This window comes from Phoenix dactylifera, chromosome 1 (assembly GCF_051530095.1).
Source record: "Phoenix dactylifera cultivar Ajwa chromosome 1, Ajwa_hap1_PhDact_Kaust_v1.1, whole genome shotgun sequence".
Lineage (NCBI taxonomy): Eukaryota > Viridiplantae > Streptophyta > Magnoliopsida > Arecales > Arecaceae > Phoenix > Phoenix dactylifera.
In genome coordinates, this window is record NC_143190.1 from 43,034,065 (window position 1) to 43,177,171 (window position 143,107).

General features: G+C 41.3%; 8 protein-coding genes, 1 long non-coding RNA gene and 2 pseudogenes across 27 annotated transcripts in view; all 11 read left to right on the forward strand.

Moving 5' to 3' along the window:
- Positions 1-3,590: 3,590 nt before the first annotated feature.
- Positions 3,591-20,897, forward strand: LOC148715298 (S-linalool synthase-like). Its single transcript, XM_089924807.1, has 14 exons — positions 3,591-4,183; positions 5,759-5,948; positions 6,057-6,277; positions 6,372-6,495; positions 10,522-10,548; positions 15,547-15,562; positions 17,803-18,181; positions 18,300-18,529; positions 18,997-19,112; positions 19,193-19,285; positions 19,492-19,707; positions 19,790-19,919; positions 20,020-20,262; positions 20,344-20,897. Exons 1-14 carry the CDS (start codon positions 3,886-3,888, stop codon positions 20,671-20,673), a joined length of 2,613 nt encoding a protein of 870 aa, XP_089780933.1. The 5' UTR covers positions 3,591-3,885; the 3' UTR covers positions 20,674-20,897.
- Positions 20,898-22,072: 1,175 nt separating this feature from the next.
- LOC149768683 (uncharacterized) lies at positions 22,073-24,864 on the forward strand. Of its 2 annotated transcripts, none has more exons than XM_089923976.1 (3): positions 22,073-22,739; positions 22,922-23,077; positions 24,442-24,864. In XM_089923976.1, the coding sequence occupies exons 1-3, from the start codon at positions 22,314-22,316 to the stop codon at positions 24,508-24,510; spliced, it is 651 nt and encodes a 216-aa protein (XP_089780102.1). In that variant the 5' UTR covers positions 22,073-22,313; the 3' UTR covers positions 24,511-24,864. The 2 variants fall into 2 exon arrangements, with proteins under 2 accessions (XP_089780102.1, XP_089780106.1); XM_089923980.1 differs by having other exon boundaries at positions 22,074-22,694.
- Positions 24,865-27,956: 3,092 nt separating this feature from the next.
- LOC120110700 (uncharacterized) lies at positions 27,957-34,009 on the forward strand (annotated as a pseudogene).
- Positions 34,010-46,285: 12,276 nt separating this feature from the next.
- Positions 46,286-51,799, forward strand: LOC148715301 (S-linalool synthase-like). 2 transcript variants are annotated; one of them, XM_088702131.2, is made up of 12 exons: positions 46,322-46,712; positions 47,189-47,378; positions 47,495-47,715; positions 47,810-47,933; positions 48,979-49,094; positions 49,259-49,488; positions 49,701-49,816; positions 49,897-49,989; positions 50,197-50,412; positions 50,495-50,624; positions 50,725-50,967; positions 51,049-51,799. In XM_088702131.2, exons 1-12 carry the CDS (start codon positions 46,412-46,414, stop codon positions 51,628-51,630), a joined length of 2,562 nt encoding a protein of 853 aa, XP_088558257.2. In that variant the 5' UTR covers positions 46,322-46,411; the 3' UTR covers positions 51,631-51,799. The 2 variants fall into 2 exon arrangements, with proteins under 2 accessions (XP_088558260.2, XP_088558257.2); XM_088702134.2 differs by lacking the exon at positions 50,725-50,967 and having other exon boundaries at positions 46,286-46,712.
- Positions 51,800-63,139: 11,340 nt separating this feature from the next.
- LOC103698598 (S-linalool synthase-like) lies at positions 63,140-68,779 on the forward strand. The gene is made up of 12 exons (XM_089923970.1): positions 63,140-63,506; positions 64,274-64,463; positions 64,572-64,792; positions 64,887-65,010; positions 65,789-65,904; positions 66,049-66,278; positions 66,685-66,800; positions 66,881-66,973; positions 67,173-67,388; positions 67,470-67,599; positions 67,700-67,942; positions 68,021-68,779. Exons 1-12 carry the CDS (start codon positions 63,206-63,208, stop codon positions 68,606-68,608), a joined length of 2,568 nt encoding a protein of 855 aa, XP_089780096.1. The 5' UTR covers positions 63,140-63,205; the 3' UTR covers positions 68,609-68,779.
- A 23,229-nt stretch (positions 68,780-92,008) lies between these two features.
- On the forward strand, positions 92,009-97,464 carry LOC103698395 (S-linalool synthase-like). The gene is made up of 13 exons (XM_088702079.2): positions 92,009-92,120; positions 92,232-92,549; positions 93,020-93,209; positions 93,318-93,538; positions 93,633-93,756; positions 94,687-94,802; positions 94,921-95,150; positions 95,363-95,478; positions 95,559-95,651; positions 95,859-96,074; positions 96,157-96,286; positions 96,387-96,629; positions 96,710-97,464. Exons 2-13 carry the CDS (start codon positions 92,249-92,251, stop codon positions 97,295-97,297), a joined length of 2,568 nt encoding a protein of 855 aa, XP_088558205.2. The 5' UTR covers positions 92,009-92,120; positions 92,232-92,248; the 3' UTR covers positions 97,298-97,464.
- A 666-nt stretch (positions 97,465-98,130) lies between these two features.
- On the forward strand, positions 98,131-106,172 carry LOC148715297 (S-linalool synthase-like; annotated as a pseudogene).
- Positions 106,173-115,453: 9,281 nt separating this feature from the next.
- LOC149768684 (uncharacterized) lies at positions 115,454-116,703 on the forward strand. The gene is made up of 2 exons (XR_016395781.1): positions 115,454-115,776; positions 116,533-116,703. It is a non-coding gene; the product is annotated as an uncharacterized LOC149768684 (long non-coding RNA).
- An 11,758-nt stretch (positions 116,704-128,461) lies between these two features.
- LOC148715303 (S-linalool synthase-like) lies at positions 128,462-133,635 on the forward strand. The gene is made up of 9 exons (XM_089924881.1): positions 128,462-128,573; positions 129,576-129,765; positions 129,874-130,094; positions 132,102-132,214; positions 132,655-132,713; positions 132,851-132,943; positions 133,155-133,370; positions 133,453-133,513; positions 133,609-133,635. Exons 1-9 carry the CDS (start codon positions 128,462-128,464, stop codon positions 133,633-133,635), a joined length of 1,092 nt encoding a protein of 363 aa, XP_089781007.1.
- On the forward strand, positions 132,014-134,591 carry LOC149768685 ((E,E)-geranyllinalool synthase-like). Its single transcript, XM_089924916.1, has 3 exons — positions 132,014-132,943; positions 133,155-133,922; positions 134,004-134,591. The coding sequence occupies exons 2-3, from the start codon at positions 133,674-133,676 to the stop codon at positions 134,589-134,591; spliced, it is 837 nt and encodes a 278-aa protein (XP_089781042.1). The 5' UTR covers positions 132,014-132,943; positions 133,155-133,673.
- A 6,756-nt stretch (positions 134,592-141,347) lies between these two features.
- LOC103721062 (uncharacterized) overlaps positions 141,348-143,107 on the forward strand; it is an 8,117-nt gene continuing 6,357 nt past the window's right edge. For 3 of the 17 annotated variants that reach the window (XR_015967672.2, XR_015967671.2, XR_015967668.2), the window contains exons 1-4: positions 141,353-141,683; positions 141,849-141,930; positions 142,069-142,100; positions 142,204-142,519. The gene's annotated coding sequence lies outside the window, so the exon portion shown is untranslated. Of the gene's footprint in view, positions 141,684-141,848; positions 142,101-142,195; positions 142,520-143,050 lie in introns of all 17 variants that reach the window. The other 14 variants (XR_015967657.2, XM_088702162.2, XM_088702155.2 and 11 more) reach the window with 13 other exon arrangements.

Genomic DNA, 143,107 nt, shown 5'->3' on the forward strand with positions numbered 1-143,107 from the left:
TTAAATATTTATGTTTTCTACTTCATGCAACTTAGCTATGCATTAGTCCTAGAACACAGTATATTTTATATTGCACATACTCCAAGTTTTGTCATCATCAAAAAGGGGGAGATTGTTGACCCTCTAATGGATTTTGATGAATACAAAACACTAGAGCATAATTTCCTTTATCTTAACAAGTTATTTGAGGATTTTAGTTGGTTAATTAAGAATATTGTTAAGAAATGTCTAGGCAAGTTCCCATGATTTTTAAGAACTTATTGAAGAATTTTTGAGATGAAAGAAAAAGTTCAGGGACAGCCGAGACGTCTCCGGGTTGTCTCCGAGACGTCTCTGGCACAAACAGGAAGAACTGGCACGTCTGGAGACGTCCCCGGTACCTGCGGAGTCGTCCCCACAAGTAAAAAGCAGACCAGCGGAGTCGTCCCCTAGATAGCGGAGACGGCTCTCTCAGAGAATTCCAGAAGACTTGTTTTTCGGAGATATAACGGCGGAGACGTCCCCGTAAAGCGCGGAGACGTCCTCGGAGCGCGGAGACGTCCCCTGAAAAAGCGGAGTCGACTCTCTCAGAGAATTCCAGAAGACTTGTTTTTCGGAGATATAACGGCGGAGACGTCCCCGTAAAGCGCGGAGACGTCCCCGGAGCGCGGAGTCGTCCCCGAAGAAGCGGAGTCGTCCCCATGCAAAAAGCGCAAACAAGCGGAGACGTCCCCGTAAAGCGCGGAGACGTCCCCGGAGCGCCTGGGACGCGACTAACAACTTTTTCAGGTTTGATTTGAATTTCAAACGTCTCTTTTTTGTGTCTAACGGCTATATTTGCTTTTTGGGCTATAAAAGGGACCTCTTAAGTGCTTCTCAACATCTTCTTACCAACCCAATACAAGATCATTCAAGAGAGAAGAGAGAAAAAGAGGTTCAAGGGAGTTAGTGCATTCAAGTGAAGAAATCAAGCGCCTTCAAGTTTTCCAACAGATTTCGTGCTCAACTACTCTCTCCCGTTTGGCATTCAAAGCTCACATTCAAGCCAACGCGATCCACATCGGAAGAACCATCATCTCCCACGCTTCCAACGGCTAAAAGGGTTCTTGCGGGTTCTATTGTTTATATTGTTATATTTGCTTGTTTAAGAAGCTTTGATTTGTTTTAAACCTTTATTCTAATATCTTGTAACTTGATTCAATCAAGGGATTGAATCAAAGGGTTAAGGTTTGTTGGTGAGCCAAAGGGAAAAACCAACGTTGTAAGGTTGTGGTTGGTGAGCCTTTGGGGAAAACCAACCGGGTTGGATTGTGAGCCCGTGAAAACAATCGGTTGGTTCGAGTCGGTGAGCCTGTGAAAACCGACCGAGTTTGTTGTGATCTCGTAAAACAACAAGTTGGGTTGTGAGCTTGTAAAACAACCGGCTGTAATCTGTAGGATTATAGTGAAATTCCCAAGAGGTCTTGGGGAGTGGATGTAGGTGCTGGGGTGCACCGAACCACTATATGTTTGTTGTGTTTGTAATGCTTCTTGTCATTGTCTAACTAACACACTTACTTACTTAGATAAATTGCTTGCTTAACTCTTATCCGCGCATCCTTTAGTTGCAAGCATATTCAATCAAGTCACGTTCTATACATCAAACTGTTGCTAAGTTTAACTTTCACTGTGCATCTGTACAACTTAGCATAATTAATCAAAAAGTTTCAAAAGCAATATAAAAGTTTTTAAAAGACCCAATTCACCCCCCCTCTTGGGTTGTATCTACTGGGCAACACTTCTAGGTCAATCGGAGAGAGTGTTGATGCCGACCCTTCCTCCGTCCTGCTCGGACCATGGCCGGCCGACGACGATGGCGTCATCCCCTTCGTAGCACCAGGACCCGATTTCTCCTTCTTCCTGGACGCCGACGGGGTCTGCCCTATCCGGTTGGTCACAAGCCAAGGGCCAAATGCACCATCCTCCCGGGGCTGGTCTCCCCCTCTCACAACTTGCCTGGGGTCGGCCGACGCATCATCCCCCTTGCTTGCCTTCTCAGAGCCCGTTTCAGACTCCGCCGGCTTCGTATCCTCCGCCACCGAAGACCCGAATTCACAAACCGCCGGCCAATGACCGACCCGCCCGCACTTAGAGCATGGGGCTGGCAGGTTTTCATAGACGAAACCCTGCCAGAACTTCGAGGCTCCTTCCGCCGATCTCCCCAACACCCAAGTCCCCGGCACGAGGGGCGCGGAGACACTCAGTTCGACCTTCACCCTCGCGAACCCGTACCTCCGTCGTTCCTCCGTGAAGCCATCCAACCCCAGAGGATTGCCAGCCCTCGCCGCCACCTTAAAGATTGTTTCCTTCTTCCAGTAGTCAAGCGGTAGGCCGGGGAGACGGAGCCACACAACCACCCGCCCTACACCGCCGGCCCCCATGGAGAAATTCGGACGCCACCGCTCCATCGCGAGGAGCTGTCCCGCAACTGTCCATGGCCCCGACCGCATTGCCGCCTCCCGATCCTCTGTGTTGGCAAATCTTATAGCGACGACGCCGTCCGCCAGAGGGAAGGATTCGACGTCATAGTTCAACTTCCCGACTCGCCGGATTTCCTTCACCACCCAATCCGCCGGAACAGTCCTCCCCAGACTCCTCACAAGGACTGTAGAGCTTCTCCACTCCGACCGAACATCTTCCAGTTCCTCCTCCGCTATATCGACCACCTCCGTATATCTCTTCTGCAACTCTTCCAGGTCGCGAGCGGAAGTTCGATGGCTGATCCACACCGGCTGCCTCGGCGCTCCTCTCGCCACCTCCGCCCACGAAGGCCGCCTAGCCGCGTTCCTGGGGAGGGTTCTGTTCTGCTCCCCAGCCTCCGCCGCCTCCGCCGGCGCCGGCGGTCCTCCCCCAGCTTCGGCCATTTCACCCAACCAGCACTGTTTGTCTAAATGCCCCAAAGATCCCCCACCGAAGCACGGATCTCAAAGCATCAACCCGCTCACCCCCGCTCACTTTTCTTGGCCCAAAGACCAATCTCTTTGACGTGCTGAGCTTTTTGGTTCACGCAACGTGTCGGTTACCGGTTGTCCCGCTTCTTTTATTCTTGAAACCGTCGGTGGTTGCGAATCACGAGTGTTTCTGTGTGAAAGCAAATAACATCTGGTACATGATAGATTTATTTGACAAGAACAAATAAATAAATCTGGGAGATCTGTTTGTCATTTATAGTTTCCAATAAAGAAAAATTTTATTTAGTAAATTTAAAATTAATCTCCCTTCTCAAAAATTTAAATAAATAAATAAATATAGTCCCATAGTCTCTCTTGCTCTAAAAAATAATAATATGAAAACCAGCTAAGCAAATTATAGAAGTTTCCTACATTTAACATTGCAAATGACTTTTACTTCCTTAAAGTTGCTGGAAAAAAAAAAGGAAATTTGTCATTTCCCACCTATCGCAGAAGCTGCCTACAGCCAGGGTTATAGAATATTTTGGGATGCACATCGGTGCCGGATTTTCCAAGTTTTGCGAATGGCTCTCCTCAAGCTTGCAGTGGTAGTCTGCTGAGCTTTCTCATGAACTGGAGAGTAGACACGAGAACGGGGGCATGCGTGCGTCCCCTCAAGTAGTACTGGTCTTCGTTCTCATGGTCTAGTCATTTTCTTTTTCTTCATTTTGTGAAAACATCTCTTACCCACTGTAAATATTAACCCATCTTTTCGGCAAGGAAGGCTGCGGAAGAAATTATACCCTGCACAACGTGGCGGTGCATGACGCCAAGCACGTGTCTCGCTCGTTTCGGATTGCCACACGTACAATCTCCCTCCCATCACACTATAAATACACCCTCCAGGAATTCAGCCAAGACATCCAGATGCATCTACTCTTAATTTACTTCTTCCCAGTTTGTGCTTCTGTAAGATATGGAGTCATTGGAGTGCCTCGTCGAAAGGGTTAAGGAGGAAGTTTTCTCCCCCTCCGCAGATGTACGAGCCTTCTTGCCATCGTCTGCCTACGAGACTGCATGGGTAGCCATGATACCCGATCCTGAACGCCGTAGTTGTCCTATGTTCCCAAATTGTTTGATTTGGGTGCTCCACAACCAGAACCATGGAGGGTCATGGGGAGAGCTTGATCTCACCATAGACCACCTCACTGCTACTCTGGCCAGTGTTATTGTGCTAAAGACCTGGAGCGTTGGCTCCATGAATATAGAAGAAGGTATAACTAATTAGTCGTCTTCGTTGTTTTCATTCTTCAATGGTTCTTAGTGACATCCATCAACAGAAAAAGCACAAAAGTTGTCACCCCTCCTCCACGTAGGAGCTTTGGTTATCAAAAATAAATAAATAAATAAATGAACTTCTGAATTTGGATCTAATGTTATTGTTTTTTATTTACTCTATATAATTCCGTTAGTTCAGTTTCCCATTTTTGTTATTCTAATAAAATGGAAAATACTGTCACATCATTTCACTTTTCCATTGACTAGGATTTTAGCACTTGATTCAAGTTTCAAATTATGATTAATCCTCGATCCCTAGAATTTGTATATACTTATATCCTAATACGTGCATAGTTACAAATAACTGTATATATATATATATAGGAGATTTATAACCTACTCTCTGCTATGGTAGGTTATCAATCTACTTATTTTTTATTGGACAAAAAATACTTTTACTTTTTATAACTCTTAAAGGTATTTTATGTCTTTTTACAATCCCACATTAACTCACTCTCTCAACCCTCCGATTAATACTCTCTCCCTCTCTCTCTCATATATATATATATATATATATATATATATATAAACATACATACAAACATACATACATACATACATACATACATACATATATATATATATATGTGTACATATATATATATAGATGTATGTATACATATATATAGATGTATGTATATATATAGATAGATATATGTATGTATGTAGATAGATATATGTATGTGTATACATATACATACCTATATATATATACACACACACCAGGAGAGAGAGAAAGGGAGAGAGTATTAATTGGGAGGTTGAGAGGGTGAGTTAATGTAGGATTGTAAAAAAGACATAAAATACCCTTAAGAGTTATAAAAAGTAAGGATATTTTTTGTCCAATAAAAAATGGGTAGATTGATAACCTACCACAACAGAGAGTAGATTATCAATCCCCATATATATATGTGTGTGTGTGTGAGAGAGAGAGAGAGTATTAATTAGGGGGTTGAGAGGGTGAGTTAATGTAGAATTATAAAAAGACATAAAATACTTTTAAAAGTTATAAAAAGTAAGGATATCTTCTATCTACGAAAAAATGGGTAGATTGATAACCTACCATAATAGAGAGTAGGTTATCAATCCCCATATATATATATATATATATATATATATATATATATATATATATATATATATAAGTTTGTGTAGGGATAATATAACTGTATGCAAGAACATTATAACTACGTACATGGACTAGTAAAATGGGGTGCAATATACGTGTAAATCTCATACAAGTATGTGGAGGACTAAAAATTAAATTCTAATAGTCAAATGATTGTGTATTAAAGTCCAATCAAAGAAAGTACGGGGTGTTAAAGTTTCTTCATAAATTAAGATTCTAAATTAGAACATTTATTCTACTACTAAGTTGCTCGTGGATTTTAGAACTATTCTTTGATGCGATCATAGAAATGTATTTCATTTATTTCTAAGCTGCGCGCATCTTGAACTAGAGCCTTGACATTTGTCTTCCAACTTTTCCATTTTTTTTTAAAAAAAAATAGGATTGAAGTTTCTTCATGCAAACATGGAGAAGGTGCTTATGAAACACCATGGTGGCATCCCCCGATGGTTTGCCATTGTATTCCCGGGCATGCTTGAGCTGGCGAAGGCCAAAGGCTTGAAGGTCTTTCCTCAGGGCTACACAAGAGTCGTGGAAGATATCTTCAATGAAAGGGAGAAAACTTTCAAAACGTAAATCTTTCCGGCAACATTTTCTTTTCTTATTTACAAAGTTTCCTTCAAATTTACCTGCTCAAACGGGTATTCTTCATTCCTGATACCTGCCTAGTTCATCTGCAGGGAAGAAACATCCTGTGGGGGTCACCATCTTCCACTTCCACTGTACCTCGAGGCCTTGCCAGCAATCTACCGAGGGAAGCATGAAGATATTCTTAAGCATAAGAGAGAAGATGGGTCCTTGTTCCATTCCCCGTCTGCAACTGCTTGTGCTTTCATGATCACTGGAGATCAAGACTGCAAGGAGTATTTGGAAGCCATGGTCCGAAGATGCGGATATGGAGGTGAGTTTTAAAGCAGCAATAGATTTGAAAGATGGTATTTGCTTTGTCTCTACACGGAAGAGGGTGACTCTTTACAATTTGGCATGGGACACAGTTCCTCCCGCATACCCTGTGGACCAAGATCTCATAAAGCTGTGTCTGATGGACCATTTGATGCAACTAGGATGTGGTGAACATTTCACCAAGGAAATAGGAGATGCGATGGATCACATTTATTTGTAAGATTACAAGTTTAGCCTCTCTTTTTGCTTAATTGAAGATTTTTTAATTTTTAGGTCACCTTTTATCAACTTCGCTTTTTTTTTTTTTTTTTTGAATTTCATCAACTTATCACAACCAAGGCTTGTTCATAGTTTTTATACTATTTTCCTCAAATGCTATAGCATTTGAGGACCCTGATGCACAAAATTTTTATATTATGTTTTGAGGACCCTGATGCACAAAATTTTTCCTTGGTGATTGACACTAACGATCACCAAGTATTCCTATTAAAATATAATAGGATATGCACAATGTGGGAGATTGTTATAGTCTGAGGAGGGGCGTCAGGACGCTCATTTGCCCGACTCGATGCATATCAATAGTGTTGAATGATTGAATACTGGTCCCTTCAGTTGTAACATTACAAGGAGGGTTTCAAACTTATATTTCAGCAATTCTACGGTGCAGTAAAAGGGTCTTTTTGTAAACTTTCGAATAAAAGGGTCTGTTTATGTTAGAAGGGTTCGGGTGTATACAGTGAAACCTCGACGACTTCCAGATGGATTTGGATCTCCCTCTTAGCCTTTCCTTAGTCTTAGGCACCAAGGGAGCTCTCCCAACCGTAAAAATTATGAGAATCAATATAATGGTGACAAAAGATTACTTGCCAGTCTTATAGGGGCCACTCATGTCTTAGTCATAAGTTCCTCTATTTTAATATATTCGAGTGGCTCCGGAGGGAGGAATTTTGTTGTGATAGTGTTCATTTGATAGAAACCTCCCAACTATCGGGCGATGGGGTGGGTGAGGTCATTTGGTCCCATCAAAACCTTATTCTTCCAACTTCCTTACCTCACTATCATATAGTATGTTCTGCCTCCAATCATGCATCCTCCTTATAAACTATGTTTAGTTTTAGTCAAACATAAACCGGAGTAACCTTTTTCAAGTAAATTTTGTTCACGAGGATGATTAGTTGAGAATTCACCATCTATGTTCAGTTGTTAAAGGCAAGTATCATTATTCATTAACAATATAAAATCTCTTTGGTACAATGATCGATTTAAGGTTTTCTTAGTTTTGGATGATATAAATTTTGAAGTTTTGGGTTTTCTTTTTTAACACAAAATCCAAGACAGGAGTGGTATTTTGTAACCTCATTTTTATTTTCAATTATTGGAAAACTATTTCTCATTTGTTGAAAATTGTAAAACCAGAAAATTTTGATTTTTAAAAGTTTCGAAAAGTAAAACTACTTGTGATAACCATCATTGCTTCTTGTTACAATCGCAAGCAGACGAATTGCTATTTGCCGGCTATTATAGCACCATTCTTCTCGCCACTGTAGGCCATTACCATCCGCTGCGGCCATCTCTTTTATGTCTCTACCGACCACCACCAAACTGTTATCACAACCATCACCAAATACAATCATGGCTCATCCAAAAAAATTTTGGGTGAGAGACAGATGTTCGATTTTGAATAGTATAAGCCCTTGATCCATCCTTTTTGATCTAGGCTCTGCTCTCGGTGGGGTGAGGCTGGGTGGGAATGGTATAGGTGGTGGCAGGTTTGATATTTTTTAGGCAGGGGTGAACTTTAAGTACTCTTCTAAGCTTTATTGCAAATGCAGTCATTTCGGGTAGCTGGAAACATGGGTTGGATAGATCCTTGAAGGTTTAACTGTGTACCTAGCCTTGCTTCTTTTGAAGTAGAATTGAAGATTCCTCGGACCTACATGACTTGTTTGTCTCATTCATAGTTTCATCCTTTGTTAGGGAATGTGCAACAGGTTCCACTACAGAAAAAATAGGCTTTTCCGATATTTTTTAGAGCCTCTACCGGCACTTATAAGCATCGGTAATTTTGGCACCGATGCTTTCAAAAGCGTCGCAAAAGCGTCGTGTAGGTAGGGATAAAATTTTTATGTGCCGAAGCTTTGGAAAAGCATCGGCAAAAAACAGAAGCTATGCCGACGCTTATAAGCGTTGGCCCATTTTGCATTCCACAGTATCGGCGGAAACCGAAGATAGGCCGATGCTTATAAGCGTCGGCATAATTATTGTTTTTGAAAAAAAAATTATTTAGAAATCCTAACGCTAGAGGCCTTCAGGACGGCTTCCAGAGGCGGTCCCTGATCGTTTGAAGGCGAGGAAGAAGAGGAAGAGGCAGGGGAGGAGGCCTCTATTCTGAATCACTGTCCATGCTCTCCATTTCCTTCAACTTATTGGTGAAATTATAAGAAGAAACATCAAATTAATCACAAGACAAAAAGATACTACACACTTGAACTACGGATTGTGGGAGAGGTTTGGGGTTTGGGCCATTCCGGTGAAAATCGATGAACACTAGGTAAAGAAGGGGCTTCCCGCTCTTGTCCAAGATCCACAATCAGCAATCTAGAAACCAAAATGTAAAATCCAAAGGAAAGAAACAAATTTGAATTAACAAAAAAAAGAGAAAGGGAGAAGAGAAAGATCTAATCGAAATGAGATAAAGAAATTAGGGCGTTCGAACCCGGGAAGCTTGCTCCTAGCTCTTCTGTAACATAATCTCCACTGCCTCTCCTAACCACCCTTCCGCTGTCTTCATCCACCGCCAAGCCTCTATTGCAGCTTTGATACCACCCTATGAAACATCACCCGCCTGTGCTAGACCCTCAGTCTACTTGACTTAGCAATGGGCCCCCTCTTTGTCGCGTCCCAAAGCCTCTTTCCTTTCACGATGTAAAGGACGGATGCATTGAGAAGGCGGTCGAGCTAGCGGCGATGCTAGAGGGGCAAGGGTGGCCATCCCTCTAGGTGGCGTCAGCAGCGAACTAGGCACCGGAGTAGGTTGTGGGAATAGGAGTCGGACTGTTGGTCGGGGGTCAGGTTCTGCAAATCAAGATCCTAGTGCATGCGATGATGGGGGCATTCGAGAGGAAGGTTGAGGGAGAGGAAAAGATGGAGAGGGAGATACAACAGAGGGCAAGGGAGGCCGCGATTGTGTTTGAGTTCGGTGGGACCGCGAAGAAGCTTGTCGATCACCACCATGGCGTTGACCTTCTCCAGCTTTTCTCTTCGCTCTAGGGATCGGGAGGGGGTGGCAGCCTTATCCATCGCAGCCGACCGGACCGTCGATGAGAACCCGACCCAGGCCGACCCGAAGTCGTAGAGCTTCGGGTCAAGCTGGCCGTCGAGGAGGATGTTCGGTGCTGTGATGTCGCCATGGACGATCAGGAGCTTGCCGGACCCCTCATGGAGGTACTCCACGGCGCCGGTGACCTCGTACACGATCCGCATCCTCCACGCCCACGCAAGGGCGCCACCGCTGTGGAGCTTCTCATGGAAGCTTCCCCTTCCTCTGCGAATCAAAAAGGGCAAACCCCAATCTGGACTCAGAGGTGGTGAGAGTTGGGTTGAGGGGAGGATCTTAAAAGTGTTGGAGATTTTGTTCAGGAGGGGAAGGGTGGGGATTTTGTTGGGAAGTGGGGTGATATCCAATGACGGTTTTAAGTGTTGTTTGGCCCAAGGGGATGGCTTGGTCTTCGACGATGCTTAAAAGTGTCGTCTTAAGTTACCATTTAATATGTTTAGGAAAAAATTAGTGTTAAGCAGAGTGGTTAGTATATTGGTTTCCAACGACGCTTTTAAGCGTCGTGTACTCTATTACTCTTTGGCCTCCAACGATGCTTAGAAGCTTCGTCTTATAAATTTGGTTTTCGCTAATTAGCATTATCTTAGTTTCATCTCCACCGATGCTACTCAAAAGCCTCGGCAAATTTTGGCGCACTCATAAAATTGCCGATGCTTCTTTGGTGCATCGGCCCATAAAAGTCGGGATAGCCTATTTTTGTTGTAGTATTCCTTCACGTGCATCATCATAAGAAGCATCGGCCCATAAGAGTCGGGATAGCCTATTTTTGTTGTTGTGTTCGTTCGCGTGCATCATCATCGACTAGTCTAAGGGGTTGAGATCGATCCACCTTAAATTTGACCCTTATGACTTTTTTTGGCATCTTGAGCAACCTTGTAAGCTCCTTGTCCTGGGTTGTTTTGTAGGAATTGGGGTACGGAGGAGCAGCAACTGTTACGGGGGAAATAAGCCGCCATGCCCCACGTGACCGGCACGCGCGCCCAGGAAGACTACGGCTGCCCTTTGATCCAGCAATCCGACCCCGAGTCGGACATCCTCGGCTCCGCAGCCCGACCCCGAGTCGGCTGCCCTTTGATCCAGCAATCCGACCCCGAGTCGGACGTCCTCGGTTCCGCAGCCCGACCCCGAGTCGGCTGCCCCTTGATCCAGCGCTCCGACCCCGAGTCGGAGATCTCTTGATAACGACAGGCTATTCCCCAGAGGCACGCCGCGGCCTCCTGCTCCACTACTCCCTGCAACGGCTGTATCCGATGCTGCTCCACGATCTCCTGCATCAGCCGTACAAAGCGGAGCCCCACTATGCCCTGACGTGGCCGTACCCGGTGCTGCTCCACGACGCCCTGTAACGGCCATGTCAGTGGCCACACCATCGTGCCCCACGATAACGAACCCCCCTGAGAGACCCCCCAGCCAGGTATATATGCGGCTGGGGGGAGAAAGGGGGGGAGGTGAGCAATATCTCCCAGAGCACTCTCTTACTTGCGATTATCACCTCTCCTCCTCCTCCAATCCCCTCTGACTTGACCGTCGGAGGGCCATCACCACCCTGGTGGTGGTGCAAGGCTTGTTTGCAGGTTTCTTGGCGGAAGGTGGAGCGCAACCAACACCAACCAAGACAACTCAGACGGAACCCCGTTCACACCGCAGTGCCAATCGTTCTCGGTTTGGACCACCAGCAACAGTTGGCGCTAGAGGAAGGGCCGAATCTTAGAACGATCGTAATGGCACGGCGAGGTGGTCGTGGAGCTTCCAATGCTTCCGGTCGCGGAGCCTCTCGCGCCTCCGGCCGAGAGGCTGCTGCGTCCCCAACGCACTCTCAGCAGCATTCCACCGCCCCTTCTCCCATTCAGACGGTCGAAGCTGCTCAGTTCGACCAGCTAGCCCAGCAGGTTCGCACCCTCGCGGAGGCAGTGCAGAATCTGCAGGGTGTGATCTCTCGGGTGCCGCAACGGGCTCAGGAGCCGCTGCCCCCCGAGCACTCGCCTCTTCCTCACAACCCGCGCTCCTTCCTCTCCCATGGAGAGGAGCGCCGGCGCGAGGAGGATTCTCGAGTGCGGTCCATTCTGCCAGGACCTTCTCATCGGAGCTGTGCGGGGTACAAGAGGCGGACCCGGGCGCGTTCTCAGACACCCCAGTCCTCGAGGGGCCCGCACTCCAGTCGGTCCCCCTCGCGCCGCTCCTTGTCCCCCACCCACCGGTCGCGCTCCCTGGACCGGCGGGTGGACGATCTCCACAGACAACTCCAGGTCCTGAAGGGCCACTCCAAAGATCCCTTCGCTGACTTGGAGATCTCCTCCCAGCCGGCGCTTGCCTCGAGGATCCTGCGGACCCCGAACCCGCCGGGGTTCAAAATGCCGGCGATCGAACCCTACGACGGGGCGGCGGACCCGCGGGACCACGTGGAGAGTTTTAGGACTCTTATGCTCCTCCATGGAGCATCGGATCCGCTCCTCTGCAAGGCCTTCCCGGCGACCCTCCGTGGCCCGGCAAGGGCATGGTTCGCCGGCCTGGAGGCTAACTCCATCCAGTCCTTCGACCAGTTCACCCGCTTCTTCATCAGCCATTTCGCCGTCAGTAGCAGGCGGCGACTGGTCTCCGACTCCCTCTTTGATGTCCGGCAAAACGAGGGAGAAAGCCTGCGGGATTATCTCACCCGCTTCAACAAGGCTACACTGGAGGTCCGGAACCTGAGCCAGGAAGTGGCTCTCTCAGCCCTGAAGCGTGGCTTCCGGAAGGGCAGACTCACCTTCTCCCTGGACAAACGCCTGCCGCGGAGCTTCCCGGAGCTGTTATCTCGGGCAAACCAGTATGCAGACGCCGAGGAGGCAGCCTCCCACCGGAACAAGGAGGCCGCCGAGGCCCCTCTAAAGCCCGGAAAGAAAAGGCGAAAAGAGGCACCCCAGAGGAGGAGCCCGACGCCTCAACGCCGGCGCAGAAGCCCGTCACCAGCAAGGAACCACGGCGCCACACGCCCTCGTTCTCCGCACCGACGCTTCAACCGGTACACCCCACTCCTGGCCCCCCGGGCCCAGATCCTCATGGAGGTCAAGGGACGGGAGGACCTCCCGGTCCCGAGGCAGATGAAGAAGATCCCTGGGAGGAGGCCTTCTCGGGCGTACTGTGAGTACCACCGAGACCACGGCCACGATACCGAAGACTGCTTCCAGCTTCGGGACGAGATCGAGGCTCTCATTCGCCGAGGGCGTCCCGGTCGATATGTAAACGACCGACGTCCCCCGGCAGACCCGCGTCCGGCCGACCCGGCCCCTCAGGAGCCTCGGGAGCAGAATCGACCCGTTGCGGGAGTGATCCACACCATCACTGGGGGCTGCTCTCGGCCCGTGAGGAACGCAGGGGGCTCGGCGGAAGCATCAGGAGTGGCCGTCGCGAAGAGGCAGCGGGTCGGAAATGTAATCGCTTTTTGTGATGAAGATGTAAAGGGGGTTCAGACTCCCCACGATGACGCCATGGTGATCTCTCTCACTATGGTGAACTATGATGTAAGGCGTGTTCTTGTAGATAGTGGAAGCTCAGCTGATATTTTGTATTACGAGGCCTTCCAAAAGATGAGCTTGTCCCGACAATTGTTGCACAAAACATCCACCCCCCTCATAGGATTCACTGGAGACGCTATCTCGGCCGAAGGTGTCATTGAGCTGCCTGTGACTGCGGGCGTTGCACCCGCAGAAGCCACGGTGCGACTCGGGTTCTTGGTCGTCCGTGTCCCCTCGGCCTACAACGCTATCCTCGGACGACCCGGACTGAACGCCCTTCGCGCGGTGGTTTCTACCTACCATTTGCTCATGCGGTTCCCCACGGCGGCCGGGATTGGAGAGGTCCGAGGCGACCAACCAACCGCACGGCAGTGTCTCCTAGCAACTCTCAAAGGGAAGAAGCCCATGGAGGCCCTAAGCGTCGAGTCCCTTGACGCCAGAGACGAAGTGGCCTTGCGGCACGGGGAGCCGGCCGAGGGCGTAATCGAAGTTCCCCTCAAAGAAGGCCGCCCGGACCGCACGGTCTGGGTCGGTGCCAACCTCGACTTGGAAGCTCGGCTCTGGTTAGTGGAATTCCTCCGAGCCAATGCTGATGTGTTTGCCTGGTCGGCGGCCGATGTACCTGGGATCGACCCGGAGGTCATTTCTCACGCCCTCAACGTCGACCCGACCCACCGACCAGTAAAGCAAAAGAAGAGACACTGTGCCCCGGATCGGATCCGGGTGGTCGACCAGGAGGTAGACAAACTCTTGGAGGCAGGTTTCATAAGGGAAGTGAGCTACCCCGAGTGGCTGGCAAACGTCGTACTTGTCCGGAAGGCGAGCGGAAAGTGGAGGATGTGCGTCGACTACACCGACCTGAACAAGGCGTGCCCCAAGGATAGCTTTCCGCTTCCGCGAATAGACCAACTGGTCGACGCGACTTCCGGATATCAGCTGCTGTCTTTCATGGACGCCTTCTCCGGCTACAACCAAATAATGATGGCTCCACAGGACGAGGAGAAAACGGCCTTCATAACAGACAGGGGGCTGTACTGTTACAAGGTAATGCCCTTCGGTCTGAAGAACGCTGGCGCTACTTACCAGCGCCTCGTCAATAAAATCTTCAAGGAGCAGATCGGCCGAAACATGGAGGTGTACGTGGACGATATGCTGGTAAAGAGCCGCCATGCGGATCAGCACATTGCGGATCTGGAGGAGACCTTCGCCACCTTGCGGAAGTTTCGTATGAAGCTAAACCCAGCGAAGTGCGCCTTTGGTGCTTCGGCCGGGAGGTTCCTCGGCTTCATTGTCAACCAGCGGGGGATCGAGGCCAACCCGGACAAAATCAAGGCCATCCAAGATATGTCCCCTCCGACCAAAGTGAAGGAGGTTCAGGAGCTCGCTGGGAGGGTCGCCGCGCTCGGACGATTTGTGGCAAAATCGGCCGAACGCTGCCAACCGTTCTTCAAGGTGTTGAAGCGCCCGAAAGACTTCCTCTGGACGGCTGAATGTCAAGTGGCGTTCGACCAGCTCAAGGAGTACATGGCGTCTCCTCCCCTGCTGTCCAAGCCGCAAGAGGGGGAGATGCTCTACCTTTACCTGGCGGTCTCCCCAACCGCAGTCAGCGCAGTACTGGTTCGGAAAGAGGCAAAACTTCAGAAGCCCGTGTACTACACCAGCCGAGTCCTCCGGGATGCCGAGACGCGGTACACGAAGGCTGAAAAGATCACCTTCGCGCTGCTGACTGCGACCAGGAGGCTTCGCCCCTATTTCCAGGCTCATTCTGTCACCCTTTTGACCGATCAACCACTGCGGCAGATCCTCAGCAATCCTGAGAATGCGGGACGGCTGGTGAAGTGGGCAGTAGAACTTGGACAATCCGGGTGTCATGTACCCCTAGGTCCACATATCTCCGCTCGCGCCCAGGCCGTATCCTCCTCGAAGAACCCGCGTATCGCGGCCGCTCAACTAACACTCCTCGCAAGCAGCAGCTGGCGATCCGATTTCCCAGGTAACGCATTAATTAGCGTTTAATGCCCTTCTCGTGTTCCCCCAGGCAACGCTTAGAGAAAAGGAGAAACATGATCGCGGCTGGCCACGGAGAAACCCCGTCGGGCAGCGAGCGACAAGCGCACGACCAGCGAGCGGAATTTTCCGAGGCTTGGCCCTCGGATGCCTGGCTAGCCCGATGATCATCCCGGGAGCAGACTAGCCGGAAGCCCCAACCGGTCGCCTCGGCTTGCGCCAGCCTTGGCCGACCAACGAGTGGAATGTCCCGAGGCTCGGCCCTCGGATGCCTGGCTAGCCCGATGATCATCCCGGGAGCAGACTAGCCGGAAGCCCCAACCGGTCGCCTCGGCTTGCGCCAGCCTTGGCCGACCAACGAGTGGAATGTCCCGAGGCTCGGCCCTCGGATGCCTGGCTAGCCCGATGATCATCCCGGGAGCAGACTAGCCGGAAGCCCCAACCGGTTGCCTCGGCTCGCGCCAGCCTTGGCCGACCAACGAGTGGAAGGTCCCGAGGCTCGGCCCTCGGATGCCAGGCTAACCCGATGACCATCTCGGGAGCAGACTAGCCTGAAGCCCCGACCGGTCGCCTCGGCTTGTGCCAGCCTTGGCCGACCAACGAGCGGAATGTCCCGAGGCTCGGCCCTCGGATGCCTGGCTAGCCCGATGATCATCCCGGGAGCAGACTAGCCGGAAGCCCCAACCGGTCGCCTCGGCTTGCGCCAGCCTTGGCCGACCAACGAGTGGAATGTCCCGAGGCTCGGCCCTCGGATGCCAGGCTAACCCGACGATCATCCCGGGAGCAGACTAGCCTGAAGCCCCGACCGGTCGCCTCGGCTTGTGCCAGCCTTGGCCGACCAACGAGCGGAATGTCCCGAGGCTCGGCCCTCGGATGCCAGGCTAACCCGACGATCATCCCGGGAGCAGACTAGCCTGAAGCCCCGACCGGTCGCCTCGGCTCGCGCCAGCCTTGGCCGACCAACGAGTGGAATTTTCTGAGGCTTGACAACCCTCGGATGCCAGGCTAACCCGACGATCATCCCGGGAGCAGACTAGCCTGAAGCCCCGACCGGTCGCCTCGGCTTGCGCCAGCCTTGGCCGACCAACGAGCGGAATTTCCTGAGGCTTGACGGCCCTCGGATGCCAGGCTAACCCGACGATCATTCCGGGAGCAGACTAGCCTGAAGCCCCGACCGGTCGCCTCGGCTTGCGCCAGCCTTGGCCGACCAACGAGAAGAATTTCCTGAGGCTTGACGGCCCTCGGATGCCAGGCTAACCCGACGATCATCCCGGGAGCAGACTAGCCTGAAGCCCCGACCAGTCGCCTCGGCTCGCGCCAGCCTTGGCCGACCAACGAGTGGAAGGTCCCGAGGCTCGGCCCTCGGATGCCAGGCTAACCCGATGACCATCCCGGGAGCAGACTAGCCTGAAGCTCCGACCAGTTGCCTCGGCATGCGCCAGCCTTGGTCGACCAACGAGTGGAATTTCCTGAGGCCTAACCCTCGGATGCCCGGCTTAGCGCCGGAAGAATTTCCTGAGGCCTAACCCTCGGATGCCTGGCTTAGCGCCGGAAGAGTTTCCTGAGGCCTAACCCTCGGATGCCTGGCTTAGCGCCGGAAGAATTTCCTGAGGCCTAACCCTCGGATGCCTGGCTTAGCGCTGGAAGAATTTCCTGAGGCCTAACCCTCGGATGCCTGGCTTAGCGCCGGAAGAATTTCCTGAGGTCCAACCCTCGGATGCCTGGCTTAGCGCCGGAAGAGTTTCCTGAGGCCTAACCCTCGGATGTCTGGCCTAGCGCCGGAAGAATTTCGGGAGCCAGGAGTCAGCAAGACGCTACCGAGAGTTAAAAGAAAAAGAAGGACGAAGGCGAGATGAAGAAACAAGTGAACAGTCCGACGGCAGCAACAGCTGCGCAAAGGGGAAACTTGAAAATATCTGTAAAGAAGAAGACGGACGGGGAAAGGCCCCCGATTAAATAGGCGGAAAGGCAAGTGACGCCTCGATGACGCCAGAGGACGCCTGGCTGCCGAAGGGTCGCTCGCGCCCCAAAGGCGAATCGACACCATTAAGGAAGGATGTCCGCCGAAATCCTCAGACTGCCAGGTCGGCAATAACCGCCATACGCCATAAAAAGGGCGGGGAGCTCGAAGCGCGCGCGCCTCTCCGAGGAACGGCGGCAATCTCGAAACATCACTCCCTTCACCTGTTCCCCTTCTGGTTCCAGGCTCGGAAGTGGGGGGCTACTAATACGGGGGAAATAAGCCGCCATGCCCCACGTGACCGGCACGCGCGCCCAGGAAGACTACGGCTGCCCTTTGATCCAGCAATCCGACCCCGAGTCGGACATCCTCGGCTCCGCAGCCCGACCCCGAGTCGGCTGCCCTTTGATCCAGCAATCCGACCCCGAGTCGGACGTCCTCGGTTCCGCAGCCCGACCCCGAGTCGGCTGCCCCTTGATCCAGCGCTCCGACCCCGAGTCGGAGATCTCTTGATAACGACAGGCTATTCCCCAGAGGCACGCCGCGGCCTCCTGCTCCACTACTCCCTGCAACGGCTGTATCCGATGCTGCTCCACGATCTCCTGCATCAGCCGTACAAAGCGGAGCCCCACTATGCCCTGACGTGGCCGTACCCGGTGCTGCTCCACGACGCCCTGTAACGGCCATGTCAGTGGCCACACCATCGTGCCCCACGATAACGAACCCCCCTGAGAGACCCCCCAGCCAGGTATATATGCGGCTGGGGGGAGAAAGGGGGGGAGGTGAGCAATATCTCCCAGAGCACTCTCTTACTTGCGATTATCACCTCTCCTCCTCCTCCAATCCCCTCTGACTTGACCGTCGGAGGGCCATCACCACCCTGGTGGTGGTGCAAGGCTTGTTTGCAGGTTTCTTGGCGGAAGGTGGAGCGCAACCAACACCAACCAAGACAACTCAGACGGAACCCCGTTCACACCGCAGTGCCAATCGTTCTCGGTTTGGACCACCAGCAACAGCAACCATCTAGCATGCACGATCTCCAAATATTCAAGGATTTTTTAGCCTTTCAACTCCTAAGAAAGCACGGCCATCGAATATCCCCAGGTAAGGATTCTACATATGTATCTATATAATATATATGCATACACAAACATCTAGATAAATATACACATCATTGCTCTTCCATGGAGAGAAAAGTGATTGATTGCTTTTGATGTCATAGAGAGGTGTTGCCGGTTTTTGCGTGACCCGCAAATGCTCCTGCACATAGAAGAGAACTACCAAGACTTCTTAGGAGCTATGTATGCTGTCTACAGAGCCACACATTTGATGTTTCTAGAGGAACCAGAACTCGAAAATGCCAAAACTTTCTCCAAGAAAATATTGCAAAAGGGATTGCCGGGCGAAGATATGAAAGACCAACCTTTGGCTCTTTCTGATCTCCAGAAGGAGGTAACTGAACAACTATTTCTTTTTTTTACGTTATCTGAATAGTTATATGGTACCTACCAAGTTATGAATAGCTTGCACTACTAGTCCTCTTTCTGCCACACCGAAGTGTCTCTAACCAATGAGGCACTGACTTGGCATTACATGGCTCAAGTGACCATCTTCTTGTGAATTATGCATGCCAAGTCTATCATGCCACATCAACGTCAAGAAAATTTTTATATTAGTGGTCGCAAAAGCATGACATTACTCTTTCAACAAATTTACAAGATCTATCTGGAGTTGCTAAAGGCAAGAAGTGCTAAATATCCCTAGATGTTAAAATATATGCTTGGCTGACAATCTAGTTCATGTAAATCGCTGAAGTAAATATTTGCCATCTTGACATCATGTGATTCATGTCGTATGTTTGCAGTTTCAACAACTAGTACTTCCATTTGGTAATTTTTAATGTTTATATGCCAAATCAGATTGAGCACGAGTTGAAGCATCTGTGGTTAGCACGGATGGATCATATGGAGCACCAAACATACATAGAAAGAACTAAAGGCTACAATATTTGGATTGGAAAGTCATCCTCTTGCAGGTACGGCACAAACCGACTAAGTACTAGGGACATATAAACACTATGGTTGGTGACATCAAATGTTTTATTTAAACCTGCAGGCTAACATGCCCGGACGACATTATCAAGCTTGCCATAAAAAATTTCATGACTCGCCAATCAGTCTACAAGACTGAACTCGAAGAGCTAAAGAGGTAGTTCTCAAGATAAAAGCAAATTATATGGCCTTCCTCCTTTCTAAGCGAAGTAATGAATGCACTTTCTTTTCCTGTCCTCTTTCTTTTTAGAAGAAAAGTAATGTGTGCTACTTGACAGAATGCTATGGTATTTTTTTTCCTCTTTCACTTTGTTTACTTATTTAATTGATTTTTTACTATATAATATCAATACATCACACTAGGTGGTCCAAAGATACAGGCCTTGCCAACATGGGCTTTGGACGAGAAAACACATCATATTGTTACTTCGTTGCTGCTACTCCCATTTCCCTTCCCTTAGACTCGGAGGTGCGGAAAATTATGGCTAAAAGTGCAATCTTAGTTACAGTTGCAGATGATTTTTTTGATGAGCACGGTTCATTGGATGAATTACAATGCCTCACCGAAGCAGTCCAAAGGTACTAATTAGTTGTTGCATGAAGGTTGAAAAATTTGCACATTGTTATTTTTTAATATTCCTAATTAATTGAATGGTTACAGGTGGGAAGGAGAAGGCTTATCTGGGCATAGTAAAGTTATTTTTGCGACTCTTGATGACCTCGTATGTGATATTGCATTGAAGATTTTCAATCAACAAGGTCATGATATGAAAACACTTCTTCAAGATTTCGTAAGTTTCTCATGTCCATCATTTAAAAATCGATGTGCATGCTTTCATGTTAGTATCTTTAGTTTGAGCAAGTTCAAATCTATTGTCATATATGAAAAAGTGGCGAGAAGCATTTGATGTGTGGTTGACGGAATCTGAGTGGAGTAGAATCAAACAAGCACCATCAATTGATGAATACCTTCGAGTAGGGACGCTCTCCATAGCTATACAAGCAATGTTTCTCCCCGCATGCTATCTTGCAAGTCCAAAACACCCACAGAGCTCTTCGGGAACCCGTTATAGCAAAATTACCAAATTGTTAATGCTCTCAACTCGCTTACTGAATGATATTCAAAGCTATGAGGTTATACTACTCCATCACCATAATTTCCATGTCTATTTATCTTATTATTTTTGTTTTTAAACTGATTCAAAATTATTTCAGAAAGAGATGAAAGATGGGAAACTGAACATGGTGCCATTGTACTTGAAAGCGAATCCAGAGGCAAATATTGAAGATTCTATTGCATACATACGGAACAAACTAGAAAGGTTCGAGAAGCAGCTGCTTGAAATTACTATGGTTGATAGCAATGCTGAAGTACTGAAAGAATGGAAACAAATCCATCTATGTGCTTTAAAGGGGTTTCAGATGCTTTTTAATACTTTTAATGCATTCGAATCACCTACCGCGCTACTTCAGGACATTACTATAGCCTTCTATAAGCCATTAGCTATGGACACAGGGAATGCTTCTACCAACGTTTGTGCTTAATGCTAATGAGTCAATTAAGGAGAATACAGGATGGTTAGTGTATGATCCTTCCAAAATCAAGCAGTTACTATATTATGTGAGGCCCAAATGTTTGCTTGGATTACGGTGTCTATCTTCTTGCATGTTTTTAGTTGTGCCTCCCAATTCTCCAAGTCCTTTATTGAAGATGTAGGTGGCAGCGTTCAGATGTGCGTGTGCTATATCTTCTATATTGTTACATTTTTACCGAAAGAGTGCTATGTGTAGTCTTTTATGCACAACATATTGATAATAATATAGAAAATGTAAGTGCAATAAGAATTTATGGTTGTTTTGTCCGTACCCTTAGTCATGTTTATACATACACAAACTATACTTGTATATCTAGGATTTTTGGCCTACCTTGAGTATCCAAAATCTTTAAGAGGCCCCAGCTACATCATCCCTTGTCATATATGGGCCATTGACTAAGTCCATTTTGGTACATTTGTAACATCTCAAGACCTCACCCAAAAAAGCTATCCAAAAGTTATTTAGATTTTGGATCTTGTATAAATACCTAAGTTCTTCTGGCACATAACTCAAAATGCACAGCCACATGGCTCCTCGTATATTTCATTTAGATTACTTTTATATCTTGTGTAATTATATCCTTAACCTCCTTAAAGTATGTCTAAGCGTGTTATTGAAATTGATGAATGATTGAGGCCTCAATCCAAGAACTATTGATCTAACAAAAACATCTCAAACATTATTCCTATCCTAAACTTCTTATTCAACCCGATCTAATGCAATTAATGTGTCTCAATGCAACCTAACTCGACGAGCCCAACTCTACTCGAGCTTAGCCCAACTCTACCCGACATGAGACTAGGCTGAATTGGATTAGGGTGGAGAAGTATAAAGATAGAGTTAAGTTAGCATTTGCCCTTAGATCAAATCAACTTGCCCGAGTTACAACCCTCACGAACAGGTGGATAGAAAGGAAAAGGAGTTCTTGAAATAAATATGACCAATGGACACAGAAAATGCCAAAAGAATGGAAGGAACTCCTTTCGTCATGCTTGAAGGGACTTGGGATGTTATATAACAATTCTAATGCATTCGATTCACCTGTGGCATTGCTAGAGAACATTAGCATGGTGATTTATGCATCTTTTGGTGATTTGTTCAGAGAACATCTATGCCACGATTTATGTCACATCCTTGTAAATCATGGAAGGAGAGCAGAGGACAGATTTGAATAACGTCCGCGAGAAAGAATTGTTGGTGAAAGATCGAGGTCGGTTTCAAGGATCACTACAGGAAATGTGGGAAAAGTCGATCCTTTTTTGGCGACGCTATTCACTAGCGTCGGAAAAAAAAACCCCAAGCCCCACATATCCTCACGCTTCAAAGAAGCGTGGGTAGCTTCCTCCCCAAATACAGCTCTCCCGATCATCATTTAATCCCCGCCTTCTCTGAGGCGGTTACTCGTCCCACCTTCTTCCTTATAAATTTTATTTCCTCCCCTCCCCAGGCCCCAACCTTCCTCCTGGGCCGACCAAATCTCGCTCTCTCTCCTTCTGTTGAATCTCCAAACCTTCTTGGGAGGATCGGGTTTTTCCCTTTCTTCTTCCTCTTCCTCCTCCTCCTCCTCCTCCTCGTCGTCGTCTCCCTTCATGGAATTTGGAGCACCCTCTGCTTCCAAACCCCGCGCTTCTTCGCCTCTGGAGCCCAAGATCGAGCCATTCGGGGAAATCTTGGACTTATCCCCCCAGCCTCCGCCACCGGTTGCGGAAAAGCTTTTATCCTCCTCGTCGTCATCGTCCGGGGTTGCTGCGCCTCGGCCCCTGGAGGCTCTCCAGAGCGCGCCGATCCCGCCCTTCCTCTCCAAGACCTATGAGCTTGTGGACGATCCCTCCCTGGATCCGCTCATCTCGTGGGGTTCCACTGGGAGGAGCTTCGTGGTGTGGGATCCCGTCGAGTTTGCGAGGGCCGTTCTGCCCCGGAACTTCAAGCACAACAACTTCTCCAGTTTTGTCCGCCAGCTCAATACTTATGTGGGTATTGCGCAAAAACTTTGCCGGAGACGGCTCTTGTTGTTTGTATGTAATTTTTTCTTTCTTTATTTTATTTATTTTTTATCTTGTTCTTTCAGTCTATATTCTTATATTCGTCCTTTGTTGTTAACGAGCATTGGATTTTAATCAAATGATTGCCCCGATAGATTGATTACTGCTGACGCTTCTTTCTTAAAAAACTACTGCAATATTTATTGGTTACTCAGATTGATCTCTGTCAAGCTCGTGGAAGAATTGAACAACATGATTCTGCTGAAAATATCTTCCATGCTGTGCTTGAAAGTGCGGGCAATCTGTTTGATGGAGAGAACAATTATGAAGCCCTTGTTGAAGAACTTGGCAATAATGTGGAGTTCAGCAAGGTAAGCATTCTGTCCGCTAAATTACTGTGAACAGAAGGAGAATAAACCAATTGGATGATTTGTTTTTTTATTATTATTCTTGATGGATTCAGCAAGAAAATGTTAGCTATTTTCTGGTTTAACTATGCATGGATGATATCACGTCATAATTTCAAGTAACCGATAATGATGAAAATCATGGGGCAAGTGAGCTTTCCATGGAAATATAATGTGTTAGTTAGAAAATGGCCAACATGGTTATTCAGTTAATTAGAAGATGCAAGCAGGTTTTCCTTTAGATGAGCTTGTTTTAGCAAATTGTTTACTGCACTTCTCAGTTATATAAAACCATTTTAGGAAGAGTCAGCATTGCTTGAGGAAAAGTGTTACTACATGCTTCTTTAGACCATAACTATCAAATTTCAGCTTGTTACTGATGATGTCTGTGCATGTATGTAGGTGCATATGTGCACACATGGCGCTCATTGAACATGGTCTCTCATTTACAAGCATGTTGGTTCAGGAAATCACGTGTCCTAGCATCTCTTTTCTTCCTCATGTTTGTGTTTGTGTTTAGGCTATGTTTGAACTGATTGCATATTAATCATACAATTAGGATATGAAAATATTTTACAGGTTGCAACAGTGCATCAATTAAAAATCGAGAACATTAAATAATCCTTTGCATGCCTTGCTGTTTTAGGTGCCTTGAAACTTAGCATGGAGTAAAAAATAGCAGCTCTGAAACTTTCATATATAATTTGCTTACAAGGACAAAATAAAATCTCATGGATATAGTATTCAGACTATGCTCATATATCTGCCAAAGATATGTGTGCATTTGTGGTTCTGGGTTCAACCTACTTAAGCTGCAAAAGGGAGATTTGTTTTCATAGGCTGGTCTTGTCTGTTGGAATCTATGTTGTTCAAACTCTTGTTCTTCTATGCTTAGGTACTGCTTCAGTAGTATGATGACCAGAACAGAGAACTTAAAACTAAAATAGGAAAGAACAATTAGGGTTTATTATTTTCGAGCTCTGTTCACCTGAGTTGTGCATTAGTGAGTTGAATTTAATTAGCTGTTTCAACAGTGTCAAACAGGTGGAGCATTGACAGCTGTAGTTTTCAGATGACTTTTGAGCCAACGCATTCTCATTTTATACAACTTGAATGTAACACAAACATGCAAATTTGTAGGACACATCATAGTTGGTTCCAAATTTGAAAGTTTATAGAACTACCTATTATGAGAATGTTGCTTCCTACATTCCGACCTACTTTCACATCATTATCCTGTTTCCAAAAACGTGAAGCGGGAAAAGATCTTTGCATCATTTGTTTTCGTTAGCCTCTTGGACTCAAACCAAAGAAATATAATTTTGCAGGAGTACATGGAGATGTTGCGCCGTAACATCCGTCAGAGGCTAGAAACAGAGTCCAGACCAGAGTCTTGACTTGCATTCCACCTGCTCGGTGTATCACTGCTTTGCATGGACTTGGTGTATGAAGCCTGGCAAGCAAGAACTCGCAGTTCCGTGTTGCCAGCTTCCTATTGATGGCTACAGTTTTTTTTTTTTTTTTTTTTGGCTAAGAATGATGGCTACAGATTCCCATTGATGGCTACAGTTTTTCATGCAACATCCTTTATGTTCTGTCATGGGTTTCATTTTTTTTCTGACAATTGTATGGAGATCGTTGCTGGTGATGTGCATGATATAAAGTTTTGTACCATTTCAAAACTGTAACAAATAATTATTCTCGTTTGAGATGGTTCCATAAAAGTTTGAGGGTTATTAAATGTTTACTTATTTTTTTCTGTGTACCTTTCCCTCTTTCTTGAAGTGATGGAATAGATGCCAATATAATGTGGACCAAGTGGTCACCTTTGACCTTCTTTATGCTGGCTGCTTGGTGTTATGTACCTGACTAGTTTTCTTGTCTTACGATGTATTTTGGGTTTTGGCAGCTGGCCATTACCGGCCAGAAGGTTTGTTTACCTAGTTCACATTTCTTTTTATGAATTTTTTTTTAAAAAAATCTCTATTGCCAACGCTTAAAAGCGTTGGCAATAACACTATCCCGGCACAGGCGCATTAGAAGATTTTAAGCCTTTGCCGACGATTTAAAGCGTCGGTAAAGGTAAGGTAATGCCGACGCATAAAAGCGTCGGTAATCCCGGCACTAACACTATCCCGGCACATGCACACCGACGCATAAAAGCGTCGGTAATCCTTTGCCGACGCTTAAAATCGTCGGATATAAAGCCTTTGCCGACGCTTTAAAGCGTCGGTAAAGGTAAGGTAATGCCGACGCAGGCGAAAAGCATCGGAACGAAAATGGTCCACGCCCACCTGCCCGACAGTTTCGTGACGCTTTTGGACGCGTTGGATTAAAAAATACTGACGCTTATAAGCGTCGGTAAAAGCTCTGGAAAGCGCCGGGAAATACTATTTTTTTTGTAGTGGATTGAACTATGACATAGCTTTTGATCCAATGGCAATGCTTTCTGCAATCAATTGCCTCACAAAAAGAAGCCTTCTGAAATCAAACGAACACTAAACTATGTGAGCCTCAAAAGTTGCATCGATTAGGGTGCCCCTATTACTACATGGTCCTCTCCAGGCGTTCCTTTATTCCAGTACCTTTGTTTAAGATGTAGTTTCCATGATTCAGGCATGGGCGTGGAAACAGCTGTGACATACCTAATTCGGTATTGTTGTATCTGTTGTTGTTTCCTATCAGAAAAAAGAAATAATTTATTGTACAAAGAAGAGAGAATAAAAGTTGTATGAACGAGGTTCTATGTTGTAGAACACTGGTGCCCGACTATGGCAGTCACTAAAGATTTTAGTCATCCGTAGGAGTCAGATAATTCATATAGAAAGATTATGGCCGTTGAAATAGAGCATCTGCGAGTTATATTCCCTGATAAAACATGTATCCAAAAATATATTTTTTGATGCATTGTTTTCTCTTCGTTGGGTCCGATATGATCGTCGATGTAATGAATCTTTCATGCAACATATGATTGAATGGCTCGAGAAAGTAAGCAGTATTCAACCACAGAAAAAAGAATGATTGGAGGGCAAGCAGAGCCGGAGCCCAACCAATATAAAGTTGCTTTTGGTTTTCAACACAAGATGGAAGTGGAAGTAAGCATGTAAGCAGGGTAGTCTAAAAACAATGTAGCAATATGGGGAGCCACCGGTCGTCACTGAATTAAAAGATGTTGCATGGAATGAAGTTTACAGGTTAAGCAATGCTATGCCAAAAAAAATGTTGCATGGCTGACCTTTATTGATTTCTTGGGATTCCAAGTTCGGTTCTCCGATTGGCTGGTTTTGATTTCTTGGCTCTTGCTAGAGTTTTTGTTCTTTGTTGCCAGATACCTTTTTCTTGTGGAATTGGTGCTTTGATAAAAGTGCCCCGCAATTATGTGCACTTAGTATTCACTATTGGTTTAGTTCGAGGTTTTGCTTTCTTTCTTTTTTTGAAATTTATCAATCAATAAACCTTTTCTTGTTCGATCCATTTGGATCTTTTTTCTTATCCATTTGCCTTTCAATGTTTTTTTTGATGGTACAATCCAACTTTCAATGAACACAGAGCTTGGCTCAATTTTGCATCCTTACTATCGATTGCCCAGGGAAAGCTTTCGAAGATAAGGATCTTAAAATCAGCCAAACCGACAATAGTCAGATGAACATCATCATGAAGACTGATAGTGAAAGATGTCATATCGGTTAGACTCGTTTCAGAGCCTGATCATATGAGGCGGGTGTCTCCAAATCCTGTAAACGCGTTTTGGGTGAAAAACAAAACTAGGAAGGAGTCTGAGCAGTGCGTGTGCGCACGTGCAGGCCTCGAAACCGGACAATATATGGCAGAGAAGCCCCATGTTTCCCCCTCATGTGGTCCCCACGTGGGTACTGGGTGCCTCACGTGCCCCGCATAGGCGGGGGTGTGACATTTGGTATCAGAGCCGAGGACGACTCTAGTCCGAGGATGGGTGAATGAAAAATCACATATCGGCTAGACTCGTTTCAGAGCCTGGATATATAAGGCGGATTTCTCCAAATCCTGTATACGTATTTTGGATAGAAAACAAAATCGGAGAGGGGTCTGAGCGGCGCATGTGCGGGCCCCAGAACTGGACAGTATCTAGCAGGAGAGCTCCGTGTTCCTCCCTCATGTGGCCCCCACATGGGCACTGGGTGCCTCACATGCCCCGCAGGCGAGAGCATGACATTATGGTATCAGAGCCTACCTCTGGCTCATGTTGTTTTTGGCATATTCAAAAGAAAAAAAATTAGTTAATTAATTTATACTAATATTTTGATAGGAGAAATGAACAATAGAGAGGGGCAAGTCTTCGCAAATATTACAGCTAGGAGGATAGGTCCAAGAGTGAGAGGAGTTGCCAGGCAGCCAGCTGAGCAAACTTCTAACCCAGCTGCCACCCAGGCCAATTTTGCCGGAGTAAGTCAGGTGATGGCTCAACTTCTTCAGATGTAACGGCTAATACAATAGCAGATGCAACAGCTGATGCAGACCACTACCCAATCTACACAACCTATAGACTCCTACTATGAGCGGCTTTGGAGGTTGAATCCTCCTATGTTTGATGGTGGAGCCGATCCGTTGGCTGCTGGGATATGGATTCGAGGGATGGAAGAGATGTATGATGCTCTGCAGTTTTCCGAAGATGTCACGGTTAGGCTGGTTGTTCCCATGCTAAGAGAAAATGCACAGTTTTAGTGGACAACCATGAAAGCTGCAATTGAAGATGATGATCACCTGACTTGGGATGAATTCAAGAAATGTTCTATGAGCAGTACTTTCCTAAGTCGGTTAGAAGGACTAAGAAAAATGAATTCTTGCTTTGAGACTGATAGATAATATGACTGTACTTGAATATGCCAACAAGTTCAATGAATTGGGTTGGATCTGTCCCCAGTTTATGGAGGCTGAAAAGAGCAAGGCTAACGGATTTGAGCAAGGCTTGAACGGGGGCGTGACATTTGGTATCAGAGCCGAGGATGGCTCTAGTTCGGAGGTGGGTGAATGAAAGATCCCATATTGGCTAAACTCGTTTCATAGTCTGGGCATGTGAAGCGGGTGTTTCCAAAAATTGCAAACGCGTTTTGGGTGGAAAACAAAACTGGAGAGGGGTCTGAGCGGCGCGTATGCGGGCGTGCGGGCTCCGGAACCGGACAATATATGGCAGGAGAGTCTCATGTCCCCCCCCCCCATGTGGCCCCACGTGGGCACTAGGTGCCTCATGTGCGCCGCGCAAGCGGGAGCGCGACCGATAGCTGAGAGATTGTCTGGATTGGCTGCTTCCTTTTATCAATAAGAAAGTGAAAAAACAGAACGATTGATGAAAATAGTTCTAATAGGCATTCGAAGGTGCTGTGGGTGCACATGCATTTGGAGCATGCAATCATATAGTCCTGCCAAGAAAAGCAACAGGGCATGCAACCAAAGCATGCCTGCACGAGCCACATGCTTGCTTGCATAACAGGGAAGCATGTTGCCGACTCAAGGGTGAGCTGGATTTATAGAGAGCTGTATGTGCCTGGACGAGCCTATCTGAGTTGATTTTGCGAAGCTGATCTTTGCTTATGTCCTGTTGTTTAACAAATACATGCGTAAGTGATTATTGGGAAATCTTTATATGCATGCTTTTAAGGTTGACAAGGTTGTGTGTCTAGGATGTTGGCCACTAAAAGCAGTGCGAGTAGATGCATTGCAACAGGTTTCATGGTATTTGTATTGATGAGGTGTTGAACTATACTAGGCAGGATAATGTGAGTTCTGATTTAGATTATACATCTATGTGCTACAATTTCAGCTTGAGGCCCTATAAGAGGAGCATCTTTTGTATGTGTGGGAGAGTATAGGAAAATTAAAAGGAGAGATTCCATTTTTGAAGTTTAAAGAATTACTTGTCATATTTAGGGATCCAAAAGTGTTGGCATTCTATACTTTCTCAAAACTGGTGTTGCATTTCAGGAAGAATCATGTTCTTTTGTGTTTTTGCACATTATATCCAAAAATTAAACTAATATTTTGTAAGTCATTTGACGATATGTATAGAAAATCACAATGTAGCTAGTTGTTTTGTCATTATGATGCCCATTGAACTAAATTTTGGAGCAATTACTCCAACTTAGTCTGGCTATTCTAGGTCCAGAATAAATATATCAAATTTTATTTTCCACAAATTAGGAGCTTTGAATTGTGAAATTACTTATTTATTTTCTTTATTCTTTTTTTTTGAGATATGTAGTGATGGTTGCTCTATAATTTTGTATTCGAACATGTTTGGTATGTTATGTCGTGGATATGCGTGAGCAGCATATGTTTAAGCCAGCCTTGAGCTGCTTATTTGTCATATCTCACCAAACTTTGAGTGTTAAGCTCAGTTCTTTATACCATCCCAACCAAACTCTTTTCCTTTCTTATCATTAATATCCTTCACTCTCCATGACATAATTGCTTCCATTTATATGTGATTCCACTTCATTTCTTGAGAAAAAGTTCGACTTCATTTTTTTTTACTTATGCTAATAGAAGGGAAACTGCAACTTCTATATTTTCTCATCCTCTTCCTGTGTTTTCTCCAACCAAAGAAGATCACTTTTTCTAGAAGAACAGGCTTAGTTAATTAACTACTAGATTATCAACCATATAAGGTCATGAAATTCCTGATTACGGAAAAGCCAAAAACTATAAGTTTATCTTATCATATAGACATGTTCAGACATTCTTATGCCTGTTCATTGGTTTGTTGCACTGACATATATAATATGACATGAGTAGTTATAATTTTTCTTCTTTTTTTTAATCTTAAGCTACTTGTTTATTTTTTTAAAAATAAATTTCCCACTGTGTACTAGTTATGAATTTAGTTGATGTATTATTTAAAGGCTTGGCAACCGTTTTTACGTGAAATGCGGTTCTCTTAGGGAAAAGTCTTTTTTTTTGTTATCATTTTTTGGAGACTAGTATTACAATCCTCTTGGATTGTTAAATTCATGGCCTTATTCAAGCTCCATTGTATCACAAGGGTGGACCCTCTATAAGATCCTATGTAAATTTGATCATGGGCTGGGCTTGGGCATAGAAAATGTCAAATTTTACGTAGTCCTGGCCTGAAGCCCGATTAAATGAGTAGAGTGTAGGCTCAAGGCCCAGCCCATGATCAGCTCCGATCCTAACATATGCACCCTAGCACAATTGGACTGTGTATGAGGAAGCCTTGAAAACAAACCCTGTTCTAGCCAAAATGATGATAAGTGGAGTGTTTTATTCTCTAGGAGATTGGATTGCACAGGTGGATGCTCTTTTAGATTATTGATTAATCATAAAATATATTGCTGTTTCATGTCCATCTAACTTGTGTTCTTGTTCATATCTTGATGGAGTGCTATGAAGGAAAACCACCTTTTGAATTTGACTGTGTTCATATGTTCAGATCTGGTCTTGTTGGTTTTTCTCTCCATCGGTCCCTTTCTCATTACTATTACCAATCCTGTGAGGTAGCTAGCTTCTAGCATTTTTTGATATATCTGATAGCAATTGCTGCTTGTTGTCATGACTAATTTGGTGTATGAGAAATTGAGATGAGCTATGGTCTTCCAGGTTCTTTTTCCTTCAGGACTGCTGGGTGTTTCCTGCTAAAGCGTTGTTTGGCCAAACTGCTTGGGCTGCAATGTGGAACAGCATTTACCATGCAGTCCTGGGATTCTTGCGTTTTGAATCACCAGCTAACGTATTCAGTCAATCGAAGGCTACATTTTGGCCAATGCTAACTGTATGCAATGTTCTCCCTTGATAATTTATGCAACTTCATTCTTGTTATGTTCCAATCTTTTTATGAACCAAATGCTGCTTTGCCTATCCAATGATTGAATAACAAACCTAACAGGCATGCATATTGTGAGATACGGGGTCTTAATATGGGAGGAACCGGACAGAGGATCGCGATGGCGATCCTCTCCGGCTCCTCCGGGATCAATCGGGGCAAGGTGCCGCAGGCATCCCGCGGCACCCCCCCTCCGGTCAAACCGCGGCCAATCACAGCTACGGATCACGCTCGACCGCCGCGATTTTCGCGACGGAGGGCCGTTACGAGGGGATAATAAAAACCCCTCTTCTCCTTCCCAGTTCACCACCGAGCCCCTCTCCTCCCTCTCCTCTTCCTCTCCTCCCTCAGTTCTTGCCTCCCGAGTGACCGGCGAGCTCTCCCGGCCGAGTACCGTCCGAATCCCCTTGCGGCCTTCCCCTGTTTCTGGATCTACCTCCCCTTCGGAAGGTGCCGTCGCCGCCGCCGCTTGACACCGGATCGAGCCTTCCTTGGCCGAGACCCACCACCTCCGTCGACCGCCGGTGAGCTTTCCTCCTCCTTGCCTTCGTTCTATTGCCAAAAGCATTGATTTTTTTCTCCTCTGTTTCAGCCCCAGCAACCGAGACCATCTCGGTTGCTTCTCCTCCCTGTCGGCCACTGCAACGGCCGCCAGCCGCCATGGTGGCCGGCTGGCCATCAACCGAGGGGTGGCCTCTGGCCAGCCAGGCCGGCCACCCCGCCGGCTCCCTCTCTCTCTTCCGTCTCTCCTACTTCCCCTGTCCGTGGGGGGTTTGGGGAAGGAGGCCCATCGCGGGCCAAACTGGGCCCGTTGGGCCCTATCCATTGCAGGCCCAACTTGGGTCCAGTCTAGTCTGGTTGTGCCTAGTTGGGCAATACCTTTGTGGGCCCAACTTGGGCCCAGTTCAGATCCGAACCCGGAACCTGAACCCGAACTCGAACCCGGAACCCGAAACCCGAATCCATTTGGCCAATAAATAGAATTTTTCAGTTCAGCCCTTGGCAGTATATTATTTTACAAAAGGGTATTTTGTAATTTGTATTTGATCCCTATAGGAAAGATTTATTACATAAAGGCCCTCAACTATATTTGTTTAGTCCCTTTACTCAAGTTTTATTATAGAACAATACTATGTAATTAGATATTGGTTCTTGCAATAGACTTTATTGCATAAATGAACAAATTAGAGGCCAACTTTGGGAGGGCCCTATTACGCTGAGTCTATGCGGGCCCATTAGGCCGTGTCCGATATGGGCCCTATCGGGCCATGCCCATTATGGGCCAACTTTGGTCCCTGTTGAGCCGTGTTCAGTAGTATTACTTTTCGTTTTGCTTAGCTCTGAAATTTACAAAGAAATTAATTAAATGTTAACAGGTAAACCTGATCCGCCTACCTGAAGTAGGAATTAAGCGAGAAGAGGTAAGTAACTTAATAGTTTAAGTATGATTTCTAAATTATTTGATAAATAGATTAAATTTTGATATATGTTTTGTATTCTGTAAAATGGGTCAAGCATATTAAATTCTATTTGAAAATTTTGTGGTATGCTCTGAAATCTGCAAAATATGACTGGATAATTTATAAAATCTATTTTTCTATATATATGCATTCTCAGCATGGCTATGATCTGTTCTGTTCTGACCCCGCCAATGAGAATTATACGTTGGACCTATCGACTTGTAATCTGTGAGGAACCGGTTTCGACACCGCGCCACCGGTGATTAGAATAGTGGTTTTTGGACACCGTTGCCACCGGTGACTAACAATAGTGGTTTCTGACACTTTGTGCAACTCATGCCACTGGGTTACGTGGCCGTAGCCTATCATGTTGAGATTCTGGTATCAGATTTTTGAAAAAATGATAATAAGTTTTGAAAACAGTAAAACGATGTTATTTATGATTTATTCCAGACATTATCCTGTATTTTGATCTGATATGCTCTGACCCCTCTTTAGGGTATTTTGTTGCTTACTGGGCTAGTGTAGCTCATTATTTTATTTTTTCTGTTTTTCAGATCCAGAGGCTTGATCGCATGGGATTGGGGAGTGCGTTAGATTTTCGACGATTCCTTTAGTTTTTGGTCCTTTAGTTAAATTAGCTTAGACATTTGAATTATGTTGGCATATGCTATTTTGGAATTTTGTAAGTCTGCTTTTGAATAACTTTAATTATTTATGTTAATTTTAAGCATCTGTGATTAACCCTTAAATAAGTTTTGAACATCTGTATTTGCTCCGATATGTTCCGATGCTTTGCACATGACCTGTGCGGCTTGCCGTGCGGGCGTGCGGCGTCTGCCGCCTCGGGCTCGAGGCGTGACATATCAAGTGTGAGAACCGTCTGAGTTGATCATAATGCCTCTTGATTCAAAGATCGGTATTATGAAAGGCAAACTTGAAATAATTATAGTTTGACCTGACTGCCTTGCCTCAACTTAAACTCTCACCCATACGGCGGATTTGTGAGTGATTGGTAGACCACTCAACATTGCTTTAAATTTAGTCGCTATTTAAGGGCTAGTCTGGTGTGGACATTATGGAGAGTGCAGTATGTTACTGAAACTATGATGTGCATCATGAATTAATGAAATTCATCAAGTTAACCCATTTTGTCATCAAAGTTGTAGTTTTGATCTCACTTTGTTCAGTTACATAATTTGTATGATGCATCAGCATTTTTGGGTTGACAATTGGGGTGTTTTGGCTCGACAGGCAGGGTGGAAGATTTGGCCTTTTGCTCGCTTGATTACTTTTGGTGTTATACCAGTAGAACAAAGACTTCTTTGGGTGGACTGTGTGGAGCTGGTGTGAGTGATCATATTATCCACGAAAGCAACTCGCTAGCCTGCTCAGCATAATGATTATAATTTTCTATTTTTTTGTTTTTGGTATTAATCCCTTAAGCTGACGGTAAGGTCTTTATTTTAAGACTAGGCGTGGGATATTTTTCATTACAGTAATTTATGTCCTTTTCTTGTTTTTAGTTATTCAAATGAGATATCTGAAGCCAGAAATTTAGAGGCAATATCAGAAATTCAGAGCTGCCATGGCAACCAACTTCAAAATCTTCGTTGCAATTAATTTTCTATCTTTTGCCAATTATTCTATTCATAATAGGGTTCACCATTTAGAAACATAGCTCTTTGTTTTAATACACTGACGATTTTCAACAGATTGCATGCCATTAACATGCATAATAGGGTTCTACCTTCCTATTATCATTAAATGAAGCTTATATACAAGTGATTCTATACATGCACAGCGGTGATGTATTGCCCTGCTGTCCAAAGAAAAGGAGGCATGATATGTAATTAGAATGAACTAAGGCGTCATTGCTTCTTCTTTTGCTTGATGCTATTCTTTGTTATATTATACTCCATGCTAACATCCAGTGCGTGGGCACAGCTCTAAGAAATTTGTGCTTAAATAATTTTGATCAAATATCTTAGGAAATAGACTGATCTAGAGGCAGATTTATGAAAAATTGTTGGGACTCCTGCACCTAGACATGGTGTGAGGGGATGCGACATGTGTGTGTACAGTGGGATCTAGCTGGTCCGAGATTGAAATGAATAAACAAATATTATGTGGGGCGAGCACCATAGTACAAGGTGGGATTTTTTTTGCCATATTTTCTTTTACACCCATTTTAGAAGGGAACCCAAAGTCAAATAAACATAGAACTTCTCAAACTAACGGAATATGTCAATTTTGTAACTTAAAAAAATAAAAAAGAGAAAAATTTCATGCGCCAATAGAGACTATGTGGGAAGAAAGACCGTCGCATCATCTTTCTTCCTCGTTAAGTGATGAGTGTGTATCAAGAAGCTAATGAGTGTCTATTCCTTCTATGATGCCTGCCCCATATGATATTTGTTCGGAATAATACCCCCATTTAAACATTTTCACTCAAACTCTTCTGCTTCCGCTTCGACTTGATGGTCTATCAACCTTCGTGGCACGTCTTCTATCATAGTTGGAGTGCCTCTGGCATTTTCAAAGTCCGTCGGGGCAGTGAGAATTGTAAATGTAACTAAGTGGGATGTTTTGTTGGGCAAATTTGTAAAAGAGAAGGAGAGATATGATAGATATCTTTCTTCTTTTCTGAATTTAATAGATAATGATATAATAGATTAAAAACTAATGAAAATTTTGTATATTAATAGTATATTATAATATTAGTATAAAAAAATATTTTAAAAATAATTAGTCTCATATATCTTTTACTCTATTTCAATTATCTATTCTATTGCATTTTCAGAGCAGTTGGAAAAGGAGAAAAAATTGTATCCCACATAAAAGGTGAAATTATAAGAATGGATTTAAAGAAGATGAAAGTTAGTAGTATAACAACTACCTTGCTAGCTATAAATACTATAAAACATTTATAATCTAGCATGTAACCCATGCGACACGAGGTATCTTTTTCTAAATAAATTTATACCTCTTCTACTATTCTAATATTATAATAATAATAATATTTTAATATTATAATAAGTTAAAATTAAAGTTAAATTTAATATAATATTATAGAATATTATATTATTATAATAATAGAGTTTCTATCAGGTTGAGTCTAATTTTATATTCTCTCTTGTATACATTTTGCCAGTTTAGGCTCAAAATTGTGTGCAGTGTACTTTTTATTATTATAATTATAAATTAGCAAGGTAGCTAATTTTAGTTATAGCTTGGAATGCTACAAAGCTGCAATGCCGCAACTCCTGCTAGGGCGTCCAAGAGCAGGTTATATTATAGTGTTATTTTAATATATATTGTAGAGCGTTGTGCAATTTAGTTTTTAGTATATTTATACGTAACATATATCTGAGGCTGCACCCGATGCGATATAGTTGAAGCTGCATGCTGTACATCGTACGGTATTTTAATATAAACATTGAGGGTTTCCCTGCTAGTATGGAACAAATGTTAAGCCTTTTAGGTAACACGAAGTGCCAGTTAATTTCCGCACTGGTGGGAACCCTTCCTTCTTTTATTCTTAAAACTCTCAGTCGATGCATGTCTAGGGATGGCAAATAGATCGGGTCGGATCGGATGCGGATCAGGTCAAAAATTTATTAACCCCAATCCAATCTATTTATTAAGCAAAGAAAGGACTAAAATTTCTAGTAATTCTAATATTCAAATTTATCTCTATGCAGGACTAAAAATGAAATTCTATTAGTCAAATGCTTGTGGATTAAAGTCCAATCAAAGAAAGGACAGGGTGTTAAGTTCCTCCATAAATTAAGGTTCCAAATTAGAACATCTGAGTTGCTCCAGGGGGACTTTAGAACATTTCTTTGATCTGATGACAGTAATGTATTTCATTTATTTCTAAGCTATGTGCATTTTGAACTAGAGCCTTGATATTTGACTTCCAACTTTTTCAGAAACTGCAAACAAAATAAAAAACAAGATTGAACTTTCTTCATACAAAACATGGAGAAGCTGGTTATGAAACATCATGGTGGCATCCCCCGGTGGTTTCCCATTGCAACATCATAGAAGATGTCTTCGATGAAAGGGAGAAAATTTTCAAAATGTAGATCCTTCTTTCAACATTTTTCTTTCTTATTTATACAGCTTCTTCATATTTACTAGCTCAAACAGGTATTCTTCATTCCTAATACCTGCCTGCTTCATTTGCAGGGCAGAAACATCCTTTTAAGTATGAAAAAGCAAAGTAACTAACAAATACGAAAGTTCCAATATAAGGGACGCAGCACATAGTGATACAAGGCAAAACTTGCGTCCGAAAATGTATATCTATTAAAATAACAAAGAAATGCTACTTCAGCTCAACTGACCTGGTAGCAAATTCAGTGCCTAAAACTAATACTTCAGCTTGAATGGCATATAAGTATTGGCCTTGAGTACAGCTTGGAGGTCAAGCTTGGATGTATCAAACTTGATAAATCAAATGGCATACAGCAGGAGAATTCTCGAATTCTCCTGTTGTATTCCTTAGGAAAATACTACAGATATTTCAAGTATGGCAGTCAATGTTCATATTCGAAGTCCAATTCCAGTGAGCAGATATATTTATTAAAGCATAAAATTGGTGTTTGCATATTCGTTACTATGATCAATGTCATGATTAAAAACAAAAAGTTTACACGTCCGTGCATGTGAGCACGGATCTCAAGAAGTGGTTCAAAATGAGGGGAAAACAATAGTTAGAAATTCCATGTTCTTTAATTAGATTAGAACTAATAAGTTCCAACTGGTTGTTAAGATTCTCTAAGGATTTCGGATGGACCTTTAGAGTATTCAAGAATCCAAATTTCACTTAAAGCAAATTTTAGAAAGTTCAATGTTACATTAGAGTAAGATTGAATCCTTTTAGAATCTCCATTGATAGTATCATCATAGGAGATCATTTGTTATCCTTCTATTTAATAAAAGGAAGAACAAGAGACAAGCGTTCCTCTCAAACAGAAAAGGTTCATAAAGCCCCATATTGTTTGATTACATAATAGACAAAATGTATACACAGCGGCAGCAGTGATGCAATGCAACCAGAGGACTATTCCTCAGCTGGTAGATCCATTCGACATGGAAGATTATGGATGAACACACCACGTCCATCTAAATACATAGCTTCCTTGCGTAGCATTCCAGCAATCTGATTGTAAAAGATTAGTTTGGGACACCTCAAGTTCACTAGGAAGTCCAGGGGAAATTTGCAGTTTTTATTATAATTTTCTTGCTGATCTGATGATAATTATGAGCTTTTTTATAATCATATTGGTTAATTGGATTTTTAACTTGTCATCTGGCATTTCAATCAGGTAATCTTTTGGCTGGCTTTTTGATGAGCTATAACAGATTGCAGCAAGCAATTAGAATCCTTTAATTTGTGTCAGATTAGGAGTCCTATTTCTATTGGCATCTGAAGATGTCGTAATTTAATATTGTAATAAATCGGAAAAGTTATAGTTTCATCGGGATTGGGGTCTTGATTTGGTTCCAACTTCTTAACATGCACTTCTAATGGGAGCAGCACTGAATGGAAATATCAATAAAATTTTACAACACTTTCTCCCCTTCCCTCAAAGGTTTAACTCATGAAGTAATAGCATCTTCAAATCTCGGTGCAAATTCAAACGTTCTTTCAGTAAATGGTGATATGCCCATCTAGTTATCATTTCATATTCTAATTAAAATTCTTATCAAACTTACAGATTTTCTTGAATCCGTTCCGCACCCATTCTAAAGCAATCTACATCCTAGATTCTTAATGATCACAACAAGAGCCATCTCCTGAAGTAGAAAGACCCTTGAACCAAAACTATAGAATCTCTCTGAAATCTAACATCAGTCCTATCTGCATTCACATTACATGGAGCCACTCTCCAATTTTGGAATGATGTTTTACTGTATTCAGTTTGGTTTCAGTTTTCTGGCACTTTTTTTGGGTGGATAGGAATTTTGTTTATCTAAATATTCTATTTCTCACCAATAGTGCGAGGGGTATCCACATCCGCGTAAGTTGTACGTGCACATCTAAAAGAATTAGAACACGTGATCTTCATGTCACGATCAAATACACATGCATGGACACGTAAGAGGGAATCTAGGGGTTGCTAAGCTAGTCCTCTTTCAGCTGCACACAGAAGTTTCTCTCACCAATGAGGCACTGACATGGCATTACATGGCTCAACGTCCATGCCCCTCATGAATTATGCATGCCAAGACCGTCACGCCACATCAACATCAAGAAACTTTTTATATTAGTGGTCAATGAAGTATGGCGTTACTCTTTAAACAAATTTATATGGTCTATCCAGAGGTGAGAAAAAACAAAGGCAAGAAGTGCGTCTCACTCCTGCCAATACGATGGTCTGTTATAATATTTTGTGGTGAAATAACGCAACTATCAAATTGCTGACATACAGCAGGATGTTGTGTTGATTTCCAATCCCTTCTGCCATCTTGCAATCCGCAGCACAACCAGCTGCAACGTAAAACTATCTTCCGGTGTTCCAATCTCTTGGATCGTTACTCTTTCACAAATCGAGGCCTGGCAGCTAGTATATGGAGCAAACGATGATGTTTTTTTTTTTTTTTTTTGGATGAACCGGATATATTACACCGTGTATAGATGCATCTGATGTCATAGGCCCCTGGAGTAGTTGGCAATTGATGCGATATGTCTCAGCCCTTTCACCTCAATTCCCTGTGCGTTGTTTGTCCACGGAAAGGTGCAGCCATCCATCCAAGTAGGTACGGATTTTTATAATCAACCCGGACAAATCGGCCAGGCCAAGGACCTTGAGGCCCCGATAGTGAAATAATTTACTCCATGGTAGGTGAGGGCAGGAAATGATGGCCATAAACAAAATTTTAGAGATAACATAACGGTCTGTTAAAATAATTCTATATTAGTTATTATTATTTTTTTATTAATATAATTTTGTTAAAAAAAATTATATCACATAATAACTTATATCAACGAGTATTATTTTTTTATTAATATGATCCTATATTAGTCTATATTACTTTTTTGTATGAAGTTTGTATACGAGTATATATAACTTCTGAGATGTATTAAATACTTTGTAACACAAAAAAAAAAAATTATTTTATTTTTTTATTTTCTTCTACAAATATTTCAGCAGTAGGTAGGATTCATATTTCAAAATCTAAAAGAAAAGTATAATATTATCTCTAATTTTAAGATAATGCTAAACATGCTGAATAGGAGTAAGAGAAACAGAAAAAGAAGCCAATAATTAGAAACGATATCTGGAGCAAACCCCATGGACCTTCTTTTGCTTCCACTTGACGGTCGATTAACCTTGGTGGCTTAGGTCAGCTATCGTGATCGGAGTGCTGTTGGTGTTTTTAGAGTATTTTAATATAAGCACTGAGGGGCTCCCTCTGGCATGGGAAACATGCTGAACTTTTTGGGTGACACAACGTGCCGGTTGCCGGTCGTCCCCCTTCTTTTATTGTTGAAACCGTCGGTGGATGCGGATAACGAGGTTTTCTGTGAAAGCAAATAATATTTGGAACATGATAGATTTTGGTACATCACTTAAGGTTGCACGGGGTCCGCTCCCTCCCATGGGTCATAGTACTAGCTGCATGAGAGTTCACAACCACGATAGATTTATTTGACAAGAACAAATAAATAAATCAGTGAGGTCCGATTGTCAGTTTCCAATGAAGAAAAATTCTCTCTCTCTCTCTTTTTCTTTTTTTTTTAAAGACGAAAAATTCTCTCTAGTAAATTTAAAATTATTTTTTCTTCCTCAAAAATTTAAATAAATAAATAAAAATAGTCCTATAGTCCTTCTTTCTCTCAAAAATAATAATATGAAAACCAGCTAAGCAAATTATAGAAATTTTCTACATTTAACGTTGCAAATGACTTTTACTCCATTAAAGTTGCTGGAAAAAAAAAATTTGTCATTTCCACCCATTGCAGCAGCAGCCTGCAGCCATAGTTATAGAATATTTTGGGATGCACATCGGCGCCAGATTTTCCAACTTTTGCGAATAGCTCTCCTCAAGCTTGCAGTGGTAGCCTGCTGAGCTTTCTCATGAACTGGAGGGTAGATATGAGAACGGGTGCATGCGTGCGTCCCCTTAAGCAGTACTGGTCTTCGTTCTCATGAAGGTGCTCATGGTCTTCGTTCAAGCAGTACTGGTTCGTTCTCATGGTCTAGTCATTGCCTTTTTCATCATCTTGTGAAAACATCTCTTGCCCACTGTACGCTAACAGCAACTGCAATGCTTTTGGTAGAACGGGACCACACTTGAGAAGAACGCCGGGAGTTGTGGCAGGTTCTAATAAACAGCGCTCCTTTCCCTTTCAAACCTTGCTATTTATTTCTAATTATGGTCCAGCAACTAATAGCGAAGATGGAATATCAGAAATAGCCAAGAAGGAATACCAACCAAACCACTGACTCTCCTGACATAGCAACTTAATTTTCTCGCTAGGCAAGAGAGATTGCAGAGAGGAGTTCAAGCAGGATTAGAGCACTGGATACATACGAGGATCTGAACTCCATGGAGATTGGACCATGTTATAGTGGGCATCTGGTGTTATTTGAGCACAAATGTGATTTCATTTTTCACAGAAACAACTCAACAAATAAGCGATTGACACACTGGTCCTATATTTATTGTTCTTCACCTTTTCAGGAATTAGTCCAGATGGGCGCCCAGAAGATTGCATTTGTGGGTCTTCCCATGCGTACCATCACAAAGAACTCTTGTAAGAGAAATTGATGCAGGCATCCACTTCAAATCTTCTACCCACGATCTCAGCCGCACCTAATTTGAAGAATCCAGCTAAAGAAGGAAAGACCAACCAAGGAGTCCACTCCAAATCTTCTACTTATGATCTCAGTCTCCACCTAATTTGGAGAATCCAACCAAAAAAGGAAAGGCCAACTAAAGCGTCCACTTTAAATCACCAACCTGGGATCTCAGCCACATCCAGCCAAAGAAGGAAAAGTCAATCAACCCATTGAATATTTTCAACATTATATTAGAATTATTGCCCTAAAATTTTGCTTCAGCTAACCCATTGAATCTTTTCAACATTTTTAGAATTATTGCCCTAAAATTTTGTTTTATTTTTCTTGTTTTTTTACTTATGTGTGACTCGCCCTTATTATATAAAGGCCCCACTCCTTTGTATTGGATTTATTGAAGTTTTGAGTTAAAAAAAAAAATGTTCCGCAAATTCTCTTTTAGTGTGATCACAAGAGAGTAACGTGCTTGCTCTTCCCCTTTTATCCTTCTTCAAAAGCGACGTGCTCGCCTCGACCCGTTTTCCCTACGTCAAGTGGTATCAGAGCAAAACGCTCCCCCTCGAATGGCCGGTGCCACCAACGGATCGGGGGGCTCCAACTCCGCGGACGGTACTCCGAGAGTGTTAACCATTGAAGCCTTCGGTGCGTCTCAACGGATGATGTAACAAGATTTGAAGAAGGTCCAGGAAGCTTTGATGATGATAACTTAAGCTCTTGGACTTGCCCAAATCTATGACAACAGCTCTACTCCAGCACCTGCTAGCTCCTATCATTGGAAGACAAATTTGTCGTGAGGATTCAACTCTTAATATTGGACGTAGAGAACTAACCAGTACTGCTTGAACGGAGACCATGAGCACCTTCATCAGAATGAACACCAGTACTGCTTGAGGGGACGCACGCATGCGCCTGTTCTCATGTCTGCCCTCCAGTTCATGAGAAAGCTTAGCAGACTACCACTGCAAGCTTGAGGAGAGCCATTCGCAAAATTTGGAAAATCCGGCACCGATGTGCATCCCAAAATATTCTATAACTCTTGCTGCAGGCAGCTTCTGCAATAGCTGGGGAATGACAAATTTTCTTTTTTTTTTTTCCAGCGACTTTAATGAAGTAAAAGACATTTGCAATGTTAAATGTAGGAAACTTCTATAATTTGCTTAGCTGGTTTTCATATTATTATTTTTGAGAGCAAGAGGGACTATAGAACTATATTTATTTATTTATTTAAATTTTTGAGAAGGGAGATTAATTTTTAATTTACTAAAGAAAATTTTTCTTTATTGGAAATTATAAATGACAAACGGATCTCACTGATTTATTTATTTGTTCTTGTCAAATAAATCTATCATGTACCAGATGTTATTTGCTTTCCCACAGAAACACTCGTGATCCGCATCCACCGACGGTTTCAAGAATAAAAGAAGCGGGACAACCGGTAACCGACACGTTGCGTCAACCAAAAAGCTCAGCATGTTTCCCATGCCCCTTAGTGCTTATATTAAAATACTCCAACCAGCAGCACTCCAATCACGAGAGCAGACCTAAGCCACCAAGGTTAATAGGCCGTCAAGGGAAAGCAGAAGAAGGTCGATTGGGCTTGCTCCAAATATCTTTATTCTTTCTGATTATTGGCTTTCTTCTGTTTCTCTTACCCCTATTCAGCATGTTTCAAGTTATCTTAAGATTGAAGATAATAGTATACCTTCCTTTTAGGTATTGAAATATAGATTCTATCGGTTGTTGTAATATTTATTAAAAAAAAAGATAAGTGAAAAAAAGTAATTTTATTTAGATATTTCAGTGTATTTAATACATCTCAAGAGTTATATATACTTGTATATAGACTTTATACAAAAAAATATAAGCTAATATAGGATTATATTAATAAAAAAATAATACTTGCTGATATAAATTGTTATGTGATTTCTAAAATTATTCTAATAATATCATGCTAATATAAAAAATAATAGTGACAATATATAATTATGCTAATAAACTGTTACATTATGCCTAAAATTTTACTTATCCCTATCATTTTCGGCGCTCACCTCCTGCAGAGTAAATTATTTACTATTGGTGCCTCAGGTTCCTTGGCTTGGCCGACTTGTTCGGGCTGATGATAGACATCCATGCCTACCAGGATGTATCGTTGCACTTTACCATGGACCCAAAGGGAATTGAGGTGCAAGAGCTGACCCATCTCACATCAATTGCTAACCACTCCAAGTGCCTACATAATGAGAATTAGATATAATGCCATCCGCCAGTATCATGATTTGCACGCATGAAAACATCCAACCTTCAAAGATTTGATAGAATCCAGAATGGGACCGGAAAATGGACAGAATGGTGAAAACCTATTTTAATATAAAATGTTTCTTGATGTTGATGCGGTATGACCGACTTGGCAGGCATAATTCGCGAGGGCAATGATCGTTTGAGCCATGGAGGCAGCCCAATATACTTTGGGGACTAGGGCAAATTCAATGAGTGAGATTTTTTTTTAATAATAAAAAATTTTAATAAGTATAAAATATTTAAAAAAATGATATGGAAATAGATAGCTGTCAAGTACACTATTTCAACAAAGATGCATGGATCTAATAGACAAGAAGCTACTTCAGTTTAATATAATTTTTGAATGAAAGCATGAAAAAATAATTACTTTAAAAGAAGGCCCATGAAACTGATTAAATAACTGATTCAGTTTACCATGTCAAGCAAGAGCAGAATAGGAAAAGGTTATCCCATGGCACTTCATGGTCAAGGTAAAGGAAAGAATTTGTCCAGAAAGAGACCGCCCTATAAGAGAAAGTAAGTGCTTATGGGAAATTCACTCCATCTAATTAATAAAAGTCCCATCCCACCATCTCCCCTTCAAGTGAGGACCCAAGCAGCAACTGCAACATCACAGCACAGCAGCCATTCAATCCCCCCTCCCTCCTTTTCTCTCTCTACCACCCAAAAGGGGAGAAGAAACATAGAGGAGAAAATTAAAAGAATCTCCAACCTCCAAGAAGTCCATCTCCAATCCCCCTATCTTTCTTCCTGATGGCCCAGCTGGATCGGGAGTAATGTGAGGAAAGGAAAACCAAGACCAAAACCAAAAAAGAGGAGGGATGAAAGCTAAGAGTGGCTTCAGACATGCGTATCAAGCTAACCAAATCCCTTCTCTCTCTTTCCCTCCACCCAAAACAAAACTACTGTCCCCAACTTCCCAAATTACCCCTCTGCAGGCCAGGAAACTCTCCACTTCCCTTCCATCAAGGGGGAAAGACTCGTAGCCAGCTCCTGTTCCCATTTTATATGGGGCCTTTGCTTCCTTTTGGTCACGATAGACACAGAAAGCAGGATAAGGAACCTCCCTCCTCCCCCCCTCTCTCTCTCTCAATCTCTCTCTCTTCTCTCCTCTCTTTATTTCACCGTAAGTTGGTGCCTTTTTGCCTTCTTCCATTCTTATGTGGTTATCTTCCCTTTGCCTCCCGGAGGCCTTCCTTTGGGCCGAGGCCCGGCTCGGGCCGGCCCTGTTAAGCAGCACAGTTGTTTAATTCCAAGATAAAGAAGAAGATCGACAGACTTGATGGAGAACATAAGGGCGTCAGGATTGTCTACTTTACTTCAATTCATGTATCCCAGTTTAGCTAAGGCCTGTTCCGTACCTTAAACTCAATCCTATCCAAACAAAACCAATGATAAGAATCATGTATCGAAACGAAGGCCTAGGCCGCACTTCGCCGCATCTAGCCAGCCTTCTAAAAAAATTGATTGAAGAACCTATTTTTCTTGGAAGAACCTATTTTTCTGTTTCCTTATTTGATTAAAAATTCACAAATTTGAAAATTTCCATCAAAAAGTTTCATCTTTTCCTTCGGTTTTGCTTGCAATCAAGCATAAATACAACTATTTGCTTTAGTAAAACAAAAGAAAGGCAAGCTAATTTTGACTATAAATAAAGATGATGATTACATACTGATGGGAGGTAAAATGGATCATCCTACTCCAGCATGGAACCACCCAAACCCCGCCGAGCGAACCGACCTCGACCCAAGAAGGTGACCTCGGCCAAAAACCGAGGCGACCTCTGCCAGAGACCGAGCTGACCTTGGCCGAATACCGAGGTCAACTCGCCAAGCACATGTCACGGCCTCTAAGCTTGTTTGACCTCGGCCCGAGGCCGAGCCGACCTCAGCCCTGTCAACCTCAATCCTGCTGCCTCCAAATCCTCATCGAAGATCCCACGGATTCTTAGGACAAGACTGGAGAAATATCTCCTAAATCCTCATCAAAGACCTCGCGGATCCTCAGGACAAGACTGAAATGATGTTTTCCGGATCCTCCGCCGGCGGGATTAGTCTCCGTGATTCGCGCCGCCTCCAGCTAATGGTCAGCTGATCACAGCTCAGCCCAAAGGCTGCACGTAACATCCAAAACCCTCACCCTATAAGAAAGGAGGTAGAGAAGTTGTCCATAATTTACTGAGTACTCGGTATAACTCACGAAAAGGTCCTCGGTAAGCAAGAAAAAGACAAGAGAGGTTATAAGAAAGCTATTCTAAACCCCTCCAAAAACTAAACTTAGTCATCGAAGGGCCTTCGTCGGAATCTCCGACGAAGGCTTCGTGCAGGTACACCGAAGCGCAGGAGGTGGCACCCTCTTTCTCCCCCCAGCAGGCCTCTTCTCGGCTTCCTCCAACGTGTTCACCCTCAAGCCAAATATCAACCACAACACATACATTATTATGCAAAACTAAACAAAGCAACAGATAAAGGAAACATAGGATAGGCAGGACCTAAAACCATGTGTTATTCCCCCCGAGCCGAGGCCTGATCCGTAGGGAGATAGGACTAGCCCAACCAAATGTGCTCATGCTCTTCGTTCAAGCAGTACCGGTCCTCGTTCTCATGGTCTAGTCATTGTCTTTTTCGTCATCTCGTGAGCAACGTTTCGGATGTTGTTGGGTGGTGGTCCCCATCTCCCACATGCCATAAAAAACTGCCAAGCGTTGTTGTTGGTCGCTCATACCTGAACAACAAGTTTCATTAAAAAAAAAAAAAGAGCCAGGGTTCGCCGGTTGCGTGAGTCACAGGTGCCGCCTCCCATCACACTATAAAAACATTCTACAAGAGTTCAGCCAAGTTAAGACATCCAAATTTATCTACTCTTAGTTTTCTTCTTCCTCCTCCTCCTCCCAGTTGTGCTTGAGTAAGACATGGAGGAGTCATTGGAGTGCCTTGTCGAGAGGGTTAAGCAAGAGGTTTTCTCTCCCTCCGCTGACATATACTCCTTCCTGCCATCGTCTGCCTACGAGACTGCATGGGTAGCCATGATACCCAATCCTGAACGACGCCGTCGTCCAATGTTCCCAAACTGTTTGATTTGGATGCTTCGAAACCAAAACGATGGAGGGTCATGGGGAGAGCTCGATCTCACCATAGACTGCCTCACTGCGACTCTGGCTTGTACTATTGCGCTCAAGACCTGGAACGTTGGCTACATAAATATAGAGAAAGGTATAATTAAGTCGTTTTTCTTGTTATAGTTCTCGATCCCCAGTGGCTGTACGTAGTTATACCTCAATATGTATGTAGTTACAATAACTGCGTACACATATATGTAAGTGTGTGCAGAGTTAATATAACTGTGTGCAGAAACAATATAACCATCTACAGGAATCAATAAAAGTGCGTGAAATTTACGTGTATGCGGAAATATCATATAAAAATATTTATGCAGGACTAAAATAAAATTCTAATAGTCAAATGATTGTGTATTAAAGTCCAATAAAAAATGGACAGAGTGTTATTTAAGTTCCTTCCTAAATTTAAATTCCAAATTAGAACATTTATTGCTCCATGACGACTTTAGAACAGTTCTTTGATGTGACAATAGAAATGCATTTCATTTATTTTTAAGCTGTGTACATCTTGAGTTAGAGCTTTGACATTTGTCTTCCAACTTTTTCAATTTTTTTTTTTTCAAAAAACAGGATTGAAATTTCTTCATGCACACACGGAGAAGGTGCTTATGAAACACCATGGTGGCATCCCCCGATGGTTTGCCATTATATTCCCGGGCATGCTTGAGCTGGCGAAGGCCAAAGGCTTGGAGGTCTTTCCTCAGGGCTACACAGGAGTCGTGGAAGATATCTTCAACGAAAGGGAGAAAATTTTCAAAATGTAAATCTTTCCGGCAACATTTTCTTTTTTTATCTACAAAGCTTCCTTCAAATTTACCTGGTCAAACGGGTATTCTTCATTCCTAATACGGTAATACCTGCCTACTTTATCTGCAGGGAAGAAACATCCTGTGGGGGTCACCATCTTCCACTTTCACTGTACCTCGAGGCCTTGCCAGCAATCTACCGAGGGAAGCATGAAGATATTCTTAAGCATAAGAGAGAAGATGGGTCCTTGTTTCATTCCCCGTCTGCAACTGCTTGTGCTTTCATGATCACTGGAGATGGAGATTGCAAGGAGTATTTGGAAGCCATAGTCCAAAGATGCGGACATGGAGGTGAGTTTTAAAGCAGCAATAGATTCGAAAGATGATATTTGCTTTGTTTCTACACGGAAGAGGGTGACTCTGTACAATTTGGCATGTGACGCAGTTCCTCCCGCATACCCTGTGGACCAAGACCTCATAAAGCTGTGTATGATGGACCATTTGATGCGACTAGGATGTGGTGAACATTTCACCAAGGAAATAGGAGATGCGATGGATCACATTTATTGGTAAGATTATAATTTTAGCCTCTCTTTCTGCCTAGTTGAAGATTTTTTAATTTTTAGGTCACCTTATATCAACTTTACTTTTTTTTTTTTTTTGAATTTCATCAACTTATCACAACCAAGGCTTGTTTATAGTTTTTATACTATTTTCCTCAAATGCTATATTATATTTTGAGGACCCTCATGCACAAAATTATTTAATTCCAGGTGCATATTTGAATTACGTCTTCCCTGATTCTGGTTTAGATCCAGAGGTAGCACCGGTCCATCAATAGCAGCATCCCTTCCTCTCGCACCTGGTCTAGTTTTTCCTTGGTGATTGACACTAACGATCACCAAGTATTGCTATTAAAATATAATAGGATATCCACAACGTGGGAGATTGTTATAGTTTGAGGAGGGGCGTCATGACGCTCATTTGCCCGACTCAATGCACATGAAGGCCTGGAATACAGCGATGTGTGATTTGATCAAAATTTGCATTTTACAGATTCAGACTGAAAAACTATTATCCCAATCAGATTGAATGGATGCCTATTTCGGATTCTGTGCTCGGGTGGTATCAACACACTATTGATTCAACCTCTTCGGGCATTAACATTGTCACCTCTTTTATTTGAAAAAATGGTGTTAAATGATTGAATACTGGTCCCTTCAGTTGTAACATTACAAGGAGGGTTTCAAACTTGGATTTTAGTAATTCTATGGTGCAGTAAAAGGGTATTTTTGTAAACATTCGAATACCCTTCTGCTTTGGGATTTTATGTTAGAAGGGTTCGGTTGTATATAGTGAAACCTTGACGACTTCAGATGGAGCTTGGATCTCCCTCTTAGCCTTTCCTTAGCCTTAGGCACCAAGGGAGCTCTCCCAACCTTAATAATTATGGGAGTCAATACAATGGTAACGACCCCTGGCGTCCAATCATTAGAACAGAAAATTACTTGCTAGTCTTATAGGGCCACTCATGTCTTAGTCACAAGTTCCTCTATTTTAATATATTCGAGTGGGCTCCTTGTAATAAGCTCCTTGTCCTGGGTTGTTTTGTAGGAATTGGGTAACGGAGGAGCTGCAACCGTCTAATGTGCACGATCTGCCGCTCCAAATATTCAAAGATTTTTTAACCTTTCAACTCCTAAGAAAGCACGGCCATCGAATATCCCCAGGTAAGGATTCTACATATGTATCTATAATATATATATATATATATATATATATATATATATATATATATATATATATATGCATGCATACACAGACATCTAGATAAATATACACATCATTGCTCTTTCACGGAAAGGAAAATAATTGATTGCTTTTGATGTCATAGAGAGGTGTTGCTGGTTTATGCGTGACCCACAAATGCTCCTGCACATAGAAGAGAACTATCAAGACTTCTTGGGAGCTATGTATGCTGTCTACATAGCCACACATTTGATGTTTCCAGAGGAACCAGAATTTGAAAATGCCAAAACTTTCTCCAAGAAAATATTGCAAAAGGGATTGCCAGGCAAAGATGTGAAAGACCATCCTTCGGCTCTTTCTGATCTCCAGGAGGAGGTAACTGAACACCTATTTCTTTTTTGTAAGTTATCTGAATAGTTATATGGTACCTAGATGTTAAAATATATGGTTGGCTGACAATCTAATCCATGTAAATCGTTGAAGTAAATATTTGCCATCTTGGCATCATGTGATTCATGTCGTATGTTTGTGGTTTCAACAACTAGTACTTCAATTTGGTGATTTTTATTGTTTAAATGCCAAAACAGATTGAGCACGAGTTGAAGCATCTGTGGTTAGCACGGATGGATCATCTGGAGCATCGGACATACATAGAAAGAACTAAAGGCTACAATATTTGGATTGGAAAGTCCTCCTCTTGCAGGTATGACGCACACCGGCTAAGTACTAGGGACATATAAACACTATGGTTGGTGACATCAAATGCTTTATTTAAAATTGCAGGCTAACATGCTCGGACGACATTATCCAGCTTGCCATAAAAAATTTCATGACTCGCCAATCAGTCTACAGGACTGAACTCGAGGAGCTAAAGAGGTAGTTCTCAAGATAAAAGCAAATTATATGGCTTTCCTCCTTTTTAAGCGAAGTAATAAACACACTTTTCTTTTCCTTTCCTCTTTATTTTTAGAAGAAAAGTAATGTGTGCTATTTGACAGAATGCTATGGCATTTTTTTTCCTCTTTCACTTTGTTTATTTATTTAATTGATTCTGTACTGTATAATATCAATACATCACACTAGGTGGTCCAAAGATACGGGCCTCGCCAACATGGGCTTCGGACGAGAGAACACATCATATTGTTACTTTGTTGCTGCTACTCCCATTTTCCTTCTCTTAGACTCGGAGGTGCGGAAAATTATCGCTAAAAGTGCAATCTTAGTTACAGTTGCAGATGATTTTTTTGATGAGCACGGTTCATTGGATGAATTACAATGCCTAACTCAAGCAGTACAAAGGTACTAATTAATTACTGCATGAAGGTTGAAGAATTTGCACATTGTTACTTTTTAATATTTCTAATTAAATGAATGGTTACAGGTGGGAAGGAGAAGGCTTATCTGGGCATAGTAAAGTTATTTTTGAGACTCTTGATGACCTCGTATGTGATATTGCATTGAAGATTTTCAACCAACAAGGTCATGATATGAAAACACTTCTTCAAGATTTCGTAAGTTTCTCATGTCCATCATTTAAAAATCGATGTGCATGCTTTCATGTTAGTAACTGTAGTTTGAGCAAGTTCAAATCTATTATTATATATGAAAAAGTGGCGAGAAGCATTCGATGTGTGGTTGACGGAATCTGAGTGGAGTAGAATCAAACATGCACCATCAATTGATGAATACCTTCGAGTAGGCACGCTCTCCATAGCTATACAAGCAATGTATCTCCCCGCATGTTATCTTGCAAGTCCAAAGCACCCACAAAGCTCTTCGGGAACCCGTTATAGCAAAATTACCAAATTGTTAATGCTCTCAACTCGCTTACTGAATGATATTCAAAGCTATGAGGTTATACTACTCCATCACCATAATTTCCATGTCTATTTATCTTATTATTTTTGTTTTTAAATTGATTCAAAATTATTTCAGAAAGAGATGAAAGATGGAAAACTGAACATGGTGCCATTGTACTTGAAAGCGAATCCAGAGGCAAATATTGAAGATTCTATTGCATATATACAGAACAAACTAGAAAGGTTCGAGAAGCAGCTGCTTGAAATTACTATGGTTGATAGCAATGCTGAAGTACCGAAAGAATGGAAACAAATCCATCTATGTGCTTTAAAGGGGTTTCAGATGCTTTTTAACACTTTTAATGCATTCGACTCACCTACCGCGCTACTTCAAGACATTACTATGGCCTTCTACGAGCCATTAGCTATGGACTCTCAAAGAATGCTTCTGCCAACGTTTGTGCTTAATGCTCATGAGTCAATTAAGGAGAATACAGGACGGTTAATGGATGATAGTTCTAAGAAAGAAGTGAAGACTCAAGGTCAGCTTCAAGGAATGAACGGTAAAATAGTTTATAATTCAAGAGCAATTCCTTCCAAAATCAAGCAGTCACTATATTATGTGAGGCCCAAATGTTTGCTTGGATTACGGCGTCCATCTTCTTGCATGTTTTTAGCTGTGCCTCCCAATTCTCCAAGTCCTTTATTGAAAATGTAGGTGGCAGCTTTCAGATGTGCGTGTTGAAGAAATATTTATATCTATGTTGCTATATCTTCTATATTGTTACATTTTTACCAAAAGAGTGCAATGTGTAGTTTTTTATGCACAACATATTGATGATAATATAGAAAATGTAAGTGCAATAAGAATTTATGGTTGTTTTGTCCGTACCCTTAGTCATGTTTATACATACACAAACTATACTTGTATATCTAGGATTTTTGGCCTTCCCCAAGTATCAAAATCTTTAATTAGGCCCCAGCTGCATCATCCCCTAGTCATATATGGGTCATTGACTAAGTCCATTCTGGTACATTTGTAACATCTCATGACCTCACCCAAAAAAGCTATCCAAAATTATTTAGATTTTTGACCTTGCATAAATACCCAAGTTCTTCTGGCACATGACTCAAAATGTACAGCCACATGACTCCTCGTATATTTCATTTAGATTACTTTTATATCTTGTGTAATTATATCCTTAGCCTCCTTAAAGTATGTCTAAGCGTGTTATTGAAATTGATGAATGATTGTGGCCTCAATCCAAGAACTATTGATCTAACAAAAACATCTCAAACATTATTCCTATCTTAAATTTCTTATTCAACTTGATCTAATCCAATTAATATGTCTCAATGCAACCTAACTCAATGAGCCCAACTCTACTCAAGCTCAGCCCAGCTCTACCCGACATGAGACTAGGCTGAATTAGATTAGGGTGGAGAAGTACAAAGATAGAGTTAAGTTAGCATTTGCCCTTAGATCAAATCAACTTGCCTGAGTTACAACCCTCACGAAGAGATGGATAGAAAGGAAAAGGAGTTCTTGAAATAAATATGACCAATGGACACAGTAAAATGCCAAAAGAATGGAAGGAACTCCTTTCGTCATGCTTGAAGGGACTTGGGATGTTATATAACAATTCTAATGCATTCGCTTCACCTGTGGCATTGCGAGAGAACATTAGCATGGTGATTTATGCATCTTTTGGTGATATGTTGAGAGAACACCTATGCCACGTTTTATGTCACATCCTTGTAAATCATGGAAGGAGAGTAGAGGACAGATTTGAATAACGTCCACGAGAAAAAATTGTTGGTGAAAGATCGACGTCGGTTTCAAGGATTGAACTATGACATAGCTTTTGATCCAAGGGCAATGCCTTCTGCAATCAAATATCTCACAAAAAGAAGCCTTCTGAAATCAAACGAACACTAAACTATATGAGCCTCAAAAGTTGCATCGATTAGGGTGCCCCTATTACTACATGGCCCTTTCCAAGCGTTCCTTTATTTCAGTACCTTTGTTTAAGATGTAGGTTCTATGATTCAGGCATGGGCGTGGAAACAGCTGACATACCTAAATCTGTATTGTGGTATCTATTGTTGTTTTCTATCAGAAAAAAGAAATAATTTATTTTACATAGAAGAGAGAATAAAAGTTCTATGAGCGAGGTTCTATGTTGTAGAACACTGGTGCAGTGCAAATTTGGAGGTGTCATCCTAACAAGAAGAGACTGCCCGACTATGACAGTCACTTAAGGTTAGTCATCCGTAGGAGGAGTCAGATAATTCATATAGAAAGATTATGGCCGTTGAAATGGAGCATCTGCGAGTTATATTCCCTGATTAAACCTGTATCCAAATTTTTTTTTTTTTTGATGCATTGTTTTCTCTTGGTTGGGTCCGATACGATTGCCGATGTAATGAATCTTTCATGCAGCATATGATTGAATGGCTCGAGAAAATAAGCAGCATTCAAACACAGAAAAAGGAATGATTGGAGGGCAAGCAGAGCAGCCCATGGCTCAGATGTCCCAGGTCCCAACCGATATTAAGTTGCTTTCGGTTTTCATCTGTTAGTTGCTGGCTTGAAGAGTTTGTCACCACCCGATGGGCCACATTAGCTAGATTTTCTTGTCAAATGGAATTTTATGTGAGGAGATGAAGTCATGGATCGAACTTGAGGCATGATCAACACAAGATAGAAGTGGAAGTAAGCATGCATGTAAGCAGGGTAGTCTAAAAACAATGAAGCAATATGGGGAGCCAACCCTTCTGCACGCAGGGTAATCTGTGTAGATGGATGAATGAAAAATTTTGGAGTGCTTTGAGATATGTGCAGAGCACGATCTAATTCCCAACCCTTCTGCATGCAGGAATGAGGACATTTTTTTTTGGCTTAGCATTGCTTAACCTGTAAACTTCATTCAAGGCAGCGTATTTTAATTTAGTGATGATCCAATGGTGGATTGGTGCGAAGGAAAGTAATTTTTTTAGGTTTTAAGGTAGGTTCTCAAATCTACTTTAGGATGTTCGTAATGCATTTGACATGATCGGGTTCTAAACTTAAACTCAATTTCGAAGGTAAGCACTTGGCTGCAAAGCAGGATTCAAACTTTCATTGCTTCGTTGGACCACACCTGCGTCCTAGAAATAGATGCCAAAAACCTCCGCAATAGATTAAGCCATTTAAGCCAAAAATTTCACAGGTCTTCGGAGCCATCTAGTGGATGTGATGTTGGCTAGAACATGTGGTGCTTGTCCAATCAACCTATTTTGACAATAGAAACATATCAAATTGTTACTTTGGTTTCAGTATTTCTGTGCATTCACAGCGAAGCCTTGGAGTGTTCTGGACTTTTATTTGCTTATTTTATGGTGGAGTATTTTTTGGATATTTGGTTGGACCACAATGAATTTATTTATTTTTTTTGTTTTGAAAAACATACTGTACCGTTTTTTCTTTTTTTATGAATGCATCTCTATGTGCAAACTATGAAAAAAAAGGTAACAAGGATGCAGCAAGAGGTAGAAATGGATATGCGATAAGTAATTAGATGCAACAAATGGATATGCCAACATTTCCAAACAGAAAATGGAAAAGAACAAAGGACCAAGACAGATTTAGCTACGCTAGGAATTTCGCAAAATTCCCTGCTGTCAGCGGAGCAGAATATCCATCAAGGACAACCTAAACATGTTAATAGTGAATTGAACAGCATAGTCAAGCACAAAAAACTCATACTCATTAACCATTCCAAATTAAGGCCTATGAATCAAATATAGAAGTATTCATACTAGAATATAATCAAGTGAAAAATTACCAATATCGAAGATTAAATAAAGGACCAATGGTGCTGTCAATGCGACATTTTACCATCAAAATGGTATCAGTTTTTGTTATGCTGGTCAATACAGTAAAGTGGGTGGATTACTTGTACATTTTTCTTGGCCCTATGTTGCAAATGTTGTCACAAATCCTTGCATCATAATGTGCTTTTAGTTGCTCCAGCCAAATCTTTCAAGGTCTCACTAGGCCAATAAGAGATATTGCCTAAGTAATCAATCCATCTATAAACTTATTTCTCAAGCCACCAGTTATGTATCTTGACGTAGTGCACTTATAAATCTCTTCAAAGCCTACAGTATCATACAAGAGCAAGTAGTGCCTAAGCAGCTTAACAGTTGATTAGAAATGTTTCATCTCAGTTCATTAGACTTGTCGGTGTTTAGGCTAATGCTTTTATGGAGTTAGTTTTTTTTTTTTTTTCTGAAATATTTAGCTCTTTTACATATATATTGACTACACGCACTGTTTATCTATTTCCATATGGAATCTGCTACAATGCTAGTTCTCGTCCAAGGTCAAGCCCTCCTACAAGAAAATATCTCATCTCATATACAGAAATAGAAGTTTGCATGAGCTAATGTCAAACCAATGTCATCCACAAAATCGACTTAAGCAAACCTGAACTGTAGCAAGGCTTTTTGGTTCACGCCAGCTGTCAGAAAGAATGTGGAACCGTCACCTCTCTCAATGGTGAATTCAACAGTTCCCCTCCCTGTTTAGCCTACAAAGTGCATAATGTGTTATGCCTGATGTGAGTGTCAGTAAACATGCAATAGATTCCAGAACTTCAGCCTTTCCACCAAGGCAAAATATATACATTGATCAAAGCAATATATAGCAAAACAAACTGCAAGGAGATTGCGTACATAAGACACTTTAACCTCCCTCCCCTTCTGATGCATAAGACACTTATTTTTATGTTTTCATGTCAAGAGCTGTTTACAATCAATCAATTGATCAATGCAGCTTTCATGCTACTGCAGCAATAGCATCATTAGAATGTAATATGGATTATGAGCCCCAAAAAAAACCACTAGAATATTGACATTGACATTAGCTTTCCAAAGGAAAGACATTGCAAAAACCAAGACTTGCACAATATAATAAAATTCAAGAAGCTAGTCTAAAATAATTTCTATTTGGATAATTCAGCATATTTGTTCCAATTACAAACAAGCCTTGTTGTGGTTGCCTGAAACAATTGTATATCTGATTAATGAATTACAAAACAGAGATAAAGAGACTAGAGATCTCTCAAGATGGACGAATGGATTGATAGACAGATGGATGGATGAATGGAATCATATTTGATATATAGAAATTGTACGAATAGGCACCTCCATTCCTTTGATTGAAGTCTAAATTCCAATATAATGAATATGAAACATCGTGCTATATTTTAAATTCGCCGCTACCTTGAGGAAAATATGGCAAACCACTTTCTTAAATCAGAAAAGCTTTAGAATTATTGGGCTCCAGTTTCATCATACATCCTCGAAAAATAACAATATCCTCGAACATTAACAATACAAACGAAAATAACAATATATTTCCTTGCATCTAGCTAGCAATATGAAGTTGCACCATGATTTTTTTGTCCCTAAGTTTCATGGCCCTCAACAACATTTGGGCACAAAATTAACTTTATCGATATTAAAAGCCAGTCTATATGCCCCACATTAGAATCACAAGCAACCCTTTCTTGACATTTGGCACTATCATCCATCATCAATAACCAGTAATAGAACTTTGCAATGAAAGCAAAAGGAGCAAGAGAAAAATAAGAAGCAGAATTGCCAAAGCAGAACTTCCACCAAATTTGATTTTCATGCCAGTTCCAACACCTTATAGTATAAAAGATGCTTCAAGAGCTTAAATCCGAAACATGCCGTGTCCTACCATTTTTTAAATGAACTTTCTGCCACTTGTTTGTGTTAATGGGTCATAAATCCACATAGGATTTTTTTCGGTAGATAATCCACATAGAATTTGTGAAAACTATTTAGAGCACTTGTGAATTTCACCTATGGCTTTTAAATGCTTATGCATCTGTGTAGTCATTAAATGAATATACCAGTATCAATTAAACCCTCTCTTCTTATTATCCATTTCTCCTTCTTTTTTTTCATTTTCTTTTCAATCTCTAGTAATTTACTTTTCATTATCCTGATGAAACTTGGGTTTTACCCTCCCTAATCTCAAAAAAAGAAAAAAAAGAATATATCAGAATAACTTTCAACATACCTAACAAACAAATGATATTGTACATCAAGTAACTATACCAAGTATTACCACATAGAAGTCAAATTACAGATCCAATAAGTGAATGTCAAGTATTAATCTTGATACCAGGGCAGAAGGGGAAGAGGAGGAGGGAGGAGGTTGAGAGAGAGCTCATTGTCACCTTGGATATTTCAAGTACTGCTCAGGCAATAGAAATGACAAGCCTGGAGCCTATACCATGAAGTGCGCATATTAGACATCCATAAGTTTAAGATGTTACTATAATAGGATGCTTTTGTCATCTCACCCACATTTTCTAGTGTTCACAATATTACATGAAATAATGTTACCTGCAACAACTCCAGTTCCGCAACAGTGTCAAGAGATGAATACAGACCAAAAGATACCTTATCCGGGTCCTTTTCCTTTATAAACACAATGAGGTTCTGCAATCCCCCCTGAAAAATTTACAAAAAAAATAATGTAGTCAATAATAAATCTTCTTTTAACTAGGTTGACCCCCATCTTCTATAACATTACATGGGATCCCAAAATCAAAACAGTAGTAGTGTCAATAAGAAACCAGAAACCAGACAGACGATATTGAGCTCCAGCATCAATTTGTAACCAATTTTTATGAAAAAAACTGCATTTTTTTTCTTTTGACGACTGATGCACCTTTCCATCTAGAAGAGAAGCATACAGCATAGAACCCTTTTCCTTAAATCCTTAAATTCTTTTGATATACTAACCAAGATTGATTCTTGCTCCTCAGTCGCAATCTGAAGACCGGAACAACTCTAGTTTAGTAGCAGATTCCAGTGTCAGGAAAAGCAAACAGTGTATATCAGTACTTTAGTATATATTCACAGGGTTCTTTACTGAAATTGTGTAAAAGTTATAAGTTTTACATATTCAAATTCAAATCTTTTAACTATAATATCTGGCCAAACACCTTTATTTTTCACTCTAAATGACCACTAAATCACCACCATCCAGGGGATAGACTTACATTCAACCTGTTCATGTAACCTCTTCACTCCCTTCCTCAAATTTTTAAGCTTGCCATAGAATACTCCAGTAAAAGGGAGAACCAGGCTATACCTCTGCAAGCTCCTTTCTTCCCTATGCTTTCCAAGTCTTAACCTCTAGGACCATTTTCCTGGAGATGCTAGGTTCATGCCTCTTAATTCACTTGTTCATGTTTTATTACTTCCTTTTCAGTATCCTCAAATTATACCAATCGAAGGAGAATGACACTAACTTTAATTTATCAAAACTAATTGACAATATTAGCACAGTAAAGATATATAGATTGAAACAAAAAAAAAAGAACAATTCTGCGTGTACGACCTACTTTGGAGAACATTTCGATAGAAATGTTTCGACTGATGCTTAAATGAATTGTATTGCTGTTATGGAAATAGAGGCAAATTAATCGACCATGTCAATATGTTCATAGCTGACAGATGCATAAATTTCTAAATATATACAGGGTAGCAAACGTTGCACACATCATGAAATCACAAACCGACTATCAATAATGCTGGAATAATCAGTGTAAATTTATATATTAAATAATAATAGAAATTAAGCCACTCAAGAGTGATGTATTATACGATATCTCATAAATCTTCAATAGTAGTTTCATTTTTTTCATTCCATTCCTTTTTAACTTGATCCAAATCAATTATCTTTTCGACTTTGGGCTAAATGCCGATCATGTTTCTAGCTCGTGACGGGATAATCAATAGTATCACATTTCCAACCTATAACAGGGCAATCAATAATATCACATTTCTGGCTTATGATAGAGTAATCGATAGTATTATATTTCTCGCCTGTGAGGGGGTGACCAGTAGTTTCACATTTTCGGCTTGTGAAGGAGCAATCAATAGTATAGCATTTTCAGCATGTGATGAGACAACCAGTAGTTTCACATTTTCGGCTTGTGACGGGGCAATCAATAGTATCACATTTTCAACCTGTGACGGGACAATCAGTAGTTTCACATTTCTGGCTTATGACAGGACAATCAATAGTATCACATTTCCAGCCTATGACGAGGCAATCAATAGTAATGAGATAAGCTCAAGTCCTTGTTCATTTAATCTAGTTCACATCAATACATCAATTCCTTTTATTTTTGGCTTTTGACTAACCACTGTCATGTTTTCCACCCATGACGAGGCAATCAATATAATATGGTTAGTCCAGGTACCACATTCATTAGACCGATTATGTAAGTGTAAATTATGCTCATATACATATTCATCATACTATCAATCATAAGGATGCATGATCAAAATATAATTTAATACCAAAACCATCATAAAACTTTTTTTGCTTCTTACTTATCTAGATCATTAGCATATCATATCTCATATATATATATAGGTACAAAAATATCTATATTATGTAGATCGGTATACAAGAATTCTTACCTCTTTTTGACAACCCAGACAAACTACTGTGATCTACGAATCGGGGTGTGCAGAATTCTGCTTAATGTTCTCTTGCCCAAAAGATTATTCTCCTACAGAACCAAGTCAATATCAAAAATTATCCGAGGTATTCGACAACCCAGAACTCTCTACTGATCTTCTAAAGGTTCACCATCATGTAAAAATTTAGAACTACCCTTGAGCCCCTTTAACCAAAATTTTCTCGAATCAAGCTAGAGAGAGAAAATACTGAGAGAAAGAAACAGAAAGAGAGAGAAACTAAGTATAAGATCTCGTTGGGCTTCTTCTGCCCGGATGACTATAGTGCCATACAAAATTAGAGCCAACCATGAAAATAGATTTATATAAGAAGATATACAAGGTCAGCTAGATGACAATGTACAATTGTTTAAATCAGTTAGTACAGTATAACTAAATCCATCTAATCAAGAAACATATATCCAATTAAGACAATAGATCAGGGGTTAACAATTATGAGTCCAATGGTGTTTGACAACAGATGGGTGCAGGATGGACAAGGTCGACTAAGTAGCAGCGTCCGACGATCCAGATCGGTTTGCTCTGACCAATCAAGCCATTAACTCATGAAACAAAAATCTGACTATGGTACAAGTAATACAATAGAAATTCATGATGATAGAGTTCAAGGGTACTCGACAATGGTCAGGGTAAGGCTAGCGCGATGGGGGGTCGTAGCGACACTGGTTTAGAACCCTCTATTGGAATCGATCCGGGTCCACAATGAAAATATTTGGAACCCTCCTATTGGGTCCATAAAACCACGTAAAAAGAGAGAAATAAGAGAGAGAAACAATCCATATATAGAAGAACAAGAAAGAGAAAGGAGAGAGAAATGGGAGAGAGGAGAGAGAAAGAGAAGAGAGAAGACTCTCTTCTTTATTCTCAAAATATGGGAGAGTGCATCTCTCCCTTCCTCTTTTCGGATTAGAGGGTGGCAGAACAAGGTGGCCTGCTTCAGTAGCAGCGGCCCATGGCAGTCCTTTTGCCGCAGCCTCGCCGGCCAGCACAAGGAAGAAGGGAGAAAAAACGAGAAAGAACATGCGTTGATTCATGGTGACTCGGCCTAGATCATGACCGATCTCTCTGACCGATGGCCACATGATCCCAAGGGTCCGAGATTGCGACAAAGCTTGGCCAAACCCAGTGGCTGGCGGCGGCAGGGCTTGGAAGAAGAAGCCGAAACAGGGCATCCCTATTTCGGACAAAAATCCTGCAACTTGCCGACTCAATTCAATGTGAAAAAATGGCCAGATGATCGGAAGAGAAGAGAGGAGGGGTGGCTTGGGACTTACCACAGTCCCGCGAAGATTCAACGAGGTTTCCGACGAGGAGTCAAGGAGGAGATACGGAGAGGAAGATTTGGAATCAACGGCCATTCTCGAGTTTTCATCGATGGAGATAGGAGGAGAAGGAATGACCCTTAAATAGAGAAAGTCCCCGGGGTTTTGGGCCGGTATTAGGATTGTTCTAGGGCCCTAGGAGCCCGCCGAAGTCGGGGAGGAAAAAAACTCCTCCTACATCATGGGCAACAAGCACACGTTGGGCTAATCGGGCTTGGCTCCTTCGGGTCGGCCCACAAGCCTACAAGTAGGGTTATACAAAATAGGGCTGGGCCTAGCCATTCCGAGCCGACCCACGAGCTCCAATTTTTTTTATTTATTTTGTTGGGCCAAAATACTGGGCGGTCAAGTGGACCGGGCCCAATTAGGGGGTCTCACAACATGCTTTTCATGTGGAAATGTTGTGTATCAAGGGAAAACGCCGCCTCAGTCACATGGCTGTTTGTGGTCCCTAATGACCGGATAAGATCCGACTTGAGGGGCATAGAGGGCAAGCAAAGCCGCAGTCGGCTCATTGCTTAACTGTGGAGACGGGTGGTGATCGGCCGTCTCTCCGCCCACGTTTTCCAAGCTGGGTGGGCGCGTCGACGAGGAGAAGATGTGGGAGAAGCGGGAGTGGGCGAGCAGAAGGCGACGTGCAGCCGGGAGAAAGATAATTAAGAGGCTTTTTTTCTCTCTTTTGTCGGAATAGCAGCTGAGCACAATGAGTGGAGAAGAGTGAGTCGTCGATTTTGGGGGAAAAGTACCCTAGGATATATCAAGCGTTGACAATGACAAATTTTTTTTCCTTGAAATCGAACATAGCGAGCAGCGATTGGCCTGGTCTACAGCTGAGCTCATACACATGGTCTAGAATATTATTTCTCCAATTTATGGCTCTCATTTTCTAGGACTTCAAATTTTTTCTTACTTTTAGTCTCCAACATTATGGCTGATCGATGAATCCGCCGGAGTCTGCGGGTCCCGCCTCAAAACTAGGCATTTGGAAGAGTTTGGCTGTCCACCACCAGCGTGCATCCCTAATACTCTATTACCGTAGGCAGTTTCTACAGGAAATGACATTTTTTTTTCCAGCAATTTTAGCCCACTCAAAAACATTTACAATGTTAAATATAGAAGATTTATACAATTCGGTAGTTGTCGTTGTTGTCATTGTTGTTACTATTATAATATTCTGAGATTAAGAGATATCCTATCTCTGGATGATTGGCATTAACGGAAAACAAGCATTTATCTTATTGCTCAAGAGGATGATATGATCCAAACAAGTGCTTGATAATTTTTTTTTGAGAAAATGATGATTATTCATCACCATGAAGTTTGAACATGAGACTTCTCGCTTAGAAAGAGATACCAATGAGCTACGCTAACATATGTTGGTAGCAAGCACTTGATAGTTAGGTGGCAACCTTTAATTCTCTTTCTAGTTTTTGCTATATAAATTTCAATGCCAAAGGTGATTTTTAAGCATAAAGAGAATCTTGCAAGGAAATAATTTTTTTTTTTGGACAATTCAAAGATCCATATTTGCCAAAAACTTTTGATAGGTTAGGTTACACCAATATTGTAAACTATTTCTATTTGAGATCATAAAGTAAGTTGGTTTTGGTTAGGATCTAGTTTGAAGCAGAGCCATAGAGACACCCAAATTGGCTTTGGGTCTAAGATTTACGTTGGCTTGGATCCAATATCACTTGGTTTGGATTCGGACTAGGTTGTATCTAAATTGGATTTGAGATTTAATGCTACACTTGAATTTTTGAATAGATTGTACGTGGATCATATCAAATTCATTTAGGTTTGATCCAATTCTATAATATCCATACATGATCTGCTAGGTCGGGTCTTAACTTGGAATCGAGTCTATGTTGGGTTTGGAACGGCGCTTGAAAAATACACTTGCCCCTCACCCTCTTCTGACTCATCAAGAAGATTATTTATTTATTTAATAAATTTTTGAGAAGAGAGATTAATGTTAAGCTTTTTAAAGTGAATTTTACTTCATTAGAAAATGTAAATAACAAAAGGATCTCACTGTTTTATTTATTTGTTCTTGTTAAATAAATCTATCACGGAACAAAATGACATGAAAATTTAATAACTTGAGGTGCATGAAAACGTGACGGCAAGTGTGGTTTCAGCTTTTAGGATTTCCCTCGCGACCTGTGTTGTTGGTTTGCCTGACAATCCCTTTCGGCAAGGAAGGCTGGGGAAGAAATTATACCCTGGCGGTGCATCATGCCAATCACGTGTCTCGCTCGTTTCGGATTGCCACATGTGCAGTCTCCCATCACTCTATAAATACACCCTCAAGGTATTCAGCCAAGACATCCCAGATACATCTACTCCTAATTTTCTTCTTCTTCTTCCCAGTTTGTGCTTCTGTAAGACATGGAGGAGTCATTGGAGTGCTTTGTCGCGAGGGTTAAGGAAGAGGTTTTCTCTCCTTCCGCTGACATGTACTCCTTCTTGCCATCGTCTGCCTACGAGACTGCATGGGTAGCCATGATACCTGATCCTGAACGCCGTAGTCGTCCTATGTTCCCAAACTGTTTGCTTTGGGTGCTCCACAACCAAAACTATGGAGGATCATGGGGAGAGCTTGATCTCACCATAGACCACCTCACTGCTATTCTGGCCTCTGCTATTGCGCTTAAGACCTGGAGCGTTGGCTCCATAAATATGGATGAAGGTATAACTAAGTCGTCTTATGTTGTTTTCATTCTTCAATGGTTCATAGCGAAATCCATCAACAGACAAAGTACAAAAGTTGAAAAAGGACTGTAGTCCAATTCCCACCCCTCCTCCACGTAGGAGCTTCGCTTATAGTAAATAAATAAATAAATAAGTAAAGGAGCTTTTGAGTTTGGATTTTATGTTATTGTTTTCTATTTACTCTATATAATTCAATTAGTTCAGGCTCCCATTTTTATTATTCTAATGCAGTGGAAAATACTGTCACATCATTTCACTTTTCCTTTGACTGGGATTTAAGCACTCAATCCAAGTTTTAAATTTTCTTTCTTTAATCCTCGGTCCCGAGCACTTGTATATACTTACATCTTAATATGTTTGCGGCCACAAATAACTATATAACTATATAACTATATACACACACACATACACACGTACATGGACTAGTAAAAGTGGATGCAATACACGTATAAATCTCATACAAATATGTGCAAGGCTAAAAATTAAATTCTAATGGTCAAATGATTGTATATTAAAGTCCAATCAAAAAAAGTACCAGGTGTTAAAGTTCCTTCATAAATTATGGATCCAAATTAGAACATATAATTACTCTACTACTAAGTTGCCCCAAGAGAACTTTAGTACTGTTCTTTGATGTGATCATAGAAATGTATTTCATTTATTTATAAGATGTGCACATCTTGAACTAGAGCCTTGACATTTGTCTCCCAACTTTTCCAAAAACTTTTTTTTAAAAAAAAACAGGATTGAAATTTCTTCATGCAAACACGGAGAAAGTCCTTATGAAACACCATGGTGGCATCCCCCGATGGTTTGCCATTGTATTCTCGGGCATGCTTGAGCTGGCGAAGGCTAAAGGCTTGAAGGTCTTTCCTCAAGGCTACACAGGAGCCGTGGAAGATGTCTTCAATGAAAGGGACAAAATTTTCAAAACGTAGATCTTTCTTCCAACATTTTTCTTTCATATTTATACAGCTTCCTTCACATTTACGGGCTAACATGGGTATTCTTCATTCCTGATACCTGTCTACTTCATCTGCAGGCAAGAAGTATCCTGCGGTGGTCACCATCTTCCACTTCTACTGTACCTCGAGGCCTTGCCAGCAATCTACCGAGGGAAGCATGAAGATATTCTTGAGCATAAGAGAGAAGATGGGTCCTTGTTCCATTCTCCGTCTGCAACTGCTTGTGCCTTCATGATCACTGGAGATAGAGATTGCAAGGACTATTTGGAAGCCATGGTCCAAAGATGCGGGTATGGAGGTGAGTTCTAAAATAGCGATAGATCCGAAAGATGGTATTTACTTTGTCTCTACATGGAAGAGGATGACTGGGTACAATTTGGTATATGACACAGTTCCTCCCACGTATCCGGTGGACCAAGACCTCATAAAGCTGTGTCTGTTGGACCATTTGATGCGACTAGGATGTGGTGACCATTTCACTAAGGAAATAGCAGATGCCATGGATCACATTTATCGGTAAGCTTACAATTTTAGCCTCTCTTCCTGCTTGAATATTTTTTAATTTTTTGGTCATGTTATATCATCTTCTTTTTATTTTTTTTGAATTTCATCAACTTATCGCAATCTTCTGCAGGAGAGGGAAAATGCCAGCTTGTTTATAGTCTTCATACTGTTTTCCTCAAATGCTATATTATGTTTTGAGGTCTCTGATACACAATTTTTTTTTCTAGTTTTCATCACCAATGATCACTTAGCTGAAGCACGGTTCCGTGCAAACAAGGGCGATTAGTTGACAATTCACCAGCTATTTGAACTTTAATTTTTTAAATAGTTTATTTTTTAAAAAAAATAAAAATTGAAAATTAGAAGCTTTGCCAAAGATTATGTGTCTAGTGGTTACTTAATAACTCTACAATATTATCCATCTAGCTCACAATGCATTCTATTACCTACAATATCTTTCTAATAAAAAATAACCTTCAAATCTTATTGTTGTTAATATCATTGTTTTTGTTGTTGCTGTTATTATTACTATTATTACTATTGTAGTGCTTATATGAAGAATGATATGTAGATAAATTTTATAAAAGGACATATCAACCATCATCAAATGTTTGCTCCGATGGTATTATTTCTCATCCGAATTTTTGTTTTTGAGCGAGAGATGGAAGTTTGATTTTGGATGGTATAAGCCCTTGCTCCAACTTGCTTGATCATAGCCGACTGGCCTAAGGGGTTGGAATATAACATAGCCATGCTATTTATGAGCCCATAATTGGTACTCCTCATGTAGGAATTGGGGTACGGAGGAGCAACAACTGTCTAAAATGCACAATTTGCCGCTCCAAATATTCAGGGATTCTTTATCTTTTCAACTCCTGAGGAGGCACGGCCATCGAATATCTCCAGGTAAGGATTCTACATATATATCTATATAATATATATATATATATACACACACACACACACACACATATACAGACATCTAGATAAATATATACATCATTGCTCTTCCATGGAAAGGAAAGTGGTTGATTGCTTTTTATGTCATAGAGAGGTTTTGCTGGTTTATGCGTGATCCGCAAATACTCTTGCACATAGAAGAGAACTACCAAGACTTCTTGGGAGCCATGTATACCGTTTACAGAGCCACGCATTTGATGTTTATAGAGGAACCGGAACTTGAAAATGCCAAAACTTTTTCCAAGAAAATATTGCAAAAGGGATTGCCAAGCGAAGATTTGAAAGACAGCCTTTGGGCTCTTTCTGATCTCCAAAAAGAGGTAACTAAAACAACTCCTTTTCTTCAGAAATTGAGGTAGCTAGATAGCTTGCACTACTAGTCCTCTTTCAGCCACACCAAAGTTTCTCGCACCAATGAGTTACTTGGCGTTACATGGCTCAAGTGAGCATCCCCTCGTGAATCATGCATGCCACATCAACATCAAGAAACTTTTTTATCAGTGGCGTTACTCTTTGAACAAATTTACATGGTCTATCTAGAGTTGAAAAAGGCAAGAAGTGCTAAATATCATACGATGTCAAAGAATATGCTTGGCCAACAATCTAGTTCAATTCGTGTAAATTGCTGAAGTAAATATTTGTCATCTAGACATCATGTCGTACGTTGGTGGTTTCAACAACTAATATTTCAATTTGGTAATTTTTAATGTCTGTATGTTAAATCAGATTGAGCACGAGTTGAAGAATCTGTGGTTAGCACGAATGGATCATCTAGAGCACCGGATGTACATAGAAAGAAGTAAAGACTATAATTTATGGATTGGGAAGTCCTCCCCTTGCAGGTAGCACACATAGCAATTAAGTACTCATTATATGTGCATATTATGGTTGGTGACATCAAATGTTTTATGTAAAATTGTAGGCTGACATGCCTTGACAACATTATCCAGCTTGCCACAAAAAATTTCATGACTCGCCAATCAGTCTACAGGACTGAACTCGAGGAACTAAAGAGGTAGGCCTCAAGATTAAAGCAAATTAAATGGTTCTCCTCTTTCTTAAGCGAAGTAATAAATTCTCTATTTTCTTTCTTTTTTTTTTGAGAAGAAAAGTATTCGTTCTTATGGACAGAATGCTATCGCATTTTTTTCTCTTTTCCTTTGTTTGGTTATTTAATTGATTCTCTACTATATGATATCAATACATCATACTAGGTGGTCCAAATATATGGGCCTTGCCAACATGGGCTTTGGACGAGAGAAAACAACAAACTGCTACTTCCTTGCTTCCACTCCCATTTCTTTTCCTTTAGATTCTGAGGCGCGAAAAATTGTGGCAAAGTGTGCAATCTTAGTTACAGTTGCAGATGATTTTTTTGATGAGCATGGTTCATTGGATGAACTACAGTGCCTCACTGAAGCAGTCCAAAGGTATTGTTAGTTGCTATATGAAGGTTGAGGAATTTGTACATTGTTACTATTTAATATTGATAATTAGTTTGATGGTAATAGGTGGGAAGGCGAAGGCTTATCCGGGCATAGTAAAGTTATTTTTGATGCCCTTGATGACCTTGTATGTGATATTACATTGAAGGTTTTCAACCAACAAGGTTATGATATAAAAACACATCTTCAAGATATCGTAAGTTTCTCATGTCCTTCTTTTCAAAATAGATGTGTACACTACTTTCATATGAATAACTGCAGTTTGAGCCGGTTCGAATATGTTGTTGCATATGAAGTGGCGAGATGTGTTCAATGTGTGGTTGAAGGAGTCCGAGTGGAGTCGAAGCAGACATGCACCATCAATTGATGAATACCTTCAAGTTGGCATGATCTCTGTAGCTGTACAAGCAATGTTTCTCCCCTCATGTTATCTTGCAAGTCCAAAGCATCCACAGAACACTCGAGGAACCCGTTATAGCAAAACTACCAAATTGTTAATGCTCTCGACTCGCTTATTGAATGACATGGAAAGCTATGAGGTTATACTACTCCACCATAATTTTCATGCCTATTTGTCTCATTATTGTTGTTTACAAACTGATGCAAAATCATTTCAGAAGGAGATGAAACACGGAAAATTGAACATGGTTCCACTGTACTTGAAAGAGAATCCAGAGTCAAATATTGAAGATTCAATTGCATATATACATAACAAGCTGGATAGATTGAAGAAGCAGCTGCTCGAAATTATTATGACTAATAGCAATACCGAAATACCGAAAGAATGGAAACAAGTCCATCTATGTGCTTTGAAGGGGTTTCAGATGTTGTATAACACCTATAATTTATTTGACTCACCTACTGCGCTACTCCAGGACATTACCATGGCCATCTATGAGCCATTAGTTATGGATGCCCAGAGAATGCTTCTGCCACCGTTTGTGCTTAATGCTCATGAGTCAGTTAAGAAGAATAAGGGACAGTCTATGGATGATACTTCTGAGAAAGAACTATCAGTGAAGGCTCAAAGTCGGTTTCAAGGAGTGAACCGTAAAATAGTTTATAATTCAATAGCAATGCCTTCCAAAATCAAGCAGTCACTATACTATGTGAGGCCCAAAAGTTTTCTTACATTGCGGTGCCCATCTTCCTACATGTTTTTAGCTGTGCCTCCCATTTCTCCAAGTCCTTTGTTGAAGATGTAGGTGGTAGTATTCAGGTGTGCGTGTTCAAGAAATATTTATATCTATACTATTATATCTTCTGTGTTGTTACATCTTTACCGAAAGAGTGCATATTATAGTCTTTTGTGCACAACATGTTGATGATAATAAAGGAAATGCAAGTGCAATAAGAATTTATGGTTGTTTTGTCTGTACCCTTATTCATGTTTATACATACATGAATTTATGGTTCTTTCAGAGGGCCCAAGTTGCATCATCCTCTAGTCATATATAGGCTATTGGCCAAGTCTGTAACATTTTGTGACCTTACCCAAAAAAGCTACCCAGAAGTTATTTAGATTTTTTGACCTTGTATAAAAATTTAAGATGTTCTGGCGCATAACTCAAAATGCACATCCACATGGATCCTCATACATTTCATTTAGATTACTTTTGTATCCTATATAATTATATCCTTAGCCTCATTAAAGCATGTATAAGTATGTTATTGAAACTAATGAACAATTGAGGCCTCAATGCAAGAACTATTGATCTAACAAAGCATCTCAAATATTATTCCTATCTTAAATCTCTTAATCAACCTGATCTAATCCAATTAATGTGTCTCAATCCAACCTAACTCGACTAGCCCAACTCTAATCAAGCTTAAGCTAAGGTAGTATGTGGTTGGGTTGAGTTAGAGAAATCCCGATGCAAGACTAGGTTGAATTGGGTTAGGTTAAGAAGTAAAAAGATAGAGTTAAGATTAGCATTTGACCTTAGATCAAATCAATTTGCCCGAGTTACAACCCTCACAAAAAACTTGGATAGAAAGGATAGGAGTTCTTGAAATAAATATAACCACTGGACACAGTAAATTGCCAAAAGAACTTTTTGTCATGTTTGACGGGACTTCGGATGTTATATAACAATTCGAATATTGCATTTGACTCGCCTATGGCATTACTAGAGAACATTAGCATGATGATTTATGCACCTTTGGTGGTACGTTCAGAGAACATCTGTGCCACATTTTCTGCCACATGGTTGCAAATCATAGAAGGAGAGCAGTGGACAGATTCGGATAATGCCCATGAGAAAGCATTGTTGGTGAAAAATGGAGGTGGGTTTCAAGGACTGAACAACAACATAGCTTTTAATCCAAAAGCAACGCCTTCTACAATCAAATGCCTCACAAAAAGAAGCCTTCTGAAATCAAACAACTATGTGAGGCTCAAAAGTTTGCATAAATTAGGGTGCCTCTGTTCCTACATGGTTCTTTCCCGGCGTTCTTTTATTCCAGTACCTTTCTATTTATTCAGGCATGGGTGTTGAAGCAGCTGTGAGGTACTTAAAAATCTATTTTGTTGTATATAATACTTATTCATGTATGGGTGTTGAAGCAACTGTGAGGTACTTAAAATCTGTATTGTTGTATCTAATACCAGGAAGGTTGTTTTGCGCGAAGAAAAGGGCATATAGTTTAGTCTAGAACACTAGTGCACGACCAATATATAGTGGTGCATCCTAACAAAAAGAGACTGCCTCACAGTGACGGTGCCTAGAGGTTAGTCATCCGTACAAATAATAAGATAATTCATATTGAAAGATTTTGGCCGTTGAAATGATGAATCGGTGAGCTATATTCCCTGACTAAACCTGCAGCTGAAAAGATTATTGTTTCTATATATGTGCTGTTTTCTCTTCGTTGGGTGCGATACTGTCCACGATGTAGTGGATCTTGCAAGTACTATACGAGTGAATAATATCCGCATAAGCCCGGATGGGTGCCTCGAGAAAATAAGCAGTGTTCAGCCACAGAAAAAGGAATGATTGGAATCAGCGAGGCACAGATATTTTTAAGAAGCAACTGTACGTACGCTAGATTGTGGCCCTTGACGTAGAGAACATTCTCTTCGGGAGGTTTAATTGTATATCGAGAGGACATGGCTGGTCGTGGCCCCTAATGATTGGAAAAGATCCCACTTGAGTGGCACAGAGGGCAAGCAAACCCGCAGCCGGCCCATAGGTTGGCTCCCCGGGTGCCAACGTAATCTGCTTTGCTACCGAACATGTTGCTTTCGTTATTATTGTCATTGTTATCGTTATTGTTGTCAGATCATGTTGTTAAGGAATTGCTTTTAAATCACTAGCATAATGCTTCCATCTCCTACTCTTCAGTTTGGACATTGTAAGGTTTTGTGTAAACCCATCTAACACTAACGAATGTTTACAGCCACCGCCTGGGCCAGCAACAGCCCACGGCTCCACCGCTGCACGCCGCCTCTCTGCAGCCAGGGCTGGGCTAACTCTTAGGTGATGAGGCGATCGCCTAAGGCCCCAGTCCAAAAAAGGCCCACCGCAGAAAAGGCCTCAAAGACACAATGAAAAAGAAAAAGATCCCCCGGTGAGTTCGCCTTAGGCCGGTCCACTATAGGAAAAGCCTCAAAGACAAAACGGCCTTACGCCTCCAAATACATTGGGCCGCTCCTATGAACACACCATGTCCATCTAAATACATTGCTTCTCTGCGCAGCAATCCAACAAACTGATTTTAAACGATTAGTTTGGGGCACCTCAAGTTCACTAGGAAGTCCTGGGTAAATTTCCAGTTTTTATTATAATTTTCTTACCGATCTGATGATAATTATAAGCTTTTTTGTAATCGTATTGGTTAATTGGAATTTAACTTGTCATCTGGCATTTTAATCAGGTAATCTTTTAGCTGGCTTTTTGATCAGCCATAAGAGATTACAGCAAGCAGTTAGGATCCTTTAATTTGTGGCAGATTAGGAGTCCTATTTATATTGGCATCTGAAGATGTCATAATTTAATATAATGATAAATCGGAAAATTTCTAGTTTCATCAGGATTGGGGTCTTGATATGGTTCTAACTTCTTAACATGCACTTCTAATGGGAGCAGCACTGAATAGAAATATCAATAAAATTTTACAACACTTTCTCCCCTTCCCTCAAAGGTTTAACTCATAAAGTAACAGCATCTTCAAATCTAGGTGCAAATTCATGCGTTCTTTCAGTTAATGGTGATATGCCCATCTAGTTATCATTTCATATTCTAATTAAAATTCGTATCAAACTTACAGATTTTCTTGAATCTGTTCCGCATCCATTCTAAAACAATCTACATCCTAGATTCTTAATGATCAGAACAAGAGCCATCTTCTGCAGTAGAAAGACCCTTGAACCAAAACTGCTCTATAGAATCTCTCTCAAACCTCAACTAAGTCCACAAAATTCCAGTAAACCATATATAATCATTTAGCTAGAGAAAACAATTGGCTATTATTGAATCATGAAAACGTTGGTTATATTTGGTCTGGCATTACGATGTGAACCAATAGAAGTAAATGGATAATATGACTGGACAGCTGCGAAAACTGTTGAATTAAATCAAATATTTTAAAATTTTGAAAACCAAATTGGTCAACGGCTAAGTGGTAAGCATCCGCGCACAAGCAAGGGAGCAAACATGAAAAAATTCTCAAAGGAAGTAGGCCATGATAAGTATCATGCATCCAGCGCAAGAGTAAGCATGGAAAGGCCCCCGAAGAAGGAAGGAAATATGGACGACCAAGATGCAATAAGCCAAAGGATCAAAGGAGCACAAGAAGACACGTTATCAATCCGCGGGAGGGGAATATGTTTTTTTTGACGTGCCTGAGCCTATATAAATTGCTCTAGAGATCATTTCAAACTACAGTCAAAATTTTCTCTTCTCCCTATTCCAAGAGTCTAGACAAAAAGAACTCCAGGGATCATTAGGGAGAAAAGAAATAAAGAAAATTTTTATTCTCCTTATAATTTTTCTAAGTTTCTTTTGAGCTATCTGCAAGCGTGAACGTGCTCTTCTTTCTTACCTGGAGGCGCACTGATGGGGAAAATGTGGTTCTGTATTGGATCGTCGTATCTCTAGGAGATCTGTGCCAGAGACCCATGCGTGGGGGGCATAAATTTTCTAGGACAACGCATCAGCGTGCTTCGATCCATAGGCCATCATCTCTCTCTTTCTTCATTTTATTATTATATTGTCAAGTTAATTATTTGCTAGTTTATTCTTCTTATTTACTATTTTTGAATATTAGAAATATTTAATTTATCAATTATATTTGTGCATCTAGGCTAACAATCCAGGAAAGTTTATATATTGTTAGCACTAGATTTTAGATTGCAACATTTATTATATATTTTGCTACAAAATTGTAAATTGTTATATTTTAGCCGTACACATTTATACTAGCTTTACTTTAGTACTTAATTTTCCAAGCAAAATATTAGCTTGCCTAACCTCCAGGAGGTTTATTAATACCTCCATTTAGACTCCTCATGGAGTAATTTCCAGATTCCATTCAAACGAAAATTCAAAAATTGGTTAATTCGTAGGAGCTAGCTTAATATTGCATTTAGGATAAAATTGAACGATATCTAGTGAAATTATCTATTGAATAACGGTGTCTAAGAAAAGCTTGTCAAAAAGGCATACGTGCCTAAGAAAAGCTGGTACTTAAGTGAGCCAAGTGCTCCACCACCGATCTGGAGCTGATCTAGCTGTTACTCTTTGAATTTTTCAACTAGGCATCTAAAGTTCAAATTAGATATCAGTGCAATAATTTGGCATAAACCTTCTCATTTCTACAGGGGTCAAAACTGTGTTAAGCTACAAATTAATGGCTTCCCACACATCTGAAAATCTTAGTGCTAAACCTAAAAAGTTTGATGGTCAAAACTTTAGAAGGTGGCAGAATCAAATGCGGTTCTGGCTCACCACCCTAAGCTTGATCTCCGCCATTAGTGGGTATAACCCATCTGCTTCACGACCTGCTACTCGCAACAATCCAAACCCTGCTCCTTCCTTTTCTCAAACTACTGTTGCCTCCTCCACTAGGACTCCAGAAGAAACCAACTACCACTGTCTTCATAGAATCCTAGGAGCCCTTTCTGATAAGCTTTATGATATTTATTATATAGCTAAGAGTGCCAAGGATCTTTGGGATAGCCTAAAAAATAAATATAGACTTGATGATGCTGGGGTAAAGAGATTCAAAGCCTCTGACTTTAGCAAATTTAAATTTGTTGATTCCAAACCAATGAATAATCAAATCCATGAATATGAAATCTTGATTCTTCAACTCCAGGCAAATGGAACCCACCTAGATGGATTTTTCCAAGTTGCCTATATTATAGACAAACTTTTCTCTACCTGGTCAGACTTTGCCAAGACTTTGAGCCACATCAAAGGTGATCTGTCTCTAACCTAAGTTCTAAATTCTATTAGGATTGAAGAACAATATCGCCTTAGAGAAAAATTCCACTCCTCCAATCCTTTACCCAAAGTCAACAATGTTGAATCCAAGCCTAAATCCAAAAATTAGAATCGTTCTTTCCGTCCCAACCACAACAAGTCCTTCAAGAAGAAATCATTCAACTATAGAAACTCCTTTCAGCCCGACAACAAAAGACCCAACTTCTCTCAGAACCAGAAGAAAGAGAAAGAAGGAGAATCTGTTCGTTACTGTTTTGTCTGTGGTCGGACCAACCATATGGCCAACCAATGCTTTTACAAGATCACTACTTCTCGTCAGTCTAGAAGTAAGGGTCCTGCCACTTCTGGCGCCCAAGCCAATATGGTGACCTATGGGGTTGACTCCTCTGAGACTGCTATCAGGTCTGCTTCCTTCATACCTGAAGTTAACATGACGCAATTAGCACTTAACTGGTAGATTGATACCGGAGCTAGTATACATGTTTGTTCTGATCGCTCCTGGTTTTCATCTTATCAAATCTCATGTAGAGAAACTATGACTATAGGTAATAATGTTGTGGCGCGAGTGCTTGGAGTGGGACGAGTGGATCTGACACTTATCTCTGGGAAGATCCTTACTCTGCAAGGCATGCACCACGTTTCAGACATCCGTAGAAATCTAGTTAGTGGATTCTTGCTTGTCCAGCAAGGATACCGAATTATTTTTGAATTAAATAAAGTTGTAGTAACCCATGGTGTCTCTTTCATCGGAAAAGATTTTTTTTGTGATGGGTTGTTTAAACTCAATGTAATTATTCCATCTATGAATGAAAATTCTATTGTTCTTCATATTGACTCTCCTGTTGTCTGGCATGGTAGGCTGGGATATATAAACTATAGTTCAATTAAAAGATTAATGCACTTGAATTTAATCCCAAAATCAGAACTTAAGAATAATGATAAATGTGAGATATGTATAGAGGCCAAATTACCTAAAAGACCCTTTCACTCTGTAAGTAGAGATTCTGATCTCCTTGAACTCATACATAGTGATGTATGTGACTCAGGGAGAACCTCAAGGGATGGAAACAAATATTTTGTAACTTTTATAGATGATCTTTCTAGATACTGTCACCTTTATCTTATCAAAGCTAAAAATGAAGTCTTAAATAAATTCAAAGTCTATAAAGCAGAGGCTGAAAACTAACTAAATAAAAAGATTAAAATCTTAAGATCCGATAGAGGAGGTGAGTATACCTCATTTGAGTTGACCAAGTTCTGTAAAGAACATGGAATAATTCATGAAGTGACAGCTCCTTATTCACCCCAATCTAATGGAGTAGCTGAGAGAAATAATAGAACCTTAATGGATATAGTTAACTCTATGTTAATTAGTTCAGGTACACCAGAAAATCTTTGGGGGAAAGCACTAGTAACTGCATCTTATATCTTGAATAGATTCCATTCAAACATAATGATAAAACTCCATATGAAATCTGGAAACATAGAAAGCCTAACTTAAAATACTTAAAAGTGTGGGGGTCCTTAGTTAAAGTAAAAATTCCAGAAAATAAAAGAAAGAAAATTGGACCCAAAATAGTAGATGCAATATTTATAGGATATGCAATTGAGAGTAATGTTAATAGATTTTTAGTGTTTAACTCTCAAATAAATGAAATTAATAACAACACCATAATGGAAGCAAGAGATGCAATCTACTTTGAAAGTATATTTTCCTTTAAAACAAGGATAAATGAATAAATAAATACCAATAATAATTTGGGGACTAGTTCTAGCAGAACCAGATTTAAAGAAGAAGGAGAAGAAGAATAAACTGAACCAAGAAGAAGTAAAAGAACTAGAGTTGAAAATGTTAGATGTATGCCCTAGAAGCCAATTTTGGCTGACACATTATTAATTCTGGGACATAATTTGTATTTGACTTTATTATTATTGAATAAATAAAAGGCATCTTTTTCATTCATATTGTTTTTGTGTCTATGAATCGTCCAAGAATTAATAAGATGATGATGCATATTCTTAAGAGTTAAGAATTTGAGCCATGCATCATTGGTGATTAATTTCTGAATGCTCCTGATCGATGGATCATCACGAGGGCGGTGATCGATCAGATGAGATCAGTGCACACATTACTTTTCTTATGGATGGATGAGACTCGAGTCCACGGTGTGGGGACACTGAAGTAATAGTGCAGGTGCTTGTTAGAGAACAAGGGTACTGAGCGTGACCAATACAAGAAGTCACTTGGATGTCTATCCACTCGTCAGTAACTTGCTTGATATTGCAGTAGTGTGACTGGTCCTTTGACCTGCGGTGCTTCGGCTACTCACAGTGAGGTTATTGTAGTTTGACTGCACACATACATGGTCTCTAGCCATATGGGTCCATGCAGTGTAGATTGGCTGCAGTAGGTTCACTGTAGGAGTAGGATATGTACCTATAAGGAATCTATCGACCTTGATAGATAAGGAGAGATCCTATGTGATTTATAAGACTGAGTTCTTAAGACCTCGGCTGGGGCAGTATGCACAGTGAAGAAAGAGTTTTCCACTCTCGAACTTAAGTCGAATAAATCTTCACATACGACAGACGATGGGGTTTGACGAGTTCTCCATGACCTCCGCCCTGTAGGGATCCACGATAGTAGGACTGTATCACACGACGACTGCACCTAGAGGTTCATCATTCTATTCTGTTGGGTAGCCACTACATGCTGCTAGGTGTCACTGGTGGATGGTGGGACTCATAGGGATTGTCTCGATGATCGATAAACCCTAATGAGTTGAGTTGGAATCGTTCCAACCCATTGAAAGAAGTTTTCAATAATATTGTGATAGAGATCGCAATATATCTCACTATCAGTCAGAATAGAACCTATGGGGTCACACACCGATTCGATGGTTGGAAAGTGATTATGAATCACGAGTAATCAATTCGATTGATAAAAGGTTGAAAAAGCAAAGGAAATTGATTAATTAGACTTAAACACAAATCTTACTTCGAGTAGGATTCCTAGAGTCCTAATTGGATTAGGACTGGAAATCCTAATTGGAGTAGGACTAGGATTCCTACTTGGAGTAGGATTCCTACAATCCTAATTAGATTAGGAGTTTAGAATTAAATTTGAATTCCTACTTGGAGTAGAATTTCCAGAGTTCTAATCGGATTAGGACTTCGGATTCAAATTAAAGTCCTAATTGGATTAGGACTAAAATTAACTAAATCCTAATTGGATTAGGATTTCTTAAGTCCTAATTAATTATTAATCTAATGAATCAATATGAATCCTAATTGGGTTAGGATTGAAGGGTTCAATAGAGTCATGATTCATTGAGTCCTAATTGGATTAGATATTGCATGGATCAAACTCAAAAATGGTTCACCCTTGGGCTAAGCCTAATTGGATTAGGGCTTGACCACATTAGGGCATCCCAATCCTTACTTAATAAGGATTAGGGTTTACCATGAGGAGGGGCGTACGCCCCTCCCCTTTCCATGTGGCGCGGGATGAAGAGAGGGGGCCGGCGCCCCCTCTTAGGAAATAACTCTGGGGATGGCTATAAAAAGGGGGCAAGGGCCGGCGCCCTAGGTAAGTGAATTCCTCTCCCCTCCAAGCCGTGGCCACCCTCTCCTCTTCTCTTGTTTCAGCCGCAAGCAAGGGAGATCAAAAGAAGGACTTGGCGGCCTTCTTCCTCCATCCTTCATTCATCCAACGCAAGGAAAAGATAAAGGCTGAAAAGCCTGGTGATATTCTTCCTTGGTTGCTTCTTCTTCTTCCTCCTCTCAAGCACATTCAAGAGTTGAAAGAAAGAGAGGAGATCAGCCATCAAAACATATCTCTGCAAGGGAGCTAGCACCCTGGGGAGATTAGAGTGATTGGATCGGTTTCTGCTTCGTGTGGATACCCGTAGAGGCCGGACACTTGAACGGCTTCAAGCGAACCTTCTTCCAAAACCACGAACTTCAGTTTGCGGTGATCATCTACCCGCACAAGGTGAAGATCTGATCTTCCTAAAAAGTTTTAAAAGTTTTAATCCTTATCTATCTACGAACGGTTCTTGAAACACGTTCATGCGATGAACGTCGATCCCGCTTATGCCGATTCCACTGCCATCTGATTTTGTTTTGAATTTTCTGCGGCATGGGCGGGTTCCCAACAGTGGTATCAGAGCCTAGGCTTCGTAGATTAAGGTAAGAATTAATTATCTAAAGGCATATTAGATCTGAAATTTGAAGGATTATGCGTGCTGAAAATTTCTGCATGCAGATTTTTTCTAGGGTGCTAATTTTTGCATGCTGATTTTTATGTGATAAAAAGATGATTCTAATTGCATTGTTAATGGAATTACAAAGTTTAGAATCATGATTAGCATGATCAGCAAACTATGTCATAACATAATCAATTAATTCTCAGATCTGAAAATTATAATTGTTGCATATGGTGATGATCATAGGATTCAAATCCTTTTGGTATTAAATGTAAAGACCTGCGATGTGATCTGCAATGTCATGTAATTTTTCAGATACTTGCATGCATCTTATTTAATGTTTTGAGAGGCATGCGTGCCTCCTAAAAGAGAGATGTAATTTATTATTATTTTTATTTTATGTCTGGTTGCATTTCTGTGATGTGATGTACGTCAACGATCAAGTCGAAGATGATGCATGAGATGAACAGGGGTCTAAGCGGTTGATGGCGATTGGATCAAGAGTTGGTCGAGGATCGAATCAAGGAGGCTTGGAACCAATTCAAGAATTGAAGACCAATTGATCGATTGACGTGCATGTGCTTGTAATACGACCTAATTAGAATCCATGATCATCACCCATTTAAAGTTTAGCTTTAATTATTGCTGCGATTATAACTGCTTGCAATGTGCCATTTGCATGTGATGTGAATGAGAGTCGGGTAGATAGGTTTACATGTGATGTAGCAAACCCAATTGAGACCTAAATTAAAACCTCATCAATCAAGTCGAGAGTGAACCAACATGAGCGAGTCATATTAGATTAATTGATCTAATTGGTGTCTAGGAAAGCATGAAAGGTGGTTACTTAATTAGGACCTTACTCTCTGAGTAAGGGGAGCCTCCCACCTGCTTACTTGGCCAATTGTTCGATTACCTCTTATGAAGAGCTCAAGTTACAAACACTAAGACCTGATTAACCAATATTAAGTCTATAGGTCTTCCACCGTAGTAGAGCTGCTAAGGTCTTTCTGATGTTAATTTGTCTCGGCTGGACATAGTGGTCAAGTTGCATCGGGGGGCTGGACCTCTCTATAGACATGAGATGTTGTAGGGTAAAGGTGGGGTTGGGCACCAATAACTGTTAGGTGAGGACCCAATGACGACTTTATTCCTACGGTTATACGGTGGGTCTGACTTAACTAAGAAATGGGACCAATAACTGTTAGGTGAGGTTTTCATGGCTTAGAGACCAAGTTGCACTGCAACATGCTTGAGAAACATTGTACAAGAGTTGTACATTCATCAATCTATGTGTCACCAATAACTGTTAGGTGAGGTGGCATGTAAATCGGTGGGACCGCAGTACCCACTAGAAATCCTAGTCGTGTGGGATTTCCGTTTTCCTACCAGGGGAGTGTGAGGAATTCGAGAAAATAGTGGGAGTTATATTTGTTCTAAAAGACCTTAGAACAGATTAGGATCAAGTACAAAAGTCTAACTAGAATCTTTACTCTCTGCAGATCATAATGTCAGCCTCAAATCCTTTGACCCGTATTCTTGAGACCAACCGATTGACCGATACCAATTACAGAGACTGGCTTAGGAATCTCAAAATTATTCTGAGTTGCGAGAAAATAGGCTATGTGCTCGACAATGACATCCCCGCATTACCAGCACGTCCGACCGCTGATCAGCGTACGACGCATGAGAAGTGGACAGACGATGACACTAGGGTCAAGTGCTATATCATGGCATCCATGTCCAATGAACTACAATGCCAGCATGAAAATATGAAGACTGCTAGGGACATACTGGCACACCTGCAAGAGTTGTATGGTGAGCAGAGTCGCACAACTCGTTTTGAAGTGTCCAAGAGGCTCTTCAAAGCAAAGATGCGAGAGGGGCAGTCCGCCATGATCCCGGTCTGACTATGATCAAGGACCTAAAGGAGCTTGAGAAGCTCGGTATGAACATGCACAAGGAATTGCAAGTTGATCTGATCCTTCAATCCCTTCCTAATTCATTTGGTCAGTTTATAGTAAACTACCATATGAATAAGATTGAATGCACTAAGACTGAACTGATAAATATGTTGGTAACTGTTGAGGGAGCCTTGAAAGGTTCAAGGGGCAATGTCCTTGCTGCTGAGTTGACTTCTGGTTATAAGAGAAAGTCTACTTGGAAGAAAAAGAAGCCTGCTAAGAAGCAGAAGCCAAAGAAGGAAGTTCAAAAGAAAAGGGCCAATGACAAAGGAAAATGTTTCCACTGCAATGTCGACGGCCACTGGAAGAGGAATTGTCCTTCATACCTCGAGAGCCTGAAGAACAAGAAAGGTGACATACTTTCAGAAGGTATAGACTTGCTCATAATTGAAACTAATCTAACAGTTTCTTCTACTTCTAGTTGGGTTATAGATTCTGGTTCTAGTGCTCATCTATGCACTACCATGCAGGGTTTAAAGGAAAGTAGAAGGCTGACGGAAGGTGCGGTAATCCTTCGGGTTGGCAACGGGGCAAAAGTTGCTGCTGTGGCTGTGGGCACCTACCATCTGCGACTACCATCTAGTTTTAGTTTATTACTTAGAGACTGCTATTATGTACCTGCTGCTAGCAGAAATTTGATTTCTGTTTCATGTCTAGCACAGAAAGGTCATGTTTTTACATTTGACAAAGACTGTTGTTCTATTTATTTCAGAAATAAAATAGTCGCACGTGATTTTATGATTGACAGTCTCTATCATTTGCATATGGATGTATCTATAAATGTGTCTGAGCAAGAAGTGAGTGCCAAAGGATCCAAAAGATCCAAGGATGAGATAAACCAAAAATATTTGTGGCACCTCAGGCTTGGCCATATTGGAGAGGACAGAATGAACAAAATGGATAAAAATGGGCTTCTCGGCTCATTGACTTCCGAGTCATATCCAGTTTGCGAGTCCTGTCTTCAAGAAAAAATGGCCAGATTGTCCTTTGTAGGACATGGGGAGAGGACCACTGAAATACTTACCCTGGTACATACAGATGTATGTGGCCCATTCGATGTGCTAGCCAGGGGACGTTATTCATACTTCATTACCTTTACCGATGATTATTCACGGTATGGGTATGTGTATCTTATGAGACACAAATCTGAATCTTTCGAAAAGTTCAAAGAGTTCAAAAATGAAGTAGAAAAACAAACTGGAAAACTCCTTAAGGCTCTTCGATCAGATCGAGGAGGAGAATACCTTAGTGGAGAATTCCGGAACTATCTCAAGGACAATGGCATAGTCTCACAATGGACTTTTCCGGGTATACCTCAACTCAACGGGGTGTCAGAGAGGAGAAATCAGACTCTATTGGATATAGTCTGGTCCATGATGAGCTTCACTGATCTACCGATGTTTCTTTGGGGAGATGCCTTACTTACCACAGTATATCTACTTAATAGAGTTTCCTCTAAATCCGTTCCTACCACACCGTATGAGATATGGCATGGTAAGAAACCAAGTCTTGGTCATCTCAAGATTTGGGAATCTCCGGCCCACGTCAAAAGATTACAGGCGGACAAACTAGAGGCTAGGACCATAAGTGCTCGTTTTATAGGATATCCTAAAGAGTCATTAGGATACAGTTTTTACGTCTCAGAGAAGCACAATGTGTTTGTGAGCCGTCATGTCATCTTCTTAGAAAACCAGTTTATCCTTGATAGAGGCAGTGGAGGAAAATTGAGCTTGAAGAGAAAGTCTCTGAAAAGCAACGAGTCATGGATCCTATCGAACCCATTAATACAGAGCCAGTACACGATGTCCCTCAACCACCTTGCAGATCAAGTAGGGTCTCCCATCCTCCCGATAGATACTTAGGTATACTAGAAGAGGATACTGAGGAAATGTTCCTAGTGGGAGATAGGGATCACATACAGGATCCCAAAACCTACAACGAGGCGATATCTGATATCGATTCCGAGAAATGGTTGGAAGCTATGAAGTCAGAATTAGACTCCATGCATTCCAACCAAGTCTGGACCTTAGTAGATCCACCAGAAGGTATTGTACCTATTGGATGCAAATGGATCTACAAAAGAAAAATGAGTTCGGATGGAAAGGTAGAGACCTCTAAGGCAAGGCTGGTAGCAAAAGGGTATAGTCAACGCGAAGGCATTGACTATCAGGAGACCTTTTCACCTGTAGCCATGCTGAAATCCATCCGAACATTGCTTGCCATTGCAGCATTTCATGATTATGAAATCTGGCAGATGGATGTGAAAACTGCTTTCCTAAATGAATATATTGAAGAAGATATCTATATGGAACAGCCTCTGGGTTTCACTTCCAGTGATGGAGATCACAAGGTCTGCAAGCTGCAAAGGTCCATTTATGGACTAAAGCAAGCATCTCGGAGTTGGAACACTCATTTCGATGACGCAATCAAAACGTTTGATTTCATCAAAAACGAAGAGGAACCGTGTGTTTACAAAAAGGTTAGTGGGAGCGCTGTTGTATTTCTCGTACTGTACGTGGACGACATCCTCCTGATAGGGAATGATATTTCCATGCTAACCTCAGTCAAGGTCTGGTTGTCAAAAGAGTTCTCCATGAAAGACTTTGGGGAAGCATCCTATATTTTGGGAATAAAAGTCTATAGAGATAGATCTAAAAGGATGCTTGGCCTATCACAGAAAATGTATATAGAGGAAGTGCTGAAAAGGTTCAGCATGGAAAACTCCAAAAGGGGTCTCTTACCTCTTAGGCATGGAATTCATCTCTCCAAGAAGATGTGTCCCAACACATCTGAAGAGATTCAACGCATGAGCAAGATTCCCTATGCATCAGCAATAGGGAGCCTCATGTATGCCATGCTATGTACACGACCTGATATAGCTCTTGCTGTGAGTGTCACAAGCAGATATCAGTCAAATCCAGGTGAAGAGCACTGGACAGCTGTAAAGAATATTCTTAAGTACTTGAGAAGAACTAAAGATTTATTCTTGGTCTTTGGAGGATCATCAGAGTTGAAGGTAGAAGGATACACAGATTCAGACTTCATGACTGATGTCGATGATAGGAAGTCAACATCTGGATATGTGTTCTTGTGCAATGGTGGTACGGTGAATTGGAAGAGTTCTAAACAACCGATCATTGTTGATTCTACTATGGAAGCTGAATACATCGCCGCCTCTGAAGTTGCTAAGGAAGGCTTCTGGTTCAAGAAATTCATTGCGGAATTGGATATAATGTCATCAGATGCCATAACACTCTACTGCGATAATAATGGCGCCATAGCTCCTGCTAAGGAGCCAAGGTCTCATCAGAAGTCCAAGCATATAGAGCGGCGCTTCCATCTCATACGCGACTATGTTGAGAAGAAGTATGTCGAAGTGCAGAGAGTAGACTCCGCGGACAACGTGGCAGACCCATTCACTAAACAGCTAAGTCAGCAAAAGACTGAAGCCCACCTTGAGAAGATGGGACTCAGATATATGACTGATTGGCTTTAGTGCAAGTGGGAGATTGTTAGATGTATGCCCTAGAAGCCAATTTTGGCTGACACATTATTAATTCTGGGACATAATTTGTATTTGACTTTATTATTATTGAATAAATAAAAGGCATCTTTTTCATTCATATTGTTTATGTGTCTATGAATCGTCCAAGAATTAATAAGATGATGATGCATATTCTTAAGAGTTAAGAATTTGAGCCATGCATCATTGGTGATTAATTTCTGAATGCTCCTGATCGATGGATCATCACGAGAGCGGTGATCGATCCGATGAGATCAGTGCACACATTACTTTCCTTATGGATGGACGAGACTCGAGTCCACGGTGTGGGGACACTGAAGTAATAGTGCAGGTGCTTATTAGAGAACAAAGGTACTGAGCGTGACCAATACAAGAAGTCACTTGGATGTCTATCCACTCGTCAGTGACTTGCTTGATGTTGCAGTAGTGTGACTGGTCCTTTGACCTGCGGTGCTTCGGCTACTCACAGTGAGGTTATTGTAGTTTGACTGCACACATACATGGTCTCTAGCCATATGGGTCCATGCAGTGTAGATTGGCTGCAGTAGGTTCACTGTAGGAGTAGGGTATGTACCTATAAGGAATCTATCGACCTTGATAGATAAGGAGAGATCCTATGTGATTTATAAGACTGAGTTCTTAAGACCTCGGCTGGGGCAGTATGCACAGTGAAGAAAGAGTTTTCCACTCTCGAACTTAAGTCGAATAAATCTTCACATACGACAGACGATGGGGTTTGACGAGTTCTCCATGACCTCCGCCCTGTAGGGATCCACGATAGTAGGACTGTATCACACGACGACTGCACCTAGAGGTTCATCATTCTATTTTGTTGGGTAGCCACTACATGCTGCTAGGTGTCACTGGTGGATGGTGGGACTCATAGGGATTGTCTCGATGATCGATAAACCCTAATGAGTTGAGTTGGAATCGTTCCAACCCATTGAAAGAAGTTTTCAATAATATTGTGATAGAGATCGCAATATATCTCACTATCAGTCAGAATAGAACCTATGGGGTCACACACCGATTCGATGGTTGGAAAGTGATTATGAATCACGAGTAATCAATTCGATTGATAAAAGGTTGAAAAAGCAAAGGAAATTGATTAATTAGACTTAAACACAAATCTTACTTCGAGTAGGATTCCTAGAGTCCTAATTGGATTAGGACTGGAAATCCTAATTGGAGTAGGACTAGGATTCCTACTTGGAGTAGGATTCCTACAATCCTAATTAGATTAGGAGTTTAGAATTAAATTTGAATTCCTACTTGGAGTAGAATTTCCAGAGTTCTAATCGGATTAGGACTTCGGATTCAAATTAAAGTCCTAATTGGATTAGGACTAAAATTAACTAAATCCTAATTGGATTAGGATTTCTTAAGTCCTAATTAATTATTAATCTAATGAATCAATATGACTCCTAATTAGGTTAGGATTGAAAGGTTCAATAGAGTCATGATGCATTGAGTCCTAATTGGATTAGGACATTGAATGGATCAAACCCAAAAATGGTTCACCCTTGGGCTAAGCCTAATTGGATTAGGGCTTGACCACATTAGGGCATCCCAATCCTTACTTAATAAGGATTAGGGTTTACTATGAAGAGGGGCGTATGCCCCTCCCCTTTCCATGTGGTGTGGGATGAAGAGAGGGGGCCGGCGCCCCCTCTTAGGAAATCTAGGGCTCCTAGATTGTAGTTGCCCTAGATGGCTATAAAAAGGGGGCAAGGGCCGGCGCCCTAGGTAAGTGAATTCCTCTCCCCTCCAAGCCGTGGCCACCCTCTCCTCTTCTCTTGTTTCAGCCGCAAGCAAGGGAGATCAAAAGAAGGACTTGGCGGCCTTCTTCCTCCATCCTTCATTCATCCAACGCAAGGAAAAGATAAAGGCTGAAAAGCCTGGTGATCTTCTTCCTTGGTTGCTTCTTCTTCTTCCTCATCTCAAGCACATTCAAGAGTTGAAAGAAAGAGAGGAGATCAGCCATCAAAACATATCTCTGCAAGGGAGCTAGCACCCCGGAGAGATTAGAGCGATTAGATCGGTTTCTGCTTCGTGTGGATACCCGTAGAGGCCGGACACTTGAACGGCTTCAAGCGAACCTTCTTCCAAAACCACGAACTTCAGTTTGCGGTGATCATCTACCCGCACAAGGTGAAGATCTGATCTTCCTAAAAAGTTTTAAAAGTTTTAATCCTTATCTATCTACGAACGGTTCTTGAAACACGTTCATGCGATGAACGTCGATCCTGCTTATGCCGATTCCGCTGCCATCTGATTTTGTTTTGAATTTTCTGCGGCATGGGCGGGTTTCCAACCGAAAAGAACTTTGGAGAAGACTACTACACATTCCTAAGAAGACTCTCCTACTTCTTTAGAGGATGTCTTGAAATCTCTAGATGCCCCCTTCTGAAAAGAAGCAATCGATAATGAAATGCAATCCATAATTCAAAACCACACTTGGAAATTGGCAGACCTACCCCCAGGAAGTAAACCCATAGGGTGTAAATGGATCTTTAAGGAGAAACTTAGGCCAGATGGAACTGTAGACAAATATAAGGCTAGGTTAGTAGCCAAAGGTTTTACTCAAAAATCTGAGATTGACTTTTTTGATGTTTATGCCTCTGTAGCTAGAATCACTACTATTAGGATCCTTGTTGCCTTTTCTTCCATTCATAAGCTGGTTATACATCAAATGGATGTTAAAACTGCTTTCTTGAATGGGAACCTAGATGAAGAGAGCTACATGGACCAACCCAAAAGTTTCATTGTCCCAAGTCAAGAGAAAAAGGTATATAGGTTGATTAGATCTCTTTATTGTTTAAAACAAGCCCCCAAACAATGGGACCTTAAATTTGATGAAATAATCCTAACTAATGGATTTAAAATTAATAACACAGATGAATGTGTATATTATAAAAAGAAGAATAATAAAATTATAATCTTATGTCTATATGTAGATGATATCCTAATTTTTGGAACATACTTAGAAATTATTAATGAAGTAAAATAATTTTTATCTCTAAAATTTGACATGAAAGATTTAGGAGAAGTAGACCTAATCCCTAATACTAAAATTATGAGGAATGAAGATGGAATAACTTTGTCCCAAAGCCACTATGTGGAGAAGATTCTTAAAAGTTTCACTACTCTGATTGTCATCCCGTATCTACTTCCTATAATCCATCTCTTCATCTAAAGAAGAACTTAGGTGATCCAGTCAATCAAAGCTTGTATGCCCAGATCATTGGTTCTTTAGAATTTCTTGCAAATTATACCAGATCTGATATTGCATACTCTGTGAACCGATTGAGTAGATATACTCACAATCCTAATAATGATCATTGGACTGCTCTAGAAAAAATTCTCAGGTACCTTAAGGATATCATATCTCTAGGATTACACTATTGTGGTTATCCTGCTGTTCTGGAAGGCTATAATGATGCCAATTGGATCAGTGATACAGTTGACACCAAATCCACCACTGGTTTTGTCTTCCTTTTAGGAGGTGCAGCTGTATCATGGAAGTCTACCAAACAAACTATAGTGGCTAGAAGCACCATGGAATCTGAAATGATTGCCCTAGATACCACTAGCTTTGAGGCCGAGTGGCTTAGAGATCTACTGATAGATTTGCCTCTTGAGACTTCATCATTACCTTCTATATCTATTCATTGTGACTGCAGATCTGCTATAGATAAATGCAATCAAAAAATGCAACTGTGAAAATGAATAGGCACTTGAAAGTGCGCCATAAATCATTGAGATACAAATTAAAGAATAACTTGATTGCACTAAATTTTGTAAGATTCGAAAGGAATCTAGCTGATCAGTTTACCAAAAGATTGTCTAGAACAGTGGTTCTAGAGTTATCGAGGGGGATAGGACTAAGCCCATAAGTAAAGTCACCACAGTGGTAACCCAACCTGAAAAGGTTTAATGGGTAGAAACAAGCTAGATAGGTGACTAATGAGGAGCACTATTTGTTTTTCCCATCCCTAGGACAATAGTGCTCATAAAAAGCAAGGGTTAGGTTGAGTTTTTACTCTTAATGAATCCGAGACCTATGAGGCAAGGTACCTACTTGCTCGTACCCCATTTAGGATTCACCTGTATGCGTGTAGTCGTGAGGCCGCGACTATGGAAAGTTGGTTGTTCCCTAATAACACACATGAAGAGATACCTGCGCATGGCCGTAAAGTACAAACTCGCTTCAAACATATTCACGCTATATTATGTGTGCTATTGATTAAATCTGAGCCATGGACCAAGGTTCAAGGCATAGTCCACCTTGGCTCCACAGAGGTAATCAATTGTCACTAAGTGAAGGTTCAAATTGAAAGGTACCTACACCTATTACATAATATAAGATACTCAACATTTTATTTTAATTTTATTTTGATTTTAAATTTTTTAAATATTTAATTTATGTGGAGGATTGTTGAATTAAATCAAATATTTTAAAATTATTAAAACCAAATTGGTCAACGGCCAAGTGGCAAGCATCCGCCCACAAGCAAAGGAGCAAACATGGAAAAATTTTTAAATAAAGTAGGTCATGACAAGTGTCATGCATCTAGCGTAAGAGCAAGCATGGAAAGGCCCCTCGAAGAAGGAAGAAAACATGAACGGCCAAGATGCAATAAGCCGAAGGATCAAAGAAGCACAAGAAGATACGTCATCAATCTGCAGGAGGGGAATCTGCTTCTTTTGACGTGCCTGAGCCTATATAAAGGACTCTAGGGATTATTTCAAACTACAAACAAAATTTTCTCTTCTCCCTATTTCAAGAGTCTAGATAAAAAGGACTTTAGGGATCATTGGGGAGAAAAAAAATAAAGAAAATTTTTCTTCTCCTCATAATTTTTCTAAGTTTCTTTTGAGCTATCTGCAAGCGTGAACGTGCTCTTCTTTCTTTTCTGGAGGTGCACTGACGGGAAAAACGTAGTTCTGTATTGGGTCATCGTATCTCTAGAAGATCTGTGCCAGCAGACCCGTGCGTGTGGGGCATAAACTTTCCTGGGACAACGCATCAGCGTGCTTCGATCCATAGGCCATCATTTCTCTCTTTTTTCATTTTATTATTATATTGTCAAGTTAATTATTTGCTAGTTTATTCTTCTCATTTACTATTTTTGAATATTAGAAATATTTAATTTATCAATTATATTTGTGCATCTAGGCTAACAAAAACATAGGGTGAGTTAGTGACACCAAGCTGTTGGACCAAATTTGGCCTTCTGAATGCTTCATAGAGAACTAAAATGTGAGGTGCACACTTTCCAATTTAACAGAAAATTGAAGAGAAGTGCAGCAGTGTAGCTAACATCAGTCCTATCTGCATTCACATTACATGGAGCCACTCTCCAATTTTGGCATGATGTGTTACTGGATTCAGTTTGGTTTCAGCTTTCTGACAATTTTTTTTTAGGTCGAGAGGAATTTTGTTTATCTAAATATTCTATTTTTCACCAATCATATGAGGCGTATCCACATCCGCTTAAGTTGTACGTGCCTATTGCATAACGATTAAGTGATGCGGCACATTGAAAAGAATCAGGATAAGTGATCTTCATGTCACGATCAGATACACAAATGCATGGACACATAAGAGGGAATCTAAGGTTTGCTAAGCCACAGCTTCAAAGGGGTTAATGTGGCAAATCTCCATTCGGCTCAACTCTTTGCTCTCCTCCTTGGCTTGTAAACCTCTTTAGTACCCTCCCTTACACATCCCATTCTCCATCCCCATCCGCCCTTTCTTTTCTTTCTCTCTTATCTCTCCAGCTGTCATTTCTTTCTTTTTCTCTCCCATTCATGATGAGCCTCCTTTTCTTCATTGCTTTTTGCGTGGCATACCTGGCATACTGTTTCTTAGACATCTTGTACCGCTGGTCCTCTTTAGCCACACATGGAAGTTTCTTTCGCCAATGAGGCATTGACATCTCATTACATTAGCTCAATGACCATTCCCCGCATGAATTATGCATGCCAAATCCGTCACGCCACATCAACATCAAAAAAAACTTTTCATATTAGTGGTCGATGGAGCATAACGTTGCTCTTTCAACAAATTTACATGATTTATCAAAAATTGAAAAAAAAAAAACAAAATGGCAAGAAGGGCCTCCCCCTCCCGCCAATACAATGGTCTGTTACAATATTTAGTATGTTACAATGACCTCCACAATTTTCAAACTATGACAATAATTGTAATTTTAATTGCAAATATAAAATCACATGGCACATAATGACTGCTAAAATCATAAAGTTTTTGTAAAGGGTGATTTGTGATGAAATAACACAGCTATCAAATCGCTGACGTACAGCAGGATGTTGTGTTGATTTCTAGATCATTCTGTCATCTTGCCATCTGTAGCACAACGAAGCTGCAGTGTAAAACTATTTTCCGGTGTTCGAATCTCTTGGATCGTTACTCTTTCACAAATCGCGGCCTGGCAGCCGGTACGGAGCAAATGAGAATTTTTTCCTTTTGGCGAACCGGATATATATATTACACCATGTATAGATACATCTACAGGAATCAGGATATAAATTATTTAAAAATTCGGGAGGGTCATGTAGTTTTATAATAAACTTTTAGAGTAAATAAAGCTCATTGATTCTGAAATTACATTTCGGAATAAATATTTAATAATGAGCAAAGTAGGCTTTTACCATTCTGTCTATTTCTCGGTACAATTCTAGATTCTATCAAATCTGCGAAAATTGGAGGTTTCCGTGCGTGCAAATCATGATGCAGGCGGATGGCATATATCGTAATTCTCATGACGTAGGCACTTGGAGTGGTTAGCAATTGATGTGCGTTGTCTCAGCTCTTGCACCTCAATTCCCTTTGGGCCCATGGTGAGGTGCAGCGATACATCCTGGTAGGTATGGATGTCTATCTATCATCAGCCCGAACAAGTCGGCCAGGCCGAGGACCCTGAGGCACTAATAGTGAAATAATTTACTCTGCAGTAGGTGAGCGCCGAAAATGATAGGGATAAGTAAACTTTTAGACATCATGTAACAGTTTGTTAGCATAATTATATGTTGTCACTATTATTTTTTATATTAGCATAATATTGTTAGAATAATTTTTGAAATCACGTAACAATTTATATCCGCGAGTATTTTTTTATTAATATAATCCTATATTAGCTTATATTTTTTTGTATAAAGTCCATATACAAGTATATAATTCTTGAGATGTATTAAATATACTGAAATATCAAAATAAAATCACTTTTTTTTTACTTATTTTTTTTCTTTTATAAATATTTCGATAGAATCTATATTTCAATACCTAAAAGGAAGGTATACTATTATCTTCAATCTTAAGATAACTTGAAACATGCTGAATAGGGGTAAGAGAAACAGAAGAAAGCCAATAATCAGAAAGAATAAAGATATTTGGAGCAAGCCCAATATTTGGAGCAAGCCCAGCACGGAACCACCCAAACCCCGCCGAGCTAGCCGACCTCAGTGAGAGACCGAGCCGACCTCGACCGAAGAAGGTGAACTCGGCCAGAAATCGAGGCGACCTCCGCTAGAGACCGAGCTGACCTCGGCCGAATACCGAGGTCAACTCACCAAGCATACATCACGGCCTCCAAGTTTGTTTGACCTCGGCCCGAGGCCGAGCCGACCTCAGCCTTGTCAACCTCAGTCCCGCCTTCTCCAAATCCTCATCGAAGATCCCGCGGATCCTCAGGACAAGACTGGAGAAATATCTCCTAAATCCTCATCAAAGACCTCGCGGATCCTCGGGACAAGACTAGAATGATGTTTTCTGGATCCTCCGCCAGCGGGATCAGTCTCTGTGTTCGCACCGCCTCCAGCTAATGGCCAGCTGATCACAGCTCAGCCCAAAGGCTGCAGGTAACAACCAAAACCCTCACTCTATAAGAAAGGGGGTAGGAAAAGGCCCACGGTAAGCAAGTAAAAGACAAGAGAGGCTATAAGAAAGCTATTCGAAACCCCTCCAAAAACTAAACTAACTTAGCCATCAAAGGCCTTCGCAGGGATCTCCGGCCAAGGCTTCGTGCAGGTACACCGGAGCGCAGGGGGTGGCACTCTTTTTCTCCCCCCAGCCCTCTTCTCGGCTTCCTCCAGCGTGTTCACCCTCAAGCCAAATTTCAACCACAACACATACATTATTATGCAAAACTAAACAAAGCAAGAGATAAAGGAAACATAGGATAGGCAAAACCTAAAACCATGTGTTATTGCCCCCGAGCCGAGGCCTGATCCGTAGGGAGATAGGACTAGTCCAACCAAATGTGCTCATGCTCTTCGTTTAACCAGTACTGACTGGCCTTCGTTCTCATGGTCTAGTCATTGTCTTTTTTTTTTTTTTGCTAGGAGTCATTGTCTTTTTCGTCATCTCGTGGGCAACGTTTCAGATGTTATTAGGTGGTGGTCCCCATTTCCCACATGCCATCAAAAACTACCAAGCATTGTCGTTGGGCGCTCAAACATGAACAACATGTTTCATTAAAAGAAAAAGCTAGGGTTCGCTGGCTGCGTGAGGCCCCGAGGCATGGGAGCGGGCCAGTGGGCTGCGTGAGTCACAGGTACCGCCTCCCATCACACTATAAATACATGCTAAGAGACTTCCAGCCTAAGTTGAGACATCCAGATTTATCTACTCTTAGTTTTCTTCTTCTTTTTCCTCCTCTTACCAGTTGTGTTTGAGTAAGATATGGAGGAGTCATTGAAGTGCCTCATCGAGAGGGTTAAGGAAGAGGTTTTCTCTCCCTCGGCTGACATGTACTCCTTTCTACCATCGTCTGCCTACGAGACTGCATGGGTAGCCATGATACCCAATCCTGAACGATGCCGTCGTCCAATGTTCCCAAACTGTTTGGTTTGGATGCTCCGCACCCAAAACGATGGAGGGTTATGGGGAGAGCTCGATCTCACCATAGACTGCCTCACTGCGACTCTGGCCTGTATTATTGCGCTCAAGATTTGGAACGTTGGCTACATAAATATAGAGAAAGGTATAATTAAGCCGTTTTTCTTGTTATTACTCTTCAAAATTTCTTTAGTTCTCGATCTCCAGTGGCTGTACGTAGTTACAATAACTGCGTGCACATATATGTAAGTGTGTGCAGGGTTAATATAACTGTATGCAGAAACAATATAACCATCTACAAGAGCCAATAAAAGTGTGTGAAATTCACGTGCACGCGGAAATCTCATATAAAAATATATATGCAGGACTAAAATAAAATTCTAATAGTCAAATGATTGTGTATTAAAGGCCAATAAAAAAAGGACAGAGTGTTATTTAAGTTTCTTCCTAAATTAAGATTTCAAATTAGAACATTTATTGCTCCATGACGACTTTAGAACAGTTCTTTGATGTGACCATAGAAATGCATTTCATTTATTTCTGAGCTGTGTACATCTTGAGCTAGGGCCTTGACATTTGTCTTCCAACTTTTTCAAATTTCTTTTCAAAAAACAGGATTGAAATTTCTTCATGCAAACACGGAGAAGGTGCTTATGAAACACCATGGTGGCATCCCCCGATGGTTTGCCATTATATTCCCGGGCATGCTTGAGCTGGCGAAGGCCAAAGGCTTGGAGGTCTTTCCTCAGGGCTACACAGGAGTCGTGGAAGATATCTTCAACGAAAGGGAGAAAATTTTCAAAATGTAAATCTTTCCGGCAACATTTTCTTTTTTTATTTACAAAGCTTCCTTCAAATTTACCTGCTCAAACGGGTATTCTTCATTCCTAATACCTGCCTACTTTATCTGCAGGGAAGAAACATCCTGTGGGGGTCACCATCTTCCACTTTCACTGTACCTCGAGGCCTTGCCAGCAATCTACCGAGGGAAGCATGAAGATATTCTTAAGCATAAGAGAGAAGATGGGTCCTTGTTTCATTCCCCGTCTGCAACTGCTTGTGCTTTCATGATCACTGGAGATGGAGATTGCAAGGAGTATTTGGAAGCCATGGTCCAAAGATGCGGACATGGAGGTGAGTTTTAAAGCAGCAATAGATTCGAAAGATGATATTTGCTTTGTTTCTACACGGAAGAGGGTGACTCTGTACAATTTGGCATGTGACACAGTTCCTCCCGCATACCCTGTGGACCAAGACCTCATAAAGCTGTGTATGATGGACCATTTGATGCGACTAGGATGTGGTGAACATTTCACCAAGGAAATAGGAGATGCGATGGATCACATTTATTGGTAAGATTATAATTTTAGCCTCTCTTTCTGCCTAATTGAAGATTTTTTAATTTTTAGGTCACCTTATATCAACTTTACTTCTTTTTTTTTTGAATTTCATCAACTTATCACAACCAAGGCTTGTTTATAGTTTTTATACTATTTTCCTCAAATGCTATATTATATTTTGAGGACCCTCATGCACAAAATTTTTCCTTGATGATTGACACTAACGATCACCAAGTATTGCTATTAAAATATAATAGGATATCCACAACGTGGGAGATTGTTATAGTTTGAGGAGGGGCGTCATGACGCTCATTTGCCCGACTCGATGCACATGAAGTCTTGGAATACTGCGATCTGTGATTTGATTAAAATTTGTATTTTACAGATCGGATTGAGAAACTATTATCCCAATCAGATTGAATGGGATGCCTATTTCGAATTCTGTGCCCGGGTGGTATCAACACACTATTGATTCAACCTCTTCGGGCATTAACATTGTCACCTCCTTTATTTGAAAAAATGGTGTTAAATGATTGAATACTGGTCCCTTCAGTTGTACCATTACAAGGAGGGTTTCAAACTTGTATTTTAGTAATTCTATGGTGCAGTAAAAGGGTCTTTTTGTAAACATTCGAATACCCTTCTGCTTTGGGATTTTATGTTAGAAGGGTTCGGTTGTATACAGTGAAACCTTGACGACTTCAGATGGAGCTTGGATCTCCCTCTTAGCCTTTCCTTAGCCTTAGGCACCAAGGGAGCTCTCCCAACCTTAAAAATTATGGGAGTCAATACAATGGTAACGACCCCTGGCGTCCAATCATTAGAACAGAAAATTACTTGCTAGTCTTATAGGGCCACTCATGTCTTAGTCATAAGTTCCTCTATTTTAATATATTCGAGTGGCTCCTTGTAATAAGCTCCTTGTCCTGGGTTGTTTTGTAGGAATTGGGTAACGGAGGAGCTGCAACCGTCTAACGTGCACAATCTGCCGCTCCAAATATTCAAAGATTTTTTAACCTTTCAACTCCTAAGAAGGCACGGCCATCGAATATCCCCAGGTAAGGATTCTACATATGTATCTATATAATATATATGCATACACAGACATCTAGATAAATATACACATCATTGCTCTTCCACGGAAAAGAAAATGATTGATTGCTTTTGATGTCATAGAGAGATGTTGTTGGTTTATGCGTGACCCGCAAACGCTCCTGCACATAGAAGAGAACTATCAAAACTTCTTGGGAGCTATGTATGCTGTCTACATAGCCACACATTTGATGTTTCTAGAGGAACCAGAATTCGAAAATGCCAAAACTTTCTCCAAGAAAATATTGCAAAAGGGATTGCCAGGCAAAGATGTGAAAGACCATCCTTCAGCTCTTTCTGATCTCCAGAAGGAGGTAACTGAACACCAATTTCTTTTTTGTAAGTTATCTGAATAGTTATATGGTCCCTAGATGTTAAAATATATGGTTGGCTGACAATCTAATCCATGTAAATCGTTGAAGTAAATATTTGCCATCTTGGCATCATGTGATTCATGTCGTATGTTTGTGGTTTCAACAACTAGTACTTCAATTTGGTGATTTTTATTGTTTAAATGCCAAATCAGATTGAGCACGAGTTGAAGCATCTGTGGTTAGCACGGATGGATCATCTGGAGCATCGGACATACATAGAAAGAACTAAAGGCTACAATATTTGGATTGGAAAGTCCTCCTCTTGCAGGTATGACGCACACCGACTAAGTACTAGGGACATATAAATACTATGGTTGGTGACATCAAATGCTTTATTTAAAACTGCAGGCTAACATGCTCGGACGACATTATCCAGCTTGCCATAAAAAATTTCATGACTCGCCAATCAGTCTATAGGACTGAACTCGAGGAGCTAAAGAGGTAGTTCTCAAGATAAAAGCAAATTATATGGCTTTCCTCCTTTCTAAGTGAAGTAATAAATGCACTTTTCTTTTCCTTTCCTCTTTCTTTTTAGAAGAAAAGTAATGTGTGCTACTTGATAGAATGCTATGGCATTTTTTTTCCTCTTTCACTTTGTTTATTTATTTAATTGATTCTTTATTGTATAATATCAATACATCACACTAGGTGGTCCAAAGATACGGGCCTTGCCAACATGGGCTTCGGACGAGAGAACACATCATATTGTTACTTCGTTGCTGCTACTCCCATTTCCCTTCTCTTAGACTCGGAGGTGCGGAAAATTATGGCTAAAAGTGCAACCTTAGTTACAGTTGCAGATGATTTTTTTGATGAGCACGGTTCATTAGATGAATTACAATGCCTCACCGAAGCAGTACAAAGGTACTAATTAATTACTGCATGAAGGTTGAAGAATTTGCACATTGTTATTTTTTAATATTCCTAATTAATTGAATGGTTATAGGTGGGAAGGAGAAGGCTTATCTGGGCATAGTAAAGTTATTTTTGAGACTCTTGATGACCTTGTATGTGATATTGCATTGAAGATTTTCAACCAACAAGGTCATGATATGAAAACACTTCTTCAAGATTTCGTAAGTTTCTCATGTCCATCATTTAAAAATCGATGTGCATGCTTTCATGTTAGTAACTGTAGTTTGAGCAAGTTCAAATCTATTGTCATATATGAAAAAGTGGCGAGAAGCATTCAATGTGTGGTTGACGGAATCTGAGTGGAGTAGAATCAAACATGCACCATCAATTGATGAATACCTTCGAGTAGGCACGCTCTCTATAGCTATACAAGCAATGTATCTCCCCGCATGTTATCTTGCAAGTCCAAAGCACCCACAGAGCTCTCCAGAAACCCATTATAGCAAAATTACCACATTGTTAATGCTCTCAGCTCGCCTACTGAATGACATTCAAAGCTATGAGGTATACTATTCCATCACCATAATTTCCATATCTATTTGTCTTATTATTGTTGTTTTCAAACTGATTCAAAATCATTTCAGAAAGAGATGAAAGATGGAAAACTGAACATGGTGCCATTGTACTTGAAAGAGAATCCACAGGCAAATATTGAAGATGCAATTGCATATATACAGAACAAACTAGAAAGGCACAAGAAGCAGCTGCTTGAAATTACTATGGTTGATATCAATACTGAAGTACCGAAAGAATGGAAACAAATCCATTTATGTGCTTTAAAGGGGTTTCAGATGCTTTTTAACACTTTTAATGCATTTGACTCACCTACTGCGCTACTTCAGGACATTACCATGGCCTTCTATGAACCATTAGTTATGGACTCTCAGAGAATCCTTCTCCCAACATTTGTGCTTAATGCTCATGAGTCAATTAAGGAGACTACAGGACGATCAATGGAGGAAAGTTCTAAGAAAGAATCGTCAGTGAAGGCTCAAGGTCAGCTTCAAGGAGTGAATGGTAAAATAGTTTATAATCCAAGAGCAATAACTTCCAAAATCAAGCAGTCACTTTATTATGTGAGGCCCAAAAGTTTTATTACATTACGGTGCCCATCTTCCTATATGTTTTTAGCTGTGCCTCCCATTTCTCCAAGTCCTTTGTTGAAGATGTAGGCGGCAGCATTCAGGTGTGCATGTTAAAGAAATATTTATTTCTATACTGCTATATCTTCTGTGTTGTGATATTTTTACCAAAAGAGTGCATAGTATAGTCTTTTATGCACAATGTATTGATGATAATAAAGGAAATGTAAGTGCAATAAGAATTTATGGTTGTTTTATCCGTGCCCTTAATCATGTTTATACATACACAAATTATACTTGTATATTTGGGTTCTTTGGCCTTCCCTAAGTATCCATGATCTTTCAGAGGGCCCAAGCATTTTGGTACATTTGTACAATCTTGAGACCTTACTCAAAAAAGCTACCCAAAAGTTATTTAGATTTTTGACTTTCTATAAATACCCAAGTTCTTCTTGCACATAACTCAAAATGCACAGCCACATGGCTCCTCATATATTTCATTCAGATTACTTTTATATCATATGTAATTATATCCTTAGCATCCTTAAGGTATGTCTAAGTGTATTATTGAAATTAATGAATGATTGAGGCCTCAATCCACGAACTAGTGATCTAACAAAAACATCTCAAGCATTATTCCTATCTTAAATTTCTTATTCAACCTGATCTAATCAAATTAATGTGTCTCAATGCAACCTAACTCCAGGAGCCCAACTCTACTCGAGCTTAGCCCAACTCTACCCAACATGAGACTAGGCTGAATTGGATTAGGGTGGAGAAGTATAAAGATAAAGTTAAGTTAGCATTTGCCTTTAGATCAAATCAACTTGCCCGAGTTACAACCCTCACGAACATATTGGTTAGAAAGGAAAAGGAGTTCTTGAAATAAATATTACCAATGGACATAGTAAAATGCTAAAAAGATGGAAGGAACTCCTTTCGTCACGCTTGAACTTGGGATGTTATATAACAATTCCAATGCATTTGATTCACCTGTGGCATTGCTAGAAAACATTAGCATGTCAATGGAGGCATGTCGGTAGATGAAGATTGTGGAGGAGTGGATTTTGTGATTAGAGATTATCATGCCATACTGATAGGGGCAGGAGGTCACCGCATTTTAGGCCAGACTGTCATTGAGGCAGAGCTCCAGACAGCTTAGGAGGGCATTTTCTATGTGAAGATAGTTCTTGGAGCTGATAGGGCACATTTGGAGGAAGACTCTTCCACATTGATCGATTGGATTTGGGGAGTAGATCGCTATAGAGATGACTACCTATTGATTTGTGAGATCCGCAGACTAATCAAGAAGATGGAGTCATTCCAGGTAGCGCATATGTATCGAAAGGCAAATAGAGCTGCGGATTGGGTTGCCTCCTTCATTGCTCGGCATTCCGGAGATTTTTCATGGACCGGGACGGATATGATCCCTCATAGCTTGTATCATTTTTTTTCTTGACTTGGATGGCTGTAATGAGGTAAGAGCTATATAATATGCTGTTTTCAACAAAAAAAATATATATAAAAAAAGGAGAGAAAGAGAGAGAGAGAGAGAATGCATGACTATGATAGCCACTAAAGGTCAGTCATCTGTAGGAGTCCGATAATTCATATAGAACGATTGTGGGCGTTGAAATGGAGCATCTGCAAGTTATATTCCCTGATTAAACCTGTATCTAGAAATATATTTTTTTATGCGTGGTTTTCTCTTGGTTAATTGGGTCCGATATTGTTGCCGATTTAATGAATCTTTCATGCAGCATATGAGTGAATGGCTCGAGAAAATAAGCAGCGTTCAACCACAGAAAAGGGAACGATTGGAGCCAGGGAGGCGCAGATATTGTAAGAAGCAACTGTACGTCCGCTAGTTTGTGGCCCTTGACATGGAGAGCATCCTTTTCGGGTGGATTAATTGTGTATCAGGAGGAATCCCAGCGCCGGACCACATGGCTAGTCGTGGCCCCTAATGATTCCATAAGATCCCATTTGAGTGGCACAGAGGGCATCTAGAGCCGGATTCCATGGCTCAGATATCCCAAGTCACACCCGATGGACCCGATTAGCTGGATTTTGTTGTCAAAAGGAATTTGAGGAGATGAAGTCATGGATCGAACTTGAGGCATGATCAACACAAGATAGAAGTGGAAGTAAGCGTGTAAGCAGGGTAGTCTAAAAACAATGAAGCAATATGGGGAGCCACAGGTCAGTCACTAAATTAAAATACACTGCATGAAATGAAGTTTACAGGTTAAGCAATGCTAAGTCAAAAAAATGTCCACATTTCTGCTGGTGCACAAGGATTGGAAATTAGATCGCGCTCCGCATAGATCTCAAAGCACTCCAAACTTTTTCATTCATGTACCTACACATATCTTGAAGCCACCATTGTGCGACTTAATGGTAATTCATGTGAAAGAAAATGAATTCTTTAGGTTTTAAGGTAGGTTCTCAAATCTACTTTAGGATGTTCGTAAAGCATTTGACATGATCGGGTTCTAAACTTAAACTCAATTTCGAAGGTAAGCACTTGGCTGCAAAGCAGGATTCAAACTTTCATTGCTTCGTTGGACCACACCTGCGTCCTAGAAATAGATGCCAAAAACCTCCGCAATAGATTAAGCCATTTAAGCCAAAAATTTCACAGGTCTTCGGAGCCATCTAGTGGATGTGATGTTGGCTAGAACATGTGGTGCTTGTCCAATCAACCTATTTTGACAATAGAAACATATCAAATTGTTCCTTTGGTTTCAGTATTTCTGTGCATTCACAGCGAAGCCTTGGAGTGTTCTGGACTTTTATTTGCTTATTTTATGGTGGAGTATTTTTGGATATTTGGTTGAACCACAATGAATTTATTTTTTTTTTTTTGTTTTGAAAAACATATTGCACCGATTTTTTTTTTATGACTGCATCTCTATGTGCAAACTATGAAAAAAAAGGTAACAAGGATGCAGCAAGAGGTAGAAATGGATATGCGATAAGTAATTAGATGCAACAAATGGATATGCCAACATTTCCAAACAGAAAATGGAAAAGAACAAAGGACCAAGACAGATTTAGCTACGCTAGGAATTTCGCAAAATTCCCTGCTGTCAGCGGAGCAGAATATCCTTCAAGGACAACCTAAACATGTTAATAGTGAATTGAACAGCATAGTCAAGCACAAAAAACTCATACTCATTAACCATTCCAAATTAAGGCCTATGAATCAAATATAGAAGTATTCATACTAGAATATAATCAAGTGAAAAATTACCAATATCGAAGATTAAATAAAGGACCAATGGTGCTGTCAATGCGACATTTTACCATCAAAATGGTATCAGTTTTTGTTATGCTGGTCAATACAGTAAAGTGGGTGGATTACTTGTACATTTTTCTTGGCCCTATGTTGCAAATGTTGTCACAAATCCTTGCATCATAATGTGCTTTTAGTTGCTCCAGCCAAATCTTTCAAGGTCTCACTAGGCCAATAAGAGATATTGCCTAAGTAATCAATCCATCTATAAACTTATTTCTCAAGCCACCAGTTATGTATCTTGACGTAGTGCACTTATAAATCTCTTCAAAGCCTACAGTATCATACAAGAGCAAGTAGTGCCTAAGCAGCTTAACAGTTGATTAGAAATGTTTCATCTCAGTTCATTAGACTTGTCGGTGTTTAGGCTAATGCTTTTATGGAGTTAGTTTTTTTTTTTTTTTCTGAAATATTTAGCTCTTTTACATATATATTGACTACACGCACTGTTTATCTATTTCCATATGGAATCTGCTACAATGCTAGTTCTCGTCCAAGGTCAAGCCCTCCTACAAGAAAATATCTCATCTCATATACAGAAATAGAAGTTTGCATGAGCTAATGTCAAACCAATGTCATCCACAAAATCGACTTAAGCAAACCTGAACTGTAGCAAGGCTTTTTGGTTCACGCCAGCTGTCAGAAAGAATGTGGAACCGTCACCTCTCTCAATGGTGAATTCAACAGTTCCCCTCCCTGTTTAGCCTACAAAGTGCATAATGTGTTATGCCTGATGTGAGTGTCAGTAAACATGCAATAGATTCCAGAACTTCAGCCTTTCCACCAAGGCAAAATATATACATTGATCAAAGCAATATATAGCAAAACAAACTGCAAGGAGATTGCGTACATAAGACACTTTAACCTCCCTCCCCTTCTGATGCATAAGACACTTATTTTTATGTTTTCATGTCAAGAGCTGTTTACAATCAATCAATTGATCAATGCAGCTTTCATGCTACTGCAGCAATAGCATCATTAGAATGTAATATGGATTATGAGCCCCAAAAAAAACCACTAGAATATTGACATTGACATTAGCTTTCCAAAGGAAAGACATTGCAAAAACCAAGACTTGCACAATATAATAAAATTCAAGAAGCTAGTCTAAAATAATTTCTATTTGGATAATTCAGCATATTTGTTCCAATTACAAACAAGCCTTGTTGTGGTTGCCTGAAACAATTGTATATCTGATTAATGAATTACAAAACAGAGATAAAGAGACTAGAGATCTCTCAAGATGGACGAATGGATTGATAGACAGATGGATGGATGAATGGAATCATATTTGATATATAGAAATTGTACGAATAGGCACCTCCATTCCTTTGATTGAAGTCTAAATTCCAATATAATGAATATGAAACATCGTGCTATATTTTAAATTCGCCGCTACCTTGAGGAAAATATGGCAAACCACTTTCTTAAATCAGAAAAGCTTTAGAATTATTGGGCTCCAGTTTCATCATACATCCTCGAAAAATAACAATATCCTCGAACATTAACAATACAAACGAAAATAACAATATATTTCCTTGCATCTAGCTAGCAATATGAAGTTGCACCATGATTTTTTTGTCCCTAAGTTTCATGGCCCTCAACAACATTTGGGCACAAAATTAACTTTATCGATATTAAAAGCCAGTCTATATGCCCCACATTAGAATCACAAGCAACCCTTTCTTGACATTTGGCACTATCATCCATCATCAATAACCAGTAATAGAACTTTGCAATGAAAGCAAAAGGAGCAAGAGAAAAATAAGAAGCAGAATTGCCAAAGCAGAACTTCCACCAAATTTGATTTTCATGCCAGTTCCAACACCTTATAGTATAAAAGATGCTTCAAGAGCTTAAATCCGAAACATGCCGTGTCCTACCATTTTTTAAATGAACTTTCTGCCACTTGTTTGTGTTAATGGGTCATAAATCCACATAGGATTTTTTTCGGTAGATAATCCACATAGAATTTGTGAAAACTATTTAGAGCACTTGTGAATTTCACCTATGGCTTTTAAATGCTTATGCATCTGTGTAGTCATTAAATGAATATACCAGTATCAATTAAACCCTCTTTGAGATATCTTCAAGAAACTCAAGATCATATGCTCACATACAACAAATCCGATCTCTTGGAGATAGTTGGATACTCAGACTCAGACTTTGCGGGATGTCCAGATAGTAGAAAATCAATATCAGGTTATATTTTTCTACTAGCTGGTGGTGCAGTCTCGTGGAAAAGTTCGAAGCAAAAAATGACAGCTGCTTCAACAATGGAGGCTGAGTTATTAGCATGTTATGATGCGGTTACATAGGTTATTTGGTTGAGGAACTTTATCACGGGCCTACAGATCGTGGATACTATTTCAAGACCCATAAAGTTATATTGTGATAATTTAGTAGCAGTTTTCTCAATAAAGAATAACAAGATATCCAATTGAAATAAGCACATGGAGGTGAAATATCTTGTTATAAAGAAAAAATGTGATGACCATAAAGTTTCAGTTCAATACATCAATACTGTGCTTATGTTGGCAGATCCTTTGACCAAAGCAATAGCCCCGAGATTGCATACGGAGCATGTCGGTCAAATGGGCCTTTTCTGTATAAATTAGTTGATGTATTATTGTGCACATTTCAGATGATTGTAAATCACATTTATTATATTTTCTGCTTTAATGAATTCATATGGTTTATGCATACTATGGTAGCAGAAATTGTGACCAAAGAATGGATTTCATGAGAAGTTCATTCATGAGGGTTTGGTTATGATGGTTTAGTAATATAGTGATCATGGAAGGTTATACGCCAATTAAATAAGTGTTATTTCTGCCATGATTCGTATTATTATTCTCAAAGTAGTCAAACATAAAGTTTGCCCAAATTTATAAAGATTATAAAATTCAAGTGCTAAAGATATTTTACTTGTCAATATGGTCCAAGTGGGAGAATGTTGGGATCCCGTCAAGTTGTGGCCCACATTAACAAATGGCGTCAATATGGTCCAAGTGGAAGAATGTTGGATCCCGTTTAATTAAACCCTGATCCCATTTAATTAGAACCCACATCTTGACAAGTGTCACTTGTAAATCCTGATAATCACAAGGGCATTGAGGTAATTGCACGGCAGTAAAAGGTTGCCTTGATGGGGGGTGACTCTTCACGGGTGTAACTAACCACGACGTTTGGTCCCTGGAGAGGGCTATAAATAGCCTGTTGGACTACTTCTCTAATACACGCATTTGGAGCTCTCTCTCCAGAAGATCTCTCACTAATCTCTATCGAGATCAGAGCAAATCTCGGTTGACTGCGGATCAGATTGCACGCATCTCAGAGTTCATTTCAAGATGGATATAACAAATCAAGGTAAGATTTATGATTCATTAAGATTAATCATTCCATCAGCACGGCCATCGAATATCTCCAGGTAAGGATTCTACATATGTATCTATATAATATATATATACATACATAGACATCTAGATAATTATATACATCAGTGCTCTTCCATGGAAAGGAAAGTGGTTGATTGCTTTTTATGTCATAGAGAGGTTTTGCTGGTTTATGCGTGACCCGCAAATACTCTTGCACATAGAAGAGAACTACTAAGACTTCTTGGGAGCCATGTATACCGTCTACAAAGCCACGCATTTGATGTTTCTAGAGGAACCAGAACTTGAAATTTTTCCAAGAAAATATTGCAAAAGGTATTGCCAAGCGAAGATTTGAAAGACAGCCTTTGGGCTCTTTTTGATCTCCAGAAAGAGGTAACTAAAACGACTTCTTTTTTTCAAAAATTAAGGTAGCTAGATAGCTTGTACTACTAGTCCTCTTTCAGCCACACCAAAGTTTCTCGCAGCAATGAGTTACTTGGCGTTACATGGCTCAAGTGAGCATCCCCTCGTGAATCATGCATGCCACATCAACATCAAGAAACTTTTTTTATCAGTGGTTGAAGAGTGACGTTACTCTTTCAACAAATTTACATGGTCTATCTAGAGTTGAAAAAGGCAAGAAGTGCTAAATATCATAAGATGTCAAAGAATATGCTTGGCCCACTATCTAGTACAATTCGTGTAAATTGCTGAAGTAAATATTTGTCATCTAGACATCATGTCGTATGTTGGTGGTTTCAACAACTAGAATTTCAATTTGGTAATTTTTAATGTATGTATGCTAAATCAGATTGAGCATGAGTTGAAGAATCTGTGGTTAGCACGAATGGATCATCTAGAGCATCGGATGTACATAGAAAGAAGTAAAGACTATAATCTATGGATTGGAAAGTCCTCCTCTTGCAGGTAGCACACATAGCAATTAAGTACTCATTATATGTGCATATTATGGTTGGTGACATCAAATACTTTATATAAAATTGCAAGCTGACATGCCCTGACGACATTATCCAGCTTGCTACAAAAAATTTTGTGACTCACCAATTAGTCTACAGGACTGAACTCGAGGAACTAAAGAGGTAGGCCTCAAGATTAAAGCAAATTAAATGGTTCTCCTCTTTCTTAAGCGAAGTAATAAATGCTCTTTTTCCTTTCTTTTTTTTTTTTGAGAAGAAAAGCATTCGTTCTTATGGACAGAATGCTATCACATTTTTTTCTCTTTTCCTTTGTTTGGTTACTTAATTGATTCTCTACTATATGATATCAAAATACATCATACTAGGTGGTCCAAAGATAAGGGCCTTGCCAACATGGGCTTTGGACGAGAGAAAACAACAAACTGCTACTTCCTTGCTTCCGCTCCCATTTCCTTTCCTTTAGATTCTGAGGCGCGAAAAATTGTGGCAAAGTGTGCAATCTTAGTTACAGTTGCAGATGATTTTTTTGATGAGCATGGTTTATTGGATGAACTATAATGCCTCACTGAAGCAGTCCAAAGGTATTGTTAGTTGCTATATGAAGGTTGAGGAATTTATACATTGTTACTATTTGATATTGATAATTAGTTTGATGGTAATAGGTGGGAAGGTGAAGGCTTATCTGGGCATAGTAAAGTTATTTTGATGCTCTTGATGACCTTGTATGTGATATTACATTGAAGATTTTCAAAATAGATGTGTATGCTACTTTCATATGAGTAACTATAGTTTGAGCGAGTTCGAATATGTTGTTGCATATAAAGTGGCGAGACGTGTTCAATGTGTGGTTGAAGGAGTCCGAGTAGGGTAGAAGCAAACATGCACCATCACTTGATGAATACCTTCAAGTTGGCATGATCTCTGTAGCTGTACAAGCAATGTTTCTCTCCTCATGTTATCTTGCAAGTCCAAAGCACCCACAGAACACTCCAGGAACCCGTTATAGCAAAACTACCAAATTGTTAATGCTCTCGACTCGCTTATTGAATGACATTGAAAGCTATGAGGTTATACTACTCCACCATAATTTTCATGCCTATTTGTCTCATTATTGTTGTTTTCAAACTGATGCAAAATCATTTCAGAAGGAGATGAAACACAAAAAATTGAACATGGTTCCACCGTACTTGAAAGAGAATCCAGAGGAACATATTGAAGATTCAATTGCATATATACATAACAAGCTGGATAGGCTGAAGAAGCAGCTACTTGAAATTACTATGACTAATAGCAATACCGAAATACCGAAAGAATGGAAACAAGTCCATCTATGTGCACTACAGGAAATGTGAGTTTTGCCGACTATGTTTTCCCGACGCTAGGGGAAAGCGTCGGGAAAGGTTCGCTCAGCGCCAACCTTTGCCGATGCTTTGATCTAGCGTCGGTAACTCTGCAACAATAACGACGCTTTAGAGCGTCGTTACAAGTTTGAGAAACAACGACGCTGTTAAGCGTCGTTATAAAACATAAAACCCCAACCCGTCGCCAGGCCCCCTCTCCTCATTTTATATCAGTCGATGCCCTAGCTATGCGTCGTCGACCTCCTCCTCCTCCTCCTCTTTATTTTTAACGCTTGCTCGGCCCCCTCTCCTCATACTCTCTCGGTTGAGCCCCATCCCTAGCCCCGATCGGCGATCGAAGATTCCGCTTCTCCGCCGCCGTCGACCTCGCCGCCATCTGAGGTAAGCCTCCCCTTCTCCTTCTCTTCCTCCTCCTCCTCCTCCTCCTCTTTGTTTTTTTCTTGTTTTTAACGCTCGCCCGGCCCCCTCTCCTCATCCTCTCGGTCGATGCCCTAGCTGCGTGCCAACATTTGACCTCCATCCCGAGACCTAGCTACTCCGCCACCGTCGACCTCGCCGTAACAGGCCTCCGCAAAGCTTTCCTGTATTATTTCATTTCTAATTCATTTTTATACGTCTCACAACTTTATGATAGCCTAATTTCATATTGGTATGAACAAGAAAGATCTGGTTTCTTCTTATTTAAATTTTTGGTTGTTTCTTCTTTTCCTTTTAAGGGTTGCTTTTTTATGTCATGTGCAAGATGATTCTTCTTCTTGTTCATGAGTCCATTTGACATGCCACAAATCTGATGGCAGACTCTGTCTAATTTTTGGTTTTAAAGAATTTGTCTAGATCTTAAGATTAGGTCATGTCTATAGTATTGTTAGCTAGTTCCTTTGCTTCTTTTCTTTTTATGCATAGTTCCTTTTTCCTTGCGTGCTGTCTGTCTTCGGAGCACTGGTGGGCTTTAGAAAATGTTTGAAGTTAATAATATACCAATAGTGTAGCTCTGTCTTTAAAAGTGAGGAGGTGGAAGTATTGATCTCCAACTAGTTTCTGAAATTGTCTCTTTTTTTTGTGTGTGAGAACTGGTTTGAAGGGGCCTATGACTGTGTGTATAGCTGAAAAAGCTCCATTGCATGGATTTCTATAGGAGGGATTGAGAGGACCAGGGGATAATTGATGGTGCTGGATTTTTAATGATTAAGAAGGGGTTGGTGTAATGGTTGTGGATCTTGGAATGCATCATTGCATGTGCCTCCACATGCCTTCCAATTCTAGCAGTGGTGGCAGATTTTTGAAACCTGGGATAATGATGGAGAATAACACTTATTGTCAAGAATTCCAGCCACTTTCTGATTTTTTTTTTAAAAATTTTTCTTTTGTTTTCTTGAAGGGTGGAAACCTGGAACTGCCCTAAACTGTTGGCTTTGAGAAGGGGTGGTAGGGTACTATAGCTTTGACCCCAAACAAAAGCACAAACTTTTGACCCACAAACTGGTCTCTCTATTTAAACACAACTTAAAGCTGTAGGGCTTTATCTTAGCATGCTGTGGGATGGCTGAAACTGGTCTTTGCACTTTGTCCAGAAAAGGTTTGATCTATGTTCCATTTTTCCAGCCAAAGCCTTTCATAAGCAAGAAAAGTCTCACTCCTTGTAGCCCCAGCTGAAGGAAACAAGTAGTGCCAATTCACTGGCAAAACAAGATTAGAAGCTTTCTGACAAAAGCAATATGGTGCTTTGCCTAATCACAGATGCATTGATCAAAGATATTAATTACTATAATATTAATTATTATAATTTTTATAATATTATATCATAAACTTAGGTGTTAGGTTTTGATATATATGTGGTGGTCAAGTTCGAGGGTGATGGTTTGGGATTTGATGGCAGTGTATATAAGATCTGAGCTTGAGGTATTAAAAGACTGAGATCGAAGTGAAAGAACAGAGATGCAACTTTGTCTGCAATGAGAAGCGATTCTGATAATGCATCAGATTCTTTAGAGAACTTAAAAGTAATTAAACTTGAGGACCTTAGATGATTTTAGGAGTAAGTGGACTGCAATACGAGGAAATTGAGTTTGGTGATTTGCATATGGAAGGTGGTTTAGGAGTTGTCCCATCACGAGTTTCTATGCTGTCATGACCAAGGAGTAAGTGGACTGACATACCAAGTATGATGCCATATATTGGTGGATGGGTTTGGTAACAATATGCCCCTGGTTTTTATGCTACACCATGTGTATGTGAGTTTATTATATACTTTTAGACCCTTCTGTAACTCTTTATTGTTTCCATCTCTCCAACAATGTCTTCCACAGCATTTGTGGCTAAGTTCATGAGCATCTACAAGGGGTTCCTCATTGCAACATTTTCCTGAATGATCGCGAGCAGGAGTAACCCCACTAAAAGGTTCAGACCTTGATACCTTCATTGTGTTAAGATTTACCGATTTCCTGATGTCATAGTCATGGATTATCTCGGTTTTCATCCCTGTTTCTTTGTGATTGCAGTTTTTGACATTGGGAGGACTCTTCATGTTTGCATCGTCACCAAGCAGCTGATGTTTAGCTTGATCCCTTTGTTTATTTTCTTTCTAATATGGTGGAAAAACCTGTGAATTGTATTAATCTAGCGGCCCCAAACCTTGTATTCCCAAAGATTAAAAAAGGGACCTTGTCTGCCATACAGCGAAGAAGAGTTAATATATTGGTGGATGGGTTTGGATGGGTTTATTAGCCCTTTATTTAGTATAAATTTATCATTTAACCAAATATTGATTCTTTTTTATGCATACCAGGTAACAATATGCCCCGAGGGAGACGATTTAGAGATGTGGAGTTCCAGCATTCTCAGGTGGGATCTACTTCTGATCAGTCCCAGCAGTCATGTGAGCACCAGCAGCACGAGTCAGAATCTCAGCGCGAGCCTCCTGCTGATTGTCCGGAGGATGAGCTCCAGATCCAGGATAATTCGATTTAAAGTTATGTTCATATTTGTCTTCAACTTTTTAAGACATTTTATTTAATTTGAATAGATGGACAAGGGACAGTGAGGACGAGACGGGGACCCACTCAAGCAAAGGATGTGTGGAAGCTTCCTCCGGGTGAGAAGATCATCATCCGATGCAACGAATTGGGGCAGCCCATCAATAGAGCTGGAAATCTACTATCAAGCTTTTTAGGATCGGTTGCACGCAAGGGTCAGCTGTGTCCACTCAACTATACGAAGTGGAATGACATGCTTCCTTCGTATAAGGTTGAGCTTCTTAGACTTATACAGGTAATGAATTGAATTTATTCTTTTTAATTCGACACCTTCTGTATATTAATTTGCTTAGTATCATAATTTTATTTTAGATGTTTAATATTATTATTTGAAATATTTGAATCTTGTTATAGGGTAAGTTTGTACTTCCTCCAGAGAGCCATGATTAGGTGCTAAAGTCCCTCAATCGCAAATGGAAAGAATATAAAGCAAAATTGAAGACGGACTTCAAGCGCGAGGGTATGACAGAGGAGGAGGTTGCTCGTGTGACTCCTCCTGATGTATACCCTCAGCAGTGGAGGGAGCTTGTTCATTACTGGTTTTCTGAAAGAGGACAGGTCACGTAAATTATTTCAATATCTTCTATTATCTTTATTATTAATATAGATTGCAAATATATACATTGAATCATATTATACTGTGTGCTTTTATTTTGGCAGACATATTCTAATATTGGTAGAGCTGCACGAGCATCTCAAGCAGTTCCTCATACTTCAGGCTCGAAGAGTTATGTGAGACGTAGAAATGAATTCGTAAGTTCTTTTGAAACTATTTGAAACTTTACTAACATATAGCACGTATCATGATATATAGTTTGCCCATATACTTTCCGTATGTGTAGATAGTAGAGCATGGAAGGGAGCCTGGTGAGGTAGAGTTTTATAAGATGACCCACACTCACCGAGATGGCAGCTTTGTCCGGGACGAGTCGAGAGATATAGTTGTATGTATTCATTTTTTATTTTATCATAATTTTTTAATTAATTTTACTTCTTTTAAATTATTAATGTGACTGTTTGTTTTTTTGAAAGAGATATAGAAAAGAGCTACAAATCTTATTTCAGAGCGCGTCGGGGAGTCATCATCATCCGACGCGGCCAGTCGCGTCGAGGCTCAGGTCTATGCCGAATTGATGGGCCCAGAACGTTATAGTCGCGTGAGGGGTTACAGTATCGGAGTTACCCCCACTCAGCTGTCTGTAGTGAGCCGATATACCCAAGATGCCAGACAAGGTACTAGCACTGCAGAGGTTTGTAGTTTGAAGATAGAGATGGCACAGATAAAGCAGTCATATGAGACAAGGATAGAGGAGATGAGGCAGAGTCATATGACTGATATGGCGGAGTTGAAGCAGAGCTAAGAGTTGAAGATACAATCTTTGCAGGATCAGCTTGACCATATTTCATCTTTTTTGCAGAGATTTGCTCCTCCGGTACATAACTAAATATATTTGAATATTTTATATAATTATAATGTATTCTTGTATTAGCGTGATGACTTTCGTATTTTTAGTTTCTAAAGTATTTTTTTTCTTGTAGGTTGCTGATACTTCATCTACTCGTAGAGATGATGCCGTCGACTCTTGATACATCGTAGATTGTGTACTTAGGAATTTGAGATGGATGTTTTTAGAATGTTTTTGAAGTACAATGTAATCAAATATGATAATATTGAGATTTTGAATGAAAAGTTCTTGTCTGTGTTGTGTATTTTGTTATCTATGTGATTTAGTGTATGTGTTTTGTTAGAAATTAATGTATACAGAGAATTAAAAATTGCATTTACAAAAAAAAAATTTTAAAAAAAATGCCATTGCCGACGCTATTTAGCGTCGGAAATACAAACGCCATTAACGACGCTTTATTGCGTCGGTAAAGCAGATTAGGCCGACGCTTTTAAGCGTCGGCATAGCCCAACGGAAACGAAGGTGTGAAGCGTGGGTTGAGGTACGCCGACGCTTTTAAGCGTCGGAGTCTTATAAAAGGAACGATGCTTAAAAGCGTCGGCATAGACCGACGACGCTTTTTTGACGCGTCGGGTTAAACCCGACCCACGCCCACCTGCCCGACGTCTGACCCACGCTTTGTGAAGCGTGGGCTGGAAATTCGCCGACGCTTATAAGCGTCGGTAGAGACAAAAAAAACCGCCGGAATTTATTCCTTCTTTTGTAGTGGTGCTTTGAAGGGGTTTCAGATGTTGTATAACACTTATAATTTATTTGACTCACCTACTGTGCTACTCTAGGACATTACCATGGCCATCTATGAGCCATTAGTTATGGATGCCCAGAGAATGCTTCTGCCACCATTTGTGCTTAATGCTCATGAGTCAATTAGGAAGAATAAAGGACAGTCTATAGATGATACTTCTAAGAAAGAACTATCAGTGAAGGCTCAAGGTCGGTTTCAAGGAGTGAACCGTAAAATAGTTTATAATTCAATAGCAATGCCTTCCAAAATCAAGGAGTCACTATACTATGTGAGGCCCAAAAGTTTTTTTATATTACGGTGCCCATCTTCCTACATGTTTTTAGCTGTGCCTCCCATTTCTCTAAGTCCTTTGTTGAAGATGTAGGTGGTAGTATTTAGGTGTGCGTGTTCAAGAAATATTTATATCTATATTATTGTATCTTCTGTGTTGTTACATCTTTACCGAAAGAGTGCATATTATAGTTTTTTGTGCACAACATATTGATGATAATAAAGGAAATGCAAGTGCAATAAGAATTTATGGTTGTTTTGGTACCATTTGTAACATCTTATGACTTTACCCAAAAAAGCTACCCAGAAGTTATTTAGATTTTTTGACCTTGTACAAAAATTCAAGATGTTCTGGCGCATAACTCAAAATGCACATCCACATGGATCCTGATACATTTCATTTAGATTACTTTTACATCCTATATAATTATATCCTTAGCCTCATTAAAGCATGTATAAGTATGTTATTGAAACTAATGAACAATTGAGGCCTCAATGCAAGATCTATTGATCTAACAAAACATCTCAAATATTATGCCTATCTTAAATTTCTTAATCAACCTGATCTAATCCAATTAATGTGTCTCAATCCAACTTAACTCGACTAGCCCAACTCTAATCAAGCTTAAGCTAAGGTAGTATATGGTTGGGTTGAGTTAGAGAAATCCCGATGCGAGACTAGGTTGAATTGGATTAGGGTTAAGAAGTAAAAAGATAGAGTTAAGTTAGCATTTGACCTTAGATCAAATCAATTTGCCCGAGTTACAACCCTCACGAAAAAATTGGATAGAAAGGATAGGAGTTCTTGAAATAAATATAACCACTGGACACAGTAAATTGCCAAAAGAATTTTTTGTCATGTTTGACGGGACTTCGGATGTTATATAACAATTCGAATATTACATTTGACTCGCCTATGGCATTACTAGAGAACATTAGCATGATGATTTATGCACCTTTGGTGGTACGTTCAGAGAACATCTGTGCCACATTTTCTGCCACATGGTTGCAAATCATAGAAGGAGAGCAGTGGACAGATTCGGATAATGCGCATGAGAAAAAAATGTTGGTGAAAAATGGAGGTGGGTTTCAAGGACTGAACAGCAACATAGCTTTTAATCCAAAAGCAACACCTTCTACAATCAAATGCCTCACAAAAAGAAGCCTTCTGAAATCAAACAACTATGTGAGGCTCCAAAGTTTGCATCGATTAGGGTGCCTCTGTTCCTACATGTTCTTTCTCGGCGTTCCTTTATTCCAGTACCTTTCTTTTTATTCAGGCATGGGTGTTGAAGCAGCTGTGAGGTACTTAAATCTATTTTGTTGTATCTAATACTTATTCATGTATGGGTGTTGAAGCAACTGAGGTACTTAAATCTGTATTGTTGTGTAATGTCCGGGCCCAGAACCTACTAGGCGCAATAAGAAATGGGCCCAGTTAAGGGTTGGGCCCAAATTTCACTGTGGGCAGTGCTGTATAAGGATTGAAAAAAAAAATAAAAAATAAAAATGAAGGGATAAGACCGACAGGGAGGGGTGACCCTCACCCCTGCTGACAGCCGCTGCCGGCGCGCCGGAGACAGGGGGCGGCGGCCAGTCCCGAGGTATGGAGGAATGGAGAGGGAAGGGACCTCTCAGAGGGGGTCTCATCCTTAAACAGTCCTTTAAGCCTATGCCGGCAACCCCAAAATGACAGACCCCCTAAACACCGAACGAGAGAAAGAGAGAGAGCCCGGAAGCTCCAAGAGGAAGGAGGAACCCCTAAATCGGCAGAGGTGTTGGAGAGGAGGCACCGCAGGTCATCCCCGGAAATGGTAAGCTCCTGTTACCAAAATAAAAATAGAGGAGGGACTCCATGGACCTCAGTTGCAGTCACTGCCGGCTCTCGGTAGGGGGCTGCAGTCGGCCGGAGTCCATTCCCCTTCTTCTTCTTCAGTGGGATAGGGGGTCTCAGTGAAGAAGAAGAAGGGAGGAAAGAAAAGAAAATGAAAGAAAGAAGAAAAAGGAGAGAGGGAAGAGGGGACTCACCCGTGTGTGGCCGCGGGCATCGGCCGCAGGCACGGCCGTGGGCTCAGCCGCAGGCGCGGCTGTGGACGCCGCGAGCTCGGCCGTGGCACTGCCGACTGTGGCTCGGCCCTCCCAAAACCCCCTTCTTCCTTCACAGGGGAAGAATGGAGAGAGGAAGAGAGAGGGTTTGGGAGTGAGAGAGAGAGAGAATAGGGGGTGGTGCCGGAGGGAAGGACCAAAGAAAAGAAAGAAAGAAAGAAAGAGAGAGGAGGAAGAGGCCGTAGATCCAGCCGGAGGAGAAGAAGACCGGAGGACCGGCCGAAATGGCTAGGGCTTCCGATCGGAACCAAGGAGAGAGAGAGAAAGGAGAGGAGGAGGGGACTTGCCGTGTACGGCCGTGAGCGTCGCCGGTGCGGGCTCGGCCGGGGAAGCCGAGAGCTCGGCCGCGGGCTCGGCCGGGGAAGCCGAGAGCTCGGCCGCGGGCTCGGCCGGGGATGCCGCGGGGCTTGGCCGCGGACGCCGCCGGTCGTGGGCCGTCTCCCTCCGCTCGCCATCCTCCCCTCCGCTCGCCGTCCTGCCTTCGTCGGAGAAGAGAGGAGGAGAAAGGGTGAAGAGTGGAGGGAGTGAAGAGTCGGGAAGGCTCTGGAAAAGAGAAGAAAAAAAAAAGAAAAGAAAAAGAGGGAGAAAGAAAAAAAAAAGAAAGAAAAAAAAAAAGAAAAGAAAAAAAAAAGAGAGAGAGAGAAGAGCCCCTTAACGGGTCCGGCCTAACGGGACGAATCGGGGTTCGGGTCCGAAACCCGTTAAGCCTAAAAAATTGAAATGGGTTAAGTAAACCCAATTAAACCGGACCCAATCTAGTTGGGTGAGCCCGGATGAGGGATTGAGTGGGATCTGAAGCCAATTGAACCTGAACCCGAGCCCAATAAGATTGGGCTAAGTCTGGACGAGCCCAAACTGCAAATTGGGTCCGAATCCAATTAAGCTGAGTTGGTCTCAGCATACCTAATTGATTGTAAATCAGGCCCAATTCAAGCCCAATTTAACTGACAGAAGGTCGAATTGACCTTGGGCTAATCCTGACTCAGACCCAAATGAGCCACGTTGACCAAATCAGAGGACCCAATTGGCTAGAAAAGGTTAGACCCAATCTGGTTTTAAATCGAATCCCAAAGGCTTCAAATTGGACTTGGGCTAAATCCTTGGATAGGACCCAAGCAAGTAAGTTCATAGTATGATGAACTAAGAAATTTTATAATAAATGAAGGGGGAATAATGTAATCCCTATGATGTTGTTTTAGGTGATTGAGGATTAGTCACCTGGACTTGAGCAATTTGGAAAGCGAATTGAGGTAAGTAATCTATCTTAATCTTATCGTAGATCCTGTATTATGTTTTATAAGATGAACCAGTGTTTTTCATACAATTCGAATTGTATACATGATTGGTGAGAAAGGTAAGTAATCTGCCTTAATCTTATCGTGGATCCTGTATTATGTTTTATAAGATGAACCAGTGTTTTTCATACAATTTGAATTGTATACATGATTTGTGAATTGTGTATGTAAGTAGCCTGCCCTAATCTTTATGGATCATACATGAAATTTAACATGTTATGCATGTACTGTAGGCTAAGAATGATATGTGTATCCGACATGCTATAGTTACACAAGATATGATGATATATGTTCTATATTCCGTTATGCCTACAAAATACTGGGATTACGCTACATGCTAAGATATGAGTTATGAAATATGAACATGAGTGGTACATGTCAGTCACACAATTCATAGTTGTGCACATATTATGTTTTCATAGCTCTTGTGATACATGCAAAATGAATGGAGTTCCATGTTATGATTTTTCTTAGCATGAGTGTAAAGAGTAATAATGATTTGCTCTAGCTGCATATTGCTTGTAAGGGGGTACCTAAGAACTACTAATGCTACGGGCCGAATGCAACTGAGCCGGCCTTGCCAGTGGCCGATAATGACTGAGCCAGCCCCGCCAGTGGCCGACTAATAACTGAGCAGGCCCCGCCAGTGACCATTAATGAATTCGCCGTAGCATCTATGAGGTACTACCTATACTGAGCATTATTTATGAACTCTTAAGAGCTACTGACCCAATGTAACTGAGCCGGCCTTGCCAGTGGCCGAAAATGACTGAGCCAGCCCCGCCAGTGGCCGCCTAATAACTGAGCCGGTCCCGCCAGTGGCCAAGAATGACTTCGCAGTAGCATTTAAGAGCATGACCACGGTATGCCGGGGGCACGGTTTCATGTGCATGTTTTATGAAAATTTTGTGATTTGCAATACTGCTTTGTTTAAATTGCATACTTTATGAAAATGATATTTGAAGCATGATCATGAGGCTCGTTTCAGAGATTGGGTATATGAGGCGGGTGCTTCCAAATCCTGCAGATGTGTTTTTGGGGAGAAGCAAAATCGGTGAGGGGTGAAGGACGCTTGCGTGAAGCCCCGGAACCGGCCAACATCTGGCAGGGGAGCCCCGTGTTTCCCCCTCATGTGGGCCCGATAGTCACGTGCCCTGCGCAGGCGGGCCGTGACATTTATGAACGTGCCTGACCAAAGCATACATTGTTTTACAACGGGTTTTGAATATATCGTTATGAAATGTTGTATTTTGCTATAACCGATATCTCTTTTAAATTGCATACATATTATGCCATGAAGATGATTAGATAAATATGCATGTCAGCTTCTCAAACCCTGCATAAACATGGTTACCGTTATGTTCGATCCGATAAGATTATGTATGATTACTTACTGAGCCGTGTAGCTCATATCCGTTCATTTACTTTTTCTTTCAGATCCTCACCACTGATAGCTGCCAGAGACACGTTAATTTGGTATCAGGGCTTCTGGGGTAAAGCAAGTATACTTTTGTGTACATAAACTATGTAGAAGCTCTGTATTTGGGTACCAACCAGCATGTTGTACTAAGAATGCTTTCATATGAAAAGATTCGGTTGGTTTGACTACCCTATTACCCAGGTATGAGGCTGCGTGCTATTGTGGGCGGTAGTCGGCAATAGCACGGCCGTGTCACGGATCCGGATCCGGGGCGTGACATTCTAGTGGTATCAGAGCAATAGGTTAATCATGAGTAAAAATTTCAAATTTTAATAAGGGAATGGGTAGTTAAGTCTCATTCGGTAAGATTCTGCATACTTGGAAAGAGAAAAAAAAAAAAAAGATTTTATTAGTCGTATCATTAGTCTATCACGAAAATTGCTTGACATGAATCTTTTGATAGGTGACAATAAGCAACAAAAAGAAAGAAGTTAAGACTAATACAAAATCATTCGAGGGGCATGATTATGACAGGTATGGTATCAGAATTCAAGATTTAAGACTACTAAAAAATTTTGGTGTTTTCAAACAGAATGGTAACGAGCCATGCCAAAATAAAAATAAGCTAGTTTGGAGATTTCTCGATGGAGTAATTTGTATTTTGGATTATGATTAAAGTATATTTTGACTGATATTAAGTGGAGTACTAGCTATGGAATATTAAAGTACATGGTGATTATTTGTGTATTAGTATATAGGTGATTTTGGAAGTTTAACTTGATACCGGGTACTGTGGATAATACTTCTAGTTTGAAGTTAATTATTTTGATGGCAAGATAGGGTTCATTCATAAGTTGTTTAAGGCTTGGACAAGGAAAGCTTTTATATTCTTCGAGGTTAAAATCTGTATGACAATTATGCATGAAACTATTGTATAGAAAGAAAATATATCTGAGAATGACATTTAAGAGTTTCTCCTTTGTTTACTTGGAATGTGACATATTAGATCTTTTCAAATTACAATGCAAGATTGGTATTTTGATTGGAAGTCATTTAGTAAATTCTGGGATAATTTCCAATCTTGAAGAATATTTTTGGCTCATTTTATATGAATGAAGTTGCTGAAAATGTAAAAATTTATTTAAAGCATTGTTATTTATTTAAGGGGATCTTATGTTGGGATACCCTTTCTTTACTCGTTCATGAAAAGGTAAAAGGAAGTTCTAGCTAAGTAACATACGATCTAGATGGAGGAAAGATTTGAAGTGCAAATACACATGAAGGATTAAATAGTTCTGTTGGTAGGCAAATAGTATGTTGATCAAAAGTTATTTGTGAATTCAAAGGAATTTGATCAGAATGCGCAGCGAAAACATAGTGATCTGAATTATTTATCTAAGTTGGCCAGAAGTATTATTCTTTTGATTCGAAAAGTTTTGATCTGTTTTCTTGTATAGTAAGATTTTTTTTGGATAAATAAAAGGAGAATGTTCTGATTTCTGGATAGCACTGTGCTATCCTAGATTCTCCAGTTTTATGTCATGCTAAGAAACTTCTTAGCATTTTTTGACATGAATTAATAGATCATCGATTTTGATCTCAGATCTGGAATATGCTGATATAAACCTCCGTCCTCCTAAACTTGAAGCTTGAGTTTCTTTAATTAATATCAACCCTCCATCTGATTGAAAGAAATTGAGGTTGTCAGTAGACTACGAGGAATTTCTATCCAGAGTGGATTAGAGTCGTTTATGATCTAATCTTGTGATAGATCGGTTAATCAAGAGAAGTTGATATTTTGACAAAGAAACTTGATCTTCTTATTCAGAATTAAGATGTTGATTCTCTGAATAATCTGGAGACAGCTATATAATTTCACCAGTGAGTTTTTTCTACTGTGGCAATTCCTGGAAGATTTTGAGCATCTTAAATTTAGTATTAACGGATGGATGGTGCCTTGGTTGGGCTTAGACCTGAAATGTTCCCTACTCCTAGCTATGACATCTTCGATCTACCTATCAAAAAGGGGTTTGAAGTTTTGCTAGGATAAAAGTTGATCATAAAATTGTAGGCAGGGTTAAGAGAAGAAAGAGGATTATAGATTATGAAAAGTATTTGATGCTAATGCTCTCACCTATTTCTATTAACCCGATTACGACCGTTGTGTGGACTTAATCGAAAGCAATTAATTTCTCGGGCCAAGGATTATAGCATCTAAGGTGGGAAGATTAGTCTTCTTTTGGAAGAGATCAAAAGAACTCCTATATCATAAATAGAAGGGATCAAGTTTTGAGGTGCCATGAATTTGCCAAAATCTTATCAGCAAGCATTTTAAGAGAGACTAACTGAGATCTCGAGGATGACTCAATGGTTGACTACTTTTGAAAACCAGAACCTAAGGTATGTTTAATTTCGAGGACGAAATTTATTTTAAGGGGGGTAGGATGTAATGTCCGGGCCCAGAACCTACTAGGCCCAATAAGAAATGGGCCCAGTTAAGGGTTGGGCCCAAATTTCACTGTGGGCAGTGCTGTATAAGGATTGAAAAAAAAAAAATAAAAAATAAAAACGAAGGGATAAGACCGACAGGGAGGGGTGACCCTCACCCCTGCTGACAGCCGCTGCCGGCGCGCCGGAGACAAGGGGGGCGGCGGCCAGTCCCGAGGTATGGAGGAATGGAGAGGGAAGGGACCTCTCAGAGGGGGTCTCATCCTTAAACAGTCCTTTAAGCCTATGCCGGCAACCCCAAAATGACAGACCCCCTAAACACCGAACGAGAGAAAGAGAGAGAGCCCGGAAGCTCCAAGAGGAAGGAGGAACCCCTAAATCGGCAGAGGTGTTGGAGAGGAGGCACCGCAGGTCATCCCCGAAAATGGTAAGCTCCTGTTACCAAAATAAAAATAGAGGAGGGACTCCATGGACCTCAGTTGCAGTCACTGCCGGCTCTCGGTAGGGGGCTGCAGTCGGCCGGAGTCCATTCCCCTTCTTCTTCTTCAGTGGGATAGGGGGTCTCAGTGAAGAAGAAGAAGGGAGGAAAGAAAAGAAAATGAAAGAAAGAAGAAAAAGGAAAGAGGGAAGAGGGGACTCACCCGTGTGTGGCCGCGGGCATCGGCCGCAGGCGCGGCCGTGGGCTCAGCCGCAGGCGCGGCTGTGGACGCCGCGAGCTCGGCCGTGGCACTGCCGACTGTGGCTCGGCCCTCCCAAAACCCCCTTCTTCCTTCACAGGGGAAGAATGGAGAGAGGAAGAGAGAGGGTTTGGGAGTGAGAGAGAGAGAGAATAGGGGGTGGTGCCGGAGGGAAGGACCAAAGAAAAGAAAGAAAGAAAGAAAGAGAGAGGAGGAAGAGGCCGTAGATCCGGCCGGAGGAGAAGAAGACCGGAGGACCGGCCGAAATGGCTAGGGCTTCCGATCGGAACCAAGGAGAGAGAGAGAGAAAGGAGAGGAGGAGGGGACTTGCCGTGTACGGCCGTGAGCGTCGCCGGTGCGGGCTCGGCCGGGGAAGCCGAGAGCTCGGCCGCGGGCTCGGCCGGGGATGCCGCGGGGCTTGGCCGCGGACGCCGCCGGTCGTGGGCCGTCTTCCTCCGCTCGCCATCCTCCCCTCCGCTCGCCGTCCTGCCTTCGTCGGAGAAGAGAGGAGGAGAAAGGGTGAAGAGTGGAGGGAGTGAAGAGTCGGGAAGGCTCTGGAAAAGAGAAGAAAAAAAAAAAAAAAGAAAAGAAAAAGAGGGAGAAAGAAAAAGAAAAAGAAAGAAAAAAAAAAGAAAAGAAAAAAATAAAAAGAGAGAGAGAAGAGCCCCTTAACGGGTCCGGCCTAACGGGACGAATCGGGGTTCGGGTCCGAAACCCGTTAAGCCTAAAAAATTGAAATGGGTTAAGTAAACCCAATTAAACCGGACCCAATCTAGTTGGGTGAGCCCGGATGAGGGATTGAGTGGGATCTGAAGCCAATTGAACCTGAACCCGAGCCCAATAAGATTGGGCTAAGTCTGGACGAGCCCAAACTGCAAATTGGGTCCGAATCCAATTAAGCTGAGTTGGTCTCAGCATACCTAATTGATTGTAAATCAGGCCCAATTCAAGCCCAATTTAACTGACAGAAGGTCGAATTGACCTTGGGCTAATCCTGACTCAGACCCAAATGAGCCACGTTGACCAAATCAGAGGACCCAATTGGCTAGAAAAGGTTGGACCCAATCTGGTTTTAAATCGAATCCCAAAAGCTTCAAATTGGACTTGGGCTAAATCCTTGGATAGGACCCAAGCAAGTAAGTTCATAGTATGATGAACTAAGAAATTTTATAATAAATGAAGGGGGAATAATGTAATCCCTATGTTGTTGTTTTAGGTGATTGAGGATTAGTCACCTGGACTTGAGCAATTTGGAAAGCGAATTGAGGTAAGTAATCTATCTTAATCTTATCGTAGATCCTGTATTATGTTTTATAAGATGAACCAGTGTTTTTCATACAATTCGAATTGTATACATGATTGGTGAGAAAGGTAAGTAATCTGCCTTAATCTTATCGTGGATCCTGTATTATGTTTTATAAGATGAACCAGTGTTTTTCATACAATTTGAATTGTATACATGATTTGTGAATTGTGTATGTAAGTAGCCTGCCCTAATCTTTATGGATCATACATGAAATTTAACATGTTATGCATGTACTGTAGGCTAAGAATGATATGTGTATCCGACATGCTATAGTTACACAAGATATGATGATATATGTTCTATATTCCGTTATGCCTACAAAATACTGGGATTACGCTACATGCTAAGATATGAGTTATGAAATATGAACATGAGTGGTACATGTCAGTCACACAATTCATAGTTGTGCACATATTATGTTTTCATAGCTCTTGTGATACATGCAAAATGAATGGAGTTCCATGTTATGATTTTTCTTAGCATGAGTGTAAAGAGTAATAATGATTTGCTCTAGCTGCATATTGCTTGTAAGGGGGTACCTAAGAACTACTAATGCTACGGGCCGAATGCAACTGAGCCGGCCTTGCCAGTGGCCGATAATGACTGAGCCAGCCCCGCCAGTGGCCGACTAATAACTGAGCAGGCCCCGCCAGTGACCATTAATGAATTCGCCGTAGCATCTATGAGGTACTACCTATACTGAGCATTATTTATGAACTCTTAAGAGCTACTGACCCAATGTAACTGAGCCGGCCTTGCCAGTGGCCGAGAATGACTGAGCCAGCCCCGCCAGTGGCCGCCTAATAACTGAGCCGGTCCCGCTAGTGGCCAAGAATGACTTCGCAGTAGCATTTAAGAGCATGACCACGGTATGCCGGGGGCACGGTTTCATGTGCATGTTTTATGAAAATTTTGTGATTTGCAATACTGCTTTGTTTAAATTGCATACTTTATGAAAATGATATTTGAAGCATGATCATGAGGCTCGTTTCAGAGATTGGGTATATGAGGCGGGTGCTTCCAAATCCTGCAGATGTGTTTTTGGGGAGAAGCAAAATCGGTGAGGGGTGAAGGACGCTTGCGTGAAGCCCCGGAACCGGCCAACATCTGGCAGGGGAGCCCCGTGTTTCCCCCTCATGTGGGCCCGATAGTCACGTGCCCTGCGCAGGCGGGCCGTGACATTTATGAACGTGCCTGACCAAAGCATACATTGTTTTACAACGGGTTTTGAATATATCGTTATGAAATGTTGTATTTTGCTATAACCGATATCTCTTTTAAATTGCATACATATTATGCCATGAAGATGATTAGATAAATATGCATGTCAGCTTCTCAAACCCTGCATAAACATGGTTACCGTTATGTTCGATCCGGTAAGATTATGTATGATTACTTACTGAGCCGTGTAGCTCATATCCGTTCATTTACTTTTTCTTTCAGATCCTCACCACTGATAGCTGCCAGAGACACGTTAATTTGGTATCAGGGCTTCTGGGGTAAAGCAAGTATACTTTTGTGTACATAAACTATGTAGAAGCTCTGTATTTGGGTACCAACCAGCATGTTGTACTAAGAATGCTTTCATATGAAAAGATTCGGTTGGTTTGACTACCCTATTACCCAGGTATGAGGCTGCGTGCTATTGTGGGCGGTAGTCGGCAATAGCACGGCCGTGTCACGGATCCGGATCCGGGGCGTGACATGTTGTATATAATACTAGGAAGGTTGTTTTGCACGAAGAAAAGGGCATATAGTTTAGTCTAGAACACTAGTGCACGACCAATATATAGTGGTGCATCCTAACAAAAAGAGACTGCCTCACAGTGACGGTGCCTAGAGGTTAGTCATCCTTAGAGGGAATAAGATAATTCATATTGAAAGATTTTGGCCGTTGAAATGATGAATCGGTGAGCTATATTCCCTGACTAAACATTTATTCTACTACTAAGTTGCTCCAAGAGGACTTTAGAACTATTCTTTGATGCGATAATAGAAATGTATTTCATTTATTTCTAAGCTGTGCGCATCTCGAACTAGACCCTTAACATTTGTCTTCCAACTTTTCCAAATTTTTTTTTTTTTAAAAACAGGATTGAAATTTCTTCATGCAAACACGGAGAAGGTACCCATGAAACACCATGGTGGCATCCCCCGATGGTTTATCATTGTATTCCCAGGCATGCTTGAGCTGGCGAAGGCTAAAGACTTGAAGGTCTTTCCTCAAGGTTACACAAGAGGAAGATGTCTTCAAAAAGGGAGAAAATTTTCAAAACGTAGATTTTTCTTGCAACATTTTCCTTTCTTATTTATACAGCTTCCTTCAAATTTACTGGCTCAAATGGGTATTCTTCATTCCTGATACCTGTCTACTTCATCTGCAGGGAAGAAACATCCTGTGGTGGTCACCATCTTCCACTTCCTTTGTACCTCGAGGCCTTGCCAGCAATCTACCGAGGGAAGCATGAAAATATTCTCAAGCATAAGAGAGAAGATGGATCCCTGTTCCATTCTCCGTCTGCAACTGCTTGTGCTTTCATGATAACTGGAGATGGAGTCATGGAGATTGCAGGGAGTATTTGGAAGCCATGGTCCAAAGATGCGGGCGTGGAGGCGAGTTTTAACACAGTACTAGATCCAAAAAGATGGTATTTACTTTGTCTCTGCATGGAAGAGGGTGACTGGATACAATTTGGCATGCGACACAGTTCCTCTTATATACCCTGTGGACCAAGAACTCATAAAGCTGTGTCTCATGGACCATTTGATGCGACTAGGATGTGGTGAACATTTCACCAAGGAAATAGGAGATGCCATGGATCACATTTATTGGTAAGATTGCAATTTTAGCGTCTCTTTCTGCATAATTGAATACTTTTTAATTTTTAAGTGTTGCCCAAGGTGACAACCCAAGAGAGGGGGTGAATTGGGTTTTCTAAAAATTATATTCCCAAATTAACTTTGAATTGAATGCAGTGGAATGATAAGGTGTTATCTTACTTAAACTCTAGGCAATTATATGTAAAGAGTGGAAAATTAAGCTAGAGCAATTACACTATGCAAGTATAAAAGTAAAGCAAGATGCGCAAGAAAAATACTACAAACATAAGCATGTATAGTGGTTCGGTGCACCCCAAGTACCTACATCTACTTCCCAAGCGTCCCCTTGGAAATTCACTATAATTCCACCGATTACAGTCCGGTTATTTTACAAGCTCACAGCTAACTTGTTGTTTTTCCGGGATCACAACGAACCCAGTTGGTTTTCACAGGCTCACCAACTAAAACCAATCCGTTTGTTTTTCGGGCTCACAAACAACGCAGTTGGTTTTTCGGGCTCACCAACCAAAACCTATACTGTTTGTTTTTCGGGCTCAGTTAGTTTTTTTTCGAGGCACACCAACCAATTTCTTTTTTTCTTTTCTTCTTTTTCTTTCCTTTTTCTTCTTTTTTTCTTCTTTTCTTTTTTCTTCGCTTCTTCTCCTCCGTTCTTTTCCTCTCGCGAGGTCGGCGGCGCCGGAAGGAGGGCGGGCCGTGGCGGCCGCAGGAGGGGGTCGGCCAATGTCCGGCGGCAGTGCGTGGTTGGCGAGCCGTGGCGGCCACGGGCGTGAGCGGAGGCCTCCTCCTTCTCTGGATCCTGCCACGGATCTCCTCTCTGCTCGGGGGCGGGCCGTGCTCGGGGAAGACATCTCTCCGCCGGATCGAGGTGCAGTCGACGGCGACGTGGTGGATCTCCTTTCCGCATTGGTCGTGGCCGGTCAGCGACGGGGTTTTGCCCTTCCTCCATGGAAGATCTCGGCTTGCGAGAGGGAAGGGACTCGAGAGGGGGCGGGTTGTGGTCGGCGGCGGAGAGAGAACAGGGGCTTGGGAGAGAGAGGACACCCAAAAAAAAAAAACTCAGGCAAAGGAGAGAGAACACCCACCAAAAAAAAGGGGGGGAATTGATTGACCCTACGAGGAGGAGTAAAAGGTATTTTTATCTCCGGATATAAATCTAAAATCGTAAAGGACCGCGGAGTTAAACCCCCGGTCAACAGGGACTTTTCTTTAGGTTCCGGTCCAACCATCAATTACCCCTAGAAATTAACCTTGTTGTTGGGGGCTCAAATGTGAACAACGTTTCATATGTTTCATTCAAAAAGAAAGCGGGCCGGCGGGCTGCGTGAGGCATGGAGGCGTGGGAGCGGGCCGGTGCGCTGCGTGAGTCACGGGTACCGCCTCCCATCACACTATAAATACATCCTAAAAGAATTCAGCCAAGACATCCAGATTCATCTACTCTTGATTGTACTTCTGTAAGACATGGAGGAGTCATTGGAGTGCCTCGTCGAGAGGGTTAAGGAAGAGGTTTTCTCTCCTTCCGCTGACATATACTCCTTTCTGCCATCGTCTGCCTACGAGACTGCATGGATAGCCATGATACCTGATCCTGAACGCCGTAGTCGTCCTATGTTCCCAAACTGTTTGGTTTGGGTGCTCCACAACCAAAACTATGGAGGGTCATGGGGAGAGCTTGATCTCACCATAAACCACCTCACTGCTACTCTGGCCTCTGTTATTGCGCTTAAAACCTGGAGCGTTGGCTTCATAAATATAGATGAAGGTATAACTAAGTCGTCTTACGTTGTTTTCATTCTTCAATGGTTCATAGTGAAATCCATCAAGTACAAAAGTTGAAAAAGGACTATAGTCCAATTCCCACCCCTCCTCCATGTAGGAGCTACGCTTATAGTAAATAAATAAATAAATAAAGGAGCTTTTGAGTTAGGATTTTATGTTATTGTTTTCTATTTACTCTATATAATTCAATTAGTTCAGGCTCCCATTTTTATTATTCTAATGTAGTGGAAAATACTGTCACTTCATTTCACTTTTCCTTTGACTGGGATTTAAGCACTCAATCCAAGTTTCAAATTTTCTTTCTTTAATCCTCGATCCCTAGCACTAGTATATACTTAAAAAATTTTAAAGTGCTGCCAACGTCTCCCCAAATGTGGCCCGTGAAATATTCCTTTCATCTTCTTTTGAAAACATCTCTTACCCACTGTAAATGTTAGACCAATAAATCTGGGTGGTGGTCCCCATCTCCCACTTACCGTCAATTAGCATCGTCATCAGGGGCCCATTAAAAACAAAAAAACGTGACAAGCCGGGGTTTGCGGGCTGCGTGAGGCACGGAGGGGTGGGAAAGGGCCGGTGAGCTACGTGAGTCACAGGTACCGCCTCCCATCACGCTATAAATACATTCTATAAGAATTCAGCCAACACATCCAGATTTATCTACTTTTAGTTTTCTTCTTCTTTTCCTAGTTGAGCTTCAGAAAGATATGGAGGACTCATTGGAGTGCCTCGTCCAGAGGGTTAAGGAAGAGGTTTTCTCTCCTTCCACTGATATACACTCCTTCCTGCCATCGTCTGCCTATGAGACTGCATGGGTAGCCATGATGCCCAATCCTGAACGACGCTGTCGTCCAATGTTCCAAACTGTTTGGTTTGGGTTAGAGGTGATCACGGGCCTTCTGGCCCGCTCAGCCCGCCCGGCCCGGCCCGAAATTTTTCGGGCTTGGGCATTCAAAAAGGGCCCATTGGTCGGGCCTGGGCAGGAAAAGCGGCCCGACCAAAAAAATCGGGCCGGGCCTGGAAACGTTAAAAATGGCCCGATTCGGCCCGGCCCGGCTATAAAATCATGTTATAAATTATAATATATTAAAAAAATTTAACAAAACCCTAACCTTTTCCCTTCCCTTCCCTTCCCTTCCCCTCCCTCGTTGAGACTGAGAGCCGCCGCCGCCCCCCCCCCCTCCCTCGCTGAGAGCCGCCGCCGCACCCCCCCTCCCTCGCTGAGACTGAGAGCCGCCGCCGCCGGCCCCCCCTCCCTCGCTGAGACTGAGAGCCGCCACCGCCCCCCTACCTCGCCCCCCCTCCCTCGCTGAGAGCCGCCGCCGCCGGCCCCCCCTCCCTCGCTGAGAGCCGCCGCCGCCGCCGCCCCCGCCCCCCCCTTTTCCCTCGCTGAGAGCCTGATAGCCGCCTCCTCTCGGTGTCGTCGCCTCTTCAACGACCGGCCGGCGGCTCTTCGCGTCCTTCTCCCCCGGACGGCAACCTCTGCGGCTCCGGTCACCGACTCACAGTCACCGGTAAGAGTTCGATCCCGGTAGATTTTGCCTTTTCTCCTCCTCCTCCTCCTCTTCGAGCTCGATCCCGGTAGATTTTGCCCAAGCCCGGAGAGAGAAAGAGAGAGAGAGAGAGAGAGAGGTGGGGGGGCAGCGAGAGAGCTCGGAACAGTGGGAGAGTGGGGAGTGGGGACAGTGGTTTTGTTTTGGGTGGAGACGGGAGACAGAGAAAGAGAGGAGGGATCTTTCATCCCTTCTCTTTTTTGGTTTTGGTCTTGGTTTTCCTTCCCTCACATTGCTCCAGTAAACAGTGGGAGAGTGGGGAGTGGGGACAGTGGTTTTGTTTTGGGTGGAGACGGGAGACAGAGAAAGAGAGGAGGGATCTTTCATCCCTTCTCTTTTTTGGTTTTGGTCTTGGTTTTCCTTCCCTCACATTGCTCCAGTAACCCAGTTCAGGAAGAAAGATCGGGGGATTGGAGATGGACTTCTTGGAGGGTGGAGATTCTCTGAATTTTCTCCTCTCAGTTTCTTCTCCCCTGATTTTTTTTTTTTTTTCCGGTTGGATGGTGCTTTATTTGTATTATGATAATTCTTATGAACTGAATTTTTTGTATAATTAGTTGTATAATTTTTTGATAGGCTTATGTCAATGGCAAGCGAAAGTTTACCTATTCTTGTGGCGGATAATGAGCATGAGTTCGGTCAACAATTGCTAATGTTTCAATTTTGTGTTTGTAGGTTTTGAGAGTTAGAAGATGCAAGGATGTTCTACAGTTTTCTATTATGGAAGTGGCTTCAAGAATTATGAACTTTTATGAACTTTTGAATGCACAAAGATGCATGTTTGTTATAATGTTAATGGGACAATGCAATTTGTATTTTGTCTAAGTTTGCAGTTTTTATTATTGGGTTGTAATTTTCAGCTGGACAACAGTGTTTCATACATTTTATTTTCTTTCTATTGGCTTGAAGCTGCAAATTTTTTCTTTTTTAATGTTTGTAGATATATCCAAATTCCAAAGTTTGAAACCACCACCAACACTATCTATTTAAAATAGGCTACTTATATCCTTAACATTAACCAATTTAGAGAGCCCATTAAGCTGTTGGGCCATTTTTGCCCATTTCTAGATTCAAAAAAAAAAAAAAAAAATCGGGCCTGTCGGGTCGGGCCTGTCGGGTCGGGCCTATCGGGTCGGGCCGGTCGGGTCGGGCCTGTCGGGTCGGACCTGGGACCAGATTTATAAGGTTGGGTCGGGCCTGGACAAAAATTTAAGCCCGACAGTCGGGCCGGGCCGGGTCTGGGCAAAGCCATCGGGCCTAATTTCTGCTGTAGAGCCCGGCCCGAGCCTGGCCCGGCCCGGGTTTTGATCACCTCTAGTTTGGGTGCTCCGCAACCGAAACGATGGAGAGTCATGGGGAAGAGTTCGATCTCACCATAGACCGCCTCACTGCTACTCTGGCCTATATTATTGCGCTCAAGACCTGGAACATTGGGTCCATAAATATAGATGAGGGCATAATTAAGTCATTTTCCTTCTTATTATTCTTCAAAATTTCTTTAGTTCTCGATCTCCAATGACTGTACATAGTTATACCGTAATATGTAAGTAGTTACAATAACTGTGTACACATATATGTTAAGTGTGTGGAGGGGTAATATAATTGTGTGTGCAGAAACAATATAACCATCCACAGGAGCTAGTAAAAGTGCGTGAAATACACGTGTTTGTGGAAATCTCATATAAAAATATGCAGGACTAAAAATGAAATTCTAATAGTCAAATGATTGTTTATTAAAGTCCAATCAAAGAAAGGACAGAGGGCTCGTTTGGTTCGCGGGAAAAATAAAGGAGGAAAGTATAGTCAATGGAAAAGTAATAAAATGCCTCTTGTTTGGTTAGAGTTTTCAAAGGAGAGAAACGAGAAAGTTGTATTCCGATGGAAATATGATTCTCACATTTTATGGGAAAGTATTTTCCATGAGAAATATGGAAAAGTTACTTTCCCATGAGGCGGGAATCACTCAATTTTTATTTTTTTCCGAAAAGTCCCTTCAGCATTAAAGAAGCATTAAAGAGGCATTAAAGATCTAATTTTTATTAAGGACACAATAGGAATTATACATAACTTTTCGAGAAAAGGATGACCAACCAAACATAAGCACTTTGAAAATTTGTCATTTTTCCATAGTCAACCAAACATGTCAAAAGTACTTTCCTATGCATCCTCTTCCTACGAATTTGTTTTGCAGGAATTATATTTCTAGGAGGAAAAATATTTCCTGCGAACCAAACGAGCCTAGAGTGTTAAGTTCCTTCCTAAATTAAGGTTCCAAATTAGAACATTTATTCTGATACTGAGTAGCTCCAGGACGACTTTAGAACAGTTCTTTGATGTGATCATAATAATGTATTTCATATAATAATGTATTTCATTTATTCCTAAGCTGTGTGCATCTTGAGCTACAGTCTTGACATTTGTCTTCCAACTTTTTCAAATTTTTTTTCAAAAGACAGGATTGAAATTTCTTCATGCAAACACGGAGAAGGTGCTTATGAAACACCATGGTGGCATCCCCCGATGGTTTGCCATTGTATTCCCAGGCATGCTTGAGCTGGCGAAGGCCAAAGGCTTGGAGGTCTTTCCTCAGGGCTACACAAGAGTCGTGGAAGATATCTTCGATGAAAGGGAGAAAATTTTCAAAATGTAAATCTTTCCGGCAACATTTTCTTTTCTTATTTACAAAGCTTCCTTCAAATTTACCTGCCCAAACAGGTATTCTTCATTCCTGATACCTGCCTACTTCATCTGCAGGGAAGAAACATCCTGTGGGGGTCACCATCGTCCACTTCCACTGTACCTCGAGGCCTTGCCAGCAATCTACCGAGGGAAGCATGAAGATATTCTTAAGCATAAGAGAGAAGATGGGTCCTTGTTTCATTCCCCGTCTGCAACTGCTTGTGCTTTCATGATCACTGGAGATGGAGATTGCAAGGAGTATTTGGAAGCCATGGTCCAAAGATGCAGACATGGAGGTGAGATTTAAAGCAGCAATAGATTAGAAAGATGGTATTTGCTTTGTCCCTACACGGACGAGGGTGACTCTGTACAATTTGGCATGTGACACAGTTCCTCCCGCATACCCTGTGGACCAAGACCTCATAAAGCTGTGTCTGATGGACCATTTGATGAGACCAGGATGTGGTGAACACTTCACCAAGCAAATAGAAGATGTGATGGATCACATTTATTTGTAAGATTACAATTTGAACCTCTCTTTCTGCTTAATTCAAGATTTTTAAAATTTTTAGGGTTTTTTTTTTTTGAATTTCGTCAACTTATCCAGCAAGGCTATTTTTATAGTTTTCATACTATTTTCCTCAAATGTTATATTATGTCTTGAGGATCCTGATGTACAAAATTTTTCCTTCGTGATCAACTCTAACAGTCACTTTGCTGAAGCACGGTTCCATTTGCACGAGGATGATTAGTTGAAAATTCGTCATCGATATTCAGTCGTTAACGACAAGTGTCATTAACAATATATGATCTTTTTGGTACATTGATTTAAGGTTCTATTTTGTATGTTTGAAGTTTTAGTTTTTTGTTTTAACACTAAATCCGAGGTAGGAGTGATATTTTGTAACCTCATTTCTATTTTCAATTATTGGATAACTCTTTCTCATTTTTTGAAAATTGTAAAAGCAGCAAAATTTGATTTTTAAAAGTTTTGAAAACTAAAACTACTTGTGATAACCATCATTGCTTTTCGCTACAACTGCTAGCAGCCCAACTGCTGTTTCTCGGCTATCATTAGCACCATTCTTATCGCTACTATAGGTCATTACCATCCGCTACGACCATCTCTTTTACGTCTCTACCGACCACACCACAACTGTTATCACAACCATCACCAAATACAATCTAAGTGATAGCAAAAAAAAAATTGAACTTTAAGTTCTCAAAACTATTTTTATTTTTTAAAAATAAAAATAGAAAATTAGAAGTTGTGCCAAAGATTATGTGTCCAGTGGCTAGTTAATAACTCTACAATATCATCCATTCAGCTCACAATGCATTCCATTATCTACAATACCTTATTGTTGTTATTATTGTTATTGTAATTCCTGCTACCATTGTTACTATCCTTACTATTATAGTGTTTATATAAAAAATGATATGTAAATAAATTTTATAAAAGATGGTATCAATTATCATAGAGTGCTTGCTTTGATGGTATCATCGCTCATCCAAAAAAAATTTGAGCGAGAGACACATGTTCAATTCTGACTAGTATAAGCCTTTGATCCATCCTTTCTGATCTAGGTTCTATTCTAGGTGGGTGAGGCTGGGTGGGAATCGTAGAGGTGGCGGTGAGGTTTGATTTATTTTTTAGATGGTGGTATATGCAGTCATTTCGGGTAACTGGGAACATGGATTGGGTGGATCCTTCAAGGTTTAACCATGTACATAGCCTTGCTTCTCTTGGAGTGGAAATGAAGATTCCTCGGACCAATATGACTTGTTTGTCTCATTCATAGTTTTGTCCTTTTGCAAAAAAATATGCAACAGGTTCCTTCGCGGACATCATCGTCGACTAGACCAAGGGGTCGAGATCGATCCTGAAATTTAACCTCCATGACTTTTTTGGCAACCTAAGCAAGCTCCTTGTCCTGGGTTGTTTTTGTAGGAATTGGGGTACGGAGGAGCTGCAACCGTCTAACATGCACGATCTGCCGCTCCAAATATTCAAGAAGTTTTTAGCCTTTCAACTCCTAAGAAAGCACGGTCATCGAATATCTCCAGGTAAGGATTCTACATATGTATCTATGTCATATATACACACACACATAAATATATAAATAAATAAATATACAACATTGCTCTTCTATATGGATAGTGATTGATTGCTTTTGATGCCATAGAGAGATGTTGCTGGTTTATGCGTGACCCACAAATGCTCCTACATATAGAAGAGAACTACCAAGACTTCTTGGGAGCTATGTATGCTGTCTACAAAACCACACATTTGATGTTTGTAGGGGAACCAGAACTTGAAAATGCCAAAACTTTCTCTAAGAAAATATTGCAAAAGGGATTGTCGGGCGAAGATATGGAAGACCATCCTTCGGCTCTTTCTGATCTCCAAAAGGAGGTAACTGAACAACTATTTCTTTTTCTAATTGAGGTAACTGAACAGTTATATAGTACCCACTAAGTTACGTAAATAGCTTGCACTACTAGTCCTCTTTCTGCCACACCAAAGTTTCTCTCACCAATTAGGCCATGCACTGGCTTGACATTACATGGGTCAAGTGACCATCAGCTTCTTGTGAATCATGCGTGCCAAGTCCGTCACGCCACATCAATGTCAGGAAACTTTTCAACAAATTTACAAGATCTATCTAGAGTTGCAGGAAGGCAAGAAGTGTTGAATATCCCTAGATGTCAAAATTTATGCTTGGGGGACAATCTAGTTCATGTAAATCGTTGAAGTAAATATTTGCCAACATCATGTGATTCATGTCGTATGTTTGTGGTTTCAACAACTAGGACTTCAATTTGGTAATTTTTAATGCTTATATGCCAAATCAGATGGAGCACGAGTTGAAGCATATGTGGTTAGCACGGATGGATCATCTGGAGCACCGGATGTATATAGAAAGAATTAAAGGCTATAATATTTGGATTGGAAAGTCCTCCTGTTGCAGGTACAACACACACCAACTATGTACTAGGGATATATAAACATTATGGTTGGTGACATCAAATGCTTTATTTAAAATCGCAGGCTAACATGCCCCGACGACATTATCCAACTTGCCATAAAAAGTTTCATGACTCGCCAATCAGTCTACAGGACTGAACTCGAGGAGCTAAAGAGGTAGTACTCAAGATAAAAGCAAATTATATAGCTTTCCTCTTTTCTAAGCAAAGTAATAAATGCACTTTTCTTTTCTTTTCCTTTTTTTTTCTTTTTAGAAGAAAAGTAATGTGTGCTACTTGACAGAATGCTATTGCATTTTTTTTACTCTTTCACATTGTTTACTTATCTAATTGATTCTTTACTGTATAATATCAATACATCATACTAGGTGGTCCAAAGATACGGGCCTTGCCAATATGGGCTTCGGACGAGAGAACACATCATATTGTTACTTCGTTACTGCTACTCCCATTTCCATTCCTTTAGATTCCGAGGTGCGGAAAATTGTGGCAAAATGTGCAACCTTAGTTACAGCTGCAGATGATTTTTTTGATGAGCAAGGTTCATTGGAAGAATTACAACGCCTCGCCGAAGCAGTCCAAAGGTATTGGTTAGTTGCTGTATGAAGGTTGAAGAATTTGCACATTGTTATTTTTTAATATTCCTAGTTAATTTAATGGTAACAGGTGGGAAGGAGAAGGCTTATCTGGGCATAGTAAAGTTATTTTTGAGACTCTTGATGACCTCGTATGTGATATTTCATTGAAGATTTTCAACCAACAAGGTCATGATATGAAAACACTTCTTCAAGATTTCGTATGTTTCTCATGTCCATCATTTAGAAATCGATGTGCATACTTTCATGTTAGTAATTGTAGTTTGAGCAAGTTCAAATCTATTGTCATATATGAAGTGGCAAGAAACGTTCGATGTGTGGCTGAGGGAATCTGAGTGGAGTAGAAGCAAACATGCACCATCAATTGATGAATACCTTCAAGTTGGCATGCTTTCCATAGCTATACAAGCAATGTTTCTCCCCGCATGTTATCTTGCAAGTCCAAAGCACCCACAGAGCTCTCCGAAAACCCATTATAGCGAAATTACCACATTGTTAATGCTCTCAGCTCGCCTACTGAATGACATTCAAAGCTATGAGGTTATACTACTCCATCACCATAATTTCCATGTCTATTTGTCTTATTATTGTTGTTTTCAAACTGATTCAAAATCATTTCAGAAAGAGATGAAAGATGGGAAACTGAACATGGTGCCATTATACTTGAAAGAGAATCCACAGGCAAATATTGAAGATGCAATTGCATATATACAGAATAAACTAGAAAGGCTCAAGAAGCAACTGCTTGAAATTACTATGGTTGATAGCAATATTGAAGTACCGAAAGAATGGAAACAAATCCATCTATGTGCTTTAAAAGGGTTTCAGATGCTTTTTAACAATTTTAATGCATTCGACTCACCTACTGCGCTACTTCAGGACATTACTATGGCCTTCTATGAACCATTAGTTATGGACTCTCAGAGAATGCTTCTCCCAATATTTGTGCTTAATGCTCATGAGTCAATTAAGGAGACTACAGGACGATCAATGGAGGAAAGTTCTAAGAAAGAACCGTCAGTGAAGGCTCAAGGTCAGCTTCAAGGAGTGAATGGTAAAATAGTTTATAATCCAAGAGCAATAACTTCCAAAATCAAGCAGTCACTTTATTATGTGAGGCCCAAAAGTTTTCTTACATTACGGTGCCCATCTTCCTATATGTTTTTAGCTGTGCCTCCCATTTCTCCAAGTCCTTTGTTGAAGATGTAGGCGGCAGCATTCAGGTGTGCATGTTGAAGAAATATTTATTTCTATACTGCTATATCTTCTGTGTTGTGACATTTTTACCAAAAGAGTGCATAGTATAGTCTTTTATGCACAATGTATTGATGATAATAAAGGAAATGTAAGTGCAATAAGAATTTATGGTTGTTTTGTCTGTGCCCTTAATCATGTTTATACATACACAAATTATACTTGTATATTTGGGTTCTTTGGCCTTTCCTAAGTATCCATGATCTTTCAGAGGGCCCAAGCATTTTGGTACATTTGTAACATCTCAAGACCTTACTTAAAAAAGCTACCCAAAAGTTATTTAGATTTTTGACCTTGTATAAATACCGAAGTTCTTCTTGCGCATAACTAAAAATGCACAGCCACATGGCTCCTCATATATTTCATTTAGATTACTTTTATATCATATGTAATTATATCCTTAGCATCCTTAAGGTATGTCTAAGTGTGTTATTGAAATTGATGAATGATTGAGGCCTCAATCCACGAACTATTGATCTAACAAAAACATCTCAAGCATTATTCCTATCTTAAATTTCTTATTCAACCTGATCTAATCAAATTAATGTGTCTCAATGCAACCTAACTCCGCGAGCCCAACTCTACTCGAGCTTAGCCCAGCTCTACCCAACATGAGACTAGGCTGAATTGGATTAGGGTGGAGAAGTATAAAGATAGAGTTAAGTTAGCATTTGCCTTTAGATCAAATCAACTTGCCCGAGTTACAACCCTCACGAACATCTTAGTTAGAAAGGAAAAGGAGTTCTTGAAATAAATATAACCAATGGTCACAGTAAAATGCGAAAAAGATGGAAGGAACTCCTTTCGTCACTCTTGAAGGGACTTGGGATGTTATATAACAATTCCAATGCATTCGATTCACCTGTGGCATTGCTAGAAAACATTAGCATGTCAATGGAGGCATGTCGGCGGATGAAGATTGTGGAGAAGTGGGCTTTGTGATCAGAGATTATCATAACATACTGATAGGGGCAGGAGGTTACCGCATTTTAGGCCAGACTGTCATTGAAGCGGAGCTCCAGGCAGCCCGGGATGGCATTTTCTACGTGAGGAGGGTTCTTGGAGCTGATAGGGCATATTTGGAGGGAGACTCTTCCATAGTGATCGACTGGATTTAGAGAGTGGATCGCTATGGAGATGGCCACCCGTTGATTTGTGAGATCTGCAGACTGATCAAGGAGATGCAAGGAGATGGAGTCCTTCCAGGCAACGCATGTATGTTGGGAGGCAAACAGAGCTGTGGATTAGGTTACCTCCTTCGTTGCTTGGCATTCCAGAGATTTTTCATGGATCAGGGCGGATATGATCCCTCCTAGCTTGTATCATTTTCTTTCTCTTAACTTGGATGGCTGTAATCACGTAAGAGCTATATAATATGCTGTTTTCATCAAAAAAATAAAATAAAATAAAGGGAGAGAGAGAGAGAGAATGCGTGACTATGACAGCCACTAAAGGTTAGTCATCCGTAGGAGTCCGATAATTCATATAGAACGATTATGGGCATTGAAATGGAGCATCTGCGAGTTATATTCCCTGATTAAGCCTGTATCTAGAAATATATTTTTTTATGCGTGGTTTTCTCTTGGTTAATTGGGTCTGATACTGTGAGGACCCGTGCGGGCGTGTGTTTAGTTCCACATTGATTATTCGCTGAGTAGATCTTGGGTACTTATACAGGATCAAGAAACCCAACTAATACCTTCCGGCTAGCCATTTTGGATGAGGTCCTGGATTGTTACAAATGGTATCAGAGCGGACCTGGCCCATAACTTATGTGGACTAGGGGACACTGCAGCACAGATCCATTGGGGTTGACCACGGACCGATCGTGATGTTTGTGATTAGATTTGAATGGATTTGAACCCTTAGCCTGATGAGGACGTCAGGGCTTGAACGGGGGGAGCATGTGAGGACCCATGCGGGCGTGTGTTTAGTCCCACATCGATTATTCGCTGGGTAGATCTTGGATACTTATACAGGATCAAGGAACCCAAATAATACCTTCCGGCTAGCCATTTTGAGTGAGATCCTGGGTTGTTACAGATACTGTCGCCGATGTGATGAATCTTTCATGCAACATATGATTGAAGGGCTCGAGAAAATAAGCAGCGTTCAACCACAGAAAAAGGAATGATTTCGGCCAGGGCGGCGCAGATATTGTTTTTTTTTTTTTGATGAGCAGGCGCGGATATTTTAAGAAGCAACTGTACGTCCGCTAGTTTGTGGTCCTTGATATGGAGAGCATCCTTTTCGGGTGGATTAATTGTGTATCAAGAGGAAACCCAGCACCGGACCACATGGCTGGTCCTGGCCCCTAATGATTCCATAAGACCCCATTTGAGAGTGGCACGAAGGGCAAGCAGAGCCGGAGCTCATGGCTCAAATATCCCAGGTCCCACCCGATGGGCCAGATTAGCTGGATTTTGTTGTCAAAAGGAATTTGAGGAGATGAAGTCATGGATCGAACTTGAGGCATGATCAACACAAGATAGAAGTGGAAGTAAGCGTGTAAGCAGGGTAGTCTAAAAACAATGAAGCAATATGGGGAGCCACAGGTCATCACTAAATTAAAATACGCTGCATGGAATGAAGTTTACAGGTTAAGCAATGCTAAGCCAAAAAAAATGTCCTCGTTTCTGCTGGTGCATAAGGATTGGAAATTAGATCATGCTCCACATAGATCTCAAAGCACTCCAAACTTATTTCATTCATCCACCTACACGTATCTTGAAGTGACCATTGTGCGACTTAATGGTAATTCATGTGAAAGAAAGTGAATTCTTTAGATTTTAAGGTATGTTCTGAAATCTACTTTAGAATGTCCTTAATGCATTTGACATGATCGTGTTCTAAACTTAAACTTGATGTCAAAGATAAGCACTTAGCTGCAAAGCAGAAATCAAGTTTGTATTGCTCGGTTGGACCTCACCTGTGTCCTACAAATATGTGCCAAAAACCTCCACAATAGATTAAGCCATTTAAGCCAAAAATTTCACACATCTTCGAAGCCTTCTAGTGGATGTGATGTTGGCTAGAACATGTGGTGCTTGTCCAATCAACCTATTTTGACTATAGAAACATATCAAATTGTTCCTAGATCTTTTTGGTTTCAGTATTTCTGAGCATCACAGTGAAGCCTTGGATTGTTCTGGACTTCTATTTGCTTATTTTATGGTAGTAGAGTATTTTTTGGACATTTGGTTGGACCACAATAATTTTTTTTTTAGGAAAAGCATACTAATTTTTCTTTATGAATGTATCTCTATGTGGAAACTATGAAAAAAATAGGTAAAACGGATGTAGCAAAAGGTAGAAATGGATATGCGGTAAGTAATTAGATGTAACAAAGGAAAGTGGTCTCTTGCATATTTGAATATTGTGAATCCTCTTGCATCCCATGCTTTGACTAATTGGTATTGTCTTCGAAACATGTCAAAAGTAAATTTGAGCCTGATTGGTATTGTTATTCTTCTATCATTTTGTTTCATCATGAATTAACGAAATACCATATAAAGATTAGTGTTAAAGATAATATTTACGCAAAGGTCTACAAATGTCTTATAACATTTTTGTTCCGATGAATTAGTGCAATCCATTTGACATGCACCCAGGAGGCTTGACACTGCAGGATACAGAGACATGGTACGCAACCACAACTGCTTGACTAGCTTTTCTGATAATCGAGTGCATGATCACTATCAAACAACTGTGGTACCTTTAGGCTCAAGATTAAGCAATTAGAGAACTATGGTTGCATGATGTAGCAACGGGCATTATAACCTAAGGTAGGGATCGCATGCATTGCATGGTAGCGAATGGGTGGGAGTTGGAAGATTTTTTTTTGTAAATCAGGGAAAAGAAAAATTACACCATTCTACTATAAATATACCCATTAGAATCAGAAAATAATGTTTAATCTCTCAACCTGACCCATGTTCAATCCGCAATAAGCAAGCTTGGATTTGAGCTAGACAGGTTCAGAGTGTAAATAGATTGATCCATTTAAACTGTTTAATAATCGATAAAGTCAAAATTGAATTGAGTAGATTGCCAGCTTATTGAACAGGCTAACGGGTTATATAGGTTATATAGGCTAACAGGTATATAGGTTAACAGATTAAGCACGTTATCTATTTATTAAATAGGTTAAATAGATTTGATTGAGTCATCTATTTATTAAATATGATACATTTAGGTTTTAAATTTTGATATATTTAATAGATACATCAAATTCAGATTTGGATTTTTTTTTGATCCCATCCGTATATTTTGATGGTGGACAAATATTTAGCAATAACCAAGCCAAAGCTGGAAGACTAATTCTTGGATATATCATGTATGTGTGGATTGTAGAGCTGCCCACGGCTAGTTTATTTGCATGTCGGTCACGCCTCGTCAGCACGGGTATGTGGACCAAGATCATCATCACCTCCTCACCTCACCCTAGCTTCAAGTTGTTGTCCATATCAGTTGATGATAAGGGGAAAAAATGTAACTTAATATAAAACTTCCCTCCCCTCCCCTCCTCAATCCGTCTTTGACCCCCAAATCCCCATGAGAACGATCGGAAGAATAGTTGGATAGCAAGTTGGTTGCTGTAGATATCTGGAAGTCTCCATTACGGGGAGGCGACTTCGAAGGGCAGATTGTGATGAGGTTGAGCAGAATATACACAGAAGGCTAGAGGGGTGGCGGGCGAATGCCTTATTCGTGATGGGTAGAGTGATGCTGGTGAGATTTGTCCTTAGTTCTGTTCCAATGTATCTTTTGGCCAACACTCTTCTGCCCAAGATGGTGCTGCAAAACTAGAACAAATGCTTAAGGACTTCATCTGGGGCATGCGGGATGGGACAAAAGGAGTTCATCTTCTGTCTTGGGAGGTTCTTTGTCGTCTTGGAGCAGTGGAAGCTTGAGTATCTGTTCTCTAATGATGAGGAGGAAGGCATTGACCGCAAGACATGTGGCTCGGTACCTGCTTGAGCTCAAGGGATTATGGTGTGCCCTAATGAGAGCTAAGTATAGCAACTAGACCAGAGCATCAAACTTCTGGGTAGATCGGCACTGCTCCATCCGGCATGACATGTTCTCGTGCCCCGAAGGTGCTACCTCACATTAGATGGGTGATCAGCAATGGTCAATCGATTGATGATCAAGAGGATTCGATTGATGATCAAAAGGATACCTGGATTTCAGACCTACCTCTGTGTCTTTCGCCCACTATGATCAACTTGAACAGCTTGGGTCTCGCATGTGTGACCTCCTGAGACTGGGTGAGAGGAGTTGGGACGAAGCTCCAATTCAGGGACTATTTAGGGAGCATCTGGCGGATAGGATCCTTGCTATGCCGATTCTGAGGTTGGGTGGACCGGACAAAAGCATATGGGACTCAACCTACTGATCCAAAGTGAGGGGCACTGATCTTAGGGTGTTGTACAGAGTCACAACGTCACGATCGACTGATGGAAGCTAGTTGAGGAAGCTCCGAATCCACCCTCAGATTGCTTTGTTTCTTTGGAAGGTAGTGTGGGGTAGGCTGCTGCCGACTAGAGAGGTGCTTTGTAGAAGGGGGATGAGTCTCCCCCCTTATTGTGATGGATGGCCAGAGGTCGAGGAATCAGTGGAGCACATTCTTCGGATGCCTAAGGGCTATTCTAGTGTGGCGACTAGTAGGGGTGGCCTACAGTTTCCTACATTCTCCTTCTCCAGTCATGGCTTTCCTTGATTACTTGAAGGGATCCGTGAAGCAACCCGCCAGCTCGGTTAGTGGTGTTAGATGCATCTATATAGCTTATAATCTCTGGTTAAATAGGAATGTCGGAGTTTTTGAGGTCAGATGGCAGAGCCTGAGGTGTGTAGTAGATAGAGCACTCATCCATGCAACAGAGTGTGACCAGTAGTGTCCGTTGATAGTATCGAGACTGTAAGGGGTATCTAGCACTCCCATTCAACTGTAATGGTGCCTTGGGTGATACTTATCACCTTGGAGGCCCCACCCCAAGCTATCTCAAGATAAACTTCGACGATAGTGTTTTAGAAAATGGAAGAAGAGGGGGGAGCTAGGTTTGTCATTAGGAGTTCGGATTCCAACTAGATTGTGGCAGGGGGTTGTCGACTTCATAACCCTTCTGTTTCATAGGCAGAGATAAGAGTAGCCTGGGAGGGTATTTCTATACTGGTCTGATCCTTGGGGCTAATTGGATTCATCTCGAAGGAGATTTGACGACTGTCATCTGGTGGATCCAGGGTTGTGCCAGGGTTGGCGACGGACATTCCTTACTGCACCATATTCGTGGCCTGTTGTGAGGTTGTCTCGACGCTTAGGTCATATATATATATATATATATATATATATATTAGAAGATAAATATGGCAGCCGATTGGGTGGTACTCTTCGCTGCCCAATATTCCAATAAGATCCATGTTACAAAAACAAAAACACCATCAGAAGAAAAAAAAGAAGCGGCCACTTCGCTTCGTTGCTTTTATTCTCTCCCTTTCTTTCTAGGTGGTGGCAGGCGGGTCATGTAGCTAGGGGTGGCAAAATATGATCCGACCCATGTTCGATCCGCCACAAATAGGTTCGGACAGGTTGACCCGTTTAACCTGTTTATTAATTGGGTCGGATACAAGTTTAAGATATATGATCCGTTTAACCTGTATAACCCGTTTAATAACCTATTTAATATATAGGTTGAGTTGGACAAGGGCCATAGCCCACAAAGACCTATCACCCATTTAAAATATTCTCCCCACGGGCCATTAGGGCACCGGTGCCCTCTTTTTTTTTTTTTGGTTCGACACTTCGACCTCTCCGGCCTAGTCCACCTCATCCCCCACCCTCGAGCCCGCCACCTCCGACCCCTCCGACGGTGCCGACGACCCCTCCTGCCTCCCTGACCACCTCTTCCGCCCCCGCAAGCCGGTCCCCTCCCTCCCCTCCCGCCGATTCATCGCCGAGCCGGTTGCCGCCGGCCGCTCCCATAGTCCCATGGCAGCGCCGCATCCTCCTCTGCGAGCTTCTCTACGGCCGGATCCGAAGACTGAGAGGTATGAAATCCTAACTCTAGATCTCCTCCAAGGATCCGGATCATCCCTTGGTCTGTGATCTTTGCGAAGCTATGGCGTCTGGGTTCCCGGCTATGATAACTCTAGTCCTTCCAAATTCCTATTCACCCTTTCCCCTCACTCCCCAATCCTTTTGTCTCTCTCTAGGGTTTTGCTCTCTCTCGCATCTCGGTGGAGGGCATGATGAGCAACGACAAGCAAGAAGACAGCCTCAATCTATCCGATCTCGGTTCCGCTCTCCCCACTACCACTCCCTATTTCCTTTCCCCTCCGCTATTTCCCTCGGATCTCTCTTTTTTTATTTCTTTTAATTTTTTGATCTCTGTTCCTCTTCCTGGTGTTTGTTGATGCGTAAATCTGAGTGCAGAGGACCAGGCCGGCCTTGTTAATGCTCTGAAGGTGGGGTTTTTTTTCTAAAAATTATTTTTTCGTACTTTGATCGGAACTTTCTTGCTTCTATTCTATCTTCGTCTTTGTTCTGATTTTGTGATTAGAAATCTAGGTTTTTTTGTTCTTGCTTCTGTTCTATCTCGCGGCCCTCCCCTCCGTCGCCAGCGCAACTACAAGGACATCCTCATGAACTTCGTGGTCGCCATGGCCATGGCTGCGGAGGGCAGGGTGGGGCCCGTCACCGTGCTGGTGGAGGGCAGGAGGGTCAGAGACTGTGGCGACCCTTGGAACAACGGAAGCAGCAGCAGCAGCAGCAGCGACGACCGTGATGGTGATGCAGTGAAAGAGCAAGAGAGGGAAAGAGAGATCACACGGGTGGGATTGAGCGCCAGAGGAGATCACAGAAAGAGGACCGGGTCGGTCTGAAGGTGGGTTTTTTTTTTCTGAAACTCATACTTTTGTACTTTGATCGAGGCTTTCTTGCTTCTGTTCTATCTTCGTCTTTATTCTGATTTTGTGATTAGAAATCTAGATTTTTTGTTTCATATTTTTTGGAAAAAAAATTGTAACTTGATGTGTTCTTGAAACTGAACAAGCTCTAGAGTCTATGTTTTTCTTCTCCCAAGGTTTCTTTTTGGTGCTTCTTCAATTTAGTTTGAGATATGAAGAAATTTTTAATTAAACCGATTAAACAGGTCGAGTCGAGTTGGGCTAAATAGGTTAAACAGGTCGGGTCAGATTGGGTAAATAGGTTACCTGTTTACTAAACAGGTTAAACGGGTCGGGTCGGATTACCTGTTTATTAAATAGTAAACAGGTCGGGTTCAGATTGTAATTCCTGATCTGTTTAATAAATAGATCGGGTTTAGATCTATGATTTTCTGATCCGATCTGAATCTGATCTAAGCTATTTCTGATCCGATCCGATTGCCACCCCTACATGTGGCCGCTGTCAGCAGCATCGCGTCGCCTTCGAGGTTTCTACCCCTCCCCTCCCTGCCCCAACCCAAGCGGTG

What these genes read in the sequence shown, in the direction of transcription:
- LOC148715298 (XM_089924807.1), top strand. Translation starts at nt 3,886, where the DNA reads ATGGAGTCATTGGAGTGCCTCGTCGAAAGGGTTAAGGAGGAAGTTTTC. An exon ending in CCGAAGATGCGGATATGGAG is followed by an intron (nt 6,278 to 6,371) that starts GTGAGTTTTAAA and finishes CATGGGACACAG; the next exon opens with TTCCTCCCGCATACCCTGTG. An exon ending in ATGATATTCAAAGCTATGAG is followed by an intron (nt 20,263 to 20,343) that starts GTTATACTACTC and finishes AAATTATTTCAG; the next exon opens with AAAGAGATGAAAGATGGGAA.
- LOC149768685 (XM_089924916.1), top strand. Translation starts at nt 133,674, where the DNA reads ATGAAGTGGCAAGAAACGTTCGATGTGTGGCTGAGGGAATCTGAGTGG. An exon ending in ATGACATTCAAAGCTATGAG is followed by an intron (nt 133,923 to 134,003) that starts GTTATACTACTC and finishes AAATCATTTCAG; the next exon opens with AAAGAGATGAAAGATGGGAA.
- LOC148715301 (XM_088702131.2), top strand. Translation starts at nt 46,412, where the DNA reads ATGGAGGAGTCATTGGAGTGCCTTGTCGAGAGGGTTAAGCAAGAGGTT. An exon ending in CCAAAGATGCGGACATGGAG is followed by an intron (nt 47,716 to 47,809) that starts GTGAGTTTTAAA and finishes CATGTGACGCAG; the next exon opens with TTCCTCCCGCATACCCTGTG. An exon ending in TTTCTGATCTCCAGGAGGAG is followed by an intron (nt 49,489 to 49,700) that starts GTAACTGAACAC and finishes ATGCCAAAACAG; the next exon opens with ATTGAGCACGAGTTGAAGCA.
- LOC103698598 (XM_089923970.1), top strand. Translation starts at nt 63,206, where the DNA reads ATGGAGGAGTCATTGGAGTGCTTTGTCGCGAGGGTTAAGGAAGAGGTT. An exon ending in AGGGACAAAATTTTCAAAAC is followed by an intron (nt 64,464 to 64,571) that starts GTAGATCTTTCT and finishes CTTCATCTGCAG; the next exon opens with GCAAGAAGTATCCTGCGGTG. An exon ending in GGGAAGTCCTCCCCTTGCAG is followed by an intron (nt 66,801 to 66,880) that starts GTAGCACACATA and finishes GTAAAATTGTAG; the next exon opens with GCTGACATGCCTTGACAACA.
- LOC149768683 (XM_089923976.1), top strand. Translation starts at nt 22,314, where the DNA reads ATGGAATTTGGAGCACCCTCTGCTTCCAAACCCCGCGCTTCTTCGCCT. An exon ending in GGAGACGGCTCTTGTTGTTT is followed by an intron (nt 22,740 to 22,921) that starts GTATGTAATTTT and finishes TTGGTTACTCAG; the next exon opens with ATTGATCTCTGTCAAGCTCG. An exon ending in ATAATGTGGAGTTCAGCAAG is followed by an intron (nt 23,078 to 24,441) that starts GTAAGCATTCTG and finishes ATAATTTTGCAG; the next exon opens with GAGTACATGGAGATGTTGCG.
- LOC103698395 (XM_088702079.2), top strand. Translation starts at nt 92,249, where the DNA reads ATGGAGGAGTCATTGAAGTGCCTCATCGAGAGGGTTAAGGAAGAGGTT. An exon ending in CCAAAGATGCGGACATGGAG is followed by an intron (nt 93,539 to 93,632) that starts GTGAGTTTTAAA and finishes CATGTGACACAG; the next exon opens with TTCCTCCCGCATACCCTGTG. An exon ending in GGAAAGTCCTCCTCTTGCAG is followed by an intron (nt 95,479 to 95,558) that starts GTATGACGCACA and finishes TTAAAACTGCAG; the next exon opens with GCTAACATGCTCGGACGACA.
- LOC148715303 (XM_089924881.1), top strand. Translation starts at nt 128,462, where the DNA reads ATGGAGAGTCATGGGGAAGAGTTCGATCTCACCATAGACCGCCTCACT. An exon ending in GTCCATAAATATAGATGAGG is followed by an intron (nt 128,574 to 129,575) that starts GCATAATTAAGT and finishes TTCAAAAGACAG; the next exon opens with GATTGAAATTTCTTCATGCA. An exon ending in AGGGAGAAAATTTTCAAAAT is followed by an intron (nt 129,766 to 129,873) that starts GTAAATCTTTCC and finishes CTTCATCTGCAG; the next exon opens with GGAAGAAACATCCTGTGGGG.